At 46.6% G+C, this 144,179-nt stretch overlaps 1 protein-coding gene and 1 non-coding gene across 7 annotated transcripts; both read left to right on the forward strand.

Annotated features, from left to right (window-relative positions):
• The first annotated feature begins 25,081 nt into the window (after positions 1-25,081).
• Positions 25,082-59,307, forward strand: LOC130295701 (uncharacterized). Of its 6 annotated transcripts, XM_056546731.1 has the most exons (4): positions 51,279-54,711; positions 54,798-54,865; positions 55,783-55,905; positions 58,472-59,307. In XM_056546731.1, exons 1-4 carry the CDS (start codon positions 54,643-54,645, stop codon positions 58,635-58,637), a joined length of 426 nt encoding a protein of 141 aa, XP_056402706.1. In that variant the 5' UTR covers positions 51,279-54,642; the 3' UTR covers positions 58,638-59,307. The 6 variants fall into 6 exon arrangements, with proteins under 6 accessions (XP_056402702.1, XP_056402706.1, XP_056402705.1 ...); XM_056546727.1 differs by lacking the exon at positions 58,472-59,307 and adding an exon at positions 25,082-25,099 and having other exon boundaries at positions 51,788-54,865; positions 55,783-56,077; XM_056546730.1 differs by lacking the exon at positions 55,783-55,905 and having other exon boundaries at positions 58,472-59,293.
• Positions 59,308-75,774: 16,467 nt separating this feature from the next.
• LOC130296158 (U2 spliceosomal RNA) lies at positions 75,775-75,961 on the forward strand. The gene has a single exon (XR_008849146.1). It is a non-coding gene; the product is annotated as a U2 spliceosomal RNA (small nuclear RNA).
• The last annotated feature ends 68,218 nt before the right edge of the window (positions 75,962-144,179 follow it).

The following is a 144,179-nucleotide window of genomic DNA, read 5'->3' on the forward strand; positions in this document are numbered from 1 at the left end:
TATAATTATTAAAAAGGGTATTTTTGGAGATGGACAGGCAGGCTGTAGGGGAGGAGGTAGGCCTGTATTTTGAACTTAAAAACTCAAATGGGTTTTTGGGTTCAAAATGTGTATTTTTCCCTTATGCTGCTATCCTTTTATAATCCATAATTTTGGGGCCATGTTGTCCCATAACTTGGCAAAGTGAAAACAGTATGAGTGTATGATGGTTACCCCTGCTATCGGCGCTGCTGCCCCTTCTCTCCCCCTGACTATCAGTGCCGCTGCCCCATTGCCGGCGCCGATAGCCAGGGGGAGAAAAACGGCGCCGGCAATGGGGCAGCGGCGTCGACAGACAGGGGGAAAGAAGGGGCAGCAGCACCCATTGCCGGCGCTGCTGCCCCGTTGCCCCGTTGCCTCCCCCATTCCCGGTTGTATAATTACCTGTTGCTGGGGTCGGGTCAGTGCTGCTTCAGGCCTCCGGTGTGCATCCCCTGCGTCGTTGCTATGCGCTGCATGGCGAGTCGCAATGACGAGTGACGTCACTCGTCATTGCGTCTCGCAACTCATAGCAACGATGAAGGGAACGCACACCGGAGGCCTGAAGCAGCGCGGACCCGACCCCGGCAACAGGTAATTATACAACTAGGGATGGGGGAGGCAACGGGGCAGCGGCATGGCAATGGGTGCCGCTGCCCCTTATCTCCCCCTGGCTATCGGTGCCGCTGCCTTATTGTCGGCGCCGCTTCTCTCCCTCTGGCTATCGGCGCTGGCAATGGGACAGCGGCACCGATAGCCAGGGGGAGAGAAGGGGCAGCGGCGCCGATAGCAGGGGAAGAGAAGCGGCGGTAGCAGGGCTCTAGACCCCAGGAAAGGCAGGTCGAGAGAAGCAGGCAGCGACGGCCTCTCTCCTCCTGTCTTTCCTGGGGGCTCTGTGGAGTGAGAAGCAGTGTATCGGGGTATACACATGCACACACACGCACCCTCATTTTATGAAGGATATTTGGGTAAAAAACTTTTTTTACCCAAATATCCTTGGTAAAATGAGGGTGCGTGTTATCGGCCGGTGCGTGGTACACCCCGATAAATACGGTAATGTTGCCTTATGCTGCTATCCTTTTATAATCCATAATTTTGGGGCCAGGTTGTCCGATAACTTGGCAAAGTGAAAACAGTATGAGTGTATGATGGTTTGGGAACATAGGTGTAGAAGCACAAATCGATGAAAGGATAGCAGCATATGGCAACTTAACTGTTTGTTTTTCCAAAGCAAATGAAGAGTGCATAATTATTAAAAAAGGGTATTTTTGGAGATGGACAGGCAGGCTGTAGGGGAGGAGGTAGGCCTGTATTTTGAACTTAAAAACTCAAATGGGTTTTTGGGTTCAAAATGTGTATTTTTCACTAATGCTGCTATCCTTTTATAATCCATAAATTTTGGGCCAGGTAGTCTAATTACTTGGCGACATAATAACAGTATGAGTGCATGATTTGGGGAAAATAGAGGCAGAACGACAAATGGATGAAAGGATGGCCGCATCTGGCAACTTTACTGTTTGCTTTTTTTCAATGCAAAGAGGAGCGTATAATTATTAAAAAGGGTATTTTTGGAGATGGACAGGCAGGCTGTAGGGGAGGAGGTAGGCCTGTATTTTGAACTTAAAAACTCAAATGGGTTTTTGGGTTCAAAATGTGTATTTTTCACTAATGCTGCTATCCTTTTATAATCCATAATTTTTGGGCCAGGTAGTCTAATTACTTGGCGACATAATAACAGTATGAGTGCATGGTTTGAGAAAATAGATGCAGAAGGACAAATGGATGAAAGGATGTCCGCATCTGGCAACTTTACTGTTTACTTTTTTTCAATGCAAAGGAGGAGCGTATAATTATTAAAAAAGGGTATTTTTGGAGACGGACAGGCAGGCTGTAGGGAAGGAGGTAGGCCTGTATTTTGAACTTAAAAACTCAAATGGGTTTTTGGGTTCAAAATGTGTATTTTTCCCTTATGCTGCTATCCTTTTATAATCCATAATTTTGGGGCCAGGTTGTCCGATAACTTGGCAAAGTGAAAACAGTATGAGTGTATGATGGTTTGGGAACATAGGTGTAGAAGCACAAATCGATGAAAGGATAGCAGCATACGGCAACTTAACTGTTTGTTTTTCCAAAGCAAATGAAGAGTGCATAATTATTTAAAAAAATTAATTTTTGGAGATGAACAGGCAGGCTGATGGGGAGGAGGTAGGCCTGTATTTTGAACTTAAAAACTCAAATGGGTTTTTGGGTTCAAAATGTGTATTTTTCCCTTATGCTGCTATCCTTTTATAATCCATAATTTTGGGGCCAGGTTGTCCGATAACTTGGCAAAGTGAAAACAGTATGAGTGTATGATGGCTACCCCTGCTATCGGCGCTGCTGCCCCTTCTCTCCCCCTGACTATCAGTGCCGCTGCCCCATTGCCAGCGCCGATAGCCAGGGGAAGAGAGACGGCGCCGGCAATGGGGCAGCGGCGTCGAAAGACCGGGGGAAAGAAGGGGCAGCGGCACCCATTGCCGGTGCCATTGCCCCGTTGCCTCCCCCATCCCCGGTTGTATAATTACCTGTTGCTGGGGTCGGGTCAGTGCTGCTTCAGGCCTCCGGTGTGCATCCCCTGCGTCGTTGCTATGCGCTGCATGGCGAGGCGCAATGACGAGTGACGTCACTCGCCATTGCGTCTCGCAACGCATAGCAATGATGCAGGGGACGCACACCGGAGGCCTGAAGCAGCGCGGACCCGACCCCAGCAACAGGTAATTATACAACTAGGGATGGGGGAGGCAACAGGGCAGCGGAGCCGGCAATGGGTCCGCTGCCCCTGATCTCCCCCTGGCTATCGGTGCCGCTGCCCCATTGCCGGCGCCGCTTCTCTCCCCCTGGCTATCGGCGCTGGCAATGGGACAGCGGCACTGATAGCCAGGGGGAGAGAAGGGGCAGCGACGATGATAGCAGGGGGAGAGAAGCGGCGGTAGCAGGGCTCTAGACCCCAGGAAAGGCAGGGGGAGAGAAGCAGGCAGCGACGGCCTCTCTCCCCCTGCCTTTCCTGGGGGCTCTGTGGGGTGAGAAGCAGTGTATCGGGGTATACACATGCACGCACACGCACCCTCATTTTATGAAGGATATTTGGGTAAAAAACTTTTTTTACCCAAATATCCTTGGTAAAATGCGGGTGCGTGTTATAGGCCGGTGTGTGGTACACCCCGATAAATACAGTAATTTTCCCTTATGCTGCTACCCTTTTATAATCCATAATTTTTGGGCCAGGTAGTCTAATAACTTGTCAACATGATAACAGTATGAGTGCATGGTTTTGGAAAATAGGTGCAGAAGGACAAATGGATGAAAGGATGGCTGCATATGGCAACTTTACTGTTTGCTTTTTTTCAATGCAAAGGAGGAGCGTAAAATTATTAAAAAGGGTATATTTGGAGATGGACAGGCAGGCTGAAGGGGAGTACGTAGGCCTGTATTTTGAATGGGTTTTTGGGTTCAAAATGTGTATTTTTCCCTTATGCTGCTATCCATTATTTTGGGGCTAATTACTCCGATAACTTGTTAAAGTGAGACCAGTATGAGTGTATGATGGTTTTGGAACATAGGTGTTGAAGCACAATTCGATGAAAGAATGGCTGCATATGGCAAGTTTACTGATTGATTTTTTCAATGCAGTGGAGGAGCTTATAATTATTAAAAAGGGTATTTTTGGAAATGGACAGGCAGGCTGTAGGGGAGGAGGTAGGCCTGTATTTTGAACTTAAAAACTCAAATGGGTTTTTGGGTTCAAAATGTGTATTTTTCCCTCATGTTGCTTTCCTTTTATAATCTATAATTTTGGGGCCAGGTTGTCCGATAACTTGGCAAAGTGAAAACAGTATGAGTGTATGATGGTTTGGGAACATAGGTGTAGAAGCACAAATCGATGAAAGGATAGCAGCATATGGCAACTTAACTGTTTGTTAGTTTTTCCAAAGAAAAAGAAGAGTGTATAATTATTAAAAAAGGGTATTTTTGGAGATGGACAGGCAGGCTGAAGGGGAGGAGGTAGGCCTGTATTTTGAACTTAAAAACTCAAATGGGTTTTTGGGTTCCAAACCTCCCCAAAGGACGAGGGGGCACTCCCTCCGTCTGGAGAAGAAAAAGTTTAGTCTCAAGGGGCGACACGCCTTCTTTACCGTGAGGACTGTGAATTTATGGAACGGTCTACCTCAGGAACTGGTCACAGCAGGATCAAAAACAGGATTAGATACATTCATGGAACAAAATAACATTAATGCTTATGAAGAAATATAAAATCCCATCCCTTCCCCAATATCGCACCACACCCCTACCCCTTAATTCCCTGGTTGAACTTGATGGACATATGTCTTTTTTCGACCGTACTAACTATGTAACTACTAACTATGTAACTATGTATTTTTCCCTTATGCTGCTATCCTTTCATAATCCATAATTTTTGAGCCAGGTAGTTTAATAACTTGGCAACATGATAGCAGTTTGAGTGCATGGTTTGGGAAAATAGTTGCAGAAGGACAAATGGATGAAAGGATGGCCGCATCTGGCAACTTTACAATTTGCTTTTTTTCAATGCAAAGGAGGAGCGTAAAATTATTAAAAAGGGTATATTCGGAGATGGACAGGCAGGCTGAAGGGGAGGAAGTAGGCCTGTATTTTGAATGGGTTTTTGGGTTCAAAATGTGCAATTTTCCTTTATGCTGCTACCCTTTTATTAGCCATCATTTTTGGGCTAGGTACTCCGATAACTTGGCGATATGAGAACAGTATGAGTGCATGGTTTGGGAAAATAGGTGTAGAAGGACAAATGGATGAAAGAATAGCTGCATATGGAAAATTTACTGTTTGCTTGTTTATTTTTCCAAAGAAAAAGAGCAGCTTATAAATGTTAACAAAAAGGTATTTTTGGAGATGGACAGGCAGGCTGAAGGGGAGGAGTTAGGCATGTATTTTGAATTTAAAAACTCAAATTTTCCCTTCACTGCTACCCTTTTATAATCCATAATTTTTGGGCCAGGTAGTCCGATAACTTGGCGACATTAGAACAGTAAGTGTGTAAAATGGATTGGGAAAATAGGTGTGGAAGGACAAATGGATGAAAGGATAGCAGCATATGACAACCTTACTGTTTGCATTTTTTAAAAGCAATAGAGGAACGTATTATTGTTAAAAAGTGTATTTTTGGAGATGGACAGCCAGGCTGAAGGGGAGGAGATAGGCAAGAATTTTGAACTTAAAAACTCTAATGGGGTTTTGGGTTAAAAATGTGTAATTTTTCCATATGCTGCTACTCTTTTATAATCCATATTTTTTGGGCCAGGTAGTCTGATAACTTGGAAACATGAAAACAGAATGAGTGCATGATGGTTTGGCAAAATAGGTGTAGAAGGACAAATGGATGAAAGGATGGTAGCATCTGGCAACTTTACTGTTTGCTCTTTTTTCAATGCTTTTCTCAAAGGAGGAGCTTATAATTATTAAAAAGGGTATTTTTGGAGATGGACAGGCAGGCTGAAGGGGAGGAGGTAGGCCTGTATTTTGAACTCAAAAACTGAAATGATTTGACCTATCTTGACCTCATATCCCATTCCCGTATCCTGACCTCATATACCATCCTCCTATCCCGTCCTCCTATCTCCACCTCATATCCCATCCTCTTATTCTGTCCTTATATCCCGACCTCATATCTTGTCCTCATATGCTATCCTCATATTCTATCCTTATATGCCATCCTCATATCCCGAACTCATATCCCATCCTCATATCCTGTCCCCCTATGCTATCCTCCTATCCCATCCTTATATCCCGACCTCATATCACTTCCTCATATCTCAACCTCACATCCCGACCATATATGCCGTCCTTATATCCCGTCCACATATCTGTCCTCATATCATGACCTCATATCCTGTCCTCATATCCCAACCTCATATCCCGATCTCATATCCCATCCTCTTATCCTGTTCTTATAACCCGACCTCATATCACGTCCTCATATCCTGTCCTCATATCCCGACCTTATATCTCGTCCTCATATTGCATCCTCATATCCCGTCCTTATAACCCGACCTCATATCACGTCCTCATATCCTGTCCTCATATCCCGACCTTATATCTCGTCCTCATATTGCAGCCTCATATCCCGTCCTTATGTCCCATACTCATATCCTGACCTCATATCCTGTCCTCTTATGCTATCCTCATATCCGATCCTCATATGCTGTACTCATATCCCGACCTTATATCCTGACCTTATGTCCCATCCCCATATCCTGACCTAATATCCTGTCCTCATATACTATTCTCATATCCCATCCTCATATTCTGACCTCATATCCTGTCGTCATTTCCCGTCCTCATATGCTATCCTCATATCCCATCCTCATATGCTTTACTCATATCCCGACCTTATATCCTGACCTTATATCCCGTCCTCATATTCCGACCTTAAATCTCATCCTCATATTCCAACCTCATATGCTGTATTCATATTCCGACCTCATATCCTGACCTCATATCCCATCCTCATAACCCGACCTCATATCCTGTCCTCATTTCCTGACCTCATATGCTATCCTCATATCCCATCCTCTTTTGCTGTTCTCATATCCTGACCTCATATCCCGTCCTCATGTCTCAACCTAACATCCCGTCCTCATATACCGACCTTATATGCCGTCCTTTTATCCTGTCCTTACATCCCTTCCTCATATCGTCCTCATATCTCCACCTCATATCTTAACCTCCTATCTTGACCTCCTATCCCGGCCTATGCTGACCTCCTATCCCGACCTCCTTTCTCGACCTCATATCCCATCCTCCTTTCCCGTGCATATATCACTACCTCCTATCCCGTCCTCCTATCTCCACCTCCTATCCTGTTCATGCCCTGTCCTCATAGCCCAACCCCATATCCCGTCCCCATATCTCGACCACATATTCCGTCCTCATATCCCGTCCTCATATCCCAACCTCATATCCCGTCCTTATATCCCATCCTCATATCCCATCCTCATATACCATCCTCATATGCTATCCTCATATCACGTCCCCATATCCCGATCTCATATGCTATCCTCATATCCCTTCCTCATATCATAACCTCATATCCCATCCTCCTATCCAGTTCTCATATCTCGACCTCATATCCCATCCTCCTATTTCAATCTCATATCATGTCCTTATATCCTGTCCTCATATCCCGACCTCATATCTCCACCTCCTATCCTTACCTCCTATCCCGACCTTCTATCCTGACCTCATATCCTGTCCTCATATCCTGATCTCCTATCCCCTCCTCCTATCTCAACCTCATATCCCGTCCTCATATCCCGACCTCCTATCCCGTCCTCCTATTTCAACCTCATATCCTGTCCTCATATTCTGTCCTCATATCCTGTCCTCATAGCCTGTCCTCCTATTCCGACCTCATATCCCGTCCTCCTATCCTGACCTCCTATCCTGTCCTCCTATCTTGACCTCATATTCTGTCCTCATATCCCGACCTCATATCCATCCTCATATCTCGACCTCCTATCCCGACCTCCTATCTCGACCTCCTATCCCGACCTCCTATCTCGACCTCCTATCCCTTCCTCATATCCCTTCCTCATATCCCAACCTCATATCCCGTCCTCATATCCGTCCTCTTATCATGACCTAATATCCTGTCCTCATATCCCGACCTCACATTCTGTCCTCACATCTTGTCCTCATATCCCTACCTCATATCCCGACCTTATATCCCATCCTCTTATCCTGTCCTCATATCCCGACCTCACATCCCATCCTCACATCTTGTCCTCATATCCCTACCCCATATCCCGACCTTATATCCCATCCTCTTATCCGAACCTCATATGCTATTCTCATATCCCTTCCTCATATGCTGACCCCATATCCCGTCCTTATGTCCCAACCTCATATCCCTTCCTCATATCCCAACCTCATATCCTGATCTCATATCCCATCCTCTTATCCTGTTCTTATAACCCGACCTCATATCACGTCCTCATATCCTGTCCTCATATCCCGACCTTATATCTCGTCCTCATATTGCAACCTCATATCCCGTCCTTTTAACCCGACCTCATATCACGTCCTCATATCCTGTCCTCATATCCCGACCTTATATCTCGTCCTCATATTGCAACCTCATATCCCGTCCTTATTTCCCATACTCATATCCTGACCTCATATCCTGTCCTCTTATGCTATCCTCATATCCGATCCTCATATGCTGTACTCATATCCCGACCTTATATCCTGACCTTATGTCCCATCCCCATATCCTGACCTAATATCGTGTCCTCATATACTATTCTCATATCCCATCCTCATATTCTGACCTCATATCCTGTCGTCATTTCCTGTCCTCATATGCTATCCTCATATCCCATCCTCATATGCTTTACTCATATCCCGACCTTATATCCTGACCTTATATCCCGTCCTCATATCCCGACCTTAAATCTCATCCTCATATTCCAACCTCATATGCTGTATTCATATTCCGACCTCATATCCTGACCTCATATCCCATCCTCATATCCCGACCTCATATCCTGTCCTCATTTCCTGACCTCATATGCTATCCTCATATCCCATCCTCATTTGCTGTTCTCATATCCTGACCTCATATCCCGTCCTCATGTCTCAACCTAACATCCCGTCCTCATATACCGACCTTATATGCCGTCCTTTTATCCCGTCCTTACATCCCTTCCTCATATCGTCCTCATATCTCCACCTCATATCTTAACCTCCTATCCTGACCTCCTATCCCGACCTATGCTGACCTCGTATCCCGACCTCCTTTCTCGACCTCATATCCCATCCTCCTTTCCCGTGCATATATCACTACCTCCTATCCCGTCCTCCTATCTCCACCTCCTATCCTGTTCATGCCCTGTCCTCATAGCCCAACCCCATATCCCTTCCCCATATCTCGACCACATATTCCGTCCTCATATCCCGTCCTCATATCCCAACCTCATATCCCGTCCTCATATCCCATCCTCATATCCCATCCTCATATGCTATCCTCATATCACGTCCCCATATCCCGATCTCATATGCTATCCTCATATCCCGTCCTCATATCATAACCTCATATCCCATCCTCCTATCCAGTTCTCATATCTCGACCTCATATCCCCTCCTACTATCTCAACCTCATATCCCGTCCTCATATCCCGACCTCCTATCCCGTCCTCCTATTTCAACCTAATATCCTGTCCTCATATTCTGTCCTCATATCCTGTCCTCATAGCCTGTCCTCCTATTCCGACCTCATATCCCGTCCTCATATCCTGACCTCCTATCCTGTCCTCCTATCTTGACCTCATATTCTGTCCTCATATCCTGACCTCATATCCATCCTCATATCTCGACCTCCTATCCCGACCTCCTATCTCGACCTCCTATCCCATCCTCATATCCCTTCCTCATATCCCAACCTCATATCCCGTCCTCATATCCGTCCTCTTATCATGACCTAATATCCTGTTCTCACATCCCGACCTCACATCCTGTCCTCACATCTTGTCCTCATATCCCTACCTCATATCCCATCCTCTTATCCTGTCCTCATATCCCGACCTCACATCCCGTCCTCACATCTTGTCCTCATATCCCTACCCCATATCCCGACCTTATATCCCATCCTCTTATCTGAACCTCATATGCTATTCTCATATCCCTTCCTCATATGCTGACCCCATATCCCGTCCTTATGTCCCAACCTCATATCCCTTCCTCATATCCCGACTTCATATCCTGTTCTCACATCCCGACCTCATATGCTATCCTCATATCCCATCCTCAAAACCTGTCCTCATATCTCAACCTCCAATCCCGTCCTCATATTCCATTCTCATATTCTGTCCTCATATCTCAACCTCATATGCCATCCTTATATCCTGTCCTCATATTCCCACCTCCTATCTTGACCTCATATCCCATCCTCATATCCCGACCTTATATCCCATCCTCATATCCTATCCTCACATCCCATCTTTATATCCCAACCTTATATACCGTCCTCATATCCAATCCTCATATCCTGTCCTCATATCCCGACCTTATGTCCCATCCTCAAATCCTGTCCTCAGATGGGACTGATTTTTGATGAAGATATTGTATGCTGAAAATAGAAGGGGACATGGCTTTGTGGGACTGGGCGTGATTTGCAAGCCAGACCAATGCACAAAAAGGGTAGATAATATAAGGAGTGGGGCTTAAAATGTGGGCTTGTCTATGTGAGATGGGGTGTGGCTTGCAAGCCGGATTGACACATTCACCAGGAGATGCAGAACTGAGCTTGTGGAGTAAGGTACTGGAAGTCCCATATACTTGCATGGGACTTGAAACAAAAACCCATCTTTTATATAAGGGTGTATGGTGTATGGTGTAAGGTTAATTTAACTATCATATCTTTTTATTTGACATATAAGTAATATGTGTATCAGGTATTATTGAAATATCTCCAGCTGCATGGAAGTTATGTGGGAACATACATTTCCCAATGATTTGCATGGGACTTTAAACAAAAACCCCGACCCTCACAAATGGGGGTAGTTAAGGGTTAAATTAACTATCCCATAGTTTAAGTTATCCTATAAAAGACATTTGACCAAGTATTATCAAAATATCTCCAGCCATTTGGAAAGTTATGCAGTAACATATATTTTCCATAGACTTGTATGGGACTTTAAACAAAAACCCTGACCCTGGTAAATGGGGTTGATTAAGGGTTAAATCATCTATCATATCTTTGTTGTTGACATATAAGTAACATGTATGCCAAGTTTCATGTTAATATCTTTTGCCTTTGCTTTGCATTTGCCCATTAGATTTAGGTGCCATGTATTGGTGTTGAGGTATGCCGTGAAGTTTTGGAATGATTCTATTGAACCTTCCCAGATGAAGAAAAGATCGTCAATGTATCTTTTATACAGGATGATGTTATTTCTCCACTGGTGTGTGCTGTAAATGAGTTGTTCTTCATAGGCTCCCATGTAGAGATTTGCAAAGGATGGGGCAAAACGTGTGCCCATTGCCGTGCCTGTGGTTTGTCTATATATCTTGCCTTCAAACTGGAAGTGGTTGTGTTCTAAAATGAATTTTATGCTGTCGGTAATTAAATTCCTTTGTTCCTGTGGCATTGTTTGGTCTTTTTCTAGGATGGATTTGATTACGTTTTTGATGAGGGATGTTTGAGTACAAAGCTGCCACATCCAGAGTTGCCCATTTGTAATTTGATTCCATTCTTGTTCACCAAGGATCTGAATAAGATTAGGGGTGTCTTTTAGATGTGAGATTGACAATGTATTTTTGTAAAAGGAGATCTACATATTGTGAAAGGTTACTTGTTACTGAGCCAATCCCAGAAATTATGGGTCGGCCGGGAGGATTCTTTTGATCCTTATGGACCTTTGGCAGATGGTAGAACGTGGGTTTTTTTGGGTTTTTGATTTTGAGATGTTCTTTTTCTTTTTTGTTGAGAACCCCACTTTGGAATGCTTCTTCTATCATGTGGTGACATCTTTCTTGGTATTGTTTGATGGGGTCTTCAGGGAGGGCAACATAATAGTCTGAGTCAGAAATGATTCTGAGTGCTTCTGCTATATATGTTGTTCGATCTTGAATGACTACTCCACCTCCCTTGTCAGCACTGCGTATGACTATTCTCCAGTTTTCTGCCAATTATTTTATGGCTGCTGCTTGATCTTGTGTTATGTTTCCTTTTCTTTTATATGTCTCCTTTTTGTTATTGTTTATATTCCGAAATTCGTCAGAGACCAATGTGAAAAATGTTTCCAGAAACGGACCCTTATGATGTGTAGGGTAAAACGTGGACTTGGGCTTTAGATCTGTGTGAATGGGAGGTGGGATCAAACAGATGGCAGTGTTGTTTTCTGAAGGAGGGACTGATGTTTGTTGAGTGATCATGGCAAAATGTCTGGTTAGTGTTAATTTTCTTATATATTTATTCAGATCCACAAAAAGTTTGAATTCATCTATTTTTCCGTTAGGGCAGAAGGAGAGTCCTATGCTTAGGACTTCTCGTTCTGCCTCTTTTAGGTTATGACTAGACAGATTGAATATTTCTAGTAATTTTTCTTGTTCTTTTTCGTGTTTCTGTTGCTGTTTCTTTCTCTTTCCTCGGCATCCTCGTTTTGTTCTTCTTCTGGTGTTTTTCTTTTCATTCGTGCCGGACTGTAGTAGTTCGTTATTAGTTTGGTTACCGGGTCGGCTCGTGCTTGGTGCGTCGGAGTGGGGGTCATTTGAGTGGGAAGTTCCAAAAAATGAGGTGATGACATATTCTCTAATATGTTATCTTCTTGTGGGTTGAAGTTCTGTTGTGAGCCTCCGTAGAATTCTCCTCTCGGAGTATCGTACACGGTAATGCATGATAGATTGAAGGGGGTGTCCGATGGGGTGGTGGGTTGGAATGCCATGTTCTCGTGTGGGGGTTCACTTGGCTCCGGTGATAAATGTAAGAAAGATGTAGGAGGGAGTGCTAGAGAGGTGCATTCTCTAGCTTGTTGTAACAGGGTTTCCAAATCCTTGTCACCTAGTGGTGTGGGATGGTCCAGCTCCTCTGTGGGATGCTTACATCTTCCAGTTTTGGTTAGGTTGGTTGTATGGTTATTCTCACATAATGTTTCTATGTTGTTTGATTCTTTTGGTTTCTTTGATTCCTTCCCTTGAGTTCCATTATATCCATCTTCGGATATATGTGAGGATAAGGGTGGAGGTATTCTTTTTGTGAGTTTTTTGGATAGAAGTGGGAATTCCCCCAAGGTATGGATGTTGCTCTTTGGTTTCGGGGTATCTCTTTTTGTGGTATCCACATCCTTTCTTTCAAAAGGTTGTGTCCTTTCTCCTGGAGTTGTTTTTTTCTTGTTGTTTTGTGTGTTGGGGCCTTTTTTCCAATGGAATCGTGTGTAGAAAAAAGCCCTTCCGTTATTCGTTCTCGACGGCGAGGTTGGTTTCGGGGTTCTATCTTCTTCTGATTCTTTCTGATGTGCATCATTAGTCTCCTTGTGTACATCATTTTTCTTTTTCCAAAATGTCATGTTTTTTGATTAATAATCATTTTGGTCTCTTTCAAATTTGTTTGTCTTCCTCTCCAAGGTTTCTTTTTCAATGTTCAGGATTCGTATTGTGAGTAATCTATCCATTCTGATGAAATCACGTCCATTTTTGTATGGTTCAAGTTGTGAGATGCTTTCTTTTATTTTGATATCTAGATCTTTACACAGTTCTTCTCTTTTTTCACATAGTGTACTCATCATTTCCATTGAAAAACTGTGTATGAGGGTTTCCCATTTTTCTACAAAGAGGTCGTCATTTTTAAATGCTGCTTCCTGTCTTAGGCGCAGCCCTCTGGGGACTATATTGTTTTGTAGGTAGATTCTCATATATTTGAGGTCAAGGTGATGTTGGACCTCATTCTTCAATAATTTTTCCAAGTCCAAAAATGCGAATGGTAGGTCCAGTTTTGTGTTTGTCACCGTAGTATCATTTGTGGTTTGGTGCTCATCTGATTTTTTTCCTGAGATGGCCGTTGGGATGGATAGCTCCACTAGCCTATCTCTTTCATTTAACCTGTTAGCGCAGTAATCCATATTTCGGTGATGGATGTGGGCACTGTGGTTTTTTTAGGGAATAGTTGATTTCTGTGGATTTGTCTGAACGTTTGTATTATGTACTTGTTGTGGGTGAGTGTGGTTTATTTTGTTTGCATTTAGGTTTTTGCTTTTGTTTTTAGTGTGTAATTTTGGTCGACCTTAATACATCTATCCAAAGGGTGCGCTTGGCTCCCCAGCAGATGCATTATGTGTGTGGACGTGAGAGGTTTGCAACTAGTCACAGAGATTGCATGCAATTTGAGTACATTTGTCACAGTGTGCACGAATAATAATATCAATAATAAAAAAAAAAGTTGAAAACAAATGTAAAAGTTCATATGCTGGTAGAATAGTAGGTATAAGTCTTTGGTGCGCACAATAAATAAAGGGAATAGTGGAAGTTCATATGCTTCTTGAATAGTAGGTAGGAAATTAACTGCCACGTATGGATGCTCAATGTTTAGGGGACCTGCTCCCAAAGGTTTGCGTCTCGGATTGCAGACCGTGACGCTGGTGGGTAGGAAGTCTATTGGTCCATTCGGAATCCACTGGATCTGTGGTCCGATCAGGAAATGGTGGGGCTGTATACAAAAATACAAAAACAGAGCTTCCTATTGGGCAGTATGTTTGTACAAGGTGGAAGAAATAGGTGGATATGAATGATGATCTCACCTTGCAAGGTTGTGTTGGCACACAACAACCTTTTACACATCTGGTAGATATGATCCCTTTGGATGTTGTTTGCGGTGCAGCTGTCCGGGTTGCTCGAGATGTGTGGCAGCACACTCGATAAGCTGGTAATTCACATATTAGAGAATATGTCATCACCTCATTTTTTGGAACTTCCCACACAAATGACCCCCACTCCGGCGCATCAAGCACGAGCCGACCCGGTAACCAAACTAATAACAAACTACTACAGTCCGGCACGAATGAAAAGAAAAACACCAGAAGAAGAACAAAACGAGGATGCCGAGGAAAAGAAAGAAACAGCAACAGAAACACAAAAAAGAACAAGAAAAGGTACTAGAAATATTCAATCTGTCTAGTCATAACCTAAAAGAGGCAGAACGAGAAGTCCTAAGCAAAGGACTCTCCTTCTGCCCTAACGGAAAAATAGATGAATTCAAACTTTTTGTGGATCTGAATAAATATAGAAGAAAATTAACACTAACCAGACATTTTGCCATGATCACTCAACAAACACCAGTCCCTCCTTCAGAAAACAACACTGCCATCTGTTTGATCCCACCTCCCATTCACACAGATCTAAAGCCCAAGTCCACATTTTACCCTACACATCATAAGGGTCCGTTTCTGGAAAAAATTTTCACATTGGTCTCTGACGAATTTCGGAATATAAACAATAACAAAAAGGAGACATATAAAAGAAAAGGAAACATAACACAAGATCAAGCAGCAGCCATAAAATCATTGGCAGAAAACAGGAGAATAGTCATATGCAGTGCTGACAAGGGAGGTGGAGAAGTCATTCAAGATCGAACAACATATATAGCAGAAGCACTCAGAATCATTTCTGACTCAGACTATTATGTTGCCCTCCCTGAAGACCCCATCAAACAATACCAAGAAAGATGTCACCGCATGATAGAAGAAGCATTCCAAAGTGGGGTTCTCAACAAAAAAGAAAAAGAACATCTCAAAATCAAATACCCAAAACCCCCCATGTTCTACCATCTGCCAAAGGTCCATAAGGATCAAAAGAATCGTCCCGGCCGACCCATAATTTCTGGGAATGGCTCAGTAACAAGTAACCTTTCACAATATGTAGATCTCCTTTTACAAAAATACGTTGTCAATCTCACATCACATTTAAAAGACACCCCTGATCTTATTCAGATCCTTGGTGAACAAGAATGGAAATCAAATTACAAATGGGCAACTCTGGATGTGGCAGCTTTCTACTCAAACATCCCTCATCAAAAAGGCATGGACGTAATCAAATCCATCCTAGAAAAAGATCAAACAATGCCACAGGAACAAAGGAATTTCATTACCGACAGCATAAAATTCATTTTAGAACACAACCACTTCCAGTTTGAAGGCAAGATATATAGACAAACCACAGGCACGGCAATGGGCACTCGTTTTGCCCCATCCTTTGCAAATCTCTACATGGGAGCCTATGAAGAACAACTCATTTACAGCACACACCAGTGGAGAAATAACATCATCCTGTATAAAAGATACATTGACGATCTTCTCTTCATCTGGGAAGGTTCGATAGAATCATTCCAAAACTTCACGGCATACCTCAACACCAATACATGGCACCTAAATCTAACGGGCAAATGCAATGCCACATCCATAGAATATTTGGACCTTGAGCTTACTTCTGAAAAATCAACAATCATCACAAAAACTTATTTCAAAAGCGTGGACTGTAACAGCCTTCTAGAATACAACAGCTGTCATTACCATAAATGGAAAAAAAACATTCCCTTTGGTCAATTTCATAGACTTCATAGAAATTGCACCAAACTTACAGATTTTGTATCACAGAGCAAAATTATAAAAAAAAGACTATTGGAAAAAGGCTATCCCAAAAAAATAATTCAAGCAGCCTATGAAAAAACATATACATCCACAAGGACAAGAACAATACAAGTACAACTTTATTACGGATTATACTGCGGACAAACAAAAAAATCAATAACATAATGGAAACACATTGGAAGATTCTATTGCAAGACCCCATTCTCAAAAAAGTACTTCCAAATAAACCAGGATTCACATACAGACGTGCAAAAACCATAAAAAACATGGTAGCTCCCAGTCGCCTTAGAGAAGAACAAACAGATGAAGAATACAACCATGGACCAAAATGGATGCTTCAGATGCGGAGTAAGAAACTGTAAATTATGTATAAACATCAACCACAATGCAAAAACGTTCAAAAGCAACCAAACAGGCGAAACATTCAAAATAAAATCTAGAATAGTCTGCAAATCAACCCATGTCATTAATTTAATAGAATGTGGCTGTGGCCTACAATACGTTGGACGAACCTCACAAACCCTAAGAAATCGTATGAGTGGACACCGTTTCAATGTCACACATAAATTTCCCCAACACAGCGTATCCAGACACGCAACTGAAAAACATAACAACAACTTCAAAGAATTCAGAATCACTGGAATCGAACAGATATCGGACAACTGCAATGATAGATTTGAAAGACTCTGTAGGAGAGAGTCATTTTGGATCTTCAAGATCAACACTTTAACCCCCTTGGGCCTTAATGAAAATATTGACAATATATAATAATTTATACACCCGGAATCCAACACTGGAAAATCTTCAGAAAACCACCAAATGGGAAATCATCCGAAAATCCCTAAATACCAACCATTCCACAACCCCAACACAATACCCAACCCACGACATACTGTCCTCCAATCCAAAACCCAACAAAATACAGCCTATCACCCATTTTTCACAGGCAGCCCATTGAACACCCCCTATCCCACATACATAGCGTACAGCATGTCATACACAACATAATACCAACTACACACACGTCTCTCGCAACCTACCCACAGGCCACTTCCCCCCCCTATTTTTAAGTGCTGCAGTACCATCATTGGAGATCACCGCTGCAGTCACATACAGCATGCCATCCACCAACAATCAATAACACCCATCTACAAGCCCATACATTCTAAAGCGCTGCAGTACCATCTTATGAAACCGCTGCTGTCACATCTATACACACCAGCGCTAACAAAACACCCCTCTCCACAAACTAAGCCATGACAGCACCAGAGCATCCTTTTGCAATCCCCATATCCATATATACCAAAACATACCTACCATACCACACACCTGGTAATAACCAGCACAGCAATCCCCGTCCGATCATCCAGCAATAAGAGACAACTGCATCAAGGACCGAAACCCTCTCTTCTACAAATTAAAATAAAAATAAATAAAAATAGTTACAAACATGGATACGAAATAACCAGCCATGGTACCCACCATCTAGCAGAAAAAAGCGCAACGGCCCGACAAATGACATCTCATGCAGCATCTCTGTCAATAGGACATCTCCACCACCTGGCATCAGACACGCATCATCCAACCATTGCTAAAAACAGAAGTAACACATCTGACATACTCGCATCACCGCATAACACTATACCTCCTCATACAACATGGAACATTTTCGCAATCCTTGCATTTAATGTATGGCCACATTTTACTGCTAAATAAAAGTAATTTTTATTTTTTTTTTTACTTTATAAATGAAACACTCCTATGTCATCAGACAGCGCCACTACAACACACCAGAGCGCAGCCTTATGACACTCTTTTTACTCATCCAATTGTACTCTCTGGCGCCCATTTTAGAAACTATAAAAAGCCAGTGATAATGCTTTTATGTATGTATGCCATAATCATTGATAAAGAGGTGCAAGACCTCGAAACGCGTCTGATACGGCAATAAAGAACACTTTTACATAACTGAGACTCACCACATCTTTATTCCATCTACGGTTGGCGCCGAACATCCCTGGAACCTTTTTTCCAGACCCTGCAAAAAAAAATCTGTGCAAAGGAAAAGTTGACCAGCTGCCAATAGCAACCAATCAGATTAATTTAATTTTTCAGATTCAAATTCATTTTGCAGAGGCCTTGTTAAAAATAAAATAAGCAAGCTGATTGGTTGCTATGGGCAACTGGGCAACTTTTCCTCTGCACAGGTTTTGATAAATTGTGAGCTGCTGGAGGGGACTTTTTTTTTGTGCGAACTTGGCGAGTAGTATTGGTTGCCTAGTTTTGGTCACCCCAATGTGAAATCAGTCAAATGCATTCTACACCTCCCCCCTTTTTCTTTATACTCTTTCCCTACAATATCTTTCACCCCCCTGTTATTTGGGGAAATTGGAGAAGGGAGTGCTTACACACATTGGGGGACATGTATCAAAGATTTTAGCCCTGTTTTGTGTTTAATTTTTTTGCGCAAAGTTTTGCGTAAGCTGTTTTTCTGCGTCTTTTTTTGCCCACATTCTGGTGGAGCATTTCCTCCAGATGTGTACATTTTGGTGTACCTTGGAGTGACATATTTAGTACACACAAATTTATTAACTGCGTACATTTCATTTACCCACAGAAATCTTGCTTGATGACCATATTTTTAACACAAATATAAGCCATCTTGGACTGCACTTAGCAAGATGCTCTAAATCATGCATTTAATTTTCCATTTGGATTGCGGAGATTACTATGCTTCTGTCGCCAGTCAGATTATCTCTGTGATTCTTAAAATCTTTTTCATGTACCTTTTTAAAAAAATGAAATGATTATAGACCACTTATGATCACCCCTTCACCCGCAGTCTAACCTGATTCAACTGGAAAATACATCAGGTTATAGTGCAGGTGAAATACTTCCGGCACAGTTCAGACTTCAAACTGTGTAAAATTCAAACTCCCCAGCTGCTCTTGATGAGTACAGGAGATTGCACCTGTGTAGTGTAGCCATGGTGACCACAGCTAAGAATATACCACTGTATGTGCAGGGGAAGCAGGGAGTGAGAATCGAAGATCCTCGGAAAAACGTGGTGCTCCAAAAGCGCTCCTTTACAAGGTAAGGATAACCATGGGTCTGGTGTTCGATAAAGCAATAGGTTCTTTATTCAGGTACAAAGATGCAGGGATAACGCGTTTCGAGGGGTGGAGACCCCCTCTTCGTCAGATCCAATACTGGGCTGGGATTGGCTCCCTTGCTTATTTATACATAGAAAAACCCGCGAAACATTTGTGGCGGGTGGTGTATCGGACAAATTCAAAATATATACATATAGAAAAGAACTTTTAAAATCAATCATATAACATTCATAAAAAAAGAGATTATGTCTCACAGAATGGATAGGAGAAAAAAATTTAGTAATCATAAGGGAGAGAAATTACAACAATTAAAAGACGGAAAGCTCCTTTAGGGAATTCCTAATCTTATATCTCTTGGTTCAAGAATAGGGAATGATGGCTGGATGCTACACTCTCCAGGATGGGAAAGGAAATGCAACAGACACCGGCAGGTGCCGTCACGGATGGGAGACCAACCGGGATTGAATAGCCGGAGGTCACAGATGCAGTCTTTTGTTAGGTGCCTGTGAGCAGATGATTTGGAATGCCCAGATAGGACAGATGTGATTTTCCGTCTTTGGTGCTTAATACAGGTAAAGACAGATAGGCTGAGTGGGGTTACAGCAGCATTTTGAGACACCAGATAGGCAAAACAGGGTGTGGAAAACTGGTGGGTCTTAAAAGCCAGATGTATGGTCACATAAATTTGATGTAAATATACAGTGTTTCTCAGGAGACTAAAATAAATGCAAACTGACCCGATGGGTGGAATCAGACGATGTCCACCGCTACCTGAAATCCGGATTATTCGTATATTAAGAGTCCGTGGTAGAACTCTCGAAGAGAGAATATACTTATTGACTGGAATAAATGTATTGGTATTTCTTAAGATGAAATGACAGAATAGAGGTCGGTTCTGACCTACTATATTAATTGAAAAATTGTGAGAGAGGATGATGATTTTCAGTTTTACGAAGATTTTCAGCACATATAAAATCTTCTGATTAATATATTTGTCTATATTTGGACAGCGTATTTTTAATCATATTTATTGTATGGGACATATCTCTGGAAAAACACTTGTTAGTTCAAGCTACTCGTATTTTTTATGTCCAAGCTGTTCAGGTTAAGAACCAGTATTTTTCATAATGCGTTAATGGATTGGTGAAACCATTAGGTTGCAACAACCCCGGAATTGAGGGTGCCCCCCCATGGTGTGTAGGCTTAGTGGATTAGTTCCACGGCCTCATTCAGTCCTTGGGGCTGTAAAGATTCCAGCCTATACATCCAGAACATCTCTCTTTTCCCCAACTCCTCCAATCTGTTGGTACTATGGTTGGGAATAAAATCGATTGGAGTAATGGAGAATGGATTTTTCGTATCTTTGTGTTTCAAGGTGATGTGTCTTGATAGGCTATGTTTCATATAACCTTTTTTGATATTGCTTCTATGTTGGTTGGTCCTTAGATGCAACTTTTGTGAAGTTCGGCCAACATACTGCATCCCGCGGGGAGAGACAAGAAGATATCGCTGTTAGGTGTGAGTGTGTGTATGTAGCAGAGGCAGGTGTGTAAGTGTGTGTGTATGTAGCAGAGCTGAGTGTGTAAATGAGTGTATGTAACAGAGTTGAGTGTGTGAATGTGTATATGTAGCAGAGCTGAGTGTGTATATATAGCAGAGTTGAGTGTGTGAGTGTATGTATGTAGCAGAGTTGAGTGCGTGTGTGTATGTAGCAGAGTTTAGTGTGTGAATGTGTGTATGTAGCAGAGTTGAGTGTGTCAGTGTGTGTATGTAGCAGAGTTGAGTGTGTATATTTAATAGAGCTGAGTGTGTAAGTGTGTGAATGTAGTAGAGTTAAGTGTGTGTATGTAGCAGAGTTGAGTGTGTGTATGTAGCAGAAATGAGTGTGTAAGAGTGTGAATGTAGCAGAGCTGAGTTTGTGAATGTGTGTATGTAACAAAGCTGAGTGTGTGAATGTGTGTATGTAGCAGAGTTGAGTGTGTGAATGTGTGTATGTAGCAAAGCTGAGTATGTATGTGTAGTAGAGTTGAGTGTGTGAGTGTGTGTGTAGCAGGGCTGAGTGTGTATATGGAGCAGAGTTGAGTGTGAGTGTGTATGTAGAAGAGTTGAATGTGTAAATGTGTGTATGTAGCAGAGCTGAGTGTGTGTATATAGCAAAGTTGAATGTGTGTGTATGTAGCAGATTTTAGTGTGTGAATGTGTGTATGTAGCAGAGTTGAGTGTGTAAGTGTGTGTATGTGGCAAAGTTGAGTGTGTGATTGTGTGTATGTGGCAGAACTGAGTGTATATGTGTGTGTATGTAGCAGAGCTAAGTGTGTGTGTGAGTGTGTGTATGTAGCAGAGCTGAGTGTGTAAGTGTGTGTATGTAGCAAAGTTGAGTGTGTGATTGTGTGTATGTAGCAGAGCTGAGTGTGTGAGTGTGTATATGTACCTGAGCTGAGTGTGTGCATGTAGCAGAGCTGAGTGTGTGATTGTGTGTATGTAGCAGAGCTGAGTATGTGAATGTGTGTATGTAGCAGTGCTGAGTGTGTGGTTGTATGTATGTAGCAGAGTTGAGTGTGTGAGTGTGTATATTAAGCAGAGCTGAGTGTGTGATCAGGTGTATTTAGCAGAGCTGAGTGTGTGATCAGGTGTATGTAACAATGTTGAGTGTGTGTGTGGTCATGCTTACACATAATCACATTCAGCTCTGCTACATACCCATGTTGCACACTAATTTCTGCTAATAGGGTGCCTCCAGCTTTTGCAAAACTTCAACTCCCAGCATGCCAAGTATTGCAACACTTGGAGGCATTCTGGTTGGTAAACACTGATATAGAGTTAAGGGGACAGATTGTTCAGCAAAATAACATATTTTTTAAACCCAGACATTCTGGGGGAGATTCTTAAAAACTACTGTTATTATTCACACCTCCTGACATTTTCAAAGGTCTCTTTTGTTGCTTTGAAAATATGTGAAAATTCATTTTTGTGCCACTTTTGTTTGTTTTTTTGTATAAAATTTTCTTTTTTGCTGCAACCATTAGATTTTTTTATGCCAAAATTGCCGAGTTTAGTGCCAAAATCAGCAATTTTTGTGCCAACTTTTACATCCAAGAAAATTCTGGTGGAAACATCTCACGAAATATTCCATGGTTACTAGTGCCCAGACAAGCAATAACTGTATAAATAAAACATTTCTGAGCTTAAATGTGTATATATAATTACTTTTTTCATAATTACTTACATAACACCTTTTCCCCAAAAAACAAAGAAAAAAGACCCAAAAACAATAAAACTACAACCATTTCTTTGATTTCTACACTATCAAAAAGCTGGTGTGAAATTTTTGATGTAAACTGGACTCTCACCCCTTTGAAAATATCATATTAAGCAGACAATATACGTGGACACACCCTCTTTTACAAAACTGACATGGACAGTGTAAACCGCAGCACAAAGCTCTTTGAAAATGTGGTCGATACTTTTTGCGCCAAAATAGATTTTTTTTTTACGCAAAATTCTTTGATAATCTTCCCCTCTGTGTACTTGATAAGGAATTATGATTTTACTTTTATGCGAAGTTTTGTTCGGCGCACACTGCTGCTCCAGCACTTCTAGCTATGAGCAGTGAGCAGTGTACCGTGTGAGGTAGAGAAGGATGCACGGTAGAGCGAGGGGGGCCTTTCTTTATTAGCACAAAATTTATCAAAGGACATGCACAACTTTAGTAAATCTTGAGCAAGAGTGTAAATTAGACAAGCAGTGTAAAAGGTAGAACTGTGTCTACAATAGACACCTAATGATATATGTCCCACATTGTCTTGGCTCAACAGGTGTCGTGTCAACTGTGTCCATCTATATATACCAGGCGAGTTCTACTACATAAATGGCATAAGTGACTGTTTGGATGACTTTTGACACGCTGAGAACCAGAGAGGCTATGAGGGCAGGAGGCATGGGTCCCTATACCCAGGCAGGGCGCGCCGTCCTTGGGCACAGGATTGGTGATGCAGACCCCCCGGTGGCGGGGAGTGGAAGAGTCGGGCGATTCAGAATACATCATAGGAGATATATATAAAAAAGAAGAGATTGCGCTCCTAGTGGAGAATCATAAGGTGGGTTGACGTGTGGGCGTGTCTTTTGCACCTTACCGTGTAGCGTTGTGCTGAGGGCACAACACCTTGATGAGCTTGTAGACTCGCTGGGGTTTGTAGTTGAAAATACGGGCGGCAGCCTGGGCGTCCTGCACTGTGACCTCCAGGCCGTGGTGTAGCTTTAGTATGAGGAGAACCGAAAAGATAGGACTTGCTTAGCCCTTGGCGCCTATTCCCCAAGTATCGATTCCAGCCGGTAGTAGTCCATAAAACAACTGGCCTTTATTGGTAATAAAAAGGAGGGTGCAACACATTGGTTTCGAACCCGGGCCGGGTTCTTCATCAGGCAGTGGTTGTTACAAGAGCACATTCCCGCTCGTTTAAATATACACTTGTGGACCGGCATAGAACTGCTGCCGGGTCACCATGTCATTGCAATTAACACATTTTGACAAAAAGTTTTTTAACACATAAGGAAATTAACAAACATGAAAAACTTAAAATATGTAAAGCAGAATTATAGATATGGTATAACACCTCTATATTGGTTAAATTAGAACTAATACCCTCGTCACTCCTAGGAGGCGCTGAGGTCTCCCTTAGAAGGTGCCCACTGCTGTTGGGCTGCGGTCAGGCTGCGAATATTAACAAGATGAGGAACTCTCCGCAGGTTGGTGCGCCAGGTTTGTGATATTCATATTAGGTATTGGAACCTTGTAACTTCTAGGAGGCGCTGAGGTCTCATGTACGAGTGCCCACTGTTGGCAGGCTGCAGACCCGTTTGTCGCCGCATGCGCTGTCCCTGCATGTTGGGGTATTTCTTTGGAGTTACCCCGTAGCACAAGCATAGAGTGGAACACGCCGAAACTGGTATGTAGATTAGTAGTTCGGTCCAGGCCACTGGAAACACCATTAAAGGAGAAAGTAATGGTGTCTTTGTAGGAGCGGTGTGGACTATCTTGATGCAGGTAAGCGGATGGTGAGGTATCCTCTGTTTGGGAGCAAGATAATTGTATCTTGGGTATGTTCCTTGGTTTTAGGGGATGGGCATGCCGGTGTGTATATGGATATAACAATTATTAATTATTAATAATTATTTAATAATTATAGCGCTCCCAGCGTGTCTAACCGGACCGAAATTGTAGTCGCCGCGGGTATGAAGCATATGACGCGTGGTCTAATTGAAGGTTATTGGTAGTAGACACTTACTATACCCTGGTTGTCTAGCTAACTTGAGCCATTATATGGACATAAAGGATTATTGGAATTATGATAACGGATTATATAATAGTCTCGACTATTTCATTGAGACCCCTCAGGTTCACTGTGCTCAACTTGAAGATCCAAAAGACCTCTCGTTTTTTTAGGAGTTCAAATCGGTTGGAATTGTGATCAGGAATGTGATCAATGGGAGTGATTTTTATGGGATCCGCACTCTCCGGGTGTACAATTGAACAGTGCCTGGAGACTCCATGGAGCAGAAATTTTTTCTTTATATTTTGTCTATGTTTGTTCATCAAACAGTGCAGGGATTGGGTCGTCCTGCCTATATACTGCAGACCGCACATACAATCCAGTAGGTAGATGACATATTTCGATTGGCATGTCGGTCTGTATTTGAGTTGGAATTTTTCATCTGTTGAATGTGACTTAATCTCATTTACATTGTTTTTGATCTCCTTGCAGCATTTGCAACGGGTGGACCCACATCTGAAGCTTCCTACAGGTAAGGTCATGGTCCCTTTAGTCTGTTTGTGCTGTCGTATCTGGCTGGGGGCCAGCAGGTTCTTCAGAGTGGGGGCTCTGCGGAACGTGATTTGGGGGTGCTCGCTTTGGAGGATGTGCCAGTGTGTTCTCAATATTTGCTTCATCCGAGTAGCGGCGGTGGAGAATGTGGTTATAAAGTTAGTCTTTTGTTTGTTTAATTGTATCGCACAGTCAACTTTTTTCTTTTCTTTGTCCGGGACAAGACACTCTTTTTGTGTTCTGTGTTGTACTTTTCTCAGTGCTTCCTTTATGATTAGACCAGGGTATCTCTTTTCTTTGAATCTTTTTTCCAGGATTTTCGCCTGTGTTTTAAAGGTTCCATTGTCTGTGCAATTCTTTCTCACCCGTTTGAATTGACTGTAGGGGACATTTTTAAGCCATTGCTTGTGATGCCTACTTTCAAAATCCAGATAACTGTTTACATCAACAGTTTTGAAATAAGTTGATGTGATGAAGTTTTCAGAATTATGCCTAACACATAGGTCCAGGAAGTGGATTTCTCTATTACTTGTCTCCATTGTGAACCGGATTCCCCAGTTATTGTTGTTGAGTTCGTCAAGTAGTATGCCGGTGGTTTCTCCTGTCCCATTCCAGATGAAAAACAGATCATCTATATACCTGCCATATAGAATGATATGGGATGATAAGGCCGGGTTAGTAGTGATGTATTTTGACTCGAAGGCGCCCATAAACAGGTTTGCATAAGCCGGTGCGACCTTCGAGCCCATCGCGGTCCCTTTGCACTGTTGGTATGTTTTTTTATTGTAGGTAAAGAAATTGTTGGTTAGTATGAATTCCAATCCTTTAATGATGAACTGTTTCTGTTCAAGTGGCAGTGCATTATCATTTTCCAGATAACTGTAGGCGCTTTTCAGTCCTAGATCATGTGTGATATTAGTGTAGAGTGATGTCACATCGCAGGAGATAAGATGATAATCCGGTTTCCATGGTATTTTGATCAGTGTTTCAATGAGTTGAGTGGAGTCACGCAGATAGCTGGGTAGTTGAATGACATACTTCTGTAAGAACAGGTCTATGTAATGCGAGAGATTACTGTTAAGGGAGTTTGTGTTTGATATGATGGGGCGGCCAGGGGGGGTTATTGATTGTTTTATGAATTTTTGGTAAGAAGTAGAAGTATGGTTTATTGGCATTACTGGTTCTCAGATATTTTTCTTCATCCTTATTCAGGATGTTAAGCTGTGCTCCTTCTTTGATGAGTTGGTGCAAATTCCTAAATTCCTTTCCACCTGTGGGAAGGGATCTTGTTTTATGGACAGATATTATTCTGTATCCAATAGGATCCTATTTGCTTCCTTCTCGTAGTAGTCATAGTCGATGATGACCAGTCCTCTCCCTTAATCCGCACTGCGGATTACGATTGCTGGGTTTTTCTGTAGTTCTCTCATTGCTGTCCTTTCTTTCGCGGTGAGGTTAGATTTTTTTGACTCCATTTGTTTCAACATTTCTTTGGAAACAAGTTCATGAAATACCTCAATGCTGGGCCCTTTGCTTGTACCGGGTAGAATGCTGATGGTAGTTTGACTGGCTGATGTATCATCAGATCATTACTCAATTCCATATCTTTGTCCTCCTGTTTTTGGTGTGTACCATTTGTTTCTTTGATGGCAAAAAATCTCTGTAGTGTGAGCTTCCTGATAAACCTATTGAGGTCTAGGAAAATCTGGAATTCATCCCCTTTGTGTGACGGGCAAAATGAGAGCCCTTTCTCTAATAGGGTAATAGAAACTCTGAGTACCCCAAAATCATTATTTATACAAGCAAGCCATAACCTCTTGAAAAAATACCAAAACCTGAGCAAGGAGGTCCAGGACAGAATCAAACAACAGCGATGTAAACTACAAAGCACTCCACCCAGGTTTGACCTAGGAACACCTGCTAAACCAGAAACCGGGATAGTGAATCTGATAGATCTGGATCTCACTATCCATGAAGCAATAACGCCACCAGAACCTGCAATCATGGAACATCATAATTGTGAAACTGTACAGGGTAATGAAATTACAGTAGTTGACAACACTGACAATCAGAGCTCCCTGGCTCAATACCTCAGAGAAAGGAAGAACCAAACCGCAGATCGCACAGAAAAAGCGGGGCAAAGTGAGAAACCTAATCCCACAGGAATTCCTTTTTTAGAGGTAGGCCCCAGGAACAAACCATCCAACATACCAATGATGTTCCAAAAGAAGAAAAACAAAAGAAAGCTGGAAGATACAGAGGGAAACGAGGAGGAAAAAGAACAGGACGAAAGAAGAGCAAAGAAAGTAGTACCTCCAGCAACAGTGGAGGGACAATAAAAATCTTCAACCTCTCAAAACATTGCCTAAGCCCATACGAGACAACCCTATTGGAGAAAGGGCTCTCATTCTGCCCGTCACACAAAGGGAATGAATTCCAGATTTTCCTAGACCTCAATAGGTTTATCAGGAAGCTCACACTACAGAGATTTTTTGCCATCAAAGAAACAAATGGTACACACCAAAAACAGGAGGACAAAGATATGGAATTGAGTAATGATCTGATGATACATCAGTCAGTCAAACTACCATCAGCATTCTACCCGGTACAAGCAAAAGGGCCCAGCATTGAGGTATTTCATGAACTTGTTTCCAAAGAAATGTTGAAACAAATGGAGTCAAAAAAATCTGACCTCACCGCAAAAGAAAGGACAGCAATGAGAGAACTACAGAAAAACCCAGCAATCGTAATCCGCAGTGCGGATAAAGGGGAAGGACTGGTCATCCTCGACTATGACTACTACGAGAAGGAAGCAAATAGGATCCTATTGGATACAGAATACTATCTGTCCATAAAACAAGATCCCTTCCCACAGGTGGAAAGGAATTTAGGAATTTGCACCAACTCATCAAAGAAGGAGCACAGCTTAACATCCTGAATAAGGATGAAGAAAAATATCTGAGAACCAGTAATGCCAATAAACCATACTTCTACTTCTTACCAAAAATTCATAAAACAATCAATAACCCCCCCTGGCCGCCCCATCATATCAAACACAAACTCCCTTAACAGTAATCTCTCGCATTACATAGACCTGTTCTTACAGAAGTATGTCATTCAACTACCCAGCTATCTGCGTGACTCCACTCAACTCATTGAAACACTGATCAAAATACCATGGAAACCGGATTATCATCTTATCTCCTGCGATGTGACATCACTCTACACTAATATCACACATGATCTAGGACTGAAAAGCGCCTACAGTTATCTGGAAAATGATACTGCACTGCCACTTGAACAGAAACAGTTCATCATTAAAGGATTGGAATTCATACTAACCAACAATTTCTTTACCTACAATAAAAAAACATACCAACAGTGCAAAGGGACCGCGATGGGCTCGAAGGTCGCACCGGCTTATGCAAACCTGTTTATGGGCGCCTTCGAGTCAAAATACATCACTACTAACCCGGCCTTATCATCCCATATCATTCTATATGGCAGGTATATAGATGATCTGTTTTTCATCTGGAATGGGACAGGAGAAACCACCGACATACTACTTGACGAACTCAACAACAATAACTGGGGAATCCGGTTCACAATGGAGACAAGTAATAGAGAAATCCACTTCCTGGACCTATGTATTAGCCATAATTCTGAAAACTTCATCACATCAACTTATTTCAAAACTGTTGATGTAAACAGTTATCTGGATTTTGAAAGTGGGCATCACAAGCAATGGCTTAAAAATGTCCCCTACAGTCAATTCAAACGGGTGAGAAAGAATTGCACAGACAATGGAACCTTTAAAACACAGGCGAAAATTCTGGAAAAAAGATTCAAAGAAAAGAGATACCCTGGTCTAATCATAAAGGAAGCAATGAGAAAAGTACAACACAGAACACAAAAAGAGTGTCTTGTCCCGGACAAAGAAAAGAAAAAAGTTGACTGTGCGATACAATTAAACATACAAAAGACCAACTTTATAACCACATTCTCCACCGCCGCTACTCGGATGAAGCAGATATTGAGAACACACTGGCACATCCTCCAAAGCGACGTATACCTTAAAGGAAAAATTCCCGAGCACCCCCAAATCACATTCCGCAGAGCCCCCACTCTGAAGAACCTGCTGGCCCCCAGCCAGATACGACAGCACAAACAGACTAAAGGGACCATGAACTTACCTGTAGGAAGCTTCAGATGTGGGTCCACCCGTTGCAAATGCTGCAAGGAGATCAAAAACAATGTAAATGAGATTAAGTCACATTCAACAGATGAAAGATTCCAACTCAAATACAGACTGACATGCCAATCGAATTATGTCATCTACCTACTGGATTGTATGTGCGGTCTGCAGTATATAGGCAGGATGAACAAACATAGACAAAATATAAAGAAAAAATTTCTGCTCCATGGAGTCTCCAGGCACTGTGCAATTGCACACCCGGAGAGTGCGGATCCCATAAAAATCACTCCCATTGATCACATTCCTGATCACAATTCCAACCGATATGAACTCCTAAAAAAACGAAAGGTCTTTTGGATCTTCAAGTTGAGCACAGTGAACCCGAGGGGTCTCAATGAAATAGACGAGACTATTATATAATCAGTTATCATAATTCCAATAATCCTTTATGTCCATATAATGGCTCAAGCTAGCTAGACAACCAGGGTATAGTAAGTGTCTACTACCAATAACGTTCAATTAGACCACCCGTCATATGCTTCATACCCGCCGCGACTACAATTTCGGTCCGGTTAGACACGCTGGAAGCGCTATAATTATTAAAGAATTATTAATAATTAATAATTGTTATATTCAAATGCACACCGGCATGCCCATCCCCTATAACCAAGGAACATACCCAAGATACAATTATCTTGATCCCAAACAGAGGATACCTCACCATCCGCTTACCTGCATCAAGATAGTCCACACCTCTCCCACAAAGAAACCATTACGTTCTCCTTTAATGGTGTTTCCAGCGGCCTGGACCGAACTACTAATCTACATACCAGTTTCGGCGTGTTCCACTCTATGCTTGTGCTACGGGGTAACTCCAAAGAAATACCCCCAACATTCAGGGACAGCGCATGCGGCGACAAACGGGTCCGCAGCCTGCCAACAGTGGGCACTCGTACATGAGACCTCAGCGCCTCCTAGAAGTTACAAGGTTCCAATACCTAATATGAATATCACAAACCTGGCGCACCAACCTGCGGAGAGTTCCTCATCTTGTTAATATTCGCAGCCTGACCGCAGCCCAACAGCAGTGGGCACCTTCTAAGGGAGACCTCAGCTCCTTCTAGGAGTGACGAGGGTATAAGTGCTAATTTAACCAATATAAAGGTGTTATACCATATCTATAATTCTGCTTTACATATTTTAAGTTTTTCATGTTTGTTAATTTCCTTATGTGTAAAAAAACTTTTTGCCAAAATGTGATAATTGCAATGACCCGGTGACCCGGCAGCAGTTCTATGCCGGTCCACAGGTGTATATTTAAACGAGCGGGAATGTGCTCTTGTAACAACCACTGCCTGATGAAGAACCCGGCCCGGGTTTGAAACTAATGTGTTGCACCCTTCTTTTTTACCAATAAAGGCCAGTTGTTTTATGGACTACTACCGGCTGGAATCGATACTTGGGGAATAGGCTCCAGGGGCTAAGCAAGTCCTATCTTTTCGGTTCTCCTCATACTAAAGAATACATCATAGGGCGGTCTTCCGAGGAGGTTCGTCCCCAGGGAAGCCTGCACTCTCACAGGGTACGCCAGGAAGGAGTGCGGGCTCCCCTGGGGACGAACCTTCCGGTTTCTCCCTTGGTATTTTCCAGAGGGATTGGGCTGGTTCACGTACCCAACCCTGGGCTGGGCGGTCCCCGGGCAAAGCCTCCGTAACGGTCTCCTGACAGGCTTCCATGCCTGTAGACTTTGACACGCAGAGAACAAGAGAGGCTAGAAGGGCGGGAGGTACGGGTCCCTGTACCCAGGAAGGGCGCGCCGTTCTTAGGCACAGGATCAGTGACTTGGACCGCCCTCGGCAGCGGAGAGCAGAAGCATCGGGGGAGTAAGAATACATCGGCGGGCGGTCCATCGAGGAGGTGCATCACCAGGGGAGCCCGTACTCAGCCGCTCTCTCAGGGTAGGCCAGGGCCGAGCGCGGGCTCCCCTGGAGACGAACCTTCCGGTTTCTCCCTTGGTATTTTCCAGGGGGAATGGGCTGGTTCATGTACCCGACCAGGGGCAGGGCGGTCCCTGGGCGAAGCCTCTCTAACAGTCCCCTGACAGGCTTCCATGCCTATAGACCTTTGACACGTAGAGAACCAGAGAGGCTATAAGGGCGGGAGGTGCGGGTCCCTGTACCCAGGCCGGGCGCGCCGTCCTTGGGCATAGGATCGGTGACGCGAGCACCCAGCAGCGGGGAGCATAAGCGTCAGGCGAGTCAACAAACATCTGCGTGCGGTCCACTGAGGCGCCTCGGCCCTCCAGAGGCAAAATGAAAAATGACAAAGTCCAGGTTGTCGGCCAGCAGGAGGAGATGTGAGTTCCTATGCCCAGGATGGTCAACCTAACATAGCAAGGCCCCTGGAAGGATCTTCCATGCCTGTAGACTTTTGACATGCAGAGAACAAGAGAGGCTATAAGGGCGGGAGACGCGGGTCCCTGTACCCAGACAGGGCATGCCGTCATTGGGCACAGGATCGGTGATGCGGACACCCCAGCGTCGGGGAGCAGAAGCGTCGCCCGAGTCGGCAAACATTGGTGGGCGGTCCGCCGAGGAAGTCCATCACCAGGGGAGCCAGTACTCAGCCGCTCTCTCAGGGTACGCCAGGGCCGAGCATGAGCTCCCCTGGGGACGAACCTTCCAGTTTCTACCTTGTTATTTTCCAGGGGGATTGAGCTGTTTCATGTACCCAACCCGCCAACCCGGAGCTGGGCGGTCCCCGGGCAAAGCCTCCGTAACGATCCCCTGACAGGCTTCCATGTCTGTAGACCTTTGACACACAGAGAACCAGAGAGGTTATAAGGGCGGGAGGCGTGGGTCCCTGTACCCACGCAGGGTGCGCCGTCCTTGGGCACAGGATCGGTGATGTGGACCCCCGGCAGCGGGGAGCGGAAGCATCGGGCGAGTAAGAATAAATCGGCGTGTGGTCCACCGAGGAGGTTCATCCCCAGGGGAGCCTGTACTCAGCCACTCTCTCAGCGTACACGAGGGCCGAGCGCGGGCTCCCCTGGGGACGAACTTTCCGGTTTCTCCCTTGGTATTTTCCAGGAGGAATGGGCTGGTTCATGTACCCGACCCGTGGCTGGGCGGTCCCCGGGCGAAGCCTCTGAAACAGTCCCCTGACAGGCTTCCATGCCTGTAGACCTTTGACACTTAGAGAACCAGTGCAGCTATAAGGGCGGGAGGTGCGGGTCCCTGTACCCAGGCAGGGCGCGCCGTCCTTGGGCACAGGATCGGTGACGCAGACACCCCGGCAGCGGACAACAAACATCGGCGGGCGGTCTGCCGAGGAGGTTCATCCCCAGGGGAGCCCGTACTCAGCCGCTTTCTCAGGGTACGCCAGGGCTGAGTGCGGGCTTCCCTGGGGACGAACCTTCAGGTTTCTCCCTTGGTATTTTCCAGGGGGAATGGGCTGGTTCACGTACCCAACCCTGGGCTGGGCGGTCCCCGGGTGAAGCCTCCGGAACAGTCCCTGACAGGCTTCCATGCCTGTAGACCTTTGACACACAGAGAACCAGAGAGGTTATAAGGGCGGGAGGCGTGGGTCCCTGTACCCACGCAGGGTGCGCCGTCCTTGGGCACAGGATCGGTGATGTGGACCCCCGGGGAGCGGAAGCATCGGGCGAGTAAGAATACATCGTCGGGCGGTCCACCGAGGAGGTTCGTCAACAGGGGAGCCGTACTCAGCTGCTCTCTCAAGGTATGCCAGGGCCGAGCGCGGGCTCCCCTGGGGATGAACCTTCAGGTTTCTCCCTTGGAATTTTCCAGGGGGAATGGGCAGGTTTACGTACACGACCCAGGGCTGGGCGGTCCCCGGACGAAGCCTCCGGAACGGTCCCCTGACAGGCTTCCATGCCTGTAGACCTTTGACAGACAGAGAACCAGAGAGGCTATAAGGGCGGGAGGCACGGATCCATGTACCCAGGAAGGGCGCGCCGTCCTTAGGCACAGGATCAGTGACATGGACCCCCCGGCAGTGGAGAGCAGAAGCATCGGGGGAGTAAGAATACATCGGCGGGCGGTCCATTGAGGAGGTTCGTTCCCAGGGGAGCCCGTACTCAGCCGCTCTCTCAAGGTAGGCCAGGGCCGAGCGCTGGCTCTCCTGGGGACGGACTTTCTGGTTTCTCCCTTGGTATTTTCCAGGGGGATTGGGCTAGTTCATGTACCCGACCATGGGCCGGGCGGTCCCCGGGCGAAGCTTCTGAAACAGTTCCCTGACAGGCTTCCATGCCTGTAGACCTTTGACACGTAGAAAACCAGATAGGCTATAAGCGCGGGAGGCGCGGGTCCCTGCACCTAGGCAGGGTGCGCCGTCCTTGGGCACAGGATCGGTGACGTGGACCGCCCGGCCGCCGGGAGCGGAAGCATCGGGCGAGTAAGAAAACATTGTTGGGCGGTACGCTGAGGAGGTTCCTCCCCAGGGGAGCCCGTACTCAACCGCTCTCTCAGGGTATGCCAGGGCCTAGCGTGGGCTCCCCTGGGGACAAACTTTCCAGTTTCTCCCTTGGTATTTTCCAGGGGGATTGGGCTGGTTCATGTACCCGACACGGGGCTGGGCGGTCCCCGGGCGAAGCCTCTGAAACAATCCCCTGACAGGCTTCCATGCCTGGTGCGCCTTCCTTGGGCACAGGATCGGTGATGTGGACCCCCGACAGCGGGGAGCGAAAGCATCGGGCGAGTAAGAATACATCGGCGTGCGGTCCACCGAGGAGGTTCGTCCCCAAGGGAGCCCGTACTCAGCCGCTCTCTCAGGGTACGCGAGGGCCGAGAGTGTGCCCCCTGGGGACGAACTTTCCGGTTTCTCCCTTGGTATTTTTCACGGGGATTGGACTGGTTCATGTACCCGACCCCGGGCTGGGCGGTCCCCGGGCGAAGCCTCTGAAACAGTCCACTGACAGGCTTCCATGCCTGTAGACCTTTGACACGTATAGAATCAGTGAGGCTATAAGGGCGGGAGGCGCGGGTCCCTGTGCCAAGGCAGGGCGCGCCGTCCTTGGGCATAGGAGCGGTGACACGGACATCCCGGCAGCAGGGAGCAGAAGCGTCGGGTGAGTCAACAAACACCGGCGTGCGGTCCGCTGAGGCGCCTCGGTCCTCCAGAGGCGAAATTAAATATTACAAAGTCAAGGTTGTTGGCCAGGGGGAGATGCGAGTCCCTATGCCCAGGATGGTCAACCGAACATGGCAAGGTCTCTGGAAGGATCTTCCATGCCTGTAGACTTTTGACACGCAGAGAACAAGAGAGGCTATAAGGGCGGGTCCCTGTACCCAGACAGGGCGCGCCGTCCTTGGGCACAAGATCGGAGATGCGGACCCCTCAGCATCCGGGAGCAGAAGCCTTCCGGTTTCTCCCTTGGTATTTTCCAGGGGGAATAGGCTGGTTCATGTACCCGACCCGGGGCCGGGCGGTCCCCTGGCGAAGCCTCTTAAACAGTCCCCTGACAGGCTTCCATGCCTGTAGACCTTTGACACGCAGAGAACCATAGAGGCTATAAGGGTGGGAGGCGCAGGTCCCTTTACCCAGGCAGGGCACACCGTCCTTGGGCACAGGATCGGTGACGCGGACACCCCGGCAGCGGTCAACAAACATCGGTGTGCGGTCCGCTGAGGCGCCTCGGCTCCCCCAGAGGGTAAATGAAAAATGACAAAGTCTAGGTTGTCGGCCAGGGGGAGATGCGAGTCCCTATGCCCAGGATGGTCAACCGAACATGGCAAGGCTTCTGGAAGGTTCTTCCATGCATGTAGACTTTTGACATGCAGAGAACCAGAGAGGCTTTAAGGGCGGGAGGTGCGGGTTCCTGCACCCAGGAAGGGCGCAACGTCCTTGGGCACAGGATCAGTGATGCGGACCCCCCCCCCCGGCCGCGAGGAGCAGAAGCGTCGGGCGAGTAAGAATACATCAGAGGGCGGTCTGCTGAGGAGGTTCGCCCCCCAGGGGGGCCCACACTCGGCCTCTCTCACATGGTACGCTAGGGCCGAGCGCTAGCTCCCCCGGTGAAGAACCTTCCGGTTTCTCCCTTGGTTTTTTCCAGGGTAGGCCAGGGCCGAGCGCGGGCTCTCCTGCGAACGGACTTACCGGTTTCTCCCTTGGTATTTTCCAGGTAGATTGGGCTGGTTCATGTACCCCACCCGGGGTTGGGCGGTCCCCGGGCGAAGCCTCTGAAACAGTCCCCTGACAGGCTTCCATGCCTGTAGACCTTTAACACGTATAGCACCAGAGAGGATATACGGGCGTGAGGTGCGGGTCCCTGTACCCAGGCAGGGCACTTCGTCCTTGGGCACAGGATCGGTGACGCGGACATCCCAGCAGGAGGAAGCAGAAGCATCGGGCGAGTCAACAAACATCGGCGTGCGGTCCGCTGAGGCACCTCGGCCCTCCAGAGGCGAAATGAAAAATTACGAAGTCCAGATTGTCGGCCAGGGGGAGATGCGAGTCCCTATGCCCAGGGTGGTCAACCGGACATGGCAAGGCCTCTGGAAGGATCTTCCATGCCTGTAGACTTTTGGCATGCAGATAACAAGAGAGGCTATAAGGGCGGGAGGCACGGGTCCCTGTATCCAGGCAGGGCGCGCAGTCCTTGGGCACAGGATCAGTAACGTGGACCACCTGGCGGTGGGGAGCAGAAGCGTTGGGCAAATCAACAAACATCGGCGGGCGGTCCGATGAGGCGCCCCGGCCCTACAGAGGAGAAATGAAATATTTCAAAGTCCAGGATGTCGGCCAGGACGAGGTGCGTGTCCCTATGCCCAGGAGGGTCAACCGGACACGTAAAGCCCTTTGGAAGGGTTTTCCATGCCTGTAACTTTTGACATGCAGAGAACCAGAGAAGCTATAAGTGCGGGAGGTGTAAGTCCCTGTACCCAGGAAGGGCACGCCGTCCTTGGGCACAGGATCGGTGATGCGGACCCCTGGCAGCGGGGAGCAGAAGTGTCGGCGAGTCGGCAAACATCGGCGGGCGGTCCGCTGAGGCGCCCCGGGCCTCCGGAGGCGAAATTAAAAAACGATCATGGGCAAGACTTCTGGAAGGGTCTTCCATGCCTGTAGACTTTTGAAATGTAGAGAACCAGAGACGCTATAAGGGCGGGAGGCGCGGGTCCCTGTATCAAGGCAGGGCGTGCCGTCCTTGGGCACAGGATTGGTGACGCGGACCCCCCGGCGGCGGTTGCAAAAGCGTCGGGCGAGTCGGCAAACATTGGTGCGGCGATTTGGCTAGGCACCCCAGACCTCTGGAGGCGAAATTAAAAATATCAAAGTCCCGGTTGTTGGCCAGGTGGATGTACGGGTCCCTTTGCCCAGGAGGATCACTTGAGGTGACTCACTGTAACAAACCACCTCCTCATATATTCTCCCTACTACTGTGGGGACACACTGTAACAAACCTGTTTCTCATGTAATCTCCTTACTACTTGAGTGACAAACTGTAAGGAACTCATGTAATCTCCTTACTACTGGGGTGACACACTTTAACAAACCCCATCCTCATGTTATTAATTTATTGCTGGGGTGACATACTGTAACAAACCTCCTCCTCATGTAATCTTCTTACTACTGGGGTGACACACAGTAACAAACCTCCTTTCTAATGTAATCTCATTACTTCTGGGGTGACCCACTGTAACAAACCACCTCCTCATATAATCTCCTTACTACTGGGGTGACACACTGTAACAAATCTCCTCTTCATGTGATCTCCTTACTACTGGGGTGACACACTGTAACAAACCCCCTACTCTTGTAATCTCCTTACTACTTGGGTTAAAGACTGAAACATACCTCCTCCTCATGTAATCTCCTTACTACTGTGGTGAAACACTGTAATAAACCTCCTCCTCCTCATGTTATTAACTTACTAATGGGGTGACACACTGTAACAAACCTCCTTTCCATGTAATCTCTTTACTACTGGGGTGACACACTGTAACAAACCTCCTGCTCACATAATCTCCTTACTACTGGGTTGACACAATGTAACAAACCGCCTCCTCATGTAATCTCTTTACTACTGGGATGACACACTGTTAAAAAAAAAAAAAAAAAACATCCTCATATTATTAACTTACTACTTGGGTGACACACTGTAATAAACCTCCTCATGTTATTAACTTACTAATGGGGTGACACACTGTAACAAACCTCCTGCTCTTGTAATCTCCTTACTACTGGGGTGACACAATGTAACAAACCGCCTCCTCATGTAATCTCCTTACTACTGGGGTGACACACTGTAACAACCCCCCTACTCGTGTAATCTCCTTACTTCTGGGGTGACACCCTATAACAAACCTCCTCCTCGTGTGATCTCCTTAATACTAAGGTGACACACTGTAACAAACCTCCTCCTTATGTAATCTTACTACTGGGGTGACACACTGTAACAAACCTCCCCATGTATTCTCCTTAGTACTGGGGTGACACAATGCAACAAACCCCATCCTCATGTTACGAACTTGCTACTGGGGTGGCACACTGTATCAAACCTCTTCCTCATGTAATCTCCTTACTATTGGGGTGAAAAACTGTAGCAAACCTCCTCCCCATGTATTATCCTTACTACTGTGGTGACACACTGTAACAAATCTCCTCCTCGTGTAATGTCCTTACTACGTGGTGACACACTGTAACAAACCCCTCCTCAAGTAATCTTCTTACTACTGGGATGACACACTGTAACAAACCCCCTCCTCATGTAATCTCCTTACTACTGGGGAAACAAAATGTAACAAACCTCCTCCTCAAGTAATCTCCTTACTACTGGGATGACACACTGTAACAAACCCCCTCCTCATGTAATCTCCTTACTACTGGGGAAACAAAATGTAACAAACCTCCTCCTCAAGTAATCTCCTTACTACTGGGATGACACACTGTAACAAACCCCCTCCTCATGTAATCTCCTTACTACTGGGGAAACAAAATGTAACAAACCTCCTCCTCAAGTAATCTCCTTACTACTGGGATGACACACTGTAACAAACCCCCTCCTCATGTAATCTCCTTACTACTTTGGTGACACACTGTAACAAACCTCCTCCTCATGAAATTTTCTTACTACTGGGGTGACACACTGTAACAAACCTCCTCATCATGTAATCTCTTTACTACTGGGGTGACACAATGTAACACACCTACTCCTTGTGTAATCCTTGTGACACCCTGTAACAAACTCATCTAATTTCCTTACTACTGGGTTGACACACTTTAACAAACCCCATCCTCAAGTTATTAATTTACTGCTGGGGTGACACGCTGTAACAAACCTCCTCCACATGTAATCTTCTTACTACTTGGGAGACACACTGTAAAAAATAAACCCTCCTCATGTAATCTTCTTACAACTGGGGTGACACACTGTAACAAACCTCCTCCTCATGAAATCTTCTTACTACTGAGATGACACACTGTAACAAACCCCCTCCTCATGTAATCTCCTTACTACTGGGGTGACACACTGTAACAAACCTTCTCCTCATGTAAACTCCTTACTACTGGGGTGACAAACTGTAACAAACATTCTCCTCATGTAATATCCATTCTAATATGGTGACACACTGTAACAAATCTCATCCTCATGTAATCTTCATACTACTTGGCTGACACACTGTAACAAACCTCCTCCACATGTTATTGACTTACTACTGGGGTGACACACTGTAACAAACCTCCTCATAATGTAATCTTCTTACTACTGGGGTGACACTCTGTAACAAACCTTCTCCCCATGAAATATCCTTACTATTATGGTGACACACTGTAACAAACCTCCTCATCATGTAATCTCCTTACTACTGGGGTGACACAATGTAACACACCTACTCCTTGTGTAATCCTTGTGACACCCTGTAACAAACTCATCTAATCTCCTTACTACTGGGTTGACACACTTTAACATACCCCATCCTCAAGTTATTAATTTACTGCTGGGGTGACACGCTGTAACAAACCTCCTCCACATGTAATCTTCTTACTACTTGGGAGACACACTGTAAAAAATAAACCCTCCTCATGTAATCTTCTTACAACTGGGGTGACACACTGTAACAAACCTCCTCCTCATGAAATCTTCTTACTACTGGGGTGACACACTGTAACAAACCCCATCCTCATGTAATCTTCTTACAACTGGGGTGACACAATGTAAGAAACCTCCTCATCATGTAATCTACTCACTACTGGGGTGACACACTGTAACAAACCCCCTCCTCCTGTAATATTCTTACGACTGGGGTGACACACTGTAACAAACCCCCTCCTCCTGTAATATTCTTACTACTAGGGTGACACACTGTAACAAACCTCCTCCTAATGTAATATCTTGACTACTGGGGTGACACGCTGTAACAAACCCCCTCCTCATGTAATCTCCTTACTACTGAGATGACACACTGTAACAAACCCCCTCCTCATGTAATCTCCTTACTACTGGGGTGACACACTGTAACAAACCTTCTCCTCATGTAAACTCCTTACTACTGGGGTGACAAACTGTAACAAACCTTCTCCTCATGTAATATCCATTCTAATATGGTGACACACTGTAACAAATCTCATCCTCATGTAATCTTTATACTACTTGGCTGACACACTGTAACAAACCTCCTCCACATGTTATTGACTTACTACTCGGGTGACACACTGTAACAAACCTCCTCATAATGTAATCTTCTTACTACTGGGGTGACACACTGTAACAAACCTTCTCCCCATGAAATATCCTTACTATTATGGTGACACACTGTAACAAACCTCCTCATCATGTAATCTCCTTACTACTGGGGTGACACAATGTAACACACCTACTCCTTGTGTAATCCTTGTGACACCCTGTAACAAACTCATCTAATCTCCTTACTACTGGGTTGACACACTTTAACAAACCCCATCCTCAAGTTATTAATTTACTGCTGGGGTGACACGCTGTAACAAACCTCCTCCACATGTAATCTTCTTACTACTTGGGAGACACACTGTAAAAAATAAACCCTCCTCATGTAATCTTCTTACTACTGGGGTGACACACTGTAACAAACCTCCTCCTCATGAAATCTTCTTACTACTGGGGTGACACACTGTAACAAACCCCATCCTCATGTAATATTCTTACGACTGGGGTGACACACTGTAACAAACCCCATCATCATGTAATCTTCTTACTACTAGGGTGACACACTGTAACAAACCTCCTCCTACTGTAATCTCTTGACTACTGGGGTGACACGCTGTAACAAACCCCCTCCTCATGTGATCTCCTTACTACTGAGATGACACACTGTAACAAACCCCCTCCTCATGTAATCTCCTTACTACTGGGGTGACACACTGTAACAAACCTTCTCCTCATGTAAACTCCTTACTACTGGGGTGACAAACTGTAACAAACCTTCTCCTCTTGTAATATCCTTTCTAATATGGTGACACACTGTAACAAATCTCATCCTCATGTAATAGACATGTGCATTTCGTTTCGGAACGGATCGCTAAAATAACAAAAAGTGTGATTTTCGTTATTTTCGGATGATGCCGAAAAACGAACATGAAATATCGAATGTTTCCGAAAACACCCCATTAACGAATGCTAATCTGACGATATTCGTAAGGTGCCAAACATAAAATATCGGGTCTTTACGAAAACGCCGTATTAACGAATGCCAATCTGACGATATTCGTTAAGATCCGAATGCCGATTAACATATGCATTCGATAACTACGAATGTTGACTCTTGTTAACAAACAATGCAGTCTGTAAATAACGTACGCATTCATTACTCACGAATGCATTCGCTACTCACGAATGCATTCGTTATGTACAAATGCATTAGTTATGTACGAATGCATTAGTTATGTACGAATGCATTCGTTAATTACGAATGCATTCGTTTTTTTTTTATTATTATAAATTTAATACGTACAAAGTCCATTAATGCTTACATCATTATCACAAAGCAAACAAACAAAACTCCTCCCCCTCCCTTTTCCCTCCCTCCCCTTAAGAAAGCCTGCCCGAAATCCATTGACTTCCTTCCTTTCCCTACTCCTCTCTTACTCTTTACTCCTTTTCACTATCTACTTTCTCCTTTCTCCCAGGGTAGCCATTTATTCTCGATTTTTTTTATTTCTTTCACTGTCCTTGAACCACAACAACTCATAAGTTCTAACCTTATTTATACCTCCTAACCATTCTTCCCTTGATGGAACCGCTGGGGCCAACCATTTCCTAAGAATCAAATTCTTTGCCACTCCTAATACTCCAAGTATAAGATCAGTATGCTTCGTTCCCATTGTTCCTAGTCCATAAATTGCAACCTTAGGTTCAAAGAGCAATATCACGCCTATTCTAGCTTTAATAGTTTCAAACACTACACTCCAAAAATTGCAACTTCGTGCAATTCCATACCATATGTAACCAATTACTTCCCTCAAACCCACACTTGGGGCATTGTGCATTTTCCCTAACATTAATTTTATACAAAAATTGCGGTGAGTACTGTGCCCGATATACTAACATCAAAAAAGACACCCTATTATTTGCATTGATCGTTGTTCTTCTAATATTCTTTAACACCAATTTCCACTCTTCTTCTGAAATTCCACCTATATCCAGTGCCTGTCCTAACCGTTTGACTACGTCATCCCAACCCTTCTGACCTAACATTTTATATAAAGTACTCATTATTTTCCTTTCCCCCCCCCCCTGTGCACTTTAAATATATTCTGTAATGTGATAACACCCTACCTTTAATTTCCCTTTCGGTTCTTCCTGTCCCAAGGCGTCTTTTAACTGTACATAACCAAAGTAATTAGTATTTTTTAGATTAAAGCGTTCACTCAAACATTCCCAATCTATTATTTCCCCATTTGTGCAAACCTGCTCTAACAACCTAATTCCTTTATCTTCCCAATTCACATATTCTGCAATTTTCTTTATTTCTGGGAAGTTCTCATTTTCCCATAAGGGGGTACACCACACACACTGTTACGCCGAGCGCTCCGGGTTCCCGCTCCTCCCCGGAGCGCTCGCTTCTCCCCCTCCGCTGCAGCGCTCCGGTCACGTCCTCTGACCCGGGGCGCTGCGATCCTGCTGCCAGCCGGGATGCGATTCGCGATGCGGGTAGCGCCCGCTCGCGATGCGCACCCCGGCTCCCCTACCTGACTCGCTCCCCGTCTGTTCTGTCCCGGCGCGCGCGGCCCCGCTCCCTAGGGCGCGCGCGCGCCGGGTCTCTGCGATTTAAAGGGCCACTGCGCCGCTGATTGGCGCAGTGGTTCCAATTAGGGTTATCACCTGTGCACTTCCCTATATTACCTCACTTCCCTTGCACTCCCTTGCCGGATCTTGTTGCCTTAGTGCCAGTGAAAGCGTTCCTTGTGTGTCCCTTGCCAGTGTTTCCAGACCTTCTGCCGTTGCCCCTGACTACGATCCTTGCTGCCTGCCCCGACCTTCTGCTACGTCCGACCTTGCTTCTGCCTACTCCCTTGTACCGCGCCTATCTTCAGCAGCCAGAGAGGTGAGCCGTTGCTAGTGGATACGACCTGGTCACTACCGCCGCAGCAAGACCATCCCGCTTTGCGGCGGGCTCTGGTGAATACCAGTAGTGGCTTAGAACCGGTCCACTAGCACGGTCCACGCCAATCCCTCTCTGGCACAGAGGGTCCACTACCTGCCAGCCGGCATCGTGACAGTAGATCCGGCCATGGATCCCGCTGAAGTTCCTCTGCCAGTTGTCGCTGACCTCACCACGGTGGTCGCCCAGCAGTCACAACAGATTGCGCAACAAGGCCAACAGCTGTCTCAACTGACCGTTATGCTACAACAGTTGCTACCACAGCTTCAACAGTCATCTCCTCCGCCAGCTCCTGCACCTCCTCCGCAGCGAGTGGCCGCTCCTGGGATACGCTTATCCTTGCCGGATAAATTTGATGGGGACTCTAAGTTTTGCCGTGGCTTCCTTTCCCAATGTTCCCTGCATCTGGAGATGATGTCGGACCTGTTTCCCACTGAAAGGTCTAAGGTGGCTTTCGTAGTCAGTCTTCTGTCCGGAAAAGCCCTGTCATGGGCCACACCGCTCTGGGACCGCAATGACCCCGTCACTGCCTCTGTACACTCCTTCTTCTCGGAAATCCGAAGTGTCTTTGAGGAACCTGCCCGAGCCTCTTCTGCTGAGACTGCCCTGTTGAACCTGGTCCAGGGTAATTCTTCCGTTGGCGAGTATGCCGTACAATTCCGTACACTTGCTTCAGAATTGTCCTGGAATAATGAGGCCCTCTGCGCGACCTTCAAAAAAGGCCTATCCAGCAACATTAAAGATGTTCTGGCCGCACGAGAAATTCCTGCTAATCTACATGAACTTATTCACCTAGCCACTCGCATTGACATGCGTTTTTCTGAAAGGCGTCAGGAACTCCGTCAAGATATGGACTCTGTTCGCACGAGGCGTTTCGTCTCCTCGGCTCCTCTCTCCTCTGGTACCCTGCAATCTGTTCCTGTGCCTCCCGCCGTGGAGGCTATGCAGGTCGACCGGTCTCGCCTGACACCTCAAGAGAGGACACGACGCCGTATGGAGAACCTCTGCCTGTACTGTGCTAGTACCGAACACTTCCTGAGGGATTGTCCTATCCGTCCTCCCCGCCTGGAAAGACGTACGCTGACTCCGCACAAAGGTGAGACAGTCCTTGATGTCTACTCTGCTTCTCCACGTCTTACTGTGCCTGTGCGGATGTCTGCCTCTGCCTTCTCCTTCTCTACAGTGGCCTTCTTGGACTCTGGATCTGCAGGAAATTTTATTTTGGCCTCTCTCGTCAACAGGTTCAACATCCCAGTGACCAGTCTCGCCAGACCCCTCTACATCAATTGTGTAAATAATGAAAGATTGGACTGTGCCATACGTTTCCGCACGGAGCCCCTTCTTATGAGCATCGGATCTCATCATGAGAGGATTGAACTTTTGGTCCTCCCCAATTGCACCTCGGAGATTCTCCTTGGACTTCCCTGGCTTCAACTTCATTCCCCAACCCTGGATTGGTCCACTGGGGAGATCAAGAGTTGGGGGTCCTCTTGTTCCAAGAACTGTCTAAAACCGGTTCCCAATAACCCTTGCCGTAACTCTGTGGTTCCTCCAGTAACCGGTCTCCCTAAGGCCTATATGGACTTCGCGGATGTTTTCTGCAAAAAACAAGCTGAGACTCTACCTCCTCACAGGCCTTATGATTGCCCTATCGACCTCCTCCCGGGTACTACTCCACCCCGGGGCAGAATTTATCCTCTCTCTGCCCCAGAGACTCTTGCCATGTCCGAATACGTCCAGGAGAATCTAAAAAAGGGCTTTATCCGTAAATCCTCCTCTCCTGCCGGAGCCGGATTTTTCTTTGTGTCCAAAAAAGATGGCTCCCTACGTCCTTGCATTGACTACCGCGGTCTTAATAAAATCACGGTTAAGAACCGCTACCCCTTACCCCTCATCTCTGAACTCTTTGATCGCCTCCAAGGTGCCCACATCTTCACTAAATTGGACTTAAGAGGCGCCTATAACCTCATCCGCATCAGAGAGGGGGACGAGTGGAAAACGGCATTTAACACCAGAGATGGACACTTTGAGTATCTGGTCATGCCCTTTGGACTGTGCAATGCCCCTGCCGTCTTCCAAGACTTTGTCAATGAAATTTTTCGTGATCTGTTATACTCCTGTGTTGTGGTATATCTGGACGATATCCTAATTTTTTCTGCCAATCTAGAAGAACACCGCCAGCATGTCCGTATGGTTCTTCAGAGACTTCGTGACAACCAACTCTATGCCAAAATTGAGAAATGTCTGTTTGAATGCCAATCTCTTCCTTTTCTAGGATATTTGGTCTCTGGCCAGGGACTACAGATGGATCCAGACAAACTCTCTGCCGTCTTAAATTGGCCACGCCCCTCCGGACTCCGTGCTATCCAACGCTTTTTGGGGTTCGCCAATTATTACAGGCAATTTATTCCACATTTTTCTACCATTGTGGCTCCTATCGTGGCTTTAACCAAGAAAAATGCTGATCCCAAGTCTTGGCCTCCTCAAGCAGAGGACTCCTTTAAACGACTCAAGTCTGCCTTTTCTTCGGCTCCCGTGCTCTCCAGACCTGACCCTTCCAAACCCTTCCTATTGGAGGTTGATGCCTCCTCAGTAGGAGCTGGAGCTGTTCTTCTACAAAAAAATTCTTCCGGGCATGCTGTCACTTGTGGTTTTTTCTCTAGGACCTTCTCTCCAGCGGAGAGGAACTACTCCATCGGGGATCGAGAGCTTCTAGCCATTAAATTAGCACTTGAGGAATGGAGGCATCTGCTGGAGGGATCAAGATTTCCTGTCATTATCTACACCGACCACAAGAACCTCTCCTACCTCCAGTCGGCCCAACGGCTGAATCCTCGCCAGGCCCGGTGGTCTCTGTTCTTTGCCCGATTTAATTTTGAGATTCACTTTCGTCCTGCCGATAAGAACATTAGGGCCGATGCTCTCTCTCGTTCCTCGGATGCCTCAGAAGTTGATCTCCCTCCGCAACACATCATTCCACCTGACTGCCTGATCTCCACTTCTCCTGCCTCCATCAGGCAGACTCCTCCAGGAAAGACCTTTGTTTCTCCACGCCAACGCCTCGGAATCCTCAAATGGGGTCACTCCTCCCATCTCGCAGGTCATGCGGGCATCAAGAAATCTGTGCAACTCATCTCCCGCTTCTATTGGTGGCCGACTCTGGAGACGGATGTTGGGGACTTTGTGCGAGCCTGCACTATCTGTGCCCGGGATAAGACTCCTCGCCAGAAGCCCGCTGGTTTTCTTCATCCTCTGCCTGTCCCCGAACAGCCTTGGTCTCTGATTGGTATGGATTTTATTACTGATTTACCTCCTTCCCGTGGCAACACCGTTATTTGGGTGGTCGTTGATCGATTCTCCAAAATGGCACATTTCATCCCTCTTCCTGGTCTTCCTTCTGCGCCTCAGTTGGCTAAACAATTTTTTGTACACATTTTTCGTCTTCACGGGTTGCCTACGCAGATTGTCTCGGATAGAGGGGTCCAATTCGTGTCTAAATTCTGGAGAGCTCTCTGTAAACAACTCAAGATTAAATTAAATTTTTCCTCTGCATATCATCCCCAGTCCAATGGACAAGTAGAAAGAATTAACCAGATCCTGGGTGATTATTTGCGACATTTTGTTTCCTCCCGCCAGGATGACTGGGCAGATCTCCTTCCATGGGCCGAATTCTCGTATAACTTCAGGGTCTCTGAATCTTCCTCCAAATCCCCATTTTTCGTGGTGTACGGCCGTCACCCTCTTCCCCCCCTCCCTACCCCCTTGCCCTCTGGTCTGCCCGCTGTGGATGAAATTTCTCGTGACCTTTCCATTATATGGAGAGAGACCCAAAATTCTCTCTTACAGACTTCTTCACGCATGAAGAGATTCGCGGATAAGAAAAGAAGAGCTCCCCCCGTTTTTTCCCCTGGAGACAAGGTATGGCTCTCCGCTAAATATGTCCGCTTCCGTGTCCCTAGCTACAAGTTGGGACCACGCTATCTTGGTCCTTTCAAAATTTTGTGTCAAATTAATCCTGTCTCTTATAAACTTCTTCTTCCTCCTTCTCTTCGTATCCCTAATGCCTTTCACGTCTCTCTTCTCAAACCACTCATCCTCAACCGTTTTTCTCCCAAATCTGTTCCTCCCACTCCTGTTTCCGGCTCCTCGGACGTCTTCTCGGTCAAGGAGATTTTGGCTGCCAAAAAGGTCAGAGGGAAAAATTTTTTTTTAGTAGACTGGGAGGGTTGTGGTCCTGAAGAGAGATCCTGGGAACCTGAGGACAACATCCTTGACAAAAGTCTGCTCCTCAGGTTCTCAGGCTCCAAGAAGAGGGGGAGACCCAAGGGGGGGGGTACTGTTACGCCGAGCGCTCCGGGTTCCCGCTCCTCCCCGGAGCGCTCGCTTCTCCCCCTCCGCTGCAGCGCTCCGGTCACGTCCTCTGACCCGGGGCGCTGCGATCCTGCTGCCAGCCGGGATGCGATTCGCGATGCGGGTAGCGCCCGCTCGCGATGCGCACCCCGGCTCCCCTACCTGACTCGCTCCCCGTCTGTTCTGTCCCGGCGCGCGCGGCCCCGCTCCCTAGGGCGCGCGCGCGCCGGGTCTCTGCGATTTAAAGGGCCACTGCGCCGCTGATTGGCGCAGTGGTTCCAATTAGGGTTATCACCTGTGCACTTCCCTATATTACCTCACTTCCCTTGCACTCCCTTGCCGGATCTTGTTGCCTTAGTGCCAGTGAAAGCGTTCCTTGTGTGTCCCTTGCCAGTGTTTCCAGACCTTCTGCCGTTGCCCCTGACTACGATCCTTGCTGCCTGCCCCGACCTTCTGCTACGTCCGACCTTGCTTCTGCCTACTCCCTTGTACCGCGCCTATCTTCAGCAGCCAGAGAGGTGAGCCGTTGCTAGTGGATACGACCTGGTCACTACCGCCGCAGCAAGACCATCCCGCTTTGCGGCGGGCTCTGGTGAATACCAGTAGTGGCTTAGAACCGGTCCACTAGCACGGTCCACGCCAATCCCTCTCTGGCACAGAGGGTCCACTACCTGCCAGCCGGCATCGTGACACACACTACTCATTATCCCTGTTGCTGACTTCATACTATCCCATACTTGTAGCAATAAATCTTTAGCTACGTTCTCCTCTTCTACACCCTTCTTCAAACTCCCACTCTCCAACCACTCCCATATGGACCCAGATTTCTTACACCCCCTTTTCAAATAATCCAACAGTGTTTGTTGCTCTTGAATAACCAATGTTAGTTGGGATGCTATGAAATATTGCTGAAAATTAGGGAGACCCAGCCCTCCTTCCTCTAAGGGATGGTACAAATATTGACTCTTGATCCTGACTCTTTTTTCACCCCATATAAGATTGTTTAATATACTTTCCAATTTTTTAAACCAAATATTTTTTATCCATATGGGAGAAGCTCTCAAATAATGTGTTATCATGGGGAGTAATACCATTCTCAGCAGTCCTATTCTATCTGCCATTCCCAATCTCATTTTCCTCCATGTATTTACCTTTCCCCTTACCTTCCCCAACAGAGGTCCAAATTTAATCTCTCAAAATCCAAGACAGCGCTAGAGATCTTAACACCCAGATATTCCAAACTATCATTAAGTCTTAGTAGTTTTACAGGGCCAATAGGGACCTCAATTTCTTCATCCAAAGGCATGAGACCGGACTTCTGCCAATTAATTTTCATTCCTGAGAAATATCCAAATTTTTCCACTAACCTAATCACTTCCTGTACTTTCTCTACCAGATTCCTAACAAACAAAAGCACATCATCGGCATATAATAACATTCTTTCTCTATCCCCTTGTACCCCAAACCCTTGAAAGACTTCTGTGTTCCTAACTATAGCTGCTAGTGGCTCTATAAAGAGTGCAAATAATAAAGGTGATAACGGACATGCCTGTCTTGAACCTCTTTTTTTTTTAAACGTATTCGTAAATTTCCCATTAATACTAATTTTTGCTATAGGAGCTGAATAAACCATTTTTATAGCTTTTAAGAATAAAGTGCCCAAACTAAATCTTTCCACCACCCCAAAGAGGAAACCCCACTCCACCCTGTCGAACGCTTTGTTGGCGTCCAACGACAGGATGGAGCGGGGATCCCCTCCGCGTGTTTGAATGTTAAGGAATGTCCTGTGTATATTGGAAAACATATTCCTACCTACCATAAAACCCCTTTGTTCTTGCCCTATCATCTCACCCAAAACCTTTTTTAATCTTCCTGCCCATAATTTTGCAAAAATTTTGTAATCCGTATTCAATAGTGATATAGGACGGTAATTCTCCATCTTTTCCCTGTTGCCCCCCTTCTTGGGGATCAATATTATCACTGCTTCAGACATTGAAGGGGTCATAGCCCCTCTTTCCAAGGATTCATTAATAATCTCCATCAAGCAGGGCAACAGAGACCCATGAAATCTTTTATAAAAATCAAATGAGAACCCATCAGACCCTGGGGCGGAATTCCCCGCACATGTTCTCAATACTTCTTGGACTTCCCCCAGGCTAATCCCCTCATTCATTTTCCTCTTCCCCTCCTCATTTAAACTTGGCAGAACTAAATTTTGTAAGAATGTTTTAATCTCCGATTCTGATTTTACCCCTTCAGATTCATATAATGTTTGATAATACTCCATCGCTATCTTCCTTATCTCCTCTTGATCTGTTACTATTAATCCCTGCTTATTTTCTAAATTAGTAATTTCCGTATTTTCCCTTTGATTTTTTATTATACCAGAGAGCCACTTATTGGATTTCCCCCCTTCCGCATAGCGTTTTTGTCCCCAGAAAAAAATACTATGTTGTGCCTTCTCAAGCATTAACTCTTTATATTCTTTTTGCGCTTGTTCCAGTTTTCCCCAGTTCTCATCTCTTGCATCAGTTGCATAAACTTCCTCCAATTTTTTAATCTGATCTACCAAGTTATCTTCTTTCTTCCTTACTTTCCTCCTAAACTGGGTTATATTTCGGGACAAAATCCCTCTCAAATATGCTTTCATAGCATCCCAAACCATAAATATATCGGCCGAACCTTTGTTTGTAGCCCAAAACCATTTAATCTCCTCCTCTATACCCTTTGTCACGTCTTCCACCTCAAACCAATGCGGATTAATATTTCTATTCATATTCTGGGGGGGGACCCGATCTTCACCACCGAAACTACAGACCACCATGGAGTGATCAGACAAGCCCTTGGGCTCATAAACAATTTTTCTAATACCCCTTGCTCCACTATCATTGGCCAGAATCAAATCGATACGTGATGCAGTTTTATGGCTCAAATTAAAACAGGAAAAATTTTCTCGCAAAGGATTCAGGTTTCTCCATACATCTCTCCATCCTACTTCTTTACAAAAATCTGCCAGGACATTCCTCCCCTCCCTCATTACTCCTCCTCTCCGGTCCCTTTTGTTATCTATTACTGAGTTAAAATCCCCCATAATATATAAATCTTTGTAATTTTTATCACTTAAAAAATTCACCAGATTAACCAATACCTCTGTTTTGAAAGGGGGAGGAATATAAACAAAAGCAAGAATAACTTGTACCATATTCCACTCTACGTGGAGAAAAACAAATCTCCCTCTATCATCACAGCGAGCATTTTTAACCTGCATATTCATTTTACCGTGAATCAACACCGAGACCCCCGATGAGTAGTTTGTTCCAAACGAGTGGAATTCCTGAACAGCCCATTTCTTTTTCATTAGATGGACAGATATTCTTTTGTTAAATGTGTTTCTAATAAACATACCACTGCAGGTAGATAATTTTTTAACCCTATCCATAATAGCTACTCTTTTCTTCCTCTCCTTAATACCTTTAATATTCCATACTAACATTTTACCTCCTTGGCTACCCTGGGTCCCCATACTCTTTTACTCCATCATCTCTACTTCTAACCGATTTCCAGGCTGTAAAATTCCTCCACATAAGGTAATCAGCTTATATAACCAGTCCTCGGACTACCGATCATGTTCACATATACTCTTAACAACATTATCCATATAGAGGAGGGGTAGCTGGAGGATTATAAGGGGTATAGAGGTATAGGGAGGGGGGGAAGTCACTTTATAGTTCCAAAACTGTGATAGCTCCGACACACCTCTGCCCCCCCTCCACCACTTTCAGTACAGTAGCTCATCCAGATTTCTTGATCTCACATGCTTATCCTATCATCTGTAACCAGGGTGAGGAAGTATACCCCACCAGACTCTCATAGACTGCCATTGCCAGCCTGCATTTCAGAAAAGCTTTCCTACAACGGACTTCAGTTAAAAGAAATAGATTCAAGCTCACCACGCTGATCCTGGCCTCTGTTACCCGAGCTGATTGCAGGGCTCCCGGAGCGGCCAGCGTGTTCCGTCGCACGCCGAGCCCGCTCACGTGGTCCCCCCAGCTGCTTTGCACCACTCGTGCTTGCGCTCCGTCTCCTTCCTCTTCTTCCTGCCGGATCTCTTTTCTGCTGACTGTGCGCCTCTCAGCCCGTTCACCTCCACCACTACTGTCCACTGTAGCGAGGCCGCCACACCCCCTTCCACACCGGACACCTCCATCTCCATACCACAGCGGGGAGCAGATACGTCCGTCAGGTGGTTTCCTTTTTTCTCTCTTTCCTCTTTTTCTTTCTTTTTTCGCCCTAATCAGGGACGTTCGTCCCAGGGTCAGCATCATGCCTCCTGGGGGGGGGGGGAGAGGAGGGAGAGAGCCCTGGAGCGGGCGGAGCTGACGAGATCACATCCTCTCGTCACGTGACCCTTGTCCCAGAATAAACAAGGACTTGATTAGTTAATTACGGAATGCATTCGTTATTAGTTGACGAAATCGAAACTAAGGAATAATTTTCTCTATTTATTTGATTGGTCACTTTACAGAGTTTGTTATCACATGACATTAGTCAGCCAATCGGGGTGTCCTTCTACATCCTGTGTTTTTCACAGACATTGAGGAACTTTTCTTTATTCCTGTGAAAGTTTTACTGGTGTTAACAGTGACTCACAGTGCTTGTAGAGATGGACAGCTCCCCTGAGGAAGACTTCCCCAGTGACACAGAGACAGCTAGAGGACAAGATGTTACCAAGAAGCCAAAGGTAACAGCTGCCATTTTTTACAAGAGGACATCAGCAAGGCCTGCTGCCAAGTCATCCAGTGGCCAAACTTCTAGGCAACCAATCAGAGACATCTGCCATTTGGAGACGGAGACTCTAGCAGAAAATGAGACAGCCATTACTGATGCTGAGGTGGCCCTAAATGTCCATCAAGAAGGCTCTGACACAGAAATAGACAACATCATGCATGTCAGTCCAGCCCTTGCAGATATGAACATTGGCATTGTAGAAGAGGAGGTACCATGGTCCAGTATTGCACCAGATAAACCTTTTTCGCCACTACTATTCGTACATGACATTGATGATGACTATCAAGAATCTCAATCACCACCATCCTCCTCTGGCTCCATAGTTGTGGATACACCCTCCCATGCAAAGACTGCCACTGTCACCAGTACAAGGACTTTAGCTACTGCTTCCAAGAGCACTCCCCTTCCAGAAAAACCTTCCCCATCAGCAAAACCCAGTGTCAGTGGTAACCGCAAATCTAAGGTATGGGAGCATTTTATAACAGTTGGGGATGGTCGCTTGGCCAAATGTAAGCTATGTGGCAAGGAAGTAAGTTGTGGCAAAGTCTTGGGGCATCTCACCAATGCAGGAATGGATAACCATCTGAGGACACACCACAAGGCAGTGTTGATGATAGAAGAAAGTGGTTTGGCAGCTCCACCAAGTAAAAGAAAGGGAAGTAGTAGTGCTAGTTCCAGTGCTACTATGAGTTCAGCCTCAGATAACCTGGAAAAGGGGCAAGGGGCTGAAGCTGTTGTTCATCCCAGTAAAGGAAACCAGTCCACCATAGAACAGTTTACTGGTTTTCATCCCAGGGGGATTTCCCGCCAACAGTCCCGCAAGATTACCCGCCTTATAGGTGAGCATTTAACATGGTGGAAGGGGAACCTTTTAAACGCCTTCTAAAGGCACTTGCACCCCAATATATTGTACCATCACGTACCACATTCAGCAGAAGTATAGTACCTGCTTTGTATAAATCGTGTGTGGATCTGCTAAAAGAGGAGCTGGGAAAAGCTGCTGGACAGTCTGTACATCTAACCACTGACCTGTGGAGTGCTCCCAGTGGCCAGCATGCTTTCCTATCATTGACCGCACACTGGTGGCAGCCCATTGTCACTGAACTTGCCCAAACCAAATCAGGCCCAAGAAGCACAGGGGCTGGTGTTGAGAATACAAATCAGGGCCACCGCTCATTCCTCCTCCATGCAGAGGTATTGGATGAGCAGCACAGCTCACAAAACATAACCAGAGCACTTTAAAAAATGGTGGAAGAATGGCTTGGGGAACATGGAGATACACATCCGAAGATGGGTTTCGTGGTGACTGACGGTGCAGCCAACATGATAAAGGCATTGCGTGATGGCAACTTTGTATGTGTGCGATGCTCTGCACATGTCCTCCATCTTGTGGTGAAGGCCGGTTTGGAAGACACCTCAGAGAGCAACACAAAGCTCACAGGAGTTCTGGATTCATGTAGAAAAATTGCAGGGCATTTTCACCGGAGTGTTAAAGACAGCCACTTACTCAGACGGGAGCAGAGTAAGGCAGGTGTTCCTCAACACAGACTGAAATAGGATGTTAGCACCCGGTGGAATTCCACACTAGAAATGCTGGAAAGAATCCTAGAGCAGCAGAAACCCATGAAAATTATATTGGAATCACCAGAGCATTTGGCAGGGAGGAGTGGACCTTAGTTGCTCAGGTGGTGGCTGTACTTAGCCCCTTTCGTGCGGTCACGGAAAACTTAAGCCAGGAGAAGGCAAGTTTGGCGCAAGTCATCCCTCTCTTTACTCATCTGTTAACCAAAATGGATGCCTTTCTGAATAACAGAGAGAAGTGGACTGGAGGCTATATAGTTGGTGATGTTGCCACACTGGTAAGGAGACTCCAGGTCCTACTACAGTGTAGGATTAAAGAGCTGACAGACACTTGCCCTGATCTAATGCTAGCCACCATGTGTGACCCCCGGATTAAGGGCAAAATGGCTCTCCAAGCAAATGCCCTAACAAGCTGGAGGGACAAATTAATCATCAAGGTGTGTGACAGACAGAGACTATTAGATGTGGGACAAGAGAGGCATGATGAGGAGCAAGAAGCAGAGGAAGATGAGCCTGCAGAAATCTCAGCAACCATCAGCAACACTGCTACAACCTCCTCAAGAGCTGCAGACTTTTGGGCAGAGACATTGCAAAGCCTGTTTGGACAAACCTGACAACCCTCTCGGATACCAAGAGACAAGGTGGCAGACATGGTCAAAATTTATGTGTCTGAACCAAATATATTTCCCACTGCCGATGCCATGAAATATTGGGACGAAAAGAGGGCTATTTGGCCTGCTCTAAGCATGGTGGCCCAGGAGCTCCTATCCTGCCCCCCAACCTCTGTGCAAAGTGAGCAGGTATTTTCTGTCACCGGGAACATTCTATGCCCACAGCGTTCTCAACTGTCCCCTCAGCTCATGGAGCAGATGACTTTTTTAAAAGTCAATTTGCCAAAGTTAGGGTACCCAGCCCTAAACTTTGAAACAAGTTAAAAAGTTGAAGTTACTTCTTCAGTTAAAGTTGAGCACTGCAGTTACCGTTGAGTTCAAGTTTCGTTAACAAGTTGGAATGTTTTCCCGTTACTACCAGTTGTTTAAAAGTGAAGCAAGTGACAAGCTTAACAGTCCCTTCAAACAGGTGAGTGGTCTGTCAATCATCCCCTTCCCTCCTAATATCCCATTATTAATTTTAGTTTAATTTATACCTTTCCATCTTTCTTTCAGGATTTAGGAATCCTATTGCTGGACCTTGAAGTGGGTGAAAAAATGGAGTTTCTTTCAGCAAATCACTGGTGAGTAACTTAAAATTCCATCAATTTTTTTTTATAACAGTTGTGCTTTACAGTGCCTCTGCCACTAGAGGGACCCCTAGTAAATGAATGGAGCAAATATTCCAGAGGCATGATGGTCTATTCACACGTACATTATTTTTTGCAGATATTGAAATCTGCAGCATAATATGCAGTGCATCAAATCTGCGCAGAATAATGTACGTGCCAATAGAAAATATAAGTCAGTGTATTATTTTTTTATTTATTTCTCTCCAGTCTGTCCACAGGGCTCTCTCTGCTGACACCTCTGTACATGTCAACCAGGAACTGTCCAGATTAGAATAACATTTTCATAGCAAAGTTCCTGCTGCTCTAGACAGTTCCTAATACAGACAAAGGTGTCAGCAGAGAGCACTGTGGACAAGGGGGCAGATTTATCAAAACCTGCCAAGAGGAAAAGTTGCCCATAGCAACCAGTCAGATCAGTTCTTTCATTTAGCACAGGCCTTGTTAAAAAATTAAAGAAGCGAGCTGATTGGTTGCTATGGGCAACTTCTCCTCTGGACAGGTTTTGATAAATCTCCCCCAAGATGTGGACAACACAAAAAAAAAAAAAAAAAGTGGAAATAAAAATAATGTAATGTTAGTAATAATTTAGACACCACACAGGATAAAGAAAAAAATGTTTGTTTTTTCTTGAATGGCCAAGGCCTTCAATGCTGCTGTAGTAATAATAACATATCTTAAACAGAACAACAACTGAAACATATCAACAAGGCGAAATAATTTAGTCCCGTATATTTCAGTTTTTTTGGGGGGTATTGCTGCTGCTGCTTATGGGGCATAACGTCCACCCTCAAATCATGCATCGCCTGCATCTGTTGTTGGCTATGGTGGGACAACATGGCCTGAAATTCTCCCATTTGTTTGGCCAACAGGGCTTGGAACTCTTGTTTTTGTGATCGGTGGAGTTCAACCATGGTGCGATTCATCCGGCGCAATTCGCGCGACATGTTCCTGTTCTCCTTGGCCAGCCTTTGGATTTCTTTAGCAAGCTGCAGGCAAGTATTCCTTGGGACAGAGCCAGGAGCTAGGGTTGGGGAGAGTGGTTGGTGTTGTTCACCTGGGGACACCTCCTCCTCCTCATCTATCTCAGCCGGTGCTGAGGACAGGACAGGTGATTGGGGCAAGTTTTGATGGCGGACCATCCTCCCTGCAGATGGACCTGGTTGATCTGAAAAAAAAAAAATAATAATAATAATAATTAATTAGTAATGTTTTGACTGAAACAGTAAGAAAGTTTACATTACAGTGTGTCTCATTACTTTGATTAGCTGCCATCATACATTGTTAAAGCTTAAATAAATAAATAAACTACAATATGGTGAAAAAATGATGAGTTTATTTCATCATAGGTAAAGAAGAAGATACTGAAATATTATATTGTTAACCTCTGAGGAAATAAACTCATCACTATTTCAGCATTTTGGAGTGTTGTGGGTCTGGAGATGCTGCATTCTCTTGATTGTTCGATATCTATTTATGTATGCATGTGTGTACACACACACACAAATATATATATATGTGTGTGTGTATAAACTGTATATGTATGTATCTATAGATATATATACATATATATATATATATATATATATATATATATGAATATTTTATTTATATCTATCTACCTGGCCTACAGGTGCATGCTACTAGGCTAGATATACAGCAACAGAAGAATGCAGCAGAACACTGCCAGCACAAGGATATAGGTGAAACATGAATATGCAGTTAAAACATGGAGAGCTATACAGCTATGGTGTAATAGATGCAAATGTGAAACTATGAAATAGTGAGGCACTTAGCTCGCAAATTTGTCTCCGCCGGCGGTAAAATAGCTTGGACTGTCCCACCGCGATAAGGTGGCCTCCTTGGGACGGACCCTACACTGTGAATATGCCTCTGTGTGAACAGTTCAGTAAGCATGGCAGGGTCTGGAACATCCAAGACACCTTATATACACACCTGATAGAGGTGGGTGGGGTGCAAGGCCAACATGGAGGTAGCCACTCCCCCGTATGTGCAATACAGACAAAGAATAAGTCAGCCAGCACTTTAGTTGATACCAAACTATTATATCGACCTTGCCTACAGGTGCACGCTACTAGGCTAGATATACAGCAACAGAAGAATGCAGCAGCACACTGCCAGCACAAGGATATAGGTGAAACATGAATATGCAGTTAAAACATGGAGAGCTATACAGCTATGGTGTAGGCCAGGTCCATATAATAGTTTGGTATCAACTAAAGTGCTGGCTGACTTATTCTTTGTCTGTGTGTATATATATATATATATATATATATATATATATATATATATATATATACATATACACATATATATACCAATATATACACACATATATATACCGTATTTATCGGCGTATAACACGCACTTTTTAGGCTAAAATTTTTAGCCTAAAGTCTGTGTGCGTGTTATACGCCGATACACCCCCAGGAAAGGCAGGGGGAGAGAGGCCGTCGCTGCCCGCTTCTCTCCCCCTGCCTTTCCTGGGGTCTAGAGCGCTGCTGTCGGCCCTTTTCACCCCCTGGTTATCGGCGCCGCTGCCCGTTCTGTCCCCCTGACTATCGGTGCCGGCGCCGATAGCCAGGGAGAGAGAAGCAGCGCCGACAGCCAGGGGGAGAGAAGGGGCAGCGGTACCCATTGCCGGTGCCGCTGCCCCGTTGCCTCCCCCCATCCCCGGTGGCATAATTACCTGAGTCGGGTCCGCGCTGCTCCAGGCCTCCGTCGTGCGTCCCCGGCGTCGTTGCTATGCGCTGAACGGCGCGGCGCATGACGTCAGAGCGCCGCGCCGTGCATAGCAATGACGCTGGGGACGCACGACGGAGGCCTGGAGCAGCGCGGACCCGACTCAGGTAATTATGCCACCGGGGATGGGGGGAGGCAACGGGGCAGCGGCGCCGGCAATGGGTGCCGCTGCCCCTTCTCTCCCCCTGGCTGTCGGCGCCGCTTCTCTCTCCCTGGCTATCGGCGCCGGCACCGATAGTCAGGGGGACAGAACGGGCAGCGGCGCCGATAACCAGGGGGTGAAAAGGGCCGACAGCAGCGCTCTAGACCCCAGGAAAGGCAGGGGGAGAGAAGCGGGCAGCGACGGCCTCTCTCCCCCTGCCTTTCCTGGGGGTATATCGGGGAATACACGCGCACACACGCACCGTCATTTTACCATGGATATTTGGGTAAAAAACGTTTTTTACCCAAATATCCTTGGTAAAATGAGGGTGCGTGTTATAGGCCGGTGCGTGGCATACCCCGATAAATACGATATATATATATATATATATATATATATATATATATATATATATACACATATATGTATATATATATATATATATAGAAAACGAACGGCAACCGCACTCCCATATGTTGCAAAAAAAGTGGTCTTTATTCACACAAACGTGAAAATGGCGACGTTTCGGCTAGCTCACGTAGCCATATATATATGTGGGTGTGTGTATGTTTGGGATTAGTATGATTGTTTTATATTTTTTGAACAAGTAATTATTAATAATAATAATTTATTTTTATTTTTTTACTCACTGCCAGCACTCTCGGATTCAGGCGACATATGAGGACCACCAAGGCCTGTCTCACTCCGACCCTCTGGCAGGAGATGGTTCCGGAACTCCTGCTCCCACTTCCTGAATTCCTTGTTTTTTTTTTATTTTACGCAGGACGGTTGCTTTACAGTCATAATACCTGCATGAGATAAAGTTTATTAAAGAGTTTATCATACATTTAAAATCAATAAAAAGTTTTGTTGACAAATGTTACAACTGTTTGATTTTACTTATATGCACAATTGCATATAAGCAACAGATATAGCCAGTGTTACCAAAATGTCTGGTATGTTAACCCCTTAAGGACTAGGGGTTTTTCCATTTTTGCATTTTCGTTTTTTGCTCCTTGCCTTTAAAAAATCACAACTCTTTCAATTTTGCACCTAAAAATCCATATGATGGCTTTTTGTGCCACCAATTCTACTTTGTAATGACGTCAGTCATTTTGCCCAAAAATCTACGGTGAAACGGGGAAAAAAATCATTGTGAGACAAAAATGAAAAAAAAACGCCATTTTGTAACTTTTGGGGGCTTTCGTTTCTACGTAGTAAATTTTTCGGTAAAAATGACACCTGATATTTATTCTGTAGGTCCATATGGTTAAAAGATACCCCACTTATATAGGTTTGATTTTGTCGTACTTCTGGAAAAAATCCTAACTTCATACAGGAAAATTAATACATTTAAAATTGTCATATTCTGACCCCTATAACTTTTTTATTTTTCCGTGTATGGGGCGATATGAGGGCTCTTTTATTGCGCCGTGATCTGAAGTTTTTAACGGTACCATTTTTGCATTGATAGGACTTATTGGACTTTGGAATTTTTTTGCGCGCAAAAATTTACAATATATTTTTATAATTTGGACATTTCCGCACGCGGCGATACCATATATGTTTATTTATATTTACACTGTGGTTTTTTTTATGGGAAAAGGGGGGTGATTCAAACTTTTAATAGGGAAGGGGTTAAATGATATTAATTCACTTTTTTTTCACTTTTTTTTGTAGTGTTATAGCTCCCATAGAGACCTATAACACTGTACACACTGATCTCTTATAATGATCATTGTTATCCCATAGGGACCTATAACACTGTACACACTGATCTCTTATACTGATCATTGTTATCCCATAGGGACCTATAACACTGCACACACTGATCATTGTTATCCCATAGGGACCTATAACACTGCACACACTGATCTTTATCATTGATCACTGGTTTCTCATAAGAAACCAGTGATCGATGATTCTGCCGCTTGACTGCTCATGCCTGGATCTCAGGCATTGAGCAGTCATTCGGTGATCGGACAGAGAGGAGGCAGGTAGGGATCCTCCTGCTGTCCTGTAAGCTGTTTGGGATGCCGCGATTTCGCCGCGGCTATCCCGAACAGCCCACTGAGCTAACCGGCATGGTTTCAGTTTCACTTTAGACGCGGCATTCAACTTTGAATGCCGCGTCTAAAGGGTTAATAGCGTGCGGCACAGCGATCAATGTCGCGCGCTATTAGCCACGGGTCCCGGCCGTTGTTAGACCCGCCGTGGCCCCGCGTTATAGATCGGGAGCGGACACATGACGTTCCAGTACGTCATGTGTCCTTAAGGGGTTAAAGGGGTATTCCATTATTTTCAATAATACACTTAATTATACTGTCTGTACCTCTGTGTGGTTTTAATTTTTCCATCTGTGATTAATTACTTATTTAGTAGAATATACATCATTACAAGTGCCACACACAGTGTAATAATATATAAATTCCCCATAGACTACTCTTACATTAAAGGGGTACTCTAGTGAAAGGCAGTAAGGAAAAATATTAACTAAACTCTCCAGGGCATGGTTATACAAACTAATATGTTTTCTCTCTATGGTATACTACCCCTTTAACCCATAAAGGACAGTAGGACACAGTCCATGTGATCATATATGAAATTTAAATTGCCTAACTGCTGCAGATGTCATGATCTGTATTGAATGATCATGGCATCTGGTACCCAGAATGAATGCCCAATTGCAGCAACGGGTTAAACCCTCAGTGAAGGACGGGTTTAACCCCTTGCTGCAACTGGACATTAATTCTGCATTTGAAGCTCCTGAGATATGATGCACGCTCACCACTCAGTAGGTGGGTACTTTCTGCCTGGTACTTTTCTGTTTAGTTTCTGTTTAATTTCCTTGCACCAGTTGATTTTAAATAAAAAAGGTTTTCACCAGAGTACCCCTTTAACTCCTCTGCTGCATGCTTGAGATCCTGGATGGAGCAACAGAGCATAGATAACACTGATCAATATGCTATGCTACCTAAGTTATCACCCTTTTCACATTAGGTGGAATTAAATATAATTATATATATGTAATAAATCCAGCTGTTGAAAAACTACAACTCCCAGCATGCCAACGGCTGTCTCCGGGCATGCTGGGACATCTGGAGGCACCCTGGTTGGGAAACACACACACATATTTATTATTTATATATATATATATATATATATATATATATATACACATATAACATTTACATATAGTACTCACCTTTTGCGGATACATTCGACTGATCGGTCCTTTGCTCCAACATGGACCACAGCGTCTCTGACCCGCTTCCAGGCCGCAAATTTCTCCTCACTACCCACGGTGGTGGTGAACAGTGTGGCTTTATGTCTGGTGACAGCCGCCACCAGAGCTCGATTTTCATCTGTGGTGAACCTGGGGCCACGATTCTTTTTGGCAACAGGTGCCGACTCCTCCCCTCCACTTTCCGAACTTGGTGATGGGGACACTGACCACCCAAGTCCGTGTTGTCTACTAGTGGTGCCACTGGCAGTGCCACTGCTAATGCCGCCCTGATAAAGGCGCCTCCTTCTCCTCTCTCCTCTTCCACCAACATTCACACTGACACCTGCACTCTCACTCACTCTCATACTCTCACCTTCCTCTCTCCCAGCCACACTTTCATGCTCTCCTCCAGACATTTTTATTCACTCAGTATCACAGTATCACAGCTCACAACAACCAACACAATACTGCAGGTGGAAGTGGAAGTTGCTGGAACGAATTCGATTTTTTTTGTAATTTCAATAAACTTTATTGACAAAATTGCGGATGTATTCATTATGCAATAACGAATGTATCCGAATAACGAATGTAGCCGAATAACGCATGTAGCAGAATAACGAATGTATCCGAATAACGAATGTATCCGAATAACGAATGTATAACGACTGCAGCCAACTAACGAATGTATCCGAATAACAAAAGCACCCGATAACAAAAGAGATGACGAATATATCAGAATACCGAACAAATGATAATGAATCCTATAATGAAAGTCCATTATAACGAATGCCTATGAAAACTAATGTTTCTGTTGACGAATGAATCCGATAACAAATGCGTTCGAAAATTTTGACCGCCATTTTAGATAATAACGAATCTGTCCGAAAATGTCATCCGAAAATGGCTGCCGAACCGAAAACATATGAATATAGGTGTAAAAAGAAACGAAAAGAAACGAAAATTTTTGATGTGCACATGTCTATCATGTAATCTTCATACTACTTAGCTGACACACTGTAACAAACCTCCTCCACATGTTATTGACTTACTACTGGGGTGACACACTGTAACAAACCTCCTCATAATGTAATCTTCTTACTACTGGGGTGACACACTGTAGCAAACCTCCTCCTCATGGTATTAACTTACTACTGGGGTGACACACTGTAACAAACCTCCTCATCATGTAATCTCCTTTCTATCGGGGTGACAATCTGTAATAAACCTCCTCCTCTTGGATTCTCCTAACTGTTGGGGTGACAAACTGTAACAAACCTTCTCCCCATGAAATATCCTTACTACTATGGTGACACACTGTAAAAAAAAACTCCTCCTCATGTAATCTCCCTTACCACTGGGGTTACACACTGTAGCAAACCTCCTCCTCATGGTATTAACTTACTACTGGGGTGACACACTGTAACAAACCTCCTCATCATGTAATCTCCTTTCTATCGGGGTGACAATCTGTAATAAACCTCCTCCTCTTGGATTCTCCTAACTGTTGGGGTGACAAACTGTAACAAACCTCCTCATTAGTTCTCCTAACTACTGGGGTGACACACTGTAACAAACCTCCTCATCATCTAATCTCCCTACTACTGGGGTGACACACTGTAACAAACCTCATCCTCATGTTATTAACTTACTACTGTGGTGACACACTGTAACAAACCACATCCTCATGTAATCTGCTTTCTACTGGGGTGAAACACTGTAATAAAACCCATCCTCATATTATTAACTTACAACTGGGGTGACACACTGTAACAAACCCCCTACCTATGTAATCTTCTTACTACTGGGGTGACACACTGTAACAAACCTCCTCATCATGTAATCTCCTCACTACTGGGGTGACACACTGTAACAAACCCCCTCGCATGTAATCTCGCTACGACTGGGGTGACACACTGTAACAAACCTTCTCTTCATGTAATCTCCTTACTACTGGGGTGACACACGGCAACAAACCTTCTCCTCATGTAATCTCCTTACTAATGGGGTGACACACTGTAAAAAACCTCATCCTTATGTAATCTTCTTACTACTGGGCTGACACACTGTGACAAACCCCCTCCACATGTTATTGACTTACTACTGGGGTGACACACTGCAACAAACCTCCTCCCCATGTAATCTTCTTACTACTCGGGTGACACACTGTAACAAACCTCCTCCACATGTTATTAACTTACTACTGGGGTGACACACTGTAACAAACCTTTTCCTCATGTAATCTCCTTTCTACTGGGGTGACACACTGTAACAAACCTCCTCATGTTATTAACTTATTACTGGGGTGACGCGCTGTAACAAACCTCCTCATCATGTAATCTCCTTACTACTGGGTTTACACACTGTAACAAACCTCCTACTCATGTCATCTCCTTACTACTGGGGGTGACACACTGCAACAAAACTTCTCCCCATGTAATCTCATTTCTTCTGGGGTGACCCACTGTAACAAACCCCATCTTCATGTTATTAACTTAATACTGGGGTGACACACAGTAACAAACTTGCTCACCATGTAATCTCCTTACTACTGGGGTGACACGCTGTAACAAACCTCCCCCTCATTTTTTCTTCTAACTACTGGGGTGACACACTCTAACAAACCTCATCCTCATGTAATCTCCCTTACTACTGGGGTGACACACTGTAACAAACCTCCTCCTCATATAATCTCCTTATTACTGGGGTGACACACTGTAACAAACCCCCTCCTTATGTAATTCCCTTACTCCTGGGGTGACACACTGTAACACACCTCTTCCTCATGTAATCTCCTTACTACTGGGGTGACACACTGTAACAAACCCCCTCCTTATGTAATCTCCTTACTACTGGGGTGACACACTTTAACAAACCCCATCCTCATGTTATTAATTTACTGCTGGGGTGACACACAGTAACAAACTTCCTCCTCATGTAATCTTCTTACTATTGGGGTGACACACTGTAAAAAACCTCCAGCTCATGAAATCTTCTTGCTACTGGGGTGACACACTGTAAAAAACCTCCCCCCCCATGTAATCTCCTTACTACTGGGGTGACACACTGTAATTCACCTTCTCCTGATGTAATCTCCTTTCTACTGGGGTGACACACTGTAACAAACCTCCTCATCATGTAATCTCCTTTCTACTGGGGTGACTCACTGTAGCAAACCTCCTCCTCATGTAATCTAATTACTACTGGGGTGACACACCATAACAAACCACATCCTCATGTAATCTCCTTATTACTGGGATGACACACTGTAACAAACCTTCTCCTCATATAATCTCCTTTCTACTGGGGTGACACACTGTAACAAACTTCTCATGTAATCTCCTTGGTACTGGGATGACACACTGTAACAAACCGCATCCTCATGTAATCTGGTTTCTACTGGGGGAAACACTGTAACAAACCTCATCCTCATGTAAGCTCCTTATGACTAGGATGACACACTGTAATAAAACCCATCCTCATATTATTAACTTACAACTGGGGTGACACACTGTAACAAACCCCCTACCCATGTAATCTTCTTACTACTGGGGTGACACACTGTAACAAACCTCCTGATCATGTCATCTCCTCACTACTGGGGTGACACACTGTAACAACCCCCCTCCCCATGTAATCTCCTTACGACTGGGGTGACACACTGTAACAAACCTTCTCCTCATGTAATCTCCTTACTACTGGGGTGACACACTGTAACAAACCTCCCCCTCATTTTTTCTCCTAACTACTAGGGTGACACACTCTAACAAACCTCATCCTCATGTAATCTCCCTTACTACTAGGGTGACACACTGTAACAAACCTCCTCCTCATATAATCTCCTTATTACTGGGGTGACACACTGTAACAAACCCCATCCTCATATTATTAACTTACTACTGGGATGACACACTGCAACAAACCCCCTCCTCATGTAACTCCCTTACTCCTGGGGTGACACACTGTAACACACCTCTTCCTCATGTAATCTCCTTACTACTGGGTGACACACTGTAACAAACCTCCTCATAATGCAATCTCCTTACTACTGGAGTGACACACTGTAACAAACCTCCTCCTCGTGTAATCTCCTTACTACTGGGGTGACACACTGTAACAAACCTTCTCCTTATTTAATCTCCTTACTACTGGGGTGACACACTGTAACAAACCTCCTACTCATGTAATCTACTTACTACTGGGATGACACACTGTAAAAAACCTCCTGCCCATGTATCCTTTTTACTACTGGTGTGACTCACTGTAACAAACCTCCTCCTCATATAATCTCCTTACTACTGCGGTGACACACTGTAACAAACCTCCTCCTCGTGTAATCTCCTTACTACTGGGGTGACACACTGTAACAAATCTCCTCCTCATGTAATCTCCTTACTACTGGGGTGACTCACTGTAACAAACCTCCTCCTCAAGTAATCTCCTTACTACTGGAGTGAAACACTGTAACAAACCCCCTCTTCATGTAATCTCCTTACTACTGGGGTGACACACTTTAACAAACCCCATCCTCATGTTATTAATTTACTGCTGGGGTGACACACAGTAACAAACCTCCTCCTCATGTAATCTTCTTACTACTGGGGAGACACACTGTAAAAAAATAAATAAACCCTTCTCATGTAATCTTCTTACTACTGGGGTGACACACTGTAACAAACCTCCAGCTCATGAAATCTTCTTGCTACTGGGGTGACACACTGTAAAAAACCTCCCCCCATGTATTATCCTTACTACTGAGGTGACACACTGTAACAAAGCTCCTCCTTGTGTTATTAACTTTCTACTGGGGTGACACACTGTAAGAAACATTCTCATCATGTAATCTCATTACTACTGGTGTGACACACTGTAACAAGCCTCCTCATCATGTAATCTCCTTTCTACTGGGGTGACACACTGTAACAAACTTCCTCCTCATGTAGTCTCCTTACTACTGGGGTGACACACCATAACAAACCCCATCCTCATGTAATCTCCTTACTACTGGGATGACACACTGTAACAAACATTCTCCTCATATAATCTCCTTTCTACTGGGGTGACACACTGTAACAAACCTCCTCATGTTATTAACTTACTACTGGGGTGACACACTGTAACAAAACTTCTCCTCATAAAATCTCCTTTCTACTGGGCTAACTCACTGTAACAAACCCTTTCCTGATGTAATCTCCTTACTACTGGGGTGGCACACTGTAACAAACCTTCTCCTTATTTAATCTCCTTACTACTGGGGTGACACACTGTAACAAACCTCCTACTCATGTAATCTACTTACTACTGGGATGACACACTGTAAAAAACCTCCTGCCCATGTATCCGTTTTACTACTGGTGTGACTCACTGTAACAAACCTCCTCCTCATGTCATCTCCTTACTACTGGGGTAACACACTATAACAAACCTCCTGCTCATGTAATCTCCTTACTACTAGGGTGACCCACTGTAACCAACCTCCTCCACATGTAATTGTATTACTACTGGGGTGACACACTGTAACAAACCTCCTCCATATGTTATTAATTTTTTACTGGGGTGACACACTGTAACAAAACTCCTCATGTAATCTCCTTTCTACTGGGGTGACCCACTGTAACAAACCCCATCTTCATGTTATTAACTTACTACTTGGGTGACACACTGTATCAAACCTTCACCCCATGTAATCTCCTTACTACTGGGGTGACACACTGTAACAAACCTCCTCCTCATTTTTTCTCCTAACTACTGGGGTGACACACTCTAACAAGCCTCATCCTCATGTAATCTCCCATACTACTGGGGTGACACACTGTAACAAACCCCAACCTCATATTATTAACTTACTACTGGGGTGACACACTGTAACAACCCCCATCCTCATATAATCTTCTTACTACTGGGGTGACACACTGTAACAAAACCCATCCACTATTATTAACTTACTACTGGGGTGACACACTGTAACCAACTGCCTCCTCATGTAATCTCTTTACTACTGAGGTGACACACTGTAACAAACCTCCCCCTCATTTAATCCCCTTACTACTGCGGTGACACACTGTAGCAAACCTTCTCCTCATGTAATGTCCTTACTACTGGGGCGACACACTGTAACAAACCTCCTCCTCATGTATACATCTTACTACTGGGGTGAAACAATGTAACAAACCTCCTGCCCATGTTATTAACTTACTACTGGAGTAACGCACTGTAACAAACCCCCTCCTCCTCTAATCTACTTTATTCTGGGGTCACACACTGTAACAAACCTCCTCCTCCTCATGTAATCTCATAACTACTGGGGTGACACACTGTTACAAACCTCCTCATCATGTAATCTCCTTACTACTGGGGTGACACAATGTAACAAATCTCCTCATCATGTAATCCCCGAAATTAAAAATGTCAAATTTCTAGTTGTAGGCCAGGGGGAGGTGTGGGTCCATGTGCCCAGGAAGGTCAACCTTACCTGGGCAAGTCCTCCTGAAGGGTCCCCTGACTGACTTCCATACCTGACAATAATTGAAAAACTGAGAACCGGTATGAGATCGGATATGAAAGCTGAATCCAGGTCACAGTTCCACGAGCTGGGCATGTCCGAGTGGTACGCGTTCATAAAACTGTATCGCAGCATCACGAGTAAGTACCTTAGAACGGCCGCCTGCCTCAGAATAATAGGAGAGCAAGCCGTCCGGCTGTTTTCTCAGGGTACGCCAGGGCCGAGCGCTGGCTTCCCTGGGGTCGAACCTCTAGTTTCTCCCTTGGTATTTTCCAAGGGGATCGGGATGGTTCACGTACCCGAACGGGGGCAGGGCAGTCCCTGGGTGAATCCTCTGCAAGGGTCCCCTGAAAGGCTTCCATGCCTGTAGACTTTTGACATGCAGAGAACCAGAGACTCTATAAGGGCGGGAGGCATGAGTCCCTCTACACAGGCAGGGCATGCCGTCCTTGGGCACAGGATCGGTGATGCGGACCCCCCGGTGGCGGGGAGCAGAAGCGTCGGGCGAGTTGGCAAACATTGGCGGGCAGTCCACCAAGGCACCCCGGCCCTCCGGAGGTGAAAAGAAAAATTACAAAGTCCAGGTTGTTGGCCAGGGGGAGATGCGAGTCCAAATGCCCAGGTGGGTCAACAGAACACAGGCAAGGCCTCTGGAAGGGTCTTCCATGCTTGTAGACTTTTGACATGCAGAGAACCAGAGAGGCTATAAGGGCGGGAGGCGCGGGTCCCTGTACCCAGGCAGGGCGCGCCGTCCTTGGGCACAGGATCGGTGACTCGGACCCCACGGCGGCGGGGAGCAGAAGCGTTAGGCTAGTAAGAATACATCGGCGGGCGGTCTGCCGAGGAAGTTCGTCCCCAGGGGAGCCTGCACTCAGCCACTCTCTCAGGGTACGCCAGGGAGGAGTGCAGGCTTCCCTGGGGACGAACCTTCCTGTTTCTCCCTTGGTATTTTCCAGAGGGATTGGGCTGGTTCACTTACCCTACCCGGGGCTGGGCTGTCTCAGGGGTGAAGCCTCCGAAAGGGTCCCCTGACAGGATTCCATGCCTGTAGACTTTTGACACGCAGAGAATCAGAGAGGCTATGAGGGCGGGAGGCGCGGGTCCCTGTACCCAGACAGGGCGTGCCGTCTTTGGGCACATTATCGGTGACGCGGACATCCCAGCAGCGGGGAGCAGAAGAGTCGGGCGAGTCAACAAACATCGGCGGGCGGTCCGATGAGATGCCCCAGCCCTACGGAGGCAAAATTAAATATTTCAAAGTCCAGGTTGTCGGCCAGGGCGAGGTGAGGGTCCCTGTGCCCAAGAGGGTCAACCGAACACATGCAATGCCTCTGGAAGGGTCTTCCATGCCTGTAGACTTTTCACAAGCAAAGAACTAGAGAGGATATAAGGGCGGGAGGCGCGGGTGACACGGACCCCCCGGCGACGGGGAGCAGAAGCGCCGGGCGAGTAAGAATACATCGGAGGGCAGTCCGCCAAGGAGGTTCGCCCCCCCCCCCAAGGGAGTCCGCACTCTGCCGCTCTCTCAGTGTACGCCAGGGCCGAGCGCGGGCTCCCCTGGGGACGAACCTTCTGGTTTCTCCCTTGGTATTTTCCAGGGGGATTGGGCTGGTCCCCAGGTGAAGCCTCCGGAACGATTCCCTGACAGGCTTCCATGCCTGTAGACCTTTTACACGCAGAGAACCAGAGAGGCTATAAGGGCGGGAGGTGCGGGTCCCTGTACCCAGGCAGGGCGCGCCGTCCTTGGGCACAGGACCGGTGACGCGAGCACCCCGCAGTGGGGAGCAGAAGCGTTGGGCGAGTCAACAAACATCGGCGTGCGGTCCGCTGAGGCGCCTCGGCCCTCCAGAGGCGATATGAAAAATTACAAAGTCCAGGTTGTCGGCCAGGGGGAGATGCGAGTCCCTATGCCAAGGATGGTCAACCGAACATGGCAAGGCCTCTGGAAGGATCTTCCATACCTGTAGACTTTTAATATGCAGAGAACAAGAGAGGCTATAAGGGCGGGAGGTGCGGGTCCCTGTACCCAGGCAGGGCGCTCCGTCCTTGGGCACAGGAACGGTGACGCGGACATCCCAGCAGCGGAGAGCAGAAGCCTCGGGTGAGTCAAAAAACATTGGCATGCGTTCCGCTGAAGCGCCTCGGCCCTCCAGAGGTGAAATGAAAGATTACAAACTCCAGGTTGTCGGCCAGTGGGAGATGCGAGTCCCTATGCCCAGGATGGTCAACCGAACATGGCAAGGTCTATGGAAGGATCTACCATGCCTGTAGACTTTTGACACGCAGAGAACAAGAGAGGCTATAAGGGCGGGAGGCGGAGGTCCCTGTACCCAGACAGGGCGCGCCGTCCTTTGGCATAGGATCGGTGATGCGGACCCCCAGCGTCGGGGAGCAGAAGCGTCGGCCGAGTCGGCAAACATCGGCGGGCGGTCCGCCGAGGAGGTTCATCCCTAGGAGAGCCCGTACTCGGCCTCTCTCTCAGGGTATGCCAGGGCAGAGTGCATTCTCCCCTGGGGACGAACCTTCAGGTTTCTCCCTTGGTATTTTCCAGGGGGAATGGACTGGTTCACGTTCCCGACCCTGGGCTGGGCGGTCCCCGGGCAAAGCCTCCGGAACGGTCCCTGACAGGCTTCCATGCCTCCGGAATGGTCCCTGTATATATAAGAGAAAAGAAAAAAGAGGTGCACTCCTAGTGTGGATTGTTTGTATTGGTAAGCCCCCAAGGAAAAAATGTATGAGCTTACCAGAGATAGTTGTGCTGAGGGCACAACAGCTATACGTGCATGTAGTATAGCTTGGTAGACGTGATGTCAGCAGCTCCGGGGTCCTCTCTGGGTGATATGGTCATTCAGTGCTCAGTAGTACATTTCAATGTGTGTGGACCATGGCATGGAACACACAAAAATTAGGACTTGTTCCAGGGCGCTTCCCCTCTTGGTATGAATGGCACGTCCAGGCAAAAGGATTATGAAGATAAAAAAGGATTTATTGCGCAACAATTAGTTGAGTCCTATGCCGGACTCTTCTTCAGGCATATGAGAGTCCATACAAACACACATGGTTAAAAGGCCCGGGAATGATATGGACCCGGGTGAAAGGTCAATGAACTCACAGTAATGTCAAATTTCAATCCAGTATAAAACAATAAAAAAAAAAAAAACACACATAAAAACTAATAAAAATTACATACTTCTCCTAACAAAACATGATATAAAATTTGCGCTGTAATTTATGCTTAATTCAAAAATCAGCAGCGATGGAGGCTCATAAGACTGCTGCATCCATTAGAGGAACACAGCGAAGCTGGCATTCCTAGAGCACATGCGCTACTCCGTAGTGGCCCACACACACAGAAGAAAGTGGAAAGTACGTATAAACCGCTACTATGTACCAGCCCACACACACAAATGAATCGCTACACTGCAGCGATTAAAGAGTAAAGATTACCCCTCTGCAAACACGGCCGAAGATATCTTCGGTGCATGCGCTGTTGTGTTACAATGTGTAAACATGAAAGAGAGGTGGATCTTCAGCACACGTGCTGTTAGTAAACAAAGTAGCGTAATGACGTTTGCCTGAACCTTTAGCTCGTGAATAAAACCAGAGGACAAATCAGAGAAGTAATTGCTGAGGTTACCAGGGACTTGAGATGGTAAATAAGGCTGACTGTATAAGGATGAATCCTCAAATTTTAATCTTCATGTTATTCCTATTGAAATATTATCATTAATAGGTGGAATAATTTGTTTTTATTCAGATAGTTTTTGCACTGATTCTAATCCTGTGCTGTGGTAAGTGTTTGATTTAAATAATGCGTGGTTTGTTCTTAATGTCTTATTAATAGTGCAGACATCAGGGGGAACGGTCCCCTGACAGACTTCCATGCCTGTAGACCTTTGACACACAGAGAACCAGAGAGGCTATAAGGGCGGGTCCATGTACCCAGGAAGGGCGCGCCATCCTAAGGCACAGGATCAGTGACGTGGACCCCCAGGCAGTGGAGAGCAGAAGCATCGGGCGAGTAAGAAAACATCATCGGGCGGTCCGCCGAGGAGGTTCGTCCCCAGGGGAGCCCGTACTCAGCTGCTCTCTCAGGGCACGCCAGGGCCGAGCGCAGGCTCCCCTGGGGACGAACTTTCCAGTTTCTCCCTTGGTATTTTCCAGGGAGATTGGGCTGGTTCATGTACCTGACCCTGTGCTGGGCGGTCCCTGGGAGAAGCCTCTGAAACAGTCCCCAGACAGGCTTCCATGCCTGTAGATTTTGACACGTAGAGAACCAGAGAGGCTATAAGGGCGGGAGGCGCGGGTCCATGCACCCAGGCAGGGCGTGCCGTCCTAGGGCACAGGATCGGTGACGTGGACTGCCCGGCATCGGGGAGCGGAAGCATCGGGCGAGTAAGAAAACATCGTCGGGCGGTCCGTCGAGGAGGTTCGTCCCCAGGGAACCCGTACTCAGCTGCTCTCTCAGGGCACGCCAGGGCCGAGCGCAGGCTCCCCTGGGGACGAACTTTCCGGTTTCTCCCTTGGTATTTTCCAGGGGGATTGGGCTGGTTCATGTACCTGACCCGGGGCTGGGCGGTTCCCGGGCGAAGCCTCTGAAACAGTCCCCTGACAGGCTTCCATGCCTGTAGACCTTTGACACGTAGAGAACCAGAGAGGCAGGGCACGCCGTCCTTGGGCCCAGGATCTGTGATGTAGACCCCCCGGCAGCGGGGAGCGGAAGCATTGAGCGAGTAAGAATACATCGGCGTGCGGTCCACTGAGGAGGTTCGTCCCCAAGGGAGCCTGTACTCAGGGTAGGCGAGGGCCGAGCGCGGGCTCCCCTGGGGACGAACTTTCCGGTTTCTCCCTTGGTATTGGCTGGGCGGTCCCCGGGCGAAGCCTCTGAAACAGTCCCCTGACAGGCTTCCATGCCGTTAGACCTTTGACACGTAGAGAACAAGAGAGGCTATAAGGGCAGGAGGTGCGGGTCCCTGTACCCAGGCAGGGCGCGCCGTCCTTTGGCATAGGATCGGTGACGCGTACATCCCGGCAGCGGAGAGCAGAAGCCTTGGGCGAGTCAAAAAACATCGGCATGCAGTCTGCTGAGGCTCTTCGGCCCTCCAGAGGCGAAATGAAAGATTACAAAGTCCAGGTTGTCGGCCAGGGGGATATGCGAGCCCCTATGGCCAGGATGGTCAACCGAACATGGCAAGGCCTCTGGAAGGATCTTCCACGCCTGTAGACTTTTGACACGCAGAGAACAACAGAGGCTCTAAGGGCGGGAGGCGCAGGTCCCTGTACCCAGACTGGGCGCGCCGTCCTTGGGCACAGGATCGTTGATGCGGACCCCCCAGCATCGTGGAGCAGAAGCTTTGGCCGAGTCGGCAAACATCGGCGGGTGATCCGTCGAGGAGGTTCATCCCCAGGGGAGCCTGTATTCAGCCGCTCTCTCAGGGTACGCCAGGGGCAAGTGCGGGCTCCCCTGGGGACGAACTTTCCGGTTTCTCCCTTGGTATTTTTTTACCAGAAAACTCCTTTAATAGCACAGTGTTATACAGCACCGCACGGGAATTTAAGAATAAGCAGCCTATTTTTTTGGTGTGGGTCCGACTGCTGAGACCCCCACCGATCACCTCAGTTGAAGTGGTTCTCCAGCTGTTGGAAAGCTAAAACTCCCATCATGTCTGGAAAGCCGCAGGCATTATGGGAGTTTTAGTTTTGTAACAGCTGGAGAGACACAGATTGGACACAGTTTTACCCATCATCACTGCAGAACTTACAAGTGACAACAGCCCTGATGGGACAGTCAGGAGAACACACAATGATATTAGTGACCTGAGTGACGTCTTCTCACTTGAGTGATATTTTCTCTGTTATCTTTTCTTCTTCATCTGGTCCAGAGACCAGGTCTTCCTCCAGCTCCATCTTTTCTGCAGAGTCTGACATCCAGACATCATTGGCTCCTCACATTGTCAGCAGATCCTCATCCTCTGCATGAAGACAGTCATCATTATAACCTTGCCAGAAAGTGAACTCTAAATAAAATACTGCCCCACACTGTACCCTGAATATAAAACTGCTATACACTGTACCCACTAAATATAATCCTGCCCCATACTGTACCCTGAATATAATACTGCTATACACTATACCCACTAAATATAATACTGCTATACACTGTACCCACTAAATATAATACTGCCACACACTGTACCCTGAATATAATACTGCCACATACTGTATCCACTGAATATAATACTGTCCCACACTGTACCCTGAATGTAATACTGCTATACACTGTGCCCACTAAATATAATCCTGCCCCACACTGTATTCACTGAATATAATACTGCCATACACTGTACCCTGAATATAATACTGCCATACATGCATACACATCATATAAACATATACTGTGTATATGTCCTCTGTATGTCCTCTGTGTCCTCATCACCTCCGCCAAACCTCTCCTCATCACTACTATAACTGCAGACCGCAGTGCATTATAAATGGTGTGAATAATAGTGATTTTATCCCAATCAAAAATTATGCATCATTTTTGAATGGGATAAAATCTCCATTATTGACACCATTTATAATGCACTGCTGGCTGCAGCCATTCATTTGGGAGTGCAGCTTTATATGAAAAAATAAATAAATAAATAAATTCACAAAGCTGCAATCCCCAATGAATGGCTGCAGCCAGCAGTGCATTATAAATGGTGTCAATAATGGAGATTTTATCCCATTCAAAAATGATGCATCATTTTTGATTGGGATAAAATCACTATTATTCACACCATTTATAATGCACTGCGGTCTGCAGTCATTCATTGGGGATTGCAGCTTTGTGAAATTTTATTTTTATTGTTTTGGGCATATAATCAATTGTACTACCCACCATTTTGATATTATAAATTCCCTCAGGGCACAGTACAGCAGCTCCGTTCTCAGACTCTCCTCCTCTCTGAATGGTACGTGCAAAACAAAACAGAAAGGAGGAGACTCAGAGGCTGCCGTCCCTTCCAGCCTGTATGCGCGCCTGTATGCGCGCTCCCGACATTGAGCGCAGAATACAGCAAGATGGGCGGAAGTGGTGGCTGGCGAGGCTTCAGATGACGTCACGCCGGCCCGCCCGCCCGCCGACTTCCTGCAATCGTGAGACTGCTCAACTCTGAGCTACCGAAGAGGAGTGGAAAAAGGTATTGTTCTAATGTTTTAAGAGGATAAAAAAAACAGGGATAGATGTAGACAGTGTGAGGGAAAGATGGGGAGGGGGAATATGGACATTTTAGTTGAGGATAGCTACTCTTTAAGAGCACATACCTCAGCTCTTCAATAAAATAATTTTTTATATATATATATATATATATATATATATATACCGTATTTATCGGCGTATAACACGCACTTTTTAGGCTAAAATTTTTAGCCTAAAGTCTATTTGCGTGTTATACGCCGATACACCCCCAGGAAAGGCAGGGGGAGAGAGGCCGTCGCTGCCCGCTTCTCTCCCCCTGCCTTTCCTGGGGTCTAGAGCCCTGCTGCCGGCCCTTCTCACCCCCTGGCTATCGGCGCCGCTCCCCGGTGGCATAATTACCTGTTGCCGGGGTCGGGTCCGCGCTGCTGCAGGCCTCCGGCGTGCGTCCCCGGCGTCGTTGCTATGCGCTGCACGGCGCGGCGCACTGACGTCATGCGCCGCGCCATGCATAGCAACGACGCAGGGGACGCGCGCCGGAGGCCTGCAGCAGCGCGGACCCGACCCAGGTAATTATGCCACCGGGAATGGGGGGAGGCAACGGGGCAGCGGCGCCGGCAATGGGTGCCGCTGCCCCTTCTCTCCCCCCTGGCTGTCGGCGCCGCTTCTCTCCCCCTGGCTATCGGCGCCGGCACCGATAGTCAGGAGGACAGAACGGGCAGCGGCGCCGATAGCCAGGGGGTGAGAAGGGCCGGAAGCAGCGCTCTAGACCCCAGGAAAGGCAGGGGGAGAGAAGCGGGCAGCGACGGCCTCTCTCCCCCTGCCTTTCCTGGGGGTTTATCGGGGTATACACGCGCACACACGCACCCTCATTTTACCATGGATATTTGGGTAAAAAACTTTTTTTACCCAAATATCCTTGGTAAAATGAGGGTGCGTGTTATAGGCCGGTGCGTGGTATACCCCGATAAATACGGTATATATATAGATAGATAGATAGATTTAAAAAAAAGTCAGTTCTGTTATGGTGAATATATTTATTGTGTGATTGACAATTGATTGGTAATAAAGGTTTTTTCAATCAAAAATCTGTTCTTATCAGTTTAATATCTGATATGTCCCCTATTTGGGGACCATAAATTAAATGGATTTTTGAGAATGGGAGCCGATTTGGAAACTTGCTTCCGTCGCCCAATGCATTGACCCGATATGGCAGTATCTTCGGGTACAGTGCACCACCCCATTCCAGTGTTAAAAAAGACAGATTCTTATTTAATCCTCTGTGGGTGCTGCTGCAGCTGTTGCCTGCCTTGTCATGTCAATCAGTCTGGCTGCAGAAGGTGCCGCTGCTGTCCAGACCCAGTACTGCTGAATGGCCTCCTTAATTGGATAAGCTCATCGTATCCTCACAAAAAAAAAAAGAGTTCCACAATTAGAGACCACAATAATGAGTTGCACTGACTGGTTTATGAACGTCTATCCATTTGGCGTTTTACTGACCATGTTTGCACACTGATTGATGTCATAAAAAATAAAAAAATAATAATAATACTAATCTAGCACACCTGTGCAGGTTTGACATGACATGAAACGTAGCTGTCTTGCAGGTGGTGCTGAATCCTGTTAAATGATGTGAGGGTCTCATGGTTATTCACAAGGGTGCGTCATTGCTGTTGCTTGACCATGCATTGGTTCTGTGGTCAGTGAATGATAAAAACAAAATTTGCCATCCATTGATTGATGAGAAATCAGCCATGAGTCATTTGTTTTTAGAAACTGCTGCTCACAACCAATGTTGCAATGGAGTGTCTCCATCTGCTGGTGGTATTGGATAAGCATTAGTGCTATGATGGGGTCTGAAGAAGAAGAAGAAGATGGAAAAAAAATAATAAAAAAAAGAAAGAAAGAGAGAGAGACTGACTGAGTGAGTGGGTAAGAGAGAGAGTGAGTGAGTGATTGAGTGAGTAATTGAGTGAGTGAGAGAGAGAACAAATGAATTAAAGTGAGTGAGTGAGTGAGTGAGAATGAATGAAAGTCTGAATGACAGAAAGAAAAAAGTATGAAGAAAGAAGTATGAAGAAAATAAAATGTATATGGAGTTGCAAACATGAGTGCAATCTACAAAGCTGTTGAGGCTGGTCCTCATGGGAGGATTGTTGCACCCAGGACCTTTAGTTCTATTAAATTTCATTCAATGCCACTGCCAGGTGTAAACAGCAGAAGAACCAGAAGCACCAACAGCACGACCATGGGTTGTCAGATTACCCTGATTTAGCAAAGAGTCCAAAAGGATGCAGGTGAATACTGTTTATTTTCAGTTTCTCGTTACAGTTGGTTTGATTCCGTGTCCGGACAGCCAGGGAGGTGGCTACAGGCAACAAAGGTAGGCGTGTTGTTTTCATATACAGATCTTAACCCCTTAAGGATGGAGGGCGTGCCCATACGCCCCCGTTTCAAAGTCCTTAAGGACTGGGGGTGTATGGATACGCCCGTGGGAATTTCGGTCCCCGCCGCTAGCCGTCGGGGACCGGAACGAGATGCCTGCTGAAATCTTTCAGCAGGCATCCTGTGAAAATGCCTAGGAGGGTCCTGAGAACCCCCCATGTCGGCCATGGCGGCAAATCGACGTTTGTGGCAATTCCGGGCTGATCGGGTCTCTGATGACCCGATTGCCCGGAAAATAGGGATGAAAGGATTTGTCAGTGACAGCCCCAATCCTCCTAAGGGATAGGAGCGAGGTGGCAGTGGTGCCATCCCCCCCTATCCCCTGCCATTAGTAATGACTACTGACCAATGGCAGTTAAAGGCGGAGGGGTTACCATGGAAATTCCCCACTCTGCCCGCCCCTGGATGTCAGGCAGAGAGGGGGGGGGGGAGAAGATGGTGGCGGTACCTGGGGGTTTGCCCCCCCCCCCCTCCATGCGAATGTACAGGGTACATTCACAAGGAGCGGGGGTTTACAGTTAGTCTCTCGCTGCAAGCTAGAGATGCAGGAAATTTTCTGCTGCAGCTCAAACTCCCAGCAGGAAACTCGCTGTAATCCCCCGGCAGTCTGAATGTACCCAAAAAACACTACCTATAAACATACCCATACACAGTCCCCCCCCCCCCCAATAAAAATGAGAAACCTCTGGTATGGCACGGTTTCTAAAACGTAGTCTCCAGCTGTTGCAAAACAACAACTCCCAGTATTGCCAGACAGCCATTGACTGTCCAGGCATGCTGGGAGTTTTGCAACAGCTGGAGGCACTCTGTTTGCGAAACACTGCCGTAAGGTAATTTTGGTATCCGAGGCAAGTCTAACTCTTGCATCCGTAATTTAGGCCTTAAATGCGCATGGCGCTCTCTCACTTTACCGTACACGGTAAAAATTGCCCAACAAATTTTGGGGGTCTTTTTCTCCTTTTACAGCGGTTCTGACATAAACGCACAAAAATAAATACCCACATGTGACCCCATTTTGGAAACTACACCCCTCACGGAATGTAAGAAGGGGTATAGTGAGCTTTAACACCCCACAGGTGTTTGACAAATTTTCATTAAAGTTGGACGTGAAAATGAAAAATTTTATTTTCTTCACTAAAATGCTGGTGTTTTCCCAAATTTTTCATTTTCACAAGGAGTAATAGGAAAAAAAGCCATTGATGGCTGGGAAATATTGGAACATGGAGGTAGGCATCTTTGATTGGCCTCACAGAACCGCCCTTCTTGGGGACCACAAAAAGATTCAAATAGAAACCCCAAAAACGTTCCCTTGGAGGAACGGGGACAATAACTCCCTGGAGAAGCAGGGACCGGAGAGCCTCCCGAAACTGTTTTGCCAGAGAAGGAGACCGGGGGTCCCGGGACTGAAAAAAACGATCCCTCGGGAGGGAGGCAAATTCCATTCGGTATCCGTTGGACACCACGTCCCTGACCAAAGAGTCCTGAATGTGTGTGGTCCAGATGTCTCGAAAAAGTAAGAGACGACCTCCCACCCGAGAAAAATCTGCGGGTGGGGGCATCACTTCATACGGAAGTGGGTTTGCGTTTGCCCGATTTGGCCGCAAAACGTCCGGAACGGTTGGTGTCCAACTTCCAAGACGGGCAAGCCCGGAATGAGGGAGCCTTCTTGTCCCGCGAAGGCGCCTGCCTATACCCCTTATTAGGGCCAAAAGTCCGAAAGGACTGAAAGGAAGAGGACTTCCTCTGGGAAGTAGAGCGAGCCTTATTTTGAGGCAACAAGGAACTCTTGCCCCCCGTCGCCTCAGAGATAATCTCGTCAAGGCGCTTGCCAAAAAGACGGGCACCAGTAAAAGGAAGCTCGGTGAGAGACCTTTTGGAAGCGGCATCCGCATCCCAAGCCTTAAGCCACATGGAACGGAGGAGGGCCGCCAGGTGACCCACAGAAAAGGCAGCACAACGGGCTGACTGCATGGAAGCTGTGCACAGAAAGTCCCCAGCTTTAGAGCATTGGAGAACCAAAGCAGACAGATCCTCTGGGGGGATCCCGCCTGGATACCCTGACGGAGTTTTGAGCACCACACCGATAGGGCCTTGGACACCCAAGCCGAGGCGAAGGTGGGAAGCAGAGAAGAGCCTGCTGCTTCAGAGGCAAACTTCGCTAAGGACTCCACCTTCTTGTCCGTCGAATCCTTGAAAGCAGCCATATCTGCTAGCGACAGTGTAGTAGCCTTAGAGAGGCGGGAAACCACCTTAGAGGCAAGGTCCTTGTCGAATGGGTAACGCACACCTGAACCTTCTTCATTCCCGGGAGCCTCTTGTCCGGATGTTTCCATGCAGATTCCAGAAGGGTGTCAAATTCAGCGTGAGAGCTGAACCTTTGAGGTGCCAGTTTAGCATGATGAAAAGATACTTCAGGAGTCACATCCGAAGATCCTGGGTCCTCTAAGTGAAAGGTGTCTCTTATGGCCGCAACCAATGAGTTCACCATTTCAACTGTATCCGAGCGGTCCTCCGAGTCAGATGCCGATTCGAAAGCCTCATCCACCAGTTCACCAGGAGAATGTGAACAAGTGGAGGAAGCCCTGGAGGGGGGCGACCATGACCGGGTACGCGACTCTTGCGAGGCAGAGTGGCGATTCCGGGAACGTCCTCTGGAGGAGCGACGTTTGTGACCAGATGACACGGGGGGGCGGGACCCACGAGGGGAGCACCCACGTCTACCTGAAGACTCAATGGAAGAGTCAGAAGATACACCCCTAGTACGCCTGTGAGAGGGTGAAGTATGTGGAGAAGAGGAGCGGGGCCCTTTAGAGGGTTGGCACAGGGCAGACCTCTTCAAGGCAGACACCACGTCACGAGAAGCCTCAGCCACCGAACGGGAGACTTGAGTCAAGTCAGCCCATATACTGGGATAGGGAAGAAACCCAGGCTGGAGGGGCGGCCGAATCCACCAGAACTGAAAGAGCATCCGAGGGTACCAGGGGGTCTGGGGCAGCAGAGGAGCAGGCAGAGCAAGTGGGTTCAGCAGAACCAGGCATTTTGGAATTACAGTTCTTACAGACCAAATAGGAAACTAACGCTCCAGTTGTCTGTTTAGAGGGAAGAACAGTTCTGGGTACGAACATAATGAAAAAAGAACTATCTCACCCGAGTCTGTGTCCCCTGTGGCGGCTGCTGTGAGGAGAACTCCGCTCTGTGTAGATAGAGAGGGAGAAACAGGCCAGCCAATAGCCAGAGAGGGGCGTGCCTGGAGCAGGGGCCCTGTCTGATTGGCCTCTGCCACCGAAAATCGCACGCACGGCGCTGATTGGAGGACAATACGCGCCTCCAGTGAGCTCTGGCGGCGCTGTGGGCGGAGCTATAGCGCCCCGGCCGCCGAGAAGAACAATAGTAATGGCGCCCGCTCCTTGCCCCAGGCGCACATGTCAGCCGCATATGCGCCCACGGGGAAGTGAGCGGGCGATACACATATTCGCCGACAGTCGTCTGTTGCCGAAAGCGAAAGTAAGTCGGCGCTTCATGCGCCCGAACAGTAAAAGCGCCGCGGCTGTCAGCCACATAGTAAGCGCCGCGGCTGTCAGCCGCATAGTATAACACACACACACATGTGCATAATAATAAAGTAAACCATTCATTCCCAATATGCCATTGCTCGCCCCTTTTTTAGAATAAAAGATAGAGCCCCTAACACAGGCCAGCCCCATGGACCCTGAAAGGTGGGCCAAAAAATGAGGGTCTCCAGAGGTTGCAAGTCAGCACCTAAAGGGAGAAGAATATATACTCACCTCAATCAGTAGTACTTACCTAATGGAGTCTTCTGTGAGGTCTTCAGTCAGCTTTCTGTTACCTGCATCACGCTGAGCTACCATGTGCGAGCAAAGCGAGCAGGGAATAGGGGGACCCGGACCCATGAGGTACAACCCCAGACGCTGACCGTTGGCGAGAGGGGGTGAACAGCGCATATACACAATGTCTGTGCCCCCTCAATCACAATGAGGAAACAGTGAGCCGCAGTTCCTGAGTCCCCACCTGAAAACATGAAAGAAAACGGAATAAAAAACTAACACATACCCTAACTAGGAAAAATAAGAAACAAAAGACCTGGTCTGGAGAATTCCAGACCATGTCCACCTCCTTCAGACACTAAGCTATAACTGATTAGCTCAGGGCCTAGAGGCGGGTATATCCTGCTGGGAGGAGCCGACTTTTTTTGTTGCCATAGTGTCATACCTCCTAGAGACAGCAGCATACACCCATGGTCTGTGTCCCCCAATGGAGCCGATAGAGAAAATCTAATTTTCCATTTTTACACCCAACTTCAACGCAAAGTCGCCAAACACCTGTGGGGTGTTGAGGCTCACTATACCCCTTGTTACATTCCTTGAGGGGTGTAGTTTCCAAAATAGTATGCCATATGTTTTTTTTGTTCTGGCACCATGGGGGCTTCCTAAATGCAACATGGCCCCAAAAACCATGACAGCAAAATTTGTTTAAAAAAATCCTACAGTTGCTCTTTCCCTCTTGAGCCATCTTGTGAGCCCACAAAGCACTTTATGTCAACATATGATGTATTTACGTACTCGAGAGAAATTGAGCTACAAATTTTGGGGGGCTTTTTCTCCTTTTACCACTTTTAAAAATGAAAAAAATGGGGCTACAAGAATATGTTAGTGTAAAAAATGCAGATTTTGATTTTTCTCCTCCACTTTGCTGCAATTCTTGTGAAAGACCTAAAGGGTTAACACACTTTTTGAATGTCATTTTGAAAACTGTGAGGGGTGTAGTTTCTACAATGGGGTCATTTATGGGGTATTTCTCACAGAATGGCCCCTCAAATCCAGTTCAAACTTAACTGGTCTTTGAAAAATTCAGATTTTAACATTTTCATGAAAATTTAGAAAATTGCTGCTATACTTTGAAGCCCTCTAATGTCTTCAAAAAGTAAAAAAATGGTCAATTTTATGATGCCAACATAAATTAGACATATTGGGGGACATTTAATAATCTAGTCTATTCTGGGTATGCTAATAGACCAGCGTATGTGGTAGTTTCCTGTCTATTGTGCTCCTAATTTATCAAAGGTCTCACAGCCCTTGATAAATTCTGTGCTCAGACTTCAGGGTCTACAGCTTAAACTGCATTTAGACCTGCTCCAACATGGTCTGACATTTCAGCGTATTTTGGGCAGATGCGACTTGTCGCACAAAAGTCGCACTTGATAAATTTAGCACCAATGCATTTTCCAATGCATTTCTGTCTAAAATAGACTTGCATGCATCATGTTCTAAAAATCCTCTAGAGCAAAAGTCGCAGAAAAGTCGCACATATTTAGACTGCGACTTTCTGTGCGACAAATTTAGACAGGAAAAATCAGTCTAAATCCTTTGATAAATCTCCCCCATTGTGTTTGTGAATCAATATAAAATGTATTTGGAATATCCATTTTCCTTACAAGCAGAGAGTTTCAAAGTTAGAAAAATGCTAAATTTTCATGTCATTTTGTGATGCAAGTAACGACAAAAATTTACCGATATGTTAAAGTAGAATATGTCACGAAAACCTACACTAGCTAAATCCCCTAGGAATCTCTGGGCCGACTTATTAATGAACAACCTACTTGGGGAAATAAATCCCCTCAGGATTAACCCTGACTAAAGATCCCCTAAAAATTTACTTTTATTAATGCTTCTTTAAAAATATTTCTTGACTTGTGTAATTCACATTTCTTGCCACAAGATGGCAGTGGTGTTTTAAAATATTGAACGCTGTGCACAGCTAACTCCGAGATAGTTTCGGAAATAGTTTTTCATGATATAAAACGTAATCCTCCCTTCCTTTAAAGTAAGGGAGGATTATGTTTTAATAATAACGCTGTGCCAGTGTCCCAGTTTAGTTAGTAACTCCCGTGCCCGAGCTGCAGCAGGGCACCGGAACTAACTAGATAGAAGAGTCTAAATACCAGTCTGTCTGACAGACACTGAGCAATTTCAATAGTACGAAGTTAGCTGTGCACAGCGTTCAAGATTTTAAAACACCACTGCCATCTTGTGGCAAGAAATGTGAATTACACAATTACAGGGGTTCCTGTAAAATCCAGGGTATGGATTGCATTGCTTATTGCTCCATCAGAGTGGAATGGACTCCTGTCCTTCTTTTAAGCAATGATGTGGATTTAGCCTGTGCTGTATGTACGGGTGGCTGACTGCCACCCACCCAGAGAGTGTATGGGAGACTGCCTGCCTCCCTCCTTTCCTATGCATGGGAGGCCGCCTGCCAGCCTTCCTTTCTTCCCTATAAGTAGTGTGAGTGCTCATGAAGGGGGCATGGTTGGTTCCACCCCTTTACCGGTTATCACCTCTGGGCCTTTTGGCTAAGATCAAGTGTAAAAAAAGGGCTTGCGATAGACCGCATCCTTGTGCACGGTATTTTGTGTGAATACTTGCACTTGGGTGACTTGAGAGCACATACCTCAGCTCTTCAATAAAATAAAAGAATATATATATATATATATATATATATATATAAACAAAGTCCCGAAATCACAGCACCAGTCAGGTCATGGATCTTGAAATACTGGATTATTTTATTCTTCCCCACAGCAAATGCGTGGGGACCTTCACTACAGCCAAGATCGCAGCCATTGCAGCCATCCTCTTATATAAAAAAAATTTTCTAATATATGCCCTCATTCATGTCATCTAGAAATAAAATATCAGTTGCATGATAATTTGATGTCAGCATTTACTGTTGTACTATTCAAACATGATTTGCTAGGTTACAAGTGTTTGGTTACAATGCGCATGCACAGCCGGCCGGCTGGATCGCGATATGTCCAGTGTGATAACACGATCGTCGGACCCGTTTGCGCAGCCGCAGAACACAAATGGTGATTAGTGTGGGTAAGGGCATTACGCGCACCTGATCAGCACACATTACTGTGAGCGATCGAGAGCGGAAGTGATGCGCTGATACGTAGGAACTTTTCCGACGCATGCGCAGTCGCTTTGTATACAAACAAGAATGAGAACGGAGATGGCAGCGATCGGCATGTTCTGGGTGCGATCGAGTTATATATTTGGCTGATACTGAAGGTACCTATATAACACTATATAGCACTGTATGTCATATGGCACAGGGCACTTTATATGTGTATTGATTGTATTGTATATAGACGGATGCTATGTCAACTTGACATCACTGTGATTAACAGAGCATTGCTCCAATTAAATTTAAATAGAGGTGCGTTTTTAGATAATTATACATTTGTATCACATGAGTTGTAGCCAATGAAATGTATCTGTGATATATATATATATATATATATATATATATATATGCACATTTTGTATTTGTATTATGCTTGATAAAGGCTACTACTTCCGAAACGTTGCATTTGCTGTGGGGAAGAATAAAATAATCCAGCATTTCAAGATCCATGACCTGACTGGTGCTGTGATTTCGGGACTTTGTATATATATATATATATATATATATATATATATATATATATATATATATTGTTAACAGTGTTTCCCAACCAGGGTGCCTCCAGCTGTTTAGGCTATTTGGGCATGCTGGGATTGGTAGTTTTGTAATAGCTGGGGGCATCCTGGTTGGGAAACACTGATTTATGCATGTGTGTGTATATATCAATGTTTCGCAACCAGGGTGCCTCCAGCTGTTGGAATACTACAAATCCCAGCATGCTGAGAGTTGTAGTTTTGCAACAGCTGGATACGCTCTGGTTGGGAAATATATATATATATATATACATATATATATATATATTTTTTTTTTTCTTTCTTTCCTATGATATATACATATATATACACACACACACACACACGCACAGTAGTGTTTTTCAGGGGGTGTAATCCAAACCTCCCTCTCCGGTGTGTCCAACAATCCAGCGTCAAAATTAAGACGCTGGATGATTGTGAACTGTCCCATTCAAATAAATGGGATCAGTTCTAGCATTAGTTTCCCTCCAGTGCACGCCTGACATATGTGAACCCGGCCTCATTCGATCTGCAGGGTGCCAGTGTATAGTTGGTATCTACCACTACAGTATATGTTATTGTATGTCATAGTTACATAGTTACATAGTTACATAGTTAGTACGGTCGAAAAAAGACATATGTCCATCAAGTTCAACCAGGGAATTAAGGGGTAGGGGTGTGGCGCGCTATTGGGGAAGGGATGAGATTTTATATTTCTTCATAAGCATTAATCTTATTTTGTTCCAGGAATGTATCTAATCCTGTTTTAAAGCTGTTAATTGTTCCTGCTGTGACCAGTTCCTGAGGTAGACCGTTCCATAAATTCACAGTCCTCACGGTAAAGAAGGCGTGTCGCCCCTTGAGACTAAACTTTTTTTTCTCCAGACGGAGGGAGTGCCCCCTCGTCCTTTGGGGGGGTTTAACCTGGAACAGTTTTTCTCCATATTTTTTGTATGGGCCATTAATATACTTATATACGTTTATCATATCCCCCCTTAAACGTCTCTTCTCAAGACTAAACAATTGTAACTCCTTTAATCGCTCCTCATAGCTAAGATGTTCCATGCCCCATATTAGTTTAGTCGCGCGTCTCTGCACCCTTTCCAACTCCGCAGTGTCCCTTTTATGGACAGGTGACCAAAACTGAACAGCATATTCCAGGTGAGGCCGTACCAATGCTTTATAAAGGGGGAGTATTATGTCCCTGTCCCTCGAGTCCATGCCTCTTTTGATACATGACAATATCCTGCTGGCTTTGGAAGCAGCAGCCTGACATTGCATGCTATTCTGTAGTCTGTGATCTACAAGTACACCCAGATCCTTCTCTACCAGTGATCCTTCTCTACCATGTCAGAATATTGGTCTTTTTATCGTGGTTTTTAATTTGGAATAATATAGCGGTATTGTGTGTCTAGCAAATATTGTGTGTCTACAAGCTTTGTGGCTTGTGCTCCTGATCATTTAACCCTTTCAGGACTCAGCGTTTTTCCGTTTTTGCACTTTTGTTTTTTCCTCCCCACCTTCTAAAAACCATAACGCTTTCAGTTTTCCACCTACAGACCCCTACAAGGGCTTGTTTTATGCACTACCAATTTTACTTTGTAAAGACATCAGTCATTCACAATAAAATCTAACTTGTTTGGCTTTTGCGGCCCCACTTTTAATTTGCCCAGCGCCACATTAAATCTAAAACTGGTCCTGAGTGTATGTGTATGGCTGTGTGTGTGTATATAGGGGCAGTGTATGTGTATGAGGCTATGTATATGGTATGGGGCTGTGTATGTGTGTATATAGGGGCAGTATATGTGTATGGTGCAGTGTATGTGTATGAGGCAGTATATATGTGGGCTGTGTATGTGTGTGTACATAGGGGCAGTGTATGGGGGGCAGTGCATGTGAGTATATGGGGGCAGTACATGTGTATGGGGCAGTGTATATGGGAGCTGTGTATGTGTGTGTAGATGGGGGCAGTGTATGTGTATGGGGCAGTGTATTTTGTATGGGGCTGTGTATGTGTGTATATGGGGGCTCTGTATGTGTGTGTATATGGGGGCAGTGTATGTGTATGGGAGCAGTGCATGTGTATGGGGCAGTGTAGGTGAGTATATGGGGGCTGTGTATGCGAGTATATTTGTATGGGTGTATGTGTAAGTGTATGGATGGGGCAGTGTATGTGTATGGGGGCAGTGTATGGGGCAGTGTATATGGTACAGGGCTGTATGTGTGTGGGGGGGACTGTGTTTGTGTGTATGGTGGACTGTGTGTGGGAGCTGTGTCTAAGTGTGTGTATATAGGGGCAGTGTATATGGTATGGGGCTGTTTTTGTGTATGGGGGCTGTGTATGTGTGTATATGGTGGCTGTGTATGTGTATGGGGGCAGTGTATGTGTATGGGACTGTGTGTGTATGGGGTTGTGTACGTGTGTGTGTTTATAGGGGCAGTGTATGTGTGTATGGGGTGTGTACGTGTGTGTATATAGGGGCAGTGTATGTGTATGGGGCAGTGCATATATATGGGGCTGTGTGTAAGGTATGGGGGCAGTGTATGTGTATGGGACAGTGTATGTCGTCAGTTTATGTGTATGGGGCAGTGTATGTGTATGGGGGCAGTGTATGTGTATGGGGCAGTGTATGTGTATGGGGCAGTGTATGTGTATGGGGCAGTGTATGAGTATGGGGGCAGTGTATGAGTATGGGGGAAGTGTCTGTGTATGGGGGCAGTGTATGTGTATGGGGGCAGTGTATGTGTATGAGGGGGCATTGTATGCTTATGGGGGGCATTGTATGTGTATGGGGGCAGTGTATGGTATGGGGCAGTGTATGTGTATGGGTGCAGTGTATGTGTATGGGGCAGTGTATGGTATGGGGCAGTGTGTATGGTATGGGGCAGTGTATGTGTATGGGGCAGTGTATGTGTATGGTGCAGTGTGTATGGCATGGGACAGTGTATGTGTATGGGGCAGTGTATGTGTATGGGGGCTGTGTATGGGGGCAGTGTGTATGGTATGGGGCAGTGTATGTGTATGGGGCAGTGTATGTGTATGGGGGCTGTGTATGGGGGCAGTGTGTATGGTATGGGGCAGTGTATGTGTATGGGGCAGTGTATGTGTATGGGGGCTGTGTATGGGGGCAGTGTGTATGGTATGGGGCAGTGTATGTGTATGGGGCAGTGTATGTGTATGGGGGCTGTGTATGGGGGCTGTGTATGGGGGCAGTGTGTATGGTATGGGGCAGTGTATGTGTATGGGGGCAGTGTATGTGTATGGGGGCAGTGTATGTGTATGGGTGCAGTGTATGTGTATGGGGCAGTTTATGGTATGGGGCAGTGTGTATGGTATGGGGCAGTGTATGTGTATGGGGCAGTGTATGTGTATGGTGCAGTGTGTATGGTATGGGGCAGTGTGTGTGTATGGGGGCAGTGTGTATGGTATGGGGCAGTGTATGTGTATGGGGGCAGTGCAGGGCTCGAGTCCTGCAGGAACAGCGTTCCTTTGCATTTTCCACAGGAGGAATGCTGTTCCTTACATTAGTCCTGCAGGACCGACCTCTCTGTTCTTACCCTCCCTCCGTCTCCTCCCCTGGCCCAGACTGCTAGATGCTGGAGATGTAGGACCTGTGATGATGTCACCATCACATGTTGGGGCGGAGCTTAGCTGTGGTGGAGAGGGAAGATCGTGGTTGAAGGACCTGTGTGATGCTGTGGAGGAGGCGGGGCGGAGCTGGAGGAGACATGTCACCCCAGTAAGGTAATTACATGGAAGATTTGTTACAGTGTGTCACCCCAGTAGTAAAGTGATTACAGGAGGAGGTTTGTTACAGTGTGTCACCCCAGTAGTAAGGATATTACATGATGATGAGGTTTGTTACAGTGTGTCACCCCAGTAGTAAGGTAATTTCATGAGGAGGAGGTTTGTTACAGTGTGTCACCCCAGTAGTAAGGTAATTACATGATGAGGAGGTTTGTTACAGTGTGTCACCCCAGTAGTAAGGAGATTACATGAGGAGGAGGTTTGTTACAGTGTGTCACCCCAGTAATAAGGTGATTACATGAGGAGGAGGTTTGTTACAGTGTGTCACCCCAGTAGTAAGGTGATTACATGAGGAGGAGGTTTGTTACAGTGTGTCACCCCAGTAGTAAGGTGATTACATGAGGAGGAGGTTTGTTACAGTGTGTCACCCCAGTAGTAAGGTGATTACATGAGGAGGTTTGTTACAGTGTGTCACCCCAGTAGTAAGGTGATTATACGAGGAGGAGGTTTGTTACAGTGTGTCACCCCAGTAGTAAGGTGATTACATGAGGAGGAGGTTTGTTACAGTGTGTCACCCCAGTAGTAAGGTGATTACATGAGGAGGAGGTTTGTTACAGTGTGTCACCCCAGTAGTAAGGTGATTACATGAGGAGGAGGTTTGTTACAGTGTGTCACCCCAGTAGTAAGGTGATTACATGAGGAGGAGGCTTGTTACAGTGTGTCACCCCAATTCTAAGAAGATTACATGAGGAGGTTTCTTACAGTGTGTTATCATGATGATAGGGACATGAGGAGGTTTTTGTTACAGTGTATTATCAGAATGATAACCCCTTAAGAACATTGGGGGAGATATATAAAGACCTGTGCAGAGGAAAAGTGGAGCACTTGCCCATAGCAACCAATCAGATCGCTGCTTTCATTTTCAGAGGCCTTTTAAAAAAATAACAAGCGATCTGATTGGTTGCTATGGGCAACTGGTCAACTTATCCTCTGCACAGGCTTTAATAAATCTCCCCCATTGGATGTAAATATACATCTTGGTGCCCTGGTACTTAAAGGAGTACTCTGGTGCAGAGTTTTCCTGCTCCGTCCTGCCCGGGCTGCAAAAAAAATGAAAATAAACCATCTCTCACCTTCCTGGGTTCCCGCGGAGCGCCACTACAGCTGATGGGTCCTCCGGTCCATCTTATTCATACTTCCGTGTGAACAAATCGTCACATGGCGCTCAGCCTATTATGGGCCGAGGCAGAACATCGCGGCGGCCGGCGATAGGCTGAGCGCCATGTGACGCTTCGTTACACCCGGAAGTATGAAGAGGATGGACCGGAGGACCGATCAGCTGTAGTGGCGCTCCGCGGGAACCCAGGAAGGTGAGAGATGGTTTATTTTCATTTTTTTTTTGCAGCCCGGGCAGGACGGAGCAGGAATACTGCCCCAGAGTACTCCTTTAAAAGGGTACTCCTCCTCTAGACATCTTATCCTCTATCCAAAGGATATGGGATAAGATGTCTGATCGCAGGGGTCCCGCCATTGGGGACCCCTGCGATCTCAGCTGTGGCCCCCCCCCCCCCATCTTGGGTGAGTTCCTACACTTTTTTTTCCAGGACTTGACCCCTGGGGCAGTGTATGTGTATGGGGCATTCCTGGGGGCCCAAAGCAGCTAGCCCTTTAGCCCCACCGGTCCACTGCGCTGCAGCCAGGGACGGTTTTTCCTATAAGGCACTTTTCATGGGGGCAGCAATCCCGACCGCTGAACACCCCTCCCCCCCCTCCTGTGACAGGCACCGCGGTGGCCGGCGGCTTCAGGACTGTGCGCATCATTATGAGTCCCCACAGTCACAGATGACTCATACAGCCGGGCCCCCAACTGTGAGCCGCTCCTGCCATCAGTGGAGATCCAGGGGAGGGGAAATATACCTGCTCTGTTGTGTCCTATGTGTACACATATGGACCCCTTCACTGCCTTCCTATAGCAGTGTTTCCCAAGCAGTGTGCATCCAGCTGTTGAAAACCACAGCTCCCAGCATGCCCAGATAGCCAAAAGCTGTCTGGATATGCTGGGAGTTGTAGTTTTGCTATATCTGTATGCACCTGCTTGGGAAACACTGCCATACACACAGCGATCTCAACCTCCAGCTCAGCTCCTCCCCTGCTGGTCATGTGATCATAGACTCATACGGAGGCCTGCTGGGGTCAGAGGAAGGACCAGAGTGCAGGTGAACAGTGGATGATGGCATGACAGGCAGGTTACATAGGTAACACTATAAATACTGTGCCCTGACCCCTGCCAATCCTCACCCCATTGTGAGTTCTAACCCTGTACTGTGTATATCCCTCTACTATGACATCACTGTGTGTATTATCTCTGTATGGTGACATCACTGTGTGTATTATCCCTGTACTGTGACATCACTGTGTGCAGTTTCCCTGTACTGTGACATCACTGTGTGTATTATCCCTGTACTGTGACATCACTGTGTGCAGTTTCCCTGTACTGTGACATCACTGTGTGTATTATCCCTGTACTGTGACATCACTGTGTGCAGTTTCTCTGTACTGTGACATCACTGTGAGTATTATCCCTCTACTGTGACATCATCATGTGTATTATCCCTGTACTGTGACCTCAATGGGGGAGATTTATCAAAACCTGTGCAGAGGAAAAGTTGCCCAGTTGCCCATAGCAACCAATCAGATCGCTTCTTTCATTTTTAACAAGGCCTCTGCAAAATGAAAGAAGCGATCTGATTGGTTGCTATGGGCAACTGGTCAACTTTTCCTTTGCACAGGTTTTGATAAATCTCCCCCAATGTGTGTATTATCTCTGTACGGTGACATCACTGTGTGTATTATCCCTGTACTGTGACATCACTGTGTGCATTATCACTGTACTGTGACATCACTGTGTGCATTATACTGTACTGTGACATCACTGTGTGTATTATCCCTCTACTGTGACATCATCGTGTGTATTATCCCTGTACTGTGACCTCAATGTGTGTATTAACTCTGTATGGTGACATCACTGTGTGTATTATCCCTGTACTGTGACATCACTGTGTGTATTATCCCTGTACTGTGACATCACTGTGTGTATAATCCCTGTACTGTGACCTCAATGTGTGTATTATCTCTGTACGGTGACATCACTGTGTGTATTATCCTTGCACTGTGACATCACTGTGTGTATTATCCCTGTACTGTGACATCACTGTTTGTATTATCCCTGTATTGTGACATCACTGTATATATTATCCGTGTATTGTGACATTATTGGGTGTTTCATCGCTGAACTGTGACATCACTGTGCGTATTACCCCTGCACAGGTCAGGAGGCATTATCACTATATGTGAGGGTGAGGTATGGTGTATCATATAAGGTTTAATGTATGACAAGGTTATATTCAGAGGCGCAGTATGTAATAGTATCATATTCAGAGACTGCAGTATGTGGTAGTGTAATATATATAGGGGATACAATCTGTGGCAGTATTATACTCAGAGGGTATAGTGTGTGGTATTATTATATTCCAAAGGTACATTGTGCAGTAGTATCATTCAGAGGGTACAATGTGCAGTAGTATCATATTCAGAGAGCACAGTGTGTGGTAGTGTTATATATAGAGGATACAATCTGTGGCAGTATTATACTCAGAGGGTATAGTGTGTGGTATTATTATATTCCAAAGGTACATTGTGCAGTAGTATCATTCAGAGGGTACAATGTGCAGTAGTATCATATTCAGAGAGCACAGTGTGTGGTAGTGTTATATATAGAGGATACAATCTGTGACAGTATTATACTCAGAGGGTATAGTGTGTGGTATTATTATATTCCAAAGGTACATTGTGCAGTAGTATCATTCAGAGGGTACAATGTGCAGTAGTATCATATTCAGAGAGCGCAGTGTGCAGTAGTATATTCAGAGAGTGCAGTGTGCAGTAGTATCATATTCAGAGAGCAGAGTGTGCAGTAGTATCATATTCAGAGAGTGCAGTGTGCAGTAGTATCATATTCAGAGAGCAGAGTGTGCAGTAGTATTATATTCAGAGAGTACAGTGTGTGCCAGGTTTATATTCAGAGAGCAGAGTGTGCAGTAGTATTATATTCAGAGAGTACAGTGTGTGCCAGGTTTATATTCAGAGAGCAGAGTGTGCAGTAGTATTATATTCAGAGAGTACAGTGTGTGGCAGGTTTATATTCAGAGAGCACAGTGTGCAGTAGTATTATATTCAGAGAGTACAGTGTGTGGCAGGTTTATATTCAGAGAGCGCAGTGTGCAGTAGTATTATATTCAGAGAGTGCAGTGTGCAGTAGTATCATATTCAGAGAGTGCAGTGTGCAGTAGTATCATATTCAGAGAGCAGAGTGTGCAGTAGTATTATATTCAGAGAGTACAGTGTGTGCCAGGTTTATATTCAGAGAGCAGAGTGTGCAGTAGTATTATATTCAGAGAGTACAGTGTGTGCCAGGTTTCTTTTCAGAGAGCGCAGTGTGCAGTAGTATTATATTCAGAGAGTACAGTGTGTGCCAGGTTTCTTTTCAGAGAGCGCAGTGTGCAGTAGTATTATATTCAGAGAGTACAGTGTGTGCCAGGTTTCTTTTCAGAGAGCGCAGTGTGCAGTAGTATTATATTCAGAGAGTGCAGTGTGTGCCAGGTTTATATTCAGAGAGCACAGTGTGCAGTAGTATCATATTCAGAGAGCACAGTGTGCAGTAGTATTATATTCAGAGAGTACAGTGTGTGCCAGGTTTATTTTCAGAGAGCGCAGTGTGCAGTAGTATTATATTCAGAGAGTGCAGTGTGCAGTAGTATCATATTCAGAGAGTACAGTGTGTGCCAATTTTATATTCAGAGAGCGCAGTGTGCAGTAGTATTATATTCAGAGAGTGCAGTGTGCAGTAGTATCATATTCAGAGAGTGCAGTGTGCAGTAGTATCATATTCAGAGAGCAGAGTGTGCAGTAGTTTAATATTCACAGAGTACAGTGTGTGCCAGGTTTATATTCAGAGAGCACAGTGTGCAGTAGTATTATATTCAGAGAGCGCAGTGTGCCGTAGTATTATATTCAGAGAGTGCAGTGTGCAGTAGTATCATATTCAGAGAGTGCAGTGTGCAGTAGTATCATATTCAGAGAGCAGAGTGTGCAGTAGTTTAATATTCAGAGAGTACAGTGTGTGCCAGGTTTATATTCAGAGAGCACAGTGTGCAGTAGTATTATATTCAGAGAGTACAGTGTGTGCCAGGTTTATATTCAGAGAGCACAGTGTGCAGTAGTATTATATTCAGAGAGTACAGTGTGTGCCAGGTTTATTTTCAGAGAGCGCAGTGTTCAGTAGTATTATATTTAGAGAGCACAGTGTGTAGTAGTATTATATATCTTGAGGGTACAGTGTGCGATTGTATTCTATTCAGAGGATAAAGTGTGTGGTAGTATTATTTTCAGAGAAGTCCGAGTTTGGCAGCATTATATTAATTATCATTTTCATGTAGAGGATCAGACTCCGCTGACAAAGTAATTGTCACAATTCGGCTGGCTGGAGGTGGATCCTCTGTGTCAGCAAGGGATTGGTGTGGACCGTGTCGGTGGACTGGTTCTAAGATGCTACTGGTATTCACCAGAGCCCGCCGCAAAGCGGGATGGTCTTGCTGCGGCGGTAGCAACCAGGTCGTATCCACCGGCAACGGCTCAACCTCGCTGACTGCTGAGAAGGCGTGGGACAGAAGGACTAGGCAGAGGCAAGGTCAGACGTAGCAGAAGGTCGGGGCAGGCGGCAAGGTTCGTAGTCAATGTGGATAGCAGAAGATCTGGAACACAGGCTTTGAACAACACTAAACGCTTTCACTGGCACAAGGCAACAAGATCTGGCAAGGAAGTGCAGGGGAAGTGAGGTAATATAGCCAGGGAGCAGGTGGATGCTAATTAGGCTAATTGGGCCAGGCACCAATCATTGGTGCGCTGGCCCTTTAAATCCCAGAGAGCTGGCGCGCGCGCGCCCTAAGGAGCGCAGCCGCGCGTGCCAGGACATGACAGCCGGGGGCCGGGACAGGTGAGTGACTTGGGATGCGATTCGCGAGCGGGCGCGTCCCGCTATGCGAATCGCATCCCCGCCGGCAATGTCAGTGCAGCGCTCCCGGTCAGCGGGTCTGACCGGGGCGCTGCAGAGAGAGGAACGCCCCAAGCGCTCCGGGGAGGAGCAGGGACCCGGAGCGCTCGGCGTAACAGTAATGAACCAATGCCATCTGGGCGTCAAGTTCTGCAAAGAGAAGATTTAGCTGGACCCAGTGGTATGTACCATCTGAATTAGATAAGGGAAGACTATAGAGAAGACGTCACCTGTAGTCACTGATGTCATTGTGTATTCTCTTCACTATAGAGAAGACGTCACCTGTAGTCACTGATGTCATTGTGTATTCTCCTCACTATGAGAAAGGTGCAGGAAAAAAGTTGTGATCTTCTGTGGCGCTGCCTGTTTGAGATGGAGATGCAAGTTCAGTCACATATGGTAGAATCTTAATTATTGGGCCTGGAGTGCTGCAGATTTTCTGTGTATGTATGTATGTATGTATGTGTGTATATATATATATATATATACACACACACACACACACATAAAACTTCGTCCTCTAGGAAACAGCACCCAACACGAAGTCCAGGTATTATGCAGACTACAAGCATTGCTTGAAAAAGGCTTGCTAGCCGAAACATCGCACTTTATGCTCTGATGCAAATAAAAACCTTGTAGCCTGCATAATACCTGGACTTCGTGTTGGGTGCTGTTTCCTAGAGGAGGAAGTTTTATGGGGATCCAGTGTGGCATACTGGGGGACACTTTGCACCGCACTAGAAGCCGTCCTGTGCTCGAATTTTCACGGTGATTCATATATATATATATATATATATATATATATATATATACACATATACACACCATTGTTTCTCAGGGTGCCCCAAGCAGTTGCAAAACTGCAATTGGGCATGGTGGGAGTTGTAGTTTTGCAACAGCTGGAGGCACACTGGTTGGGAAACGCTGATGTGTGTGTGTATATATATATATATATATATATATATATATATATATATATATATATAAAACGTGCATGTGTGAGAAATATCTACTGCATCTTCAGTCACGGTATGTGTTATTGCAGTGTTAGTCAAGGTATGGCAGTATTGTTGTGTTTTGGTATGGCATTGTTATTTAGTCACGGTATGGCGATATTGTTCTGTTTTGGTATGGTAGTGTTATTCAGTCACGGTATGGTGGAATGTTTCTGTTCTGGTATGTCGTTTTTATTCAGTCGCGGTATGGGGTTTTGTTCTGTTCTGGTATGGCAGTGTATGTGTATGGGGCAGTGTATATGTGTATGGGGCTGTGTATGTGTGTGTGGGGGCTATGTATGTGTGTATATGGGGGCTTTGTATGTGTATATGGGGGCTTTGTATGTGTGTATGGAGGCTTTGTATGTGTGTATGGGGGCTGTGTGTGTGTGTATGGGGGCTGTGTATGTGGGGGCTGTGTATGTGTATATGGGGGTTGTGTATGAGTATATGGGGGTTGTGTATGAGTATATGGGGCTGTGTATGTGTATATGGGGGCTGTGTATGTGTATATGGGGCTGTGTATGTGTATATGGGGGCTGTGTATGTGTATATGGGGCTGTGTATGTGTGTGTGGGGGCTGTGTATGTGTGTGGGGGCTGTGTATGTGAATATGGGGGCTGTGTATGTGTATATGGGGCTGTGCATGTGTGTGTGGGGGCTGTGTATGTGTGGGGGCTGTGTATGTGTGTATATGGGGGCTGTGTATGTGTATATGGGGGTTGTGTATGTGTATATGGGGCTGTGCATGTGTGTGTGGGGGCTGTGTATGTGTATATGGGGGATGTGTATATGGGGGGTTGTGTATGTGTATATGGGGGTTGTGTATGTGGATATGGCGGTTGTGTATGTGTATATGGGGCTGTGTATGAGTATAGGGGGCTGTGTATGTGTATATGGCGGCTGTGTATGAGTATAGGGGGCTGTGTATGTGTATATGGGGGCTATGTATGTGTGTGTGTGGGGGCTGTGTATGTATGTGTGGGGGCTGTGTATGTGTTTGTGGGGGCTGTGTGTGTATATGTGGGCTGTGTATGTGTGTGTGTGGGGGCTGTGTATGTATGTGTGTGTGTGTGGGAGGGATGTGTATAGGGGCTGTGTATGTTTGATGGACGTGAATTTTATTTATTTTTTACTAAAATGCTGATGTTACCCCAAATTTTTCATTTTCAAAAGGGGTAATAGGGGAAAATGTCCCCTAAAATTTTAAACCCCATTTCTCTTGAGTTAGGAAATACCTCAAATGTGGATGTAAATTGATCTGGGGGTGCACTAGAGGGCTCAGAAGGGAAGTATCGACATTGGGCTTTTGGAAAGCGAATTTTGCTGAAATGGTTTTTGCAGGGCATGTCACATTTAGGAAGCCCCCATGGTGCCAGAACAGCGAAAAATACCCCACATGGCACACTATTTGGGAAACTACACCCCTCAAGGAATGTGACAAGGGGTATAGTGAGCATTTACACCCCACTGGAGTTTGACAGATCTATGTAACAGTGGGCTGTGCAAATGAAAAATTAAATTTTTAATTTTCACGGACCACTGTTTCAAAAATCTGTCAGTCACCTGTGGGGTGTTCAGGCTCACTATACCCCTTGTTACGTTCCGTGAGGGGTGTAGTTTCCAAAATGGGGTCACATGCTGGTATTTCTTTTTTTTTTTGTATTTATATCAGAACCATTGTGACCAGCAGCCACCCCTGTGCAAATCACCAGTTTAGGCCTCAAATGTTCATGGTGCTCTCACTCCTGAGCCTTGTTGTGCGCCCGCAGAGAATTTTACGCCCACATATGGGGTATTTCCGTACTTGGGAGAAATTGTTTTACAAATTTTGGGGGTCTTTATTTCCTTTTACCTCTTATGAAAATGAAAAGTATGGGGCAACACCAGCATGTTAGTGTAAAAAAGAAAAAAAAATTGCGCTAACTGGTGTAGACCCCAACTTTACCATTTCATAGGGAAAATTTGTAGCGCAATTTCTTCCGAGTACGGAGATACTCCATATGTGGCCGTAAACTGTTTCATTGAAATACGACGGATCTGTAGTGAGAGAGCGCCATGCGCATTTGAGGCCTGGATTAGGGATTTTCATAAGGGTGTACCCGGATGCAAGCGTTTCACTTGTCTCCTCCACCAAAAATGCTGTACGTCAGTTTTCCCCAAACAGGGTGCCCCAGCTGTTGCAAAACTCCCAACATGCCTGGACAGTCAATGGCTGTCCGGGAATACTGGAAGCTGGAGGCTCCGTTTTTGAAAAATTGCCGTACAAGGCGTTTTTTATTTTCATTGGGGGGGGGGGTCGGAGACAGTGTAAGGGTGTAGTGTATATGTAGTGTTTTACTCTTCATTTAGGGTTAGTGTAGTGTAGTGTTTTTAGGGTACGTTCACCCAGGCGGGGGTTTACAGTGAGTTTCCCGCTACAGCGGAAAATTTGCCGCATCTCAAACTTGAAGCAAGAAACTTGCTGTATACCCCCGCCCATTTGAATGTACACTGTACATTCACGTGGGGGTGGGGGCAAAACTACGACTCCCAGCATGCACTGACAGACCGTGCATGCTGGAAGTTGTAGTTATGCAACAGCTGGAAGCACACTGGTTGGGATTGGGAAACACTGAGTTAGATAACAGACTAACGAAGTGTTTCCGCACCACTGTCTGTTTCCTAACTCAGTGTTTCCTAACCCATGTGCCTTCAGTTGTTGCAAAACTACAACTCCCAGCATGCATGGTCTGTCAGTGCATGCTGGCAGTTATAGTTTTGCAACAGCAGGAGGCACACGGGTTGGGAAACACTGAGTTAGGATACAGACAATGTTTCCCAACCAGTGTGCCTCCAGTTGTTGCAATACTACAACTCCCAGCATGCACAGACAGCCGAAGGGCATGTTGGGAGTCGTAGTTATGCAAGAACTGGAGGAGAACAATTTGGAGACCACTATGTAGTGGTCTCCAAACTATATCCCTCCAGATGTTGCAAGACTTCAACTCCAAGCATGCCCAGACTGCCCAGGCATGCTGGGAGTTGTAGTTTGGCAACATCTGAAGGGCCAGATGTTGCCGAACTACAACTCCTAGCATGCATGGACAGTCTTGGCATGCTTTGAATTGACATCTGGAGCGCTACAGTTTGGACACCACTGTATAGTGGTCTCCAAACAGTGCCCTTCCAGATTATGCAAAACTACAACTCCCAGCATGCTGAGACTGCCCAGGCATGATGGGAGTTGTAGTTCTTAAACATCTGAAGGGCCAGATGTTACAGAACTACAACTCCCAGTATGCCTGGACAGTCTGGGCATGCTGAGAGTTGTAGTTTTGCAACCTCTGGAAGGACAGTGGTCACAAAACTACAACTCCCAGCATGCCCAGACAGCCAAAGGCTGGAAGTTGTAGTTTTGAAACTCCTAGAAGCAACAGTAAAGATTACTTTACGGCAATCTTCACTGCTGCATCTGGGACATTGCCGCCATTTGCCTGCCTCCACTTGCCTGCCGTCTCCTGTCAACCACCGGTTCATCGTCCCTGGCCCCCGCGTGAACCCAGGTAACCGGCGCCGGCATTCCTCGCTGCATCCACTGCCCCTGCACTTTGCCGCCATCTTTCCCCGCTCTGCCCCGACATCCAGGGGCGGGCAGAGCGGGGGGAATTAACTTTCACCCCCGCCCCTGCGATTCACCGGTCAGTCCTGACCGGCCAATCGCAGGGGATAGGAGGAGGTGGCACCCCTGCCACCTCGCTCCTATCCTTTAGGATGATCGGGGCTGTCTCTGACAGCTCCGATCATCCCTATTTTCCGGGCTTTTGGGTCATCAAAGACGCGATCAGCCCGGAATCGCCCCAAATCGACGATCTGAATTGATTGGCGATTTGCGGCGATAGCCGACATGGGGGGTCTAAGGACCCCCCAGGCATTTGCACAGGATGCCTGCTGAATGATTTCAGTAGGCATCCCGTTCCGATCCCCGTCTGGCTAAAGGCGGGGATCGAAATTCTCACAGGCGTACAGGTACGCCCTTGGTCCTTAACCCCCCCTGTCCACTGTCACTTTAAGCATTAATAACTCTGGGATGCTTTTACTTATAAATTTGTTTTTACGTGACATATTCTACTTCATGGTAGTGGTAAATTTTCGTCGATACTTGCATCATTTCTTGGTGAAAAATTTGAAAATTTGATGAAAAATTTGAAAATTTAGCATTTTTCGAACTTTGAAGCTCTCTGCTTGTAAGGAAAATAGACATTCCAAATACATTATATATTGTTTCTCATATACAATATGTCTACTTTAGATTTTCATCATAAAGTTGACATGTTTTTACTTTTGGAAGACATCAGAGGGCTTCAAAGTTCAGCAGCAATTTTCCAATTTTTCGCAAAATTTTCAAAATCGGAATTTTTCAGGGACCAGTTCAGTTTTGAAGTGGATTTGAAGGGCCTTCATATTAGAAATACCCCATAAATGACCCAATTATAAAAACTGCACCCCTCAACGTTTCCAAAATGACATTCAGTAAGTGTGTTAACCCTTTAGGTGTTTCACAGGAATAGCAGCAAAGTGTACGAGAAAATTCAAAATCTTCATTTTTTACAGTCGCATGTTCTTGTAGACTCAGTTTTTGAATTTTTACAAGTGGTAACAGGAGAAAAAGCCCCACAAAATTTGTAACCCAATTTCTCTCGAGTAAGGAAATACCTCATATGTGTATGTCAAGTGTTCGGCAGGCGCAGTAGAGGGCTCAGAAGGGAAGGAGCGACAATGGGATTTTGGAAAGTGAATTTTGCTGAAATGGTTTTTGGGGGCATGTCATATTTAGAAAGCCCCTATGGTGCCAGAACAGCAGAAAACCCCACATGGCATACCATTTTGGAAACTTTACCCCTCAAGGCACGTAACAAGGGGTCCAGTTAGCCTTAACATCCCACAGGTGTTTGACGACTTTTCGTTAAAATCGGATGTGTAAATGAAAAAAAAAATTTTTTTCACTAAAGTGCAGTTTTTTCCCCAAATTTACCATTTTTACAAAAGGGTAATGGGAGAAAATGCCCCCCAAAATTTGTAACCCCATCTCTTCTGAGTATGGAAATACCCCATGTTAGGACGTAAAATGCTCTGCGGGCGAACTACAATGCTCAGAAGAGAAGGAGCGCCATTGAGCTTTTGGAAAGAGAATTCGTTTGGAATGGTAGTCAGGGGCCGTGTGCGTTTACAAAGCCCCCCGTGGTGCCAGAACGGTGGACCCCCCCACATGTGACCCCATTTTGGAAACTACACCCCTCACAGAATTTAATAAGGGGTGCAGTGAGTATTTACACCCCACTGGCGTTAGACAGATCTTTGGAACAGTGGGCTGTGCAAATGAAAAATTAAATTTTTCATTTTCACAGACCACTGTTCCAAAAATCTGTCAGACACCTGTGGGGCGTAAATGCTCACTGCACCCCTTAATACATTATGTGAGGGGTTTAGTTTCCAAAATGGGGTCACATGTGGGGGGGGGGGGTCCATTGTCCTGGCACTATGGGGGCTTTGTAAACACGTTGCCTTCAATTCCAGACAAATTTTCTCTTCAAAATCCCAATGGTGCTCCTTCTCTTCTGAGCATTGTAGTTTGCCCGCAGAGCACTTTACATCCACCTATGGGGTATTTTCTTACTCAGAAGAAATGGGGTTGGAAATTTTGGGGGGCTTTTTTCCTATTTTCCCTTGTGAACATGAAAAATTTAAGGTAACACCAGCATTTTAGTGAAAATTGTTTTTTTTTTCCTTTTTCCCATCCAATTTTCAGGAAAATTTGTCAAACACCTGTGGGGTGTTAAGGCTCACTATACCCCTTGTCACGTTCCGTGAGGAGTGTAGTTTCCAAAATGGGGTCACATGTTGGTATTTATTTTTTTGCGTTTATGTCAGAACAGCTGTAAAATCAGCCACCCCTGTGCAAATCACCAATTTAGGCCTCAAATGTACATAGTGCGCTCTCAATCCTGAGCCTTGTCGTGCACCCGCAGAGCACTTTACGGAAATACCTCATATGTGGAGCGTACTCAGGAGAAATTGCGTTACAAATTTTTGGGGGGTCTTTTTTTTCCTTTTACTGCTTGTGAAAATAAAAAGTATGGGGCAACACCAGCATGTTAGTGTAAATTTTCTTATTTTTTTTTACACTAACAGGCTGGTGTAACCCCCAACTTTTCCTTTTCATAAGGGGTAAAAGGAGAAAAAGCCCCCCAAAATTAGTAGTGCAATTTCTCCCGAGTACGGAAATACCCCATATGTGGCACTAAACTGTTTCCTTGAAATACGACAGGGCTCCAAAATGAGAGAGCGCCATGCGCATTTGAGTACTAAATTAGGGATTGCATAGGGGTGGACATAGGGGTATTCTACGCCAGTGATTCCCAAACAGGGTGCCTCTAGCTGTTGCTAAACTCCCAGCATGCCTGGACAGTCAGTGACTGTCCAGAAATGCTGGGAGTTGTTGGTTAGGTTCTGTTACCTAACTCAGTATTTTCCAACCATTGTGCTTCCAATTGTTGCTAAACTACAACTCCCAGCATGTACTGACAGACCTTGCATGCTGGGAGTTGTATTTTTTTAACAGCTGGAGGCACACTGATTGGAAAACCTTCTGATCGCCGAAGAGCATGCTGGGATATGTAGTTATGCAACAGCTGGAGGTACTTAACTACAACTTCCGGCATGCTGAGACAGCTGTTTGCTGTTTGTGCATGCTGGGATTTGCAGTTTTGCAACATCTGGAGTGCTACAGTTTATAGAACACTGCACAGTGAGCTCCAAACTGTGACCCTCCAGATGTTGCAAAACTACAAATCCCAGCATGCCCAGACAGCAAACAGCTGTTTGGGAATGCTAGGAGTTGTAGTTTTGCAAGATCTGGAGGGATACAGTTTAGAGACCACTGTATAATGGTCTCAAACTTCAGTCCTCCAGCTGTTGCAAGACTAGATATTCCAGCATGCCCAAACAGCTGTCTGGGCATGCTGGGAGTTGTAGTTTTGCAACATCTGGAGGGCTACAGGTTAGAGACCACTGTATAATGGTCTCAGACTGTAGCCCTCCAGATGTTGCTAGGCAACTTACCGGCTTCCATAGGATCCAGGGAGCCGTCCTCTTCTGCCGCACGACATCGCCGATCACCGTCGCCCGCAGCCTCCGGATCGGTAAGTGGATCTTCGGCGCCGGTCCCCGCCGGTTTCCCCGTTCTGCGCCGCCTATTGTGGATGGGCAGGACGGGGAAAACTAAAATGAACCCCCCCGCCCCCGATCTGCTATTGGTGGTCGCCACCAATATTGGTGACCACCAATAGCAGGGATAGGAGGGGTGGCACCCCTGCCACCTCACTCCTATCACTTCAGGGGGATCGCAGGTGTCTTAGTCACCATAGACCTGTATGACCTGGAATCGGCGCAAATCGCAAGTGTGAATTCACTTGCGATTTGCGCCGATTGCCGACATGGGGGGGGGTGTCTAATGACCCCCCTGGGCATTTGCACGGGGTGCCTGCTGATTGATATCAGCAGTCACCCCGGTCCGGTCCCCACCCGGCGCACGGCAGGGACCAAAATTCCACCAGGCGTATAGATACGCCCTTTGTCCTTAAGTACCAGGACGCAAGGGCGTATGCATACGCTCTTTGTCCTTAAGTAACAGGACGCAAGGGCGTATGCATACGCCCTTCGTCCCCAACAGGTTAAGTACCAGGACTCAAGGGCGTACCCATACGCCCGTGGTCCCCAACAGGTTAAAAAAGCCACCTGATTGGTTGCTATGGACAACTTCTCCACTTTTCCTCTCACAGGTTTTCATAAATCTCCCCCAGTATGTGGGAATATTCACAAATTTTTAGGGCAGTTTTACAGTATCCAGAATAGGGTATATTTGATTATAGCAGAGTGTGGCGCAGTTACATACTTTGCAGCACAGTGTTTTACTGCACTACCCTCTGCTGTAATCTAATTAAAAATGCATAATTAGAAAAATCAATTGGGGGGGGGGGGGGGGTCCCTGGGGGCAGACTCAGGGACAGGCCACTAGGTTGAAGCGAATCCCGGCCTTTACCTGTGTAAGGGGGCCAGAAATCTCTGATGGCAGCCCTGTCTCCTACCCTATATATAGAGGATAACTTTTAAAGATTGCACTTACACCACTACCATCAGGTGTTGCACCAACTGGCCTCGACATATGCATGGAGCTGTAGGTGGGCATTTGCCAGGACCTTAGGCGCTCCTCAGTATGACATGATGAGATTGTGGCATAAAGATGCAGAATTCTTTCCCCTTATTCATCAGCTTTAGCCATCTAGCTTCGAAGAAATATTCTATACATTGACCAATATTATGGCCTGCAAGTTTAGCTCAGACTTTGTGCTCCTAGATCAGTGTTTCCCAACCAGGGTGCCTCCAGCTGTTGCAAAACTACAACTCCCAGCATGCATGGACAGCCTTTGGCTGTCTGGGCATGCTGGGAGTTGTAGTTTTGCACAGCTGGAGGCACCCTGGTTGGGAAACACATTCCTCTGGAAGCCATTCATGGTACCAGACAGTTTCCCCCACATGGTAGTCAGTAGCAGTGCCCTTCCCCTCCCCCTCCTGGATGCTTACCTTCTGCGGCTCTTCTACCCTCTTCCCAGCGGCTCCGGCGGCGGGGGCTTCCTTAGCATGGGCTCTTCCTTTCTCTTCCTCTGTGCTCCGGCATCTGATGAAGTCACTCGTTCGCAGAAGCAGGAAGAGCTCAGCCTGGCCTCTTGTGTTCTCTGGCTAACTTGAGCCAGCGAGCACAAGAGTGATTGACTGGGTGAGGAGCCAATGGCTCTGTCAAACCTTTCACCGAGCACCGCATTTAACTGCAGACGCCTCATTAAGAGGCATTTACAGTTAAATGCGGGACATGTGGGGGCCAATAGCGGGAATGTCCCGCCGGATCTGGGATGGTTGGGAGGTATGGTTATAGGGCTCAGAATATGGAGATTTAATATAGAAAATAAAAGGAGAAGCAGAAGAAATGAAAATGCACAGCATTCTAAAAGAATTAAAGGGGTTATCCACCATAAGGTGATTTTAGTACGTACCTGCCAGACAGTAATGGACATGCTTAGGAAGGATCTGCGCTCGTCTTGGGGCTAAATGGCTATGTTGTGAGATTACCATAACACTGTGGCTAGCTTTTTGTGAACTGGTATTTCCTGTTTGAGTTTTCTTCTTTGCCTACAAATCCTATAATTCCATTTTCCTCCCTCCCACAAATCAGCCACCCGACCCATTAAAACATAAATCAGCTGCATCCATTCAAAAGACCTGTGTTTTCAATCAGGGTGCCTACAGCTGTTGCATTAGTTGCAGATTGAGCTCACTCCCACCAAGCGATTGCTCAAGCCATTGAAGCAGACAGGCTCCCTGTCATCAGCTGACTAGTGATTGCAACCTTGGAAAAATCTGGGACAACAGTCATTTTGTATGCTGTTTAAAAATAAATCAAATAAGAAAACCTATATATTATGAACTACACTAACTTTACAGCCCCTGTAGCATAGTCAAATAAAAAAAAATCCCGGAATACCCCTTTAAGGGGTTATCCAGATGCTAAAAAAAACTTTATATATTGTTAGGGGTGACATGAAAGTAAAACAAAACATATATTTATGTAAACGAAGAAAGTAGAAACTGATCCAGCACTTGGATAAAAAGTTGCAGCTTTATTTTGGTCCGAATCCGACAAACAAACTTTCCACGGTAAAACCGACACCCTCCCTTGTCATACGCGTTTCAAGAGCATGCGCTCTCTTCCTCATATATTTATGTACCTGACTCCCTGTCATCTGGTCTCCCTCAGCTCTATCTACCTAATTCTGAGACAAGCTCTTCTTGAATCTGATTGTCTGAGCCTCGACACTAGGGGGAAGAGTGTTTCCCTTAAGTAGGAAGTAGGTAAAGTAGTGGGGGACTAGATAGCATCACAGCAGGGTGATTGCAGGATGGGGTAAGGGGGGATTTGTGATCTGTTGTGCTCCTCCATGTTGTTTCAGCTCCCCAAGAAGGAGCGAGTGCAGCACCAGATCCCGGCTCCCAGTCCTGTGCACTAAAAGACTTGTATTGTAGGCTGCAGGTCCTGGCAGGTGTACAGAACAGGAGCAATAGCTCTGCACTGGAATGTACAAACCGTGGACTCCACAGTGCCAGGACCCTTACACTACAAATCATTCTTTGGTCTTGGCAGTTTAGAGCCCATGTTGTGTACATTCAAGTAGTCATCCCTTACACTTGCAGGGTGCTGTAAGAGATCTGACAACATCCTACTCTGAAATCACACAATCAGCTCCAGCTCACCCCCTATGTAAATCACAGCCCCTCACTGCAGCATCAGAACACAGTATTGTAATGAAGGGTATGCTCATCTGACAGATTCACTGTCAGTCAGAGAGGATCCAAAAACCTTCATATCTCGAGAATGGGGGAGGAAGAATTTTTTTTAACTAAGAACACCGGTAGATTTAGGGCGTCCTAAGATTTTAAGGGATATTAAAAAGTCACAATGTCTGGGGAGGCCACAGGTCCTAGAGAACAGAGGACGTTACTGTACACTCTGGCTGCATGGTACTTGGCGCACCAGGACGTACATGTATGTCCTGAGTCTCTACTGGATTATGAATCGAGCGCAGTAGCTGTTTACTTTATAGAGCTGCGGCTAATGGCAGACATCAGCCATCATGCTGATACCCTATATTAACCCTTCAGATGCCATGATCAATACTGATCACAGCTTATGAAGCATAACAGAGAATATGAGGCCACCATATCACCATCAGACCACCCACTGCACAATCTCTGGGGTATAATGAGTCAAGATGGCAGCCAAATCTCCTCTCACCTGCTCCTGGCCCACTTTGGCAATCTTTTTCTGGCAGACCATAGAAGCAGATCTCCGATATTACTTATCACTGCTATGCCTATGCATAATCTAATGACTGCTATAAATATTCTCCAATGGAGTTAAGAGGAAAAAAAAATGTTTATATAAGTAAAAAAGCTTCCACCCCAATGAAATAATAAATAACCCTCTTTTCCATTTTACAAGTGAAAAAAATTAGATTAACAAAAATATTTGGTATTGCCGCGTGTGGAAATGTCCAAACTATTAAAATAAAATGTAACCCCCCTTAAGGACATTGGGATTTTTGATTTTTTTCCTCTTTGCTTTGTAATAGCCTTTACATTTTACACCTACACACTCATAAAAGGCTCCTTTTTTGGCTTCACTAACTGTACTTTGTAATAACATCACAAATGTTATCACAAAATCTACTGTGAAACAAAAAAATAAATATTTGTGGGGCAAATAAATTCTATTTTGTAAATTTTGGGGGCTTCTGTTTCTAATAATGACACATTCAATGACACTGACCTTACGGTTTTCTTAATGTCATATTTTAATAGTTCAGACATTTACGCACACAGTGATACCACATAATTTGAAACCTTAACCCCTTAAGGACCGAGCCCTTTTTCACCTTAAGGACCAGAGCATTTTTTGCAATTCTGACCACTGTCACTATAAACATTAATAACTCTGGAATGCTTTTAGTTATCATTCTGATTCCGAGATTGTTTTTTTGTGACATATTCTACTTTAACTTAGTGGTAAAATTTTATGGTAACTTGCATCCTTTCTTGGTGAAAAATCCCCAAATTTGATGAAAAAAATGAAAATTTTGCATTTTTCTAACTTTGAAGCTCTCTGCTTGTAAGGAAAATGGATATTCAAAATAAAAAAAATTTGGGTTCACATATACAATATGTCCACTTTATGTTTGCATCATAACATTTATGAGTTTTTACTTTTGGAAAACACCAGAGGGCTTCAAAGTTCAGCAGCAATTTTGAAAGGTTTGAAGTGGATTTGAAGGGTCTTCATATTAGAAATACCCCATAAAAGACCCCATTATAAAAACTACACCCCCCAAAGTATTCAAAATGACATTCAGTAAGTGTATTAACCCTTTAGGTGTTTCACAGGAATAGCAGCAAAGTGAAGGAGAAAATTCAAAATCTTCATTTTTTACATTCGCATGTTCTTGTAGACCCAATTTTTGAATTTTTGCAAGGGGTAAAAAGGAGAAAATTTTTACTTGTATTTGAAACCCAATTTCTCTCGAGTGAGCACATACCTCATATGTCTATGTTAATTGTTCAGTGGGCGCAGTAGTGGGCTCAGACGGGAAGGAGCGACAAATGGTTTTGGGGGGGCATGTCACCTTTAGGAAGCCCCTATGGTGCCAGGACAGCAAAAAAAAAAAACTTGGCATACCATTTTGGAAACTAGACCCCTCAGGGAACGTAACAAGGGGTAAAGTGAACCTTAATACCCTACAGGTGATTCACGACTTTTGCATATGTAAAAAAAATTTAAACATTTTTACCTAAAATGCTGGGTTTCCCAAAAATTTTACGTTTTTAAAAAGGGTAATAGCAGAAAATACCCCCCAAAATTTGAAGCCCAATTTCTCCCGATTCAGAAAACACCCCATATGGGGGTGAAAATTGCTCTGCTGGCGCACTACAGGTCTCAGAAGAGAAGGAGTCACATTTGGCTTTTTGAAAGCAAATTTTGCTCTGGGGGCATGCCGCATTTAGGAAGCCCCTATGGTGCCAGAACAGCAAAAAAAAAACACATGGCATACCATTTTGGAAACTAGACCCCTTGGGGAACGTAACAAGGGGTAATGTGAACCTTAATACCCTACAGGTGTTTCACAACTTTTGCATATGTGAATTTTTTTTTTTTTTTACCTAAAATGCTTGGTTTCCCAAAATTTTTACATTTTTAAAAAGGGTAATAGCAGAAAACACCCCCCAAAATTTGAAGCCCAATTTCTCCCGATTCAGAAAACACCCCATATGGGGGTGAAAAGTGCTCTGCTGGCGCACTACAGGTCTCAGAAGAGAAGGAGTCACATTTGGCTTTTTGAAAGCAAATTTTGCTCTGGGGGCATGCCGCATTTAGGAAGCCCCTATGGTGCCAGGACAGCAAAAAAAAAAAAAAACACATGGCATACCATTTTGGAAACTAAACCCCTCGGGGAACGTAATAAGGGGTTAAGTGAACCTTTATACCCCACAGGTGTTTCATGACTTTTGTATATGTAAAAAAAAAAATAATTTAACCTAAAATGCTTGTTTTCCCAAAAATTTTACATTTTTAAAAAGGGTAATAGCAGAAAATACCCCCCAAAATTTGAAGCCCAATTTCTCCCGAGTAGGGCGATACCCCATATGTGGCCCTAAACTGTTGCCTTGAAATACGACAGGGCTCCAAAGTGGGAGCGCCATGCGCATTTGAGGCCTAAATTAGGGACTTGCATAGGGGTGGACATAGGGGTATTCTACGCCAGTGATTCCCAAACAGGGGGCCTCCAGCTGTTGTAAAACTCCCAGCATGCCTAGACAGTCAGTGGCTATCTGGCAATACTGGGAGTAGTTGTTTTGCAACAGCTGGAGGCTCCGTTCTGGAAACAGTGGCGTACCAGACGTTTGTCATTTTTATTGGGGAGGGGGGCTGTGTAGGGGTATGTGTATATGTAGGGTTTTTTACTTTTTATTTTATTTTGTGTTAGTGTAATGTTTTTAGGGTACAGTCGCACGGGCGGGGGTTCACAGTAGTTTCTCGCTGGCAGCTTGAGCTGCAGCAGAAAATTTGCCGCAGCTCAAACTTGCAGCCGGATACTTACTGTAATCCTCCGCCCATGTGAGTGTACCCTGTACGTTCACATTGGGGGGGGGGGGGGAAACATCCAGCTGTTGCAAAATTACAACTCCCAGCATGTACGGTCTAGCAGTGCATGCTGGGAGTTGTAGTTTTGCAACAGCTGGAGGCTCAGTTTTGGAAACAGTGACGTACCAGACGTTTTTCATCTTTATTGGGGAGGGGGGCTGTGTAGGGGTATGTGTATATGTAGTGTTTTTTTACTTTTTATTTTATTTTGTGGTAGTGTAGTGTTTTTAGGGTACAGTCACACGGGCGGGGGGTTCACAGTAGTTTCTCGCTGGCAGCTTGAGCTGCAGCAGAAAATTTGCCGCAGCTCAAACTTGCAGCCGGATACTTACTGTAATCCTCCGCCCATGTGAGTGTACCCTGTACGTTCACATTGGGGGGGGGGGGGGGGAAACATCCAGCTGTTGCAAAATTACAACTCCCAGCATGTACGGTCTAGCAGTGCATGCTGGGAGTTGTAGTTTTGCAACAGCTGGAGGCTCAGTTTTGGAAACAGTGACGTACCAGACGTTTTTCATCTTTATTGGGGAGGGGGGCTGTGTAGGGGTATGTGTATATGTAGTGTTTTTTTACTTTTTATTTTATTTTGTGGTAGTGTAGTGTTTTTAGGGTACAGTCACACGGGCGGGGGGTTCACAGTAGTTTCTCGCTGGCAGTTTGAGCAGCGGCAGAAAATTTGCCGCAGCCCAAACTTGCAGCCGGATACTTACTGTAATCCTCCGCCCATGTGAGTGTACCCTGTACATTCACATTGGGGGGGGGGGGGGAACATCCAGCTGTTGCAAAACTACAACTCCCAGCATGTACGGTCTATCAGTGCATGCTGGGAGTTGTAGTTTTGCAACAGCTGGAGACACACAGGTTGTGAAACACCGAGTTTGGTAACAAACTCAGTGTTTTGCAACCAGTGTGCCTTCAGCTGTTGCAAAAGCTACAACCCCCAGCATGTACGGACAGTGGAAGGGCATGCTGGGTCTTGTAGTTATGCAACAGCCGAAGGCATACTACATTGGCTGGGGATGCTGGGGATTGTAGTTATGCAACAGCTGGAGACACACTGGTTTGCTACTTAACTCAGTGTGCCTTCAGCTGTTGCAAAACTACAACTCTCAGCAGTCACGACAGCCAACGGGCATGCTGGGAGTTGTAGTTATGCAACCACCAGATGCACCACTACAACTCCCAGCATGCACTTTAGCTGATTGTGCAAGCTGGGAGTTGTAGTTATACAACAGCTGAAGGTACACTTTTCCATAGAAAGAATGTGCCTCCAGCTGTTGCAAAACTACAAGTCCCAGCATGCCCATAAGGGCATGCTGGGAGTTGTGGTGGTCTGCCTCCTGCTGTTGCATAACTACAGCTCCCAGCATGCCCTTTTTGCATGCTGGGATCTGTTGCTAAGCAACAGCAGGAGGCTGTCACTCACCTCCTGCTGCTGCTCAGGGAACAGGTCAGTCCCGCCGCCGCTGTCGCTCCTGGGGCCCCGATCCCAACAGGGACGCCGGGGATCGGGGTCCCCAGCACCCGGGGTCTTCTGCCCGCACCCGCTCATGTCCTCCGGAAGAGGGGCGGAGCGGGTGCGGGAGTGACACCCGCAGCAGGCGCCCTGATTGGTCGGCCGGCCGACGAATCAGGGCGATCGTGAGGTGGCACCAGTGCCACCTCACCCCTGCTGGCTCTGGATCAGCCAGTAATTCCGGGTCATCGGGTCACTGGAGACCCCATTGACCCGGAATCCGCCGCAGATCGCTGGACTGAATTTTCCAGCGATCTGCGGCAATCGCCGACATGGGGGGACATAATGACCCCCCTGGGCGATATGCCGGGATGCCTTCTGAACGATTTCAGCAGGCATCCGGCCCCGGCTCCCCTCTGGCTAGCGGCGGGGGCCGGAAATGCTCAGGGCGTATCCATCCCTCGGTCCTTAAGCACTTGGAAACGGGGGCGTATGGATACGCCCTATGTCCTTAAGGGGTTAAGAACTCTTAAGGGCAATTTTTGTTCTTTCCTCCTCCCCTTCTAAAAATCATAACACGTTCAATTTTGCACCTACAGACCCATATGAGGGCTTTTTATTTGCGCCAATAAGTTTACTTTATAATGACATCACTTATTTTGTAACATAATCTGCGGCAAAACAAAAAAAAAAACTTATTTGTGGGGTGAAATAAAAAATTAAAAAAAAGACCATTTAGCAACTTTTTAAGGCTTTCGTTTCTACGCAGTGCACCTTTCGGTAAAAAAGACACCCTTAAAAAAAATTATAATTACATGCACCAAAATTAGTATGTTTAACCCCTTTTAAGGACCAAGTCCAGTTTGACCTTAAGAACAATGCTAATTTTGTTTTTGCATTTTCATTTTTTTCCTCCTCGCCTTCTAAAATCCATAACTCTTTTATATTTCCATCCACAGTCCCATATGAGGGCTTGTTTTTCTGCGTGACCAATTGTACTTATAAAAGCTCCTCTCATTTTACCATAAAATGTACGATGAACCCAAAAATACAGTTTTTTAGTGAGGAAATTTTAATAAAAAACACAATTTTGCTAATTTTGGAGGGTTTCGTTTTCACATTGTACACTTTACAGTAAAAATTAAGTTTCTTCATTCTTTGGGTCAATACAATTAAAATGATGCCCATCTTTACATACCTTTCAATTATTGTGTTCGTAGGAGATACAGACTGTCGTGTCCGGCACTGCAAGGGTGTAGTGCGTAGATTGCACTGGTAGCACACACAGTTTGATTGGCGTGAGGTTAAAGAGGCTGCTAAAACTGGTAGTGCAGGTAGAAGAGAACAAAGCGCTACTGTAATATGCAGAGAGAGGAACCGCACTCACCTGTGTATCCGTGCAGAAAGTCTTTATTCCATCAGTTTTTATTCCATAAATATTTTTAGTTACACAGTTTTTTTTTTTTATGGGTAAAGGGGGATGATTTTATTAGGGAAAGGGTTAAATCATCTTTATCCACTTTTTTTTTTTGCAATGTTATAGCCCCCATAGGGGCTACATACACACAGGGCTACATGAGGGCTCATATTAGGGGAGGGGCTTATTCACATATATTAACTTTTTTTTAAGCCCCATAGGGGGCTATACCATGCAATCTTTTGATTGCATACACTGTTCAATGCAATGCAATAGCATAGCATCTATCAGTGTTATCAGTGCTCTACTGCTTCAGCCTGCATGGACGTCTGGGAGCAACAGAGGACCGATCGTCCAGCGAGGAGGCAGGTAAGGACCCTCCACTGTCCATTTAGCTGATTGAGACATCGCGATTTCATCGCAATAGTCCCGATCAGCTCCGCTGAGCTGCCAGGATGCTTTCAATTTCATTTTAGATGCCGCAATCAACTTTGATTGCGGTGTCTAGAGGGTTAATGCCGGACTTTTGGCCCCAATAAGGGGTCTGGGCAGGCGCCTTCGCGGAACAAGACGGCTCTCTCGTTCCGGGCGCGCCCGTCTTGGAAATCAGACACCAACCGTTCCGGACGTTTTGTGGCCAAATAGGGCAACCGCAAACCCACTTCCGCATGAAGTGATGCCCCCACCCGCAGATTTTTTTCTCCGGTGTAAGGTCGTCTCTTACTTCTTCGAGACATCTGGACCACACACATTCAGGACTCTTGGGTCAGGGACGTGGTGTCCAACGGATACCGAATCGAATTTGCCTCCCTTCCGAGGGATCGATTTTTTTCAGTCCCGGGCCCCCCGGTCTCCTTCTCTGGCGAAGCAGTTTCGGGAGGCCCTCCAGTCCCTACTTCTCCAAGTAGTTATTGTCCCCGTCCCTCCAGGGGAACGTTTTTGGGGTTTCTATTCCAATCTTTTTGTGGTCCCCAAGAAGGGCGGTTCTGTGTGGCCAATCTTGGACCTCAAGCGTCTCAACCGTCATCTTCTCATCCGCCACTTCCGAATGGAATATCTCCATTCAGTAGTGGCATCCATCGAACAAGGGGAGTTTCTTTCTTCGGTGGACATCAAGGATGCCTACCTCCATGTTCCAATATTTCCCGGCCATCAGCGGTACCTCCGCTTTGCGGTTCCGGAGGGGTATTTTCAATTCGTAGACCTCCCCTTTGGTCTGGCCACTGCTCCTCGGGTCTTTACCAAGATCCTTGCGCCAGTGATAGCCCTGTTGCGGTCGAGAGGAGTCTCAGTGATCCCTTACCTGGACGACCTTCTCATCAAGGCTCCCACCAGAGTCCAGACTCTGGAGAATGTGGATCTCACTCTCCAGACCTTGGATCGCTTCGGGTGGATGGTCAACCGGGACAAGTCTGACCTCTATCCCACCCAGTCTCTGATCTTCTTGGGACTTCAATTCAACACGGCCATCTGCCCGGATTTGCCTTCTGCCGGACAAACGTCTGACTCTCCTGTCAGTAGTCCTCTCCCTTCGGGCCCAGGTCCCAGTTTCCATCCACATTTGCATGGAAGTCTTGGGTCGGATGGTAGCGGCCATGGAGGCCGTACCCTTTGCCCAGTTTCATTACCGCCCCCTTCAACTGGCGATTCTCTCTCTCGATGGGACAGATCTCCTCTGTCTCTCGATCGCAAGATTGCTCTCCCTTGTCGGATCCGTCAGTCTCTGCTCTGGTGGCTCCGCTCCCCCCTTCTTCTTCAGGGGCGATCATTTCTTCCCCTCCACTGGCAGGTAGTTACAACAGTTGCCAGTCTGTCGGCTGGGGCGGTGTGTTCAGGGACTAAATGGTTCAAGGCCTCTGGTCTCCCCGGGGTGCCCTTCTTCCGATAAACATCTTGGAACTGAGGGCGATTCTTCTTTGTCTTCTTCATTGGGAGTCCCTGCTTCAGACCCGCCCTGTCCGCGTCCAGTCGGACAACGCCACGGCCGTAGTGTACATAAATTGGCAAGGCGGCACTCGCTGCTCGGCAGCCATGGCCGAGGTGACAAAGATTCTCATCTGGGTGGAAAACAAGGTTCCGGCCATTTAGGCGATTTACATTCCGGGTGTGCTCAACTGGGAAGCGGATTTCCTCAGCCGGTCCTCAGCCGACCCCGGCGAGTGGACCTTCATCCAGAGGTCTTCGCGCAGATCTGCGACCTCTGGGGCATTACAGACGTGGACCTCTTCGCGTCTCGGCACAATCGGAAGATTCTTCCATTTGTTTCAAAGTCCCGGGACCCCCTGGCTCTAGCCGTGGACGCCATAGTGATTCCTTGGGCAGGGTTTGCCCTGCCCTATCTGTTCCCTCCCCTTCTGCTCCTTCCCAGGGTTCTGAGGAAGCTCAAAGCGGAGGACATTCCCGCCATACTGGTAGCTTCAGATTGGCCCCGAAGGACGTGGTACTCCGACATGGTCAGGCTCCTGGACGACTCTTCGCTGCGCCTTCCACTTCGTCCGGACCTGCTGTCTCAGGGTCCTCTTTGCCACCCCAATTTACATTTGACAGCGTGGCGGATGAGACCGCGGTTTTGAGAGCCCACGGTTTCTCTTCCCAAGTCATTCGCACCATGCTCAGGGCTCGTAAGCCCTCCTCGGCGAAAATTTACAGTCTTATTTTCGTTAGTGTGAAGCTCAGGTCTTGTCTCCTGTTACTTTTTCTGTTCCCCGTCTTATCTCCTTCTTGCAGTCGGGATTGGGTTGTCTCTCAGTTCCCTTAAGGGTCAGGTTTCGGCCCTTTCTATTCTTTTCCAGCGTCCTCTGGCTTCTAATTCTCATGTCCAGACCTTCATTCAAGGAGTGGCGCATGCTGCCCCTCCTTATCGGTCACCTTCTCCCCCTTGGGACTTGAATCTGTTCTGGGTGTCCTCCAAGGTGAACCCTTTGAACCCCTTAGGGAGGTGTCCCTGCGCCTCCTTTCTTGGAAAGTGGCGTTTCTTGTTGCGATCACCTCCATTCGGAGAGTGTCTGAATTGGCAGCTCTCTCCTGCTGTTCTCCGTTTCTGGTGATTCACTGTTAGGTCCTATCTCTCTATCACTTCTTCATTTCGTCAGTGCGATTCCTTTTTCGTCCTTACGGAAGGTCGTAAGGGACAACCGGCTTCCAAGGCCACCATTTCTCGGTGGATCCGGTCTGCCATTTTGGAAGCCTATCGCTGTATGGGGAAGATTCCTCCCATCAGGGTTGTGGCTCATTCTACCCGTTCTGTTGGTGCATCCTGGGCTCTCCAGAACAAAGCCTCGGCCTCGCAGATTTGCAAGGCGGCTACTTGGTCGTCTTTGCACACTTTCTCGAGGTTCTACCAGGTTCATACCTTTGCATCGGCTGATGCTAGTCTGGGCCGTAAAGTGCTGCAGGCGGCAGTGGAACAGCCGCCTGCCTGACTGATTATCTGCCCACCCAAGGGACGGCTTTGGTACATCCCATGGTCTGTGTCCCCCAATGGAGTCGATAGAGAAAAGGAGATTTTTTAATGCTTACCGTAAAATCTCTTTCTCGAAGGATCCATTGGGAGACACAGCTCCCACCCTTTTGGGTTTCTCTTTGGTTCTCTGTCCAAGGGTGTGTTTAGTTATGCTTTTTCTTCTGGTTCTTGAACAGTTCGTGTTTTTTCCTTGACCTGTCGGTCCTCTCCTATTGCTCTGGTACTAAAACTGATTAGCTCAGGGCCTGGAGGCGGGTATATCCTGCTGGGAGGAGCCGACTTTTTTTGTTGCCATAGTGTCATACCTCCTAGAGACATCATCATACACCCATGGTCTGTGTCCCCAATGGATCCTTCGAGAAAGAGATTTTACGGTAAGCATTAAAAAATCTCCTTATTTTTTAACCAATGTATATTACAAATACGCATATAATGGTATTATCTACATTGTCTAAAAAGTTTTTGTTGACAACAGGTACACTTTAACCCCTTAACGACCAAGGACGTAAATGTACGTCCTGGTGCGGCGGTACTATATGCACCAGGATGTACATTTAAGTCCTGTACATGACCGCGAACATTGGAGCGATGCTCGGGTCATGCGCGGCAGGTCCTGGCTGCTGATAGCAGCCAAGGAGCCTCTGGTAATGGCCGACATCTGTGATCGCACGGATGTCTGCCATTAACCCCTCAGATGCCGTGATTAAACGTACTAATTTGGTTTTAAAAGTTTGCTATTTGTTTTTAAGCACAAAAATAAAAGAAAAGTATGTAATCATGGTTATCTTTTTAATCGTATCGACCCACAGAATAAAGAACACATGTCATTTTTACCATAAATTGTACGGCGTAAAAACGAAACCTTCCAAAATTTCCAAAATTGCGTTTTTCTTTTTCATTTCACCACATAAATAGTAGTTTTTTGGTTGCGCCATATATTTTATGGTAAAATGAGTGATGTCATTACAAAGGACAACTGGTCGTGCAAAAAACAAGCCCTCATAATATAGTCTGCGGATGAAAATATAAAAGAGTTACGATTTTTAGAAGGAGAGGAGGAAAAAACGAAAATGCTAAACTAAAATTGGCCTGGTCCTTAAGGTCAAACGGGCATGGTCCTTAAGGGGTTAATAACTAAATATGGAGAAAACAAAAAAACATGAATATGTAAAAATGAAAATTGGCCTAAAGGGGTTAACAAATGTTTACATAAACATTTGGTATCTCTGTAATCGTATGGACCTACAGAATAAGTTGCTAAATTATGGTTTTGGTTTCAGTTTCATCTCTCATAGATGCCTGGCACCTGCAGAATCCTTCCGTCAAAGACTACTTGCACTTTTCAGCAGCTCATAACTCTTACCAGAGACTGGACTACTTGTTTGTCCATTCTTCTCTCTTACCACACCTCACAGCCACAGGTATTGATGTTATTTCTCTGACCATGCTCCTGTTCACCTCTGTCTTCTCCTTTCTAAAACCACCTCTAAACCTGGAGATGGTGCCTAAATGAACACATTCTAGAGAACCCACAGGCCGTCTCAGATATTCAGTCTCATCTTGATTCCTATTTCAAGCTGAATTGTGACTCTGGCCCGCCTGTACCAGTCATATGGGAGGCCCACAAAGCCTGCATTATGGGAATTTTCATATCCTGGGGCTCTAAACTAACGAAAGCTAGCCAGCATGAGAATGACTCCCTTTTGCAATAAATAGCTGCATTGGAGAGGATCCACAAAGCCTCACATACAGCAGACACCCAGAAAGAACTATGCTTCCTCTGAGAAAAACTTCTCAACCATAAATCATCCAAAGCATACTTACATTTCAGGCACCGCATCTACGCTCATGACAATAAGCAACACATTCATGAGGTGAGAACCACTGGTGGCGCTCTTAGCACCTCCACACCAGACATTGAATTTGATTTCCAGCGGATCTACTCCAAATTATACAACCTTAACGATAAAAGTCCCCCATCCAAAGTGAGTGAGCGGAATTTGCTGATTGAGCAGTTCCTTAAAGTTCTATCTCTTCCTCAACTGCATGAGGACATGTCTGCAGAGCTTCTCACCCCTTTTACACCAGAAGAGGTAAAAGTAGTGCTCTCCTCCCCCCCGGAAAAAGCCCTAGTCCAGACAGACTACCACTACTTTATTACAAGTAGTTCCAAGATATCTTACTACCCCCATCTCACAAATCCTGTACTCCTCACTGTTCCAGGGTACCCCTCTCCCTAAGCAGTCTCTAGAAGTAGGGATCGATCGATTATCGGTTTGGCCGATTTTATCGTCCGATATTCACGATTTTGGGCGTTACTGGTATCGGCAATTACCTTGCCGACAATCCTATAATGGCCCCCGCCCACACTGCGCCGCACCACCCGCCGCACCCCCCACCGCACCGCCCCGGCCCCATGGCCTCCCCCATCCCCGGTTTTATAATTACCTGTTCCCGGGGTCCACGCTACTTCTGGCTCCTGCTGCGTCCTGTGTTACGCTGTGCAATGATGAGTGACGTCCTCAACGCGACCTCTCTGTCAGCGCGCACAGTGACAGCTCAGGAGGACGCCACCGGAGCCAGATGTAGTGTGGACCCCGGGCCCCGGGAACAGGTAATTATAAAACCGGGGATGGGGGAGGCAATGGGTCCGGGGCGGTGCGGTGGGAGGTGCGGCGGTTGCGGTGATAGGACTCAGGAGGACCCCCGGACAGGCAGGGGGAGAGAAGTGGGTGGCGGCGGCAGTCTCTGACACTGCAAAAGCTGCTGCAGTTCATTGATTTAAAGCGCCCGCTTTAAATCAATGATCTGCAGCGGTGTCGCGTGCGGAGGGGGGGGGGCTGGGGGTTTCGGTGGGTTGGGGGGGGGGTGTCTGGTGTCTAATAAAAGTCGGAGCTTCTGAATGTCTCCTTCCCATCTTCTAAAACCTCCATGCTCAAATCTCAGTCTCAGTTTGCCTGGGCTCCCACTTCCCTCAAATATCTAGGTGTCCACATCACAGCAGAGATGGGCACTCTCTATGATGCCAACTACAAACCACTTTTACATGACATACCATCCTTACTGGAGGAGTACGATATCACCCTCATATCATGGCTTCAATGTAATGTTCTCCTGAAACTCACATATAGGATGCACGTGGTCCCAATAGCCCTGCCGGAAGCATTTTTTGCCTCTATACTGCCTCTGTTCTCTAAATTCCTCTGGAAGCAGAAGAAACTGGTAGGGATAAAAGACTGATTCAGTCTTTTATCCCTACCGTGGCTCCCTGAAACGCATCTGGTACAGACTGCTTAGTTGCACAGAGACCGGGACACATCAGAGCATTCTATTACCACAGCAGAGTCCCGAACAGTCACCGCTAATCAGCCGCAGACAGCACCGGCTCCCAGCGCTACAGCCAGCAACGTCATCTCACACCGGACCTCCATCCCTCTCCTGCTCCTGTTTCCCCATGCTGCCGGGTCACAGATGGCAGGCACCGGAGGACCTCCAGCACTGACACGCGCATTCAAATTCAGAGGAGCCGGTAAGAGGCACATAGTGCCCGTTCTTCATTGACCTCTTCTTGTATTTTGTCCCCGTGCCGCCGGGGTATAGGAGAGCGCATCTTGCACAACTGTATATAACCTGATACCCCTGCAGCGCTATTACGCGCATCTATTTTAAGTAAACCCTGCGCAGACAGGGAAAGTGGTCTAATTTCTGAAAGCCTACAGCGCCGCCGAGCGCCAAAACTACTGTGGATTAACCCTATCAGTGCTATGTATGCTATGTGACTATTACAAGACTATTACTTTCATTACCTATCATCCACAGAAATAGGTCACCGTCATCCCCTGGACTATTGCTTGACACCTTCTCTCCCATATATCCCTCTAGTGCAATATTAGCCCCAATTGTATTTTACTCATTTTTTAATATATGGTTAATATTATTTGTGTGTCGTCCGAAGCAAGGGCACTGCCGAGGACCTCACTATGAAACTATTGTAATTAATGTAATCAAATAAATAGGGATCAACCGATATCGTTTTTTTAGGGCCGATAATCGGTGGAGGTTAGTGCCGATAGCCGATAACTTATACCGATATTCCGGTATAAGTTATCGGCTATTTATCCCCCCGCGACACCGCTGCAGATCATTGATTTAAAGTGGGCGATTTAAATCAATGAACTGTAGTGGCTTTTGCGGTGCCATAGGCCGCCGCCGCCACCTGCTTCTCTCCCCCTGCCTGTCCGGGGGTCCTGAGTCCTGTCACCGCCATCGCTCCCCCCACTGCCGCACCGCGACCGCCCCCCCCGACCCGCCGCACCGCGACCGCCCCCCCGACCCGCCGCACCGCGACCGCCCCCCCGACCCACCGCAACGCGACCGCCCCCCCGACCCACTGCACCGCGACCCCCCACCGCTCCGCCCCGGCCCCATTGCCTCATCCATCCCCGGTTTTATAATTACCTGTTCCCGGGGTCCACTCTACGTCTGGCTCCGGTGGCGTCCTCCTGAGCTGTCACTGTGCGCACTGACGGTGACGTCGCACACGTCACGTCACTCGTCATTGCGCACAGTGTAACGCAGGACGCAGCAGGAGCCAGAAGTAGCATGGTCCCCGGGAACAGGTAATTATAAAACCGGGATGGGGGAGGCATTGGGGCCGGGTGGTGCGGTGGGGGGTGCGACGCGATGCGGTGGGTCGGGGGGGGGGGCCGTCGCAGTGCGTTGCGGCGGGTAGGGGGGCGGTGCGGGGCGGGGCATTATCGGCTTATCGGAAAGGTAATTACCGATAATGCCCAAAATCGTGATTATCGGCTGATAATATCGGCCAAACAGATAATCGGTCGATCCCTACTAATAAATGTTTAATATTTGACACAACTCTTCATCTACTATCTCTTTAATATTCTATTCTTCATCTTTCATCTTATACCCCTAGCATGGCAGGACTGCTCCATTTATTTATGTATATACAGTTGGGATATACCCACAAATCTTAGGTACTGGGGTCTGCAGTCACTGTTCTATGATTGCTGTATTGTGAATTAAAACCAATAATATTGACCCCCTCTACTAGTTTTCGGTGCAGCAGCACCGTCCTCAGGAGGATAATAAGGCAACACCCTTCCTCGTGGTCCTCCCGGTCAAACATGCCCTAGGTAGATTAACTCATCATTAGGTGCCAGACAATCAGCCAATCTCTCCTGCCTGTTTAGTAGTCCAATGCACAGGTATGTCTTAACATTACCTGTGCTCCTATGATCCAAAGGGTTCATCCGCCATCCTTCAGGTGTGTAACGTCATCTGCAGCTATCATATCTTTTTTTTTTTATCTTTATGTAACTTTTTAGTCTCCAAAAGGGTGGTACACTAGGCCAGAAGGGCCTCCCCTATAACATCAATAAAGGAATAATCCAAGACAAAACATTCCATTTAAGAGAAATAAAACAATACAGCAATCTCCTCAACAACAACTTGATGAAATATAATCGCCACTCTCTTCCCTATTCCACCCCTCTGAAGACATATAAATAACCAACCCCAATCCCTAACCCCCCCCCCATGCCCAGTTAGGCCCCGAAAAAAAAAACCACCCCAAACCCCTCTTCTCCCTCAGCACTAGGTCCAGCTTATCATATATCGCAAAGAAAAAGGAGGACGCTAGGACCTAATCTCATACTTGCTTAACTCATAAAGAGCATCCTTATATAAAAGCTTGTCAGGGAAAACCCTCTATATTCTTATATTCTGACGTCTCACAGAATTCCCTCCAGGCATACCATGTTTGCTGAAACTGTTCACCGGCATCATGGATAAAAGAAGTCAAATTTTAAAGAGTCATTAAATCATTTAACTTGGAAACCCAGAGAGACAAAGATGGAGCATTAGATTTTTTTTACAAAGAATTGGAACACAGGCTCTAGCGGACATAACTAGAAACCTCAAAAGAGGCTTCTTATATATCTTAATGGGTACCTCACAGTGATGGAGAAGAAAAAGAGCTGGAGACAGATCTATTTTCATGCCTGTTGCAGCCTTTATGATTCGTGTTACCCCCTCCAAAAATTGGGTCAACAGAGGACATGACCAAAAAAGCCCTCTGCGTCCCCACAACGCCAGAAAGCAGACTCTACATGTGACCACATGGCATGAGGTTGAGTTGGCACTCTGTACCACCTAGATAAGATTTTATATCTAGCTTCCTAGGAGTGGGAACTAATCGTGGACTGGTGTAAAACTGAGACCTCTGCACGGGGGTCAGAGAGATCTGTAGGTCCACCTCCCACTTAGAAATAAAACTCAGGGGTCCCCGGTCCGGGGGAAACATCAACACCTCATAAATTCTGGACACCGAGTGTCTCACGGAGCCATCCCCTGAGCAAAGCACCTCCATCACTGTTAATAGGAAAACAAATGCAGAAGGCAAGGGAAAAGTCAACAAACAATGGCGCAATTAGGCAGTCCTCCATTATCCCAGCGGGCATGGGTCCACCACCTCCATCGAAGCGGAGCTGGTCAACCAATCCTGTTCGTGCAAAAGATGTCCAACCCGAAATTTACCCGCTGTTATCCAGGCTTGAAAGACCGGGTCATTCAAGCTCGGGGAGAATGAAGGACTGCCCAACACTGGCGTGATAAGGGAATTTGTAGTAAACAAACAAACCCTGCTTTTTCTATCTGCGCATGCCCCCAATGTGGGACCCAAAATGGGGGTCAAACGCAATGGCCGTACTTTGTTGGTAGGACACAAGGCAAACAGCAAAGCAGGATTTTAGTAAATGATTGTTCTAGCTCCACCCATGGCTTGCTGTGAGCATGGCAACACCAGTCAACCCCTCGTGTTAACAATACAGCTTAAAAATAGGACCGCATGTCCAGAAAGCCAATCCCTCCAGCCGCCTTTGGGCTACAGAGAGCAGCTCTTTTCAATCTCACCACTTTCCCTCCCATACAAACTTATTTTGAAGAGATTCAAGAGCAGAATTGGGAGTCATTGGAAAGCGTGAAGAAATGTTGGTAAGATCATCGTCTTCTAATGGATACATTTAATGGCTCTGATTTAGAATAGTTTATCTTAAAATTCGGGAGCTTTGAAAAACATTCCAGTTCTTTCATAAGGACAGGATGGGAAATCCGTGGTTTGGTGATTAAAAACAAAAGGTCATCAGCATAGCCCCTTAAGGACGCAGGACGCAAATGTACGTCCTGGTGAGGTGGTACTTAACGCACCAGGACGTACATTTACGTCCTGTGCATAACCGCGGGCATCGGAGCGATGCCCGTGTCATGCGCGGCTGATCCCGGCTGCTGATCGCAGCCAGGGACCCGCCGGCAATGGCTGACGCCCGCGATCTCGCGGGCGTCCGCCATTAACCCCTCAGGTGCCGGTATCAATACAGATACCGGCATCTGCGGCAGTTCGCGATTTAAATGAACGAACGGATCGCCCGCAGCGCTGCTGCGGGGATCCGATCATTTAGAACGCCGGACGGAGGTCCCCTCTCCTTCCTCCGTCCGGCTCCCGGCGTCTCCTGCTCTGGTCTGTGATCGAGCAGACCAGAGCAGGAGATGACCGATAATACTGATCTGTTCTATGTCCTATACATAGAACAGATCAGTATTAGCAATCATGGTATTGCTATGAATAGTCCCCTATGGGGACTATTCAAGTGTAAAAAAAAATGTAAAAAAATGTAAAAGTAAAAGTAAAAAAAAAGTGAAAAATCCCCTCCCCCAATAAAAAAGTAAAACGTCCATTTTTTCCTATTTTACCCCCAAAAAGCGTAAAAAACATTTTTTATAGACATATTTGGTATCGCCGCGTGCGTAAATGTCCGAACTATTAAAATAAAATGTTAATGATCCCGTACGGTGAACGACGTGAACGAAAAAAAAAAAAGTCCAAAATTCCTACTTTTTTAATACATTTTATTAAAAAAATTTTTATAAAAAATGTATTAAAAGTTTTTTATATGCAAATGTGGTATCAAAAAAAAGTACAGATCATGGCGCAAAAAATGAGCCCCCCATACAGCCACTTATACGGAAAAATAAAAAAGTTAGAGGTCATCAAAATGAAGGGATTATAAACGTACTAATTTGGTTAAAAAGTTTGTGATTTATTTTAAGCGCAACAATAATATAAAAGTATATAATAATGGGTATCATTTTAATCGTATTGACCCTCAGAATAAATAACACATGTCATTTTTACCATAAATTGTACGGCGTGAAAACAAAACCTTCCAAAATTAGCAAAATTGCGTTTTTCGTTTTAATTTCCCCACAAAAATAGTGTTTTTTGGTTGCGCCATACATTTTATGATATAATGAGTGATGTCATTACAAAGGACAACTGGTCGCGCAAAAAACAAGCCCTCATACTAGTCTGTGGATGAAAATATAAAAGAGTTATGATTTTTAGAAGGCGAGGAGGAAAAAATGAAAACGTAAAAATTAAATTGTCTGAGTCCTTAAGGCCAAAATGGGCTGAGTCCTTAAGGGGATAGGATGCCTTATCTGTATCCTTGCAATATCAGGCGACCACCTGATTTTACACTAGTGGTCCCATGGTGAGAATAAAAATCAGTGGGGACAGGGGACACCCCTGTCCAGTGCCGTTATGTATTGAGAAGTCCCCTGAGAGTATGTGGTTCATCCTTACACATGCTGTTGGTGAGGAGTATAGAGCCATTATCCAATTTAAAAACACGTCTGTATAAATCTGAGTGTCTCTTCCCCCAAAAAAAATTAAAAAAATGAACACGATCAAATGCCTTTTCGGCGTCTGTTGAAAGTAACATGGCAGGTATAGCTGCCGATTTTGCAATGTGGATCCGGATTAATTGCTTTCATGGTATTATCCCATGCTTCCCTCTCATCATAAACCCTGCTTGGTCTGAGTGAACTACTCCCATAAGCGTCGCCAGTACCTTTAGCAAAAAGATTTAGGTCCACATTAAGCAGGAATATAGGGCAAAACCCAGCACATGTGGACGTATCCTTTCCCTCTTTTGGTAACACCACCACGTGAGCACGCGTAGAATCAGCTGGTAAGTTGGTTCCCTTAGCCAGTGCATTAAAAGCCCGTAGAAAGTGTGGTGAGAGAATATCAAGAAAAGTCTGATAGTATCCCAGGGGAATATTTAACTGAGAAAATTCAACTGCCCTTTGTAATTCTTCTGCAGATATCGGATTCTCCAAGTTGATTACATCCTCTTCACAAAGAGGAAGCATACCCGAAGAAGCAATATAGTCTTGTACTATATCCCGAAAATTAGGGATTTCCATAGAGAGATGCACCACAGAGTGTGAGCGAGTGCCTATAGAAGGTATATAAGATCTTGCTTGTTGTTTTTGTAGTGCCCCCGGCAGGGTCCTCCCACATTTATTTCCGTACTCATAAAATTGCCGTCTGCATTTTGTAAGCGTAGCTTTGGCCTTATCCAGCATCAGAGAGCGGACCTCCTGCCTCTTCTGAGCGAATTCCCCTCTGATTCTTACCAATGCATGATCCGAGAAACTTATGGTATTAATAGTAACGCATTGTAATATCTGGAGGTCGTGATGCTTCAGAAAAAAAATATCTAACCTAGAGTACATATCATGTATCGTAGAATATAAAGAATAATTACGCTCTCCAGGATGTCAAATGCGCCACGCGTCCATAAATCGATGTTCATGGAGAAGTGTACCAATACGCCTCAACGTTGAAAGTCTGACTCGTGAGGCTCAAGAGCTACATTAAAATCTCCCCCCAGAATCAGGGTACCCTCCCCAAATTCACTCAGACTCCAGTGCAGAGGCCTATGCACATGATATGATACATATGTACTCTAGGTTAGATTATTTTTTTCTGAAGCATCATGACCTCAAGATAATGCAATGCGCTACTATTGATACGATAAGTTTCTCAGATCATGCATTGGTAACCATCACTATTCTGATTCCCTCTTCATATGCGCTGCTGTGGCAATGGAGAATGAATCCATCCCTTCTGAATGATGTAGTGGTGGTGGAAGATATTAAATCCACCCTGGACAATTCTTTTAAGAAAAATGTAACAGAAAATGTCCCTACTCAAGGGAAGCTCATAAATGCATGGTTAGGCATATATTAGTGAAGCATGGTGTCCGCATTAAAAGAGCTAGGGCAGCCCAGCTTTCCGGCTGTTGGCACAGTTGAGAGAGCTTTATGTGCGGCATAAAATGTCCCCGACAGATAGGCCACATGTGGGTGTTTTGTTTTTTGCATTTATGTCAGAAGCGCTGTAATGATCAGCCACCCCTGTGCAAATCATCAATTTAGGCCTCAAATGTATATGGTGCGCTCTCACTCCTGAGCCTTGTTGTGTGCCCGCAGATCGCTTTACGTCCAGATATTGGGTATTTCCGTACTTAGGAGAAATTGTGTTTCAAATTTTGGGGTCTTTTTTTCCCTTTTACTTCTTGTGTAAATAAAAAGTATGGGGCAACACCAGCATGTTAGTGTAAAAACTTTTCCTTTTCATAAGGGGTAATAGAAGAAAAAGCTACCAACATTTTTAAGGCAATTTCTCCCGAGTCTGGAAATACCTCATATGTGGCCCTAAACTGTTGCCTTGAAATATGACAAGGCTTAGATTTGAGAGAGTGCCATGTGCATTTGAGACCTAATTTCGGGATTTTTAGATATGCAATAGGCTGGAGGCACGCATCTACAACTTCCAGCATGCTCAGACAGCCGTTTGCTGTTTGTGCATGCTTGGAGTTGTAGTTATGCAAGATCTGGAGGGCTACAGTTTATAGACCACCGTACGGTGATCTGCAAACTGTAGCCCTCCAGATCTTGCAAAACTATAAATCTCAGCATGCGAAGACAACAAACGGCTGTCTGGGCATGCTTGGATTTGTAGTTTTGCAAGATCTGGACAGCCACAGTTTAGAGACCACTGCACAGTGATCTCCAAATTCTGGCCCTTCAGATCTTGCAAAACTACAAATCCCAGCATATCCAGAGAGTAAATGGCTGTCTGGACATGCTGGGAGTTGTAGTTTTGAAAAATCTGGAGGGCCACAGTTTAGAGACTACGCACAGTTGTCTCCAAACTGTGGCTCCCAGATCTTTGAGGACCTCTTCCGCATCAACGACGCCTCCTGTCAGGATGGCAGTGCCGCTGATCTTTGCCTGCCAGGGTTGAGCTGCCTGCCGCTGATCTTCACCCTCCCCTGCTCTTCCTGGACTACCAGTGGAGGGACTAAATTTTGCCCCTGCTCCCTCCTGACTAACCAATGCCAAGGATAGGAGGGGTGGCACCCCTGCCACCTCACTCCAATCCCTTCAGGGTAATAGGTGCTGTCTCAGACAGCACCGGTCACCCTTATTTTCCGATCCATTGGGTCACCAGCTTGGCCCTGAAAAACAGCGATTGCTGTTATGGGTGGGTCTCAGGCCACCCCTAGGCGATGTGCCGGGAAAAAAAGCAGCCTATAGTGAAATAATGTCATACATGCCATTCCTGGTATTAACTAGCTGAGTACCCGGTGCTGCCCAGTTTTTCCTACCTTATCCTTGTGGGGGAGGAAAAGTAACATAGGAGGAAGCTTTTGTCCTCATATCCCATCCTTAAATCCTGACCCCATATCCCCTCCTCATATGCCGACCCCAAATCCCTTCCTCCTATTCCAACCTCATATCCTGTCACCATATCTTGTCCCCATATCCTGACCTCCATATTCTGTCCTTATATCCCATCCCTATATCCTGTCCCCATATCTCGTCCCCATATCCCAACCTCATATCCTGTCCTCATATCCTGACCTCATATCCCGTCCTCAGATCCCGTCCCGATATCTCGTCTCCATTTTCCGACCTCGTATCCCGCCCTCATATCTCGACCTCATATCCTGTCCCCATATCCCGACCTCATATCCCATCCCCATATGCCGACCTCATATGCCGACCCATATCCTGTCCTTATATCTAATCCTCATTTCTAATCCTCATATCTTGTCCTCAGGGGGGGCTGCGTTGTGGTTAAGATATTGTAAGCTGAAAATAAAAGGGGTGTGGCTTAAATGGTGGGCGTGTCTAGTGCAAGATGGGGCATGGAATGTGGCCTGCCAGCCGGACTGACGCATTTTTCAGGAGATGCAGAGCGGAGATTGTGGAGTAAGGTACCAGAAGTCCTATATACATGCATGGGAATTGAAACAAAATCCCCATTCTTCACATATCGGGGTAGGGGTTAATTTAACTAGTTGACAGCAGCGTCTAAAGGGACATTTAAACCATCCCTGGTGGTCCAGTGGAGTGGATTGCCCCCCCCCCCCCCAGAGTGCAATACACTGTGGGCGTACCCGTAGGGCTTGCCTCCCCTTCTGAGGCTGTCCCGGCTCTGTGATTGATATGGCAGAGTTTTCACACCAGCCAGGTGTGAGGGGCTGAGGGATAGATGACAGCGCTGTCCACAAGCTGGATGGGTAACTTTTATTCACGTGTAACGCGTTTCAAGGACGCTCCGTCCTTTTCCTCAGACATGCTAAATATACATAAAAACAACACATATATACTAATTTGGTTATAGGAACCGGAAATGACATCACAAATTAATTTGCATAAAATGACGTTTTTCCATGTGATCCAAGATAATATTAAAAAAAAATTCTTTAAAAATTCTTTATATACATGGATAAATAAATAAATAAATAAGACTCCGAACCTACCATTGAAATGTTTTATCTAATGTCTCATTTAATCCCCTTGGCCACAAGGAGTTAAGGGAATAAATCCAAAAGGATTCCCTATTCACTAATTTTTGAAAGCGGTCATCATATTCTAAAGGGATACTTTCCAAGATAGTTAGTTTCAAACAATTGTGGTTACTGTTGTGTAAAGCTGTGGTGTGTCTTGATACACTATGTAGTATAACATTGTTTTTGATATTATATCTATGTTTATTTATGCGGGCACGTACAGTTTGTACCGTGCGGCCCACATACTGAAGCCCACACTCACATGTAAGGAGATAAATAACAAAGGAATCGGAGCAGTTTAATTTTTCTTTCAAAGAAAAAACTTTGCCTGTAGAGAAAGATGTTACTGAATCACAGGGAGGAAACGCAATCCATTCGCAGCACAGACAGCGTTTTTTAGCGCAGCGGAATGTACCAATCATGGTAGGTTTACAAATATTTGGTTTGATAATTTTATTTTTTAGTTTGCTTGGGGATAAATGATTTCTTGATGTTTTTGCTCGTCTGAATGTTAGGGTAGGACGTTTTGGGATTAATGATTTTAAAATAGGATCCGTCATAATAATTGGCCAGTGTTTATTTAATATGTTTCTTATTTTGTTTGTGGCATTGTTAAAAGTAGTAATAAAATTTAATTTGGGTGTATTTTTTTGTTTTTGTTTCACCTCATATTTAATTAAATCAGTCTGTTTTAGTCCCTCTACTCTTTTATATGCCTTTGTTAATATTTTTTGGGGTAATTTTTTTCTTTAACCCCTTAACGATGCAGGACGTAAATGTACGTCCTGGTGATGTGGTACTTAACGCACCAGGATGTACATTTACGTCCTGAGCATAGCCGCTGGCATCGGAGCGATGCCGGCATCATGTGCGGCAGGTCCCGGCTGTGGATCGCAGCCAGGGACCCGCCGGTAATTGCGGACACCCGCAATCCTTCGGATGTCCGCCATTAACCCCTCAGATGCGTGATCAATGCAGATCACGGCATCTGCAGCATCGCGGTCACTTAACAGGACGATCGGATCGCCCGCAGCGCTGCCACGGCGATCCGATCATCCTGCACGGCAGATGGAGGTCCCCTCACCTGCCTCTGCTGCCTTCCGGGAGTCTTCTGCTCTGATCTGCCTTCCTGCAGACCAGAGCAGAAGATGACCGATAATGCTGATCAGTGCTATGTCCTATACATAGCACTGAACAGGATTAGCAATCGAATGGTTTCTATAAATAGTCCCCTATGAGTGTAAAAATAGAAGTAAAAAAATTAAGTAAAAAAAAAATGTGAAAAACCCCCTCCCCCAATAAAAACGTAAATTGCCCCATTTCCCCTATTTTACCCCCAAAAAGTGTAAAAAATATTATTTTATATACATATTTGGTATCGCCGCATGAGTAAATATCCAATCTATTAAAATAAAATTTAAATGATCCCGTACGGTGAACGGCGTGAACGTAAAAAAAAAAAAGTCGAAAATAGCTGCTTTTTATAACATTTTATTCCCAAAAATAATTATAAAAAAATGTAAAAAAAAGTTTTTTATAAGCAAATATGGTATTAATAAAAAGTACAGATCACGGCGCAAAAAATGAGCCCTCATACCACCGCTTATACAGAAAAATGAAAAATTTATAGGTCTTCAAAATAGGGGGATTTTAAATGTACTAATTTGGTTAAAAAGTTTGCGATTTTTTTTAAGCGCAACAGTAATAGAAATGTGTATAATCATGGGTATCATTTTAATTGTATTGACCCAGAGAATAAAAAAGACATGTAATTTTTACCATAAATTGTACGGCGTGAAAACAAAACCTTCCAAAATTTGCAAAATTGCGGTTTTCTTTTTAATTTCCCCACACAAATAGTATTTTTTTGGTTGCGCCATACATTTTATGGTAAAGTGAGTGATGGCATTACAACGGACAACTGGTCGCGCAAAAAACAAGCCCTCATACTAGTCTGTGGATGAAAATATAAAAGAGTTATGATTTTTTGAAGGGGAGGAGGAAAAAACGAAAGCGTAAAAATAAAATTGTCCTTAAAGGGGTATTCCGCCCTTAGACATTTTATCCCCTATCCAAAGGATAGGGGATAAGATGTCAGATCGCCGCGGTCCCGCTGCTGGGGACCCCCGGGATCCCCGCTGCGGCACTGCGCTATCATTACAGCACAGAGCGAGTTCGCTCAGTGCGTAATGACGGGCGATACAGGGGACGGAGCCGCGTGACGTCATGGCGCCGCCCCTCGTGACATCACGGCCCGTCCCCTTAATGCAAGTCTATGGGAGGGGGCGTGACAACCGCCACGCCCCCTCCCATAGACTTGTATTGAAAGGGGCGGGCCGTGACATCACGAGGGGCGGGGCCGTGACTTAACGATGCTCCGGCCCCTGTACCGCCCATCATTACGTGCAGAGCGAACTCTCTCTGTGCTGTAATGATAGCGCGGTGCTGCAGCGGGGATCCCAGGGCTCCCCAGCAGCGGCACCGCGGCGATCTGACATCTTATCCCCTATCCTTTGGATAGGGGATAAAATGTCTAGGGGCGGGGGGGCGTGTCCTGCCATGGTGCGAGCAAGACGCTGAGGCACAGAGCTCCGTCACCCAGGCCGTCAAATCGGGGGATATCGCCACTATAAATGGTCGGCAGGAGATCTGGAAAGAGGGGACATTCCACTAAGACACCCCAGAACGCAGGGACCCCGATCCGGAACTTCTTCGGCCCGCTGAGTGCCCTGCAGGAGCCACCGCAGAAGATGCCGGCCCAGTCCAAGATGGCGCGAGACCAGCAGGGCTCCACTACTCCCGCCCACTCCCCTCCTGCCACGAGGCAACGCACAGCGGGGACCGGAGCGGCGCCACATGGGACCCCGCTCCCAGCACTTCTGGACTTACCGACCAGGGCCCCTCGCGGCTCCATACAGCCTCCGCTGCCACCAGGGACTGTGAAGGCCGGGCTCCAGGTACCTCGGCAGCCACCGGAAGAGACGGGTGGAGGTATAGGTGCTCCGCAAACGCACCTCATGGACTGCCCCTCAGAGGATGCCCGAGAGCAGCCGGGGACCCACGCTGAGGCAGTGCCCCGAACGTCTTGGACGGAGGTGAGTGCTGGAGGGGTCCTGAACACGCCACCACCCCGGGCCCTATCTCTTCTGCCCTCCACTGCCATGGAGGGATGCAGGGCTCCCTCTCCATCCCCTAGCATCCCCTCCATATTTGGAAGCCAAGAGGGACCCCCCTCTCCATCCCCCCCTCTCCACCCTCCAGAAGAAGAAGGGGCGCACGATCTGCCTACCCAGGACGACCCCCACTTTCGCCAGAGGTCTCCCACTACATCCCCAGCCTGGCTGTCGCCTTCCCTGGCCCATGATCCGACTGCCATGTCTGAGAGCCTAGCCTCTGGGGGACCTCCACTGAGGGGACAGGGTGTGCTGGACCAGGGGTCTCGTCGGGTGCCTGCTGGCTCCCCAGAATACATGAATATTGCTTCCACACTCCCACCACCTGCCCAAGCCGTGGCTCTCCTTAAGGGGCACCCCGAATTACAAGCACTGCTGGCACTGCTACCCACGAAAGCTGATATGTCTGCGTTGGCCTCAGATCTCAAATTTGCCTGGCGCCAGGTCTTGCAACCTGTTAAACGCGATGTAGCCGACATGCAGGGTAGGATTGGAGCTCTGGAGGACTTTAAGGACTCTGTTACTGTCTCACTAAAGGACATGCAAACTGCTCTGAATGCTCAAACTTCCACACACCACGCCTTTGCGGATCACTTAGACGACATTGAGAACAGAAACCGGAGAAATAATGTTCGTATACGGGGCCTTCCTGAGGCCACCAGAACACCTGACCTGCTTGCCACGGTTACCGGGATTTTCAACCTGATACTGGGACACCCACCAACTACTCATATTGAAATTGACAGAGTCCATCGGGCTCTTAGAGCTCCCAGCACGGACCCTTCTCGACCGCGAGATGTTATCTGCCGTATCCACAAATACACAATTAAGGAGCAGCTCATGCAGAAAGTGCGCCTACAAGGGGACATAGACTTTGATGGTGCTATTCTACAAATATATCCTGACCTGTCCCGCCGCACACTGAGACAGAGGGCTCTGCTACGCCCATTGCTGAGACACCTACAGGAACGTAACATCCCGTATAGATGGGGATTCCCGTTTGCCTTATATGCCACCTCTGGAAACCAGACGGCCTCCTTACGTCACCCGGGTGACCTTTCATCCTTCCTGACTACATTGGGACTCCCACCTTTGACACTACCTGAATGGATCAACTACCTGAGGGACCCTTATGCACCCCCCCCGACCCTGAGACCTTCGCAACGCTCCCAGAACCGGCGCCTGGCTGATGGGGAGCCGCTCCCTCAGAGACGCCGGCCTACCAGATCGGAGTCGAGGGGATTGGAATTGTGATTGAATGGATCTGTGATTGAGTTTCGCATTAACGACCATTACTGTCTCCGAACCCCCCCTTTTTGACCACTTATGTACCCTCCAATGGGCCACCTGATTTCCTGCCGACCCTATCAACGTCTATACCCATGTCATAATCTAACTCCCACCCACTCTCCCTTCCCCCCCCCCCCCACCCCCTTCCTCTCAACCACCCCTTCCCCCCCCCCTCCCTCTCCACCACCTACTCCTTCCCCCCATCCTCCCATTTACTCCCCCCCCCCCCCACCCCCTCCCCTCCCTCTTCTTGTCCCCTCCCCTACTCCCCTTCCCCCTCCCCCCCTCTCCATCTCCCTCCCCCCCCCCCTACCCCCCCCTACCCCCCATCGGTAGCATTTCTCCCACGAGCTGCCACTGCTCCCCCCTTATCTTGAGTTTAGACGGTGGTGGCACGAACTGCCGCCGCCTTTATTTAGCAGTTGTAGAGGCCTGGGATTGACGGACCCAGCCGATAGTTCTAGTTGTTCTCTGATTTTGTTACGCGGTTTTAGAACTAGCTCTGATACCTTCACATCATACCCTTCCCCCCACTAGGGTAGGTGTAGTTCACATACACCAGATTCGCAGACGCCTAGTGCTGCAGGTAGATTTGTTTGCAAGTACACTTGCTTTTTCTTTTACAGACCTTGTATTTTTGTTTATCTTTCCTTCTCCTAATTTTCTCTTCTTCCCTCGTGTGTCCTTCTTTTTTGCCCCCCGATCTAGGACTTGGGACTTGCCGCTGACCCCTGCGCTCCGGACCCCCTCCTCTGGACCCAGTAACTACTAGCATCATGTCGGACGTTAAGGTAACCACTTTGAATGTCCAGGGTTTTAATACCCCGGAAAAGAGGTCCCAAATCTTATACCACTTGTCACGGCCCGCTCCGTGTCCCGGTATCCTGCACGGGGCCGTCTGCGCCTCTCCCCTCGCTCCTGTGTGCCCGTGCCCCGGCATTCTTCTCCCCGCCACTTACCTTCTTCCTCCGTCTCTCCAGCTGGGCAGCATCCTCGTCCCGCTCGCACGGGAGCCGCGTCCGTGGGCTTCTCTCGGCGCGTCTCCCGTGCTTCCTCCTGCAGTGCTGGTGCGCGCGCGTCTCTCCCCCAGGGCGCGCGCGCGCCACTCTGTGAGATTTAAAGAGACAGTACCCTTTCTATTTGTCACTTGTTGGTCCCACCTTATTTAAGCACCTCACTTCCCTTGTTCCCTGCCGGATCTTTGTGCTATTGCCCTAGAGAAAGCGTACCACTACTTTGACTACCTGTGCTACCTGACCTTTAAGCTACATCCCCCACTTCGTACCTTGCCGCCTGCCCTTGACCTTCTGTTACGTTCCTGACCACGCACCCAGTCTCCAGCCTCTGACCTTAGCCCTACCTTCAGCCCGACAGCTTGCCCGCTCCCAACCTCCCAGTTACCCCTCTCTGTGCCAAGTACCACCTCGGCCGCCCGCGTGGTCGAGTCGTACCAGCGGAAGCGACCTGGACGTCGCCTGCCGCAGCAAGTCCATCCTGCTTCGCGGCGGGCTCTGGTGAAGACCAGCGGCGTCTTAGATTCCGCTCCCTGGTGCGGCTCTCTACATCTGCCACGCGGTGCTCAGCGGATCCACCTCCAGTCTTCTCCGGTGAGTGTTACAGCAAGATCCGGCCATGGATCCCGCCAAGGTGCCTCTTCCCAGCATCGCGGATCTCTCTACTGTGGTGGCTCAGCAGTCCCAGCAGTTGGCACAGCAGGCTCAACAACTGAACCAATTATCCGCCATGATGGAGCAGCTCCTCACCATGCAGCAGCAGCAGCTTCAGCAGCCGCAGCCACGGCAACCCGTTCCCGAGCCTGCTCCTGGACCTGAGCCTCCAGCTTCTGCTCTCGGTCCCAAGTTGCGACTCTCCCTGCCCAACAAGTTTGAGGGTGACTCCAAGGCGTGCAGGGGTTTTGTGTCCCAATGCTCCATGCATATAGAATTAATGGCAGATCAGTTCCGTTCGGAACGGGCCAAGGTGGCCTTCGTCCTCAGTCTTCTTTCTGGAAGAGCCTTGGCCTGGGCCACCCCTCTTTGGGACAAAGGCGACCCTATTACATCGGACCTGCAAACCTTTCTTACCGAGTTCCGGAGCGCCTTCGAGGAACCTGCCCGAGCCTCTTCCGCCGAGTCTGCCCTCTTGAACCTTTGTCAGGGAGATTCGTCAGTCGGTGATTACGCCATCCAGTTTCGCACCCTAGCGTCTGAACTGGACTGGAATGAACCGGCACTGTGTGCCACCTTCAAGAAGGGCCTGTCTAGTAGGGTCAAGGATGCCCTGGCCACTCGTGACCCCCCCTCTTCTCTTCAGGATTTAATCCATTTGGCTACCCGCATCGATGTCCGTTTTGCGGAGAGGCAAGGGGAACTCCGCCAGGAGCGTCAGCAGCCAAGACCACGTCGCTTCCCTAGGCTGGCTCCGGTATTACAACACCCACCGGAGGCCCCCTCATCTTCTGTTGTTGACGAGCCCATGCAAGTGGACCGGGCCCGTCTTACCCCTCAGGAAAGAACCCGTCGCAGGGAGGAGAATCTTTGCCTTTACTGTGCCAGCCCAGAACACTTCTTGAATCGTTGCCCTCTCCGTCCTCCTCGCCAGGGAAACGCTCACACCTAGGAGACGTAGGAGAGGCGACCCTAGGTGAGAGGAACTCCTCTCCCCGCTTGAATATCCCAGTTCAGATCACTTCTTCGGGTAATACCTTTTCTGTTTCCGCTCTTGTGGACTCTGGTTCTGCCGGCAATTTTCTTTCCGCTCACCTAGTTTCTAAGTACCCGCCTTCCTGTCTCTCGGCTCACTAAACCCTTGTACATATCTTCCATCAGTGGGGAGTGCCTTAATACCGCAGTGCTTGAGGTGACTGCTCCACTCGAGATGCAGATTGGGGTCTTTCATAAGGAAAGGATCGTCTTCTACGTTCTACCTCACTGCACTTCTGATGCTCTCCTGGGTCTTCCTTGGTTGCAGCTTCATGCCCCACTCTTGGACTGGCGCTCCGGAGAGGTTACTCGTTGGGGTCCGGATTGCCACAACCGTTGCCTGAAATCGGTTCAACCTAGATTCCCTCCTCCCACTTCTGTCTTACCTGGCCTTCCTGTCCACTATCGTGAATTTGCCGACGTTTTTTCTGAGCAGCAAGCGGAGTGTCTACCTCCTCACCGTCCCTATGACTGCCCTATCGACCTCCTGCCAGGCACCTCTCCTCCTCGGGGTAGGATTTATCCACTGTCCGCGCCCGAGACCAAGGCCATGTCGGATTATATCCGGGAGAACTTACAGAGGGGATTCATCCGAAAATCTTCCTCCCCTGCGGGAGCCGGCTTCTTCTTTGTGGAAAAGAAGGACGGTTCGCTACGCCCCTGTATTGATTATCGAGGGTTGAATAAGATCACTATTAAGAATCGGTATCCTCTTCCACTAATTTCCGAGCTCTTTGATCGCTTACGCGGAGCTAAGATCTTCTCGAAGTTGGATCTTCGAGGTGCCTATAACTTGATTAGGATCAGAAAGGGGGACGAATGGAAGACTGCATTCAATACCCGAGATGGACACTATGAATATCTTGTTATGCCTTTCGGCCTGTGTAACGCACCAGCAGTTTTTCAGGAATTCGTCAACGACATTTTCCGGGATCTCCTGTACTCCTGTGTTGTCGTCTATCTCGACGACATTCTCATCTTCTCCCCCAGTTTAGAGGTTCACCGGACCCAAGTACGCCAAGTTCTTCGTCGCCTGAGAAGCAACCATCTTTATGCCAAACTCGAAAAGTGCCTCTTTGAGAAGACCAGCCTCCCATTTCTTGGTTATGTCATCTCTAGCCAAGGGCTTCGCATGGACCCAAATAAATTGTCCGCTGTTCTGAACTGGCCTCAGCCTTCTGGATTAAAAGCTATTCAGCGCTTTTTGGGCTTTGCCAACTATTATCGGCAGTTCATCTCACATTACTCTACGCTAGTAGCACCCCTTGTGGCTTTGACTAAAAAGGGAGCGGACCCCAAGTCTTGGCCTCCCCCTGCCGTGGAAGCCTTCTCCCAACTCAAGTCTGCCTTTGCTTCTGCTCCGGTCTTGACACGCCCCGACCCAGACAAATCTTTTTCCCTGGAGGTGGACGCCTCCTCCGTGGGAGCTGGAGCAGTCTTAATGCAGCAATCCACCAAGGGCAAAATGTCCACCTGCGCTTTCTTTTCTAAGACCTTTTCTCCAGCAGAAAGAAATTATACCATCGGGGACAAGGAGCTCTTGGCTATTAAATTAGCTCTGGAGGAGTGGCGTCATTGGTTGGAGGGGACAGTCCTCCCTATTGCCATTTATACTGATCACAAGAATCTCCTTTACCTGCAAACCGCGCAACGGCTGAACCCCCGACAGGCCAGGTGGTCTCTGTTCTTCTCTCGTTTTAACTTCCAGATCCACTTCCGTCCAGCCCATAAGAATATCAGAGCTGATGCTCTCTCCAGGGCCTCTGATGTTACGGGACTAGACTCGCAGCCTCAGCACATCATTCCTCCTGACCGCCTCATTCCTTCAGCACCGGCTTCCCTTCTTCAGGTACCTCCTGGGAAGACCTTTGTACCTCCTCACCTGAGAACCAAGATCTTGAACTGGGGCCACTCCTCCTTCCTAGCAGGACATTCGGGGATCCAGAACTCCATCTCCCTCATTTCCCGTCACTACTGGTGGCCCAGCCTACCCCGCGATGTCTCCGATTTTGTTCGTGCTTGTGTCATCTGTGCCCGGAATAAAACTTCTCGCCAGAGACCGGCTGGCTTACTGCAACCACTTCCCATTCCGGAATCTCCTTGGGACCATATTGCCATGGATTTTATCACGGACTTGCCACCGTCCTCCAATTGCACTGTAATCTGGGTTGTAGTGGACAGATTCTCTAAAATGGCCCACTTTATCCCGCTCCCCAGTCTACCATCCGCAACCCAACTAGCAAGTTTGTTTTTCCGTCACATCTTCCGGCTCCATGGTCTCCCTCTCCATATTGTGTCTGACAGGGGGGTGCAATTTGTCTCAAAGTTCTGGCGTGCTCTGTGTAATCGCCTCAAAGTCAAGCTGGATTTCTCCTCTGCGTACCACCCTCAAACCAATGGTCAAGCAGAAAGAGTGAACCAGACCCTTGGTACCTATCTTCGTCACTTCGTCTCTGCACGACAAGATGATTGGTCCTCTCTTCTACCCTGGGCCGAATTTTCTTATAATCACCATGACTCTGGTTCTTCTGGCAACTCCCCGTTCTTCATTGTCTATGGACACCATCCCCGCCCTCCTCTCCCACTGCCCATCTCCTCCGAGGTCCCTGCGGCTGATTCCCTGGTTCGAGATTTCCAGGCCATTTGGAAAGACACCCAACGTTCATTAACCCATGCTTCCTCCCGTATGAAACTCCAGGCTGACAAGAAGAGAAGACCTCCACCAATTTTCCATCCCGGTGACAAGGTGTGGCTTTCCGCCAAGCATGTTCGCCTTAAACAGCCCAGTTATAAACTAGGACCCCGTTTTCTAGGCCCATTCAAGGTTCTTTGTCAAATTAACCCGGTGGCCTACAAGCTGCTCCTGCCTCGTTCCCTTCGCATCCCTAACACCTTCCATGTCTCCCTCCTCAAACCATTGGTCTTGAATCGATTTTCCACCAAGTCTTGTATTCCATCTCCAATCTCTGGTGCCTCCGACATTTTTGAAGTGCAACAAATTCTTGCCTCCAAACTCTCCAGAGGTAGACGGTTCTTTTTGGTTGACTGGAAGGGATTTGGTCCTGAGGAGAGGTCGTGGGAACCCGAGGAGAATATCCTGGACAAGAACTTAATCCAGAAGTTCCTGCAACTCAAAAGGAAGAGGGGGCCAAAGGGGGGGGGTACTGTCACGGCCCGCTCCGTGTCCCGGTATCCTGCACGGGGCCGTCTGCGCCTCTCCCCTCGCTCCTGTGTGCCCGTGCCCCGGCATTCTTCTCCCCGCCACTTACCTTCTTCCTCCGTCTCTCCAGCTGGGCAGCATCCTCGTCCCGCTCGCACGGGAGCCGCGTCCGTGGGCTTCTCTCGGCGCGTCTCCCGTGCTTCCTCCTGCAGTGCTGGTGCGCGCGCGTCTCTCCCCCAGGGCGCGCGCGCGCCACTCTGTGAGATTTAAAGAGACAGTACCCTTTCTATTTGTCACTTGTTGGTCCCACCTTATTTAAGCACCTCACTTCCCTTGTTCCCTGCCGGATCTTTGTGCTATTGCCCTAGAGAAAGCGTACCACTACTTTGACTACCTGTGCTACCTGACCTTTAAGCTACATCCCCCACTTCGTACCTTGCCGCCTGCCCTTGACCTTCTGTTACGTTCCTGACCACGCACCCAGTCTCCAGCCTCTGACCTTAGCCCTACCTTCAGCCCGACAGCTTGCCCGCTCCCAACCTCCCAGTTACCCCTCTCTGTGCCAAGTACCACCTCGGCCGCCCGCGTGGTCGAGTCGTACCAGCGGAAGCGACCTGGACGTCGCCTGCCGCAGCAAGTCCATCCTGCTTCGCGGCGGGCTCTGGTGAAGACCAGCGGCGTCTTAGATTCCGCTCCCTGGTGCGGCTCTCTACATCTGCCACGCGGTGCTCAGCGGATCCACCTCCAGTCTTCTCCGGTGAGTGTTACACCACTTACACAAAAACCGCACAAAAATTTTGTGTCTCCAGGAGACTCACTTTAAGACAGGCCACACGCCAGATCACCTGAGTCGATACTTCACCACCTGGTTCCATAGTACAAACTCTGAGTCTCGTTCGAAGGGGGTTTCGATTGGTTTCCATCGTTCCCTACCCTTCTCGGTCCTAGACGTCAGAACCGACCCTGAAGCCAGATTTCTGTTTGTTAAGGGGACGGTTTTGGAGCAGGTGGTGACTGTAGCGACGATTTATGCCCCTAACTCACTACAAATCCCATTCCTCACACGTACGCTAGAGGAATTGTCCTCATTCACACAGGGCATGTTGATATTGGGGGGCGACTTGAATTTAGCTATGCAACCCCTGCTGGACGCTTCCACGCAGCGCTCTGCTGTCTCTTATAGACAACTTAGTACACTCAGAAAACTTTTGCACTCCATGCAGCTGTGCGATGTGTGGAGGCTCCAGCACGCCACCGACCGAGACTATACGTACTACTCTAGCCCCCACAATGTTTACAGCCGCCTAGACTACATATTCCTCCCTCACTTTTACTTACCCAGAGTGACATCGTCTCAAATTGGGAACTTGTTCCTATCTGACCACGCACCGGTCCACTGCACATTATTCTTCCCCACCCTCACCAGACCGCAATATAATTGGAGATTAAACGAATCTCTACTTCTTGATACGCTCTGTCTGTCCGATCTCAAAACCACCATCGCACATTTCAGAACTGATCACGTTTCTGATGATACACCACTCCCCACCCAATGGGAAGCACTTAAATGTGTGTTACGGGGTGTGCTGATCAGACATGGCTCCCGCCTCAAAAAAGAGAGATCGGAGAGACTACGGCGTCTTCTAGAAACATTGTCTTCCCTGGAGGCACAACACAAACGATCTTTACAGGAATCCTCTTTACGTGCCCTCATCAAAACCCGCCACGACATCTGTACCCTCCTTAACGACGGTTACAAATACTATCGACAACACTGCTCGAAGACTTTCTATGAGTGGGGAAACAAGCCCGGGAGATTCCTGGCCAGGGCACTGAGAGACAGAAGAGCTGCGCTCTATATCCCGTCAATCACCACGTCCCAGACTGGGAGGTCCTTCCTTACGAAGGACATCCTTGCCGCATTTGAGTCTTACTATACCAATCTCTATAATCTCCCATCACCCACCGATACCCTAACATCGACCTCACCTCACCTCTCCTTGACTGACTATATTACCGATACAGCCCTCCCCAGGCTATCTGGAGAGGACATTGAGCTCTTGGAGGCCCCGTTTGGAGAGGAGGAGCTGGCCACGGTGATTAAGAACCAGTCATCGGGGAAAAGCCCCGGTCCGGATGGATTCACAGCCAAGTTTTACAAGTCCCTGAGGGATGACCTGCTCCCCCTCCTACGCGGGGCGTTCAATGCTATCTCCCTCGGCTCTAATTTCCCTCGAGACGCCCTAAATGCCCATATTACAGTAATACCTAAGGAAGGCAAGGACCCCAATTTATGTGCCAGCTACCGCCCCATCTCCTTGTTGAACGTTGACACCAAACTGTTTGCCAAGCTGCTGGCGAATCGCCTGACCACTGTTCTTGGTCCCCTAGTCCACCCTGACCAATCTGGCTTTGTTAAATCGAGGGAAACCAGAGACAATACTGTCAGAGCATACTCTATCATACACCAGGCCAAGACGTCTGGCCAATCATTAATGTTGCTGTCACTTGATGCCGAAAAGGCATTTGACAGGGTGGACTGGGGGTTCATGAAAGCTGTCCTCGGGCAGATAGGACTGGGCCCTTCAATGCTGGGGCGAATCTTGGCCCTATATGATAGCCCCCAGGCGAGGGTGCGAATTAACGGCTCCCTTTCATCCCCCATTCCAATCCGGAACGGTACGAGACAGGGGTGCCCTCTCTCCCCCTTACTTTATGTTCTGTGCATGGAACACCTACTGATTGCCCTAAGATCGAACCCTGCGATTACTGGGTTTCGACAGGGGGTGGAGAGTCACACCTGCTCTGCGTTCGCGGATGATCTGCTCCTTTACGTCGCGGACCCTCTGGTCTCCCTGCCAGCTATATTGCAGACCATAGAGACGTACTCTCACTTTAGTAACCATAAAATCAACCTGACCAAAAGTGTTGCCCTCAATGTGACCCTCCCTGGGGAGTTAGTGACTCGACTTAAGGAAGCCCACCCTTTCAGATGGTCCTCCACATCCATCACTTATCTGGGTGTCCAGGTGCCCGCGAATCTATCGGACTGTTATGCCCTTAACTTTCAGCCCTTACTGTCTGCGATTGAGGGGGACTTGCGGAGATGGACGAGGGATACCTTTTCGTGGTTGGGTAGAGTGAACATCCTTAAAATGAATGTTCTCCCAAGACTCCTCTACCTATTCCAAACTGTGCCTGTCACCCTACCCCCCGCATTCTTTAAAAAGATAAACAAGCTGTTTAGGGACTTTATCTGGGCAAACAGGCCTTCAAGGATAGCCAGGCAAGTTTTATTGAGAAGTAAACGGGCGGGAGGCCTGGCGGTCCCGGACAGTCAGGCCTACTACGTAGCAGCCACTCTGGTGAGATTCCTAGACCTCTTTCACGGTCACGCGTCCAAGAGATGGGTGGGATCCGAGCTGGGGACTGGCAAACAACTGGCCGCCTTCCCCTGGTTACCCCCAGATGCCCTGTCCTGGGAATCCATCCGCACTCTACCCTGGGTGTTGAGGGAAATGGTCACGACATATAGGCGCTATATAACGAAGACTGAACTGATCATACCGGGTGGCCCCCTGACCCCAGTCGCTGGCAACCCCCTCTTCACTCCTGGTTTACACCGTACTGACTTTTTGGGGATGACAGGACGAGGGTTCCTCCCGATTAACACTTTCTTGGACGGCACGAGACTGAAACCCTATGAGACACTAGTCCCTGAACGCTCCCGTACACCGCTAGTCCAGTGGCAATACCTACAATTAGATCATTTTATCCGGACCATGGGACAGACACTGTTCCTGGCAAGGCCTCTTTCGCCTTTGGAACAGATGTGCGTCTCTGACTCTGCGCCCCTCAGGCCTGTATCACAGATTTATCGCTTAATTATGGATAAGGCTGAGCAATCGCCTCCAAGGTTTGTGGGGGCGTGGGAGTCGGAGCTACGCACGACCTTTGCTCCCTCGGACTGGACGACTGCCTTTACCATGTGTCACCGACTATCGATATCGTGTAGGGCGCAGGAGACTAACTTCAAATTACTATCCCGGTGGTACAGGTTCCTTCTACTCTGAATCGCATGTACCCCACTGTACCGGACTTATGTTGGCGTTGCGGCGCACCTGGTGGAACAATGACCCATATTTGGTGGTCGTGCCCCTCACTGACCCGTTTCTGGGAGGTGGTGGTTGCCCGCATCGCCTCCATTACTGGTGTGACATACATGAACCACCCAAAAGCCCTCCTACTTTCCATACTACCCGCCACTAGGAGAACCCCCTCTAGGGCACTAGCACACTTCCTCCTCATGGCTGCGAGAACTGTCATACCCAGACATTGGAAAGACCCTTGCCCCCCGACCATTTCTGAATGGTACAGGGAGATACTCTTCTTATGCCGTATGGAGGAACTGATGGCAGACTCCTCGGGTAGACAAGAAAAATACACTACGATTTGGCTTCCCTGGCTCACTTTTGTTAACTCACCCCTCTACGCGGCGGATGATGGTATTTGAGGGAGACGTGGTAGCCCTCTCGTGGACCGGGGCCGGAGTGTTGGGGTGGTGGCTGCACCCTTACGTAGCGATTCAAGTGAGTACCCGAGTTCTGATGTTTCTCCTCTCTTCTCTTCCAACTCCCCTTACTTCTCCCCTTGTCGTCTTCCCCAGCTCTTTCCCTTTACCCCTTTACTTTATTTCATTTCAATTTTATTTTATTATACCACTGATTTTTTATCTCTTCCTAAACACATAAGGATATAGAGACATGTCTATCGACAGTTTGACTACTTGTTTGTCCTGGTACAACTTGTTAGTATCCATGGCATTTTATATTGTCTCCAGATGACATTCCTTTCCTATTGATACTTTGTACCAAATGTTCATTGCCTTATCTTTTTCATGCTGTTTTCCCTATTGACTCCACTGACGGAGATTCTTATTGAGTACTCTAACAATGCTCTTTGCTACTGTTTGTATACTGCTCAATTAATAAAACTCTTCTGAATAAAAAAAAAAAAATGTCTAGGGGCGGAATACCCCTTTAAGGTCCAAATGGGCTGAGTCCTTAAGGGGTTAAAACGCTTATATAACATTTTTGATTGTTCTTTAAAATCCTCGGAGGAAGTACAATTTTTTTCTTATCCTCCGCTACTGTCCGTAGGGGATATTTGTAAGCCACTTAGAATAATGACAACTATCAAAGCCAAGGAAACTATTTACATCTACCTTTTTAAAGTGTTTTTTTGTACATATTTTAGAATCCACATTTGTGAAAATTTCCAGATCGAGAAAAACTGTAGAATTAAAAGAAAATTTCATAGTGAAATTAACCCCTTAAGGACCAGGCCATTTTACACCTTAAGGACCGGAGCGTTTTTTGCAATTCTGACCACTATCACTTTAAACATTAATAACTCTGGAATGCTTTTAGTTATCATTCTGATTCCGAGATTGCTTTTTCGTGACATATTCTACTTTAACATAGTGGTA

This window comes from Hyla sarda, chromosome 11 (genome assembly GCF_029499605.1).
Source record: "Hyla sarda isolate aHylSar1 chromosome 11, aHylSar1.hap1, whole genome shotgun sequence".
Lineage (NCBI taxonomy): Eukaryota > Metazoa > Chordata > Amphibia > Anura > Hylidae > Hyla > Hyla sarda.

Coding starts and splice junctions, on each gene's coding strand:
- LOC130295701 (XM_056546727.1), top strand. CDS start 51,926: ATGGACAGCTCCCCTGAGGAAGACTTCCCCAGTGACACAGAGACAGCT.